Here is a 134697-nt window from a genome sequence, read left to right as displayed (position 1 = left end):
GGCCCCCCCACCCACCTCCGCCAGCGTTTTAATCCCCATCGCGCCATTCCCGTCTGGATTCGCCTTTAAACGTCGCCTCTTTCTCCTGCGTTTGCCTTTGTTCTCCTTTTTTTTTTTTTGCCTCCCACTTCTTGTCATACCAGATGGTTGTGCAATGATAATTTGGGGCCATTAGGCGGCGCAGAATTTGAAACTGGCCTTCAAGGAAAGCGGGGAAAAGGGATTTATCGCCGTAGTCGGGAACTTTGGGGCCGCGGGAATGTGGGGCGCCCCCCTCTCCCCTCACAGCGCGGGCGGGGGGGGCGGGGCGGAGACGCGGTCGCCCCTCAATCACCGGGGAGCACGCCCGAGGCGTTTCGACCCGGTCCGGGCGCCTCACGGCCCCGGACGGGGCCGCCGGGGGCCCGGACTCAGTGGAAACGCTTCGGGCGGGCGCGATCGCCGCGTTCCCGGCTGTCCCTCATTGTCCTTGCGGGGCCCGCGGCGACCTTGTTGTGTGAGGGGAAATTGGCGGGAACTTTTCGAACTCGACGTGATGACGTAGCGGCGGCGGCCGCGGGGCATTGTGGGAGTTGTAGTCCGTGAGGCGGTAGGGATGGGGGGAGGCCGCCATTGCTGCGGGTGGTGTTGGGGGGCCCTGTGAGCCCCCCCCGGCTCTCCTCAGGGCTCAGGGGAGTCACAGGAGATAGTGCTGCCTTCTCACCTCAGTGTCTCGCTTTCTTTACAGGCTCCAGCTGAAGGCGAGGCAAAGGAGGAGGTAGGAGTTGTGTGTGGTCCCCACTCCAAGAATTCCCGTGGCGTTCTGCAGAAATGAGATCGCCCACGCAGCTCATGAGGGGTTCAGCCCCTGGGGGTGGCCCGTGCCTGGTTTTGGGGTGCTCAGGGCCATCGCTGCCCTCTGAAGTGGCAGGTGACCCCCCGAGGTGGCGCTGGGGGTCTGGCAGCTCCCCTGGGCTGAGGTCATGGCAGGTTCCAGTGAGGCCATGTCCCTTTGAGCCTCACAACTGCTGCAAGTACAGAACATTCATCCCTTACTCAGCAGAGTAGAGTGGCAGCAGCAGAGACCCACTGAGCAAAGGTGCACTTGTGGGAAATCATAGAATTCCCTGAGCTGTGTGTGCAGGGATCATGGAATCACAGCATGGTTTGGATTGGAACAGACCTCAAATATCCTCTGGTTCTGCCCCCTGCAGTGGGCAGGGACACCTTCCACCATCCCAGGGTGCTCCAAGCCCCATCCAGCCTGGCCTTGGGCACTTCCAGGGATGAGGAGTCATCAAGGTCTTCACCATAACCTCCATAATTTCATAAATCCTAGGATTTCCATGGGGCCATGGATTTTTCAGGATGCCATGTTATTTTGGGTGGCAGTTAGGAGAAAGCTGTGCTTTATGTGCTGTCTGAATTTTACTGACATATCTTTCCTTATGCAGCCAAAGAGAAGGTCAGCCAGACTATCTGCTGTGAGTATCTGTAGTTATCCTTTGATATTTTATCACTTGGGATGGGGACAGTTAAAAATAAACTATTGGGATTTTTCCCCCAGAATTGGAAAAGGCACACTTAGAGTATTGCAATATTTAAAATTCCCATTCCATGTTTCTGTTGCCTGAACATCCCCACATCCCAGGCTTCTCACATGAGATCCAAGGACTGTGTTAGTGCACATTCCACTTGGGCACAAGTATCCAGAGTTAAGGAATATTGATTTCAGCATGGATTTGGTCCCTGTAGGACTTCTCCATACAAATGCTCGTGGCTCTGTAAATCATCTACTCTCTCCTTAGCCTGGTAATTTGCCCATTGATTTTTTGCAGGGCCAACAAATAATTTTCAAAAGCTACCAAGATAATGCTCATAAAAATAAGTATTTATTTCTGTATTCACCTGAATTGTTTCTTGTGTTTTTTGCAGAAACCTGCTCCACCCAAACCGGAGCCAAAGCCCAAAAAGGCAGCACCTAAGGTAAGGCTCCTGAACTGAAGTGATATTTTCCTTCTCAAGGTATTTACAGGGATAAACTCCTCACAATTAACCACTTTACTTATTCATAATTGTCTTGAAAGTTTTAAGATGGAATTATGTGAGCTAAAAGAATGAGAAAGACATAATTTTATCCAATTTCTCCTGAAGGAATGTGGTAAACTGAGCAGATTTGAAATCCCTTGTGGTGAGGCTTTGCTGCTGCTTCACAAGGCCATTCTGAAGTTTCATGTAATGCATTGTTGGGAAAATGATGCTTGGAGTAGAGATCAGAGACTCAATTAGAGGAGGCATTGAAAATAGTGCTTTTAATTACAGTTTCTTACTACATTTCCATTCTGAGGCCCTCTCTGCAGTTAGTTATCAGTTTATCACATTTTAATCACTCAGAGTTCTAGAGACCCCTTCAGCTGGATATTTTTGGAAATGTCAAAAACACTGGCATGTCTGATTTAAAAATAAACTGTTTAAAGCTCTTTTTTAGTTTGGAGCAACAGTTTGAAATTTCAAAGGGGGCAGTTCTGCAGTCCATGAGGGATTTCTTTCCATCCCCTTCTTACCAGCCTTCCCAGCCATCAGTTTGCAGTGCCTTTTTGTTAGATTTTTCTGTAAACATTTAGGATTTTGTGGCTAAAAATAAAATAAAATTTAAAAAAAAAAAAAAAAACAAACAACATGAACACTCTAGCAACAAAACTTCAGTGATTGTTTTTAACCTGTTCCCATCTCACATTTTCATTGTGGTTTGGGATGATGAGGAGGGCAAAGCACAAGGGGGACACACTTTGGTTGCAGAGGGAGATGATGGGCTGGGAACCAGGAGCTTGCAGAAGGAATTTGCCATTGCCTGTGGCCCAGCAGCCTTCCAGGTGAGGGAACTGTTTCCCTCCACATCCTGTGTGTGGAGCAGCAGGGATGCTGTGGGGAACAGAGAGAGCCCTGTGTGTCACTGTGGGCTCAGCTCTGTAATCTCAGTGCTGTGCAGAGTGAGCTTTTCCCGTTCCATCTTGGCTGCAGCTGGATCCCAGACCACATTCCTGGCTGGATGCAGCACTGCACACTCTGGGTCACACTTCCCTCTAGTGGCTGGTGCCCCCGGCAGAGCAGGGCCAGCTGCTGGTGGCACCCAGGGCAGGGCAGCACTGCATGATCCACGTTGTTGTATTTAGGTTTTTTCCCAAATTTCCTTATTTATTTTCATGGAAACATTGTGGGGTTTAAACACTAAAGCTGCTATAACTGAATGTGAAAAGTTGGAGGAATGGGGTGCAGGAGTTGAGGTCTGTAGGGGACTGACAGAGCTTTGTTTGGGCCCCAGTGCACAGCTGGGTGCTGTGGTCTCCCTTTGGGATCATGCAGGGATTCCCTGGGAGCTGTGCCTTGGAAATTGCCCAGACAGACTGTGGAAGTGTTGGTCCTCCTGCTCCTGAGGTGCTGTTTGGAGCCAGGACACCTGAGCTGTGGTTTGGCTCTCCAGAGCTCCCCAAATTCCATCAACACCTGTGCAAAGGGTGCTGGAGTAAGAATTGTGGAGGCATTTTTAGTTTGTGTCTGCCCCAAGAGCTTTCCTTGACAGCCTTCAGGATCTTGGAATGGTTTCCATGTGTCAGAATAGATTTCACCCAGTAAACTTTGCCATATTGAGAAACATGGAGCTGGCAAAGGAGTTTTGTCACTTCTAAAATGCAGAACTTGAATTTTGAACTGTTGTTGCCATCTCTAGAGCAAAATTATTGAGGAAAATGAGCACAGTGCTGTAGTTGAGGACCTGTTGTGTCCTGTGGGACCCTTTCCAGTCAGGGAAGTCCATTTCCCTGGGTTCTTCTCCACTTTTCCAGCACAGAGAATTGGTTTTAGCTCTGTTAATATTTTGTTGTGGGTTTTTTTTTTGGTGGGATAAGGGAACAGGTAAGCAGTGCCATAGTACAGTTGTAATTCTCACTGCCAGACAGCACCAGGATATTGGGTATTCCCCAGACAGGGACTCCTGACATCACACTGTAGGAGTTTTTAGGGTGGGATGAAATCCCTCAGACTGAGGAGTGAGAGGTTAGAGAGGAAAGAGACCCTCACTCACTGAATGTACTGACCCCACCTTAAATTATCTGCATGATTGGAGGATTAGCTGTTAATTTTGGTGAATTTATAATAATTGAAGAATTAGGTGACTTTACCCCTTAACACTCTTGAGTTTGCCCTTAGCAGCTCATTCTTAAGGTGAATTAACTGTGTGCATTAATAACTGAGGGATTGAAATAAAAAAATAAACTTTTTGTAAGCTTTTAGTAACTTGTAGTCACTGAGACAAATCTCCTGAGCAGATAAATGTATATGCAGTAGTTTTCATTTATCCTATTGAGCTGTGAGCAGATCTTGCAGGGTTTCTGGTTCCTCTGTGGGAAGTAGGTTAATCAAGCAAGGGGCTGAGCCAGTGCTGTCACTTACTGGCAGCAAGAGGGACATCCTTGGAAGTGAAACTAATGAGGGTCAGGTATTTGGGTCAGGATCTGACCTTGCCTATGGAAAATTATTACTACAGAAGCATCAGGTTTTGGGTTTTGTTTTGATTTAGCCTGATCCACATATAAGAAACTGCACTTAAATAAAAAATGCAGCTCTCTTGTGGTTAGCAAAGTGATGCTGTTGAGTCCCCAGTTTTTCTGGCATGGAAATAGTTTATTATCACAAGGAATATTTCTGGCAGGGAAGGGGGAAAGTCCTTTGCCTACAGCTTTGTTACAGTTTTCTAAATAGGCATTAACAGCACATCTGAAGTATTCTGGTGTTTGCACATGTTGGTTTTCTTCTGTGGCTGCCTTTCAGCAGCAGGGCAGAAGTACAGGCCAGGCCAACATTTTCTAGCTAATTTAATTGAATGCCTATTTAAAATGAGAATTCTTTTAACGCCAGCCATGGCTGCTTTTATATTCTGCACTTCCCTGTAGCACATTCAGGACAGACAGAAGGAAAACATTTTCCCTGTGAAACTTCAGTCTCACCTTGGACAGTAGGAAGTTTGGGGGGTGGAAGGAGGTTGTGCAGAGTTTTGGAGTGAGAACATGCTGATGTACCAGGTGGAAATCAGGATTTAATATATCACTGTTTGTTTTCTTAACAGAAAGAAAAAGCAGCAAATGATAAAAAGGAGGACAAAAAGGCAGCAACAAAAGGGAAGAAAGGAGCCAAAGGCAAAGAGGAAACTAAACAAGAGGATGCTAAAGAAGAAAACCACTCTGAAAACGGAGATACCAAAACTAATGAGGTACTTGAGCTCCACTGAAGCTGGGAACAGAGCCAGATGTGCAGGAAGCGCAGCTGCAGGAGCTCTGCTGGGCTCCAGGGGGTGGGGGGTCACTGCCACACTGAGAGCACAGGGCAGCTGTGGTACCTGCCCAGGACAGCCTGCAGGAATGGCCTGCTCCTTGCAGCTCCTTCCTGCCCTGTGCTGGAGCCCTCCCACAGGTGCTGTGTGCCAGCCCTGCTCCCTCTCAGGGCTGGTCAGCAATGCCCAGATTTGGGGCACAGGGACATCACCACCCTGCTGCCCTGAGCTGGCTCTGCACATCCCCTCTGCACTGCTGGGCTCCTCTGCTGCTCAGCACGGCTTGGTGCTGGGCCAGAAATCTGGTTTGGAGTTCTACACAATTCTTTAGAACAATTATTTGGCTCAGAACAATTCAACAAGAGATTTGCAAAGTAGACTCAGCCTTGCCTCTTATCTGCAGCCCCTTCTCGCAGCTCCTTACCTCAGCTGCCTTTTGCTGGGTCCAGCTGCTGAGGATTGGCCCAGCAGAGTCCTTGCTGATGGTGAAGCAGTGTTTGCTCAGGGCTCTCTTTGCCCTTGTGCTCTGTCACTGACACTGGTGTCTCTTCATGGGTTGAGTGTCACCATCCAGCCAAGGGTCCTTTATTCTTTCATCTCTAAAACAAGATCTGCTTGGTTAGAGCAATACATGGCTGATGTGCTTCAGAGGGGCTTTGAGGGAGCTTAGCAGGTTTGACTTGGAAAGTAAAAGCACATTTTATAGAGAAAGGTGAGAAATGATTCCTCAAAGTTCAGACAGAGCAGGATTGTGGTTGATGTGGAATTCTTCCACTGCCCCTTGATGGGGCCTTGAACTTCTTCTAATATATCTTTGATCCTAATTAAAATAATAGATTGCAAACCTCTGCCTATCTGCAGGTACTTACTCCAAAATTACCTCACTAATTAATACTCCTGTGTTTTTATTTTAAGAATTACCAGCCCATTGTTATATTGATATTTTCTGTGCATTCCTGTCTGTCCACACCAAGCCTTGTCCATGCCTGTGTTAACAAACTGGTTTCTTTTTGATGCTGCTTAGATTGGAATCCAATTAGCATTACCAATAATATTTCTGTTCTTCCCAACCCCTTTTCTAGGCACCAGCTGCTGAAGCATCTGATGACAAGGAAGCCAAGTCCGAGTAATGTTAACCCTGCCCTATATCTCCATCATTTGGTATCCGTACCTCCATGCTGTATTGTTAACAGAGAGGAATATTTTTATCAACTATTTTATAAATGCAGGTTTTTTTAGCATGAATTTAATTATGGAACATCTTCATCTCGGTTACTTGGGAATTAAATCCCTAACAAACAAAACAAAACAACAAAAAAAAGTCATTGTTTTTAAATTTTGTGATTGTAATAGTTTGTATGGTACATGGAAAGAATAAGTGGTGGTAGCTTTTGACTTCTGTCAGTGTGTCCCTTTTTGTGTAAGTCATGCTTACAGACTTCAGATTTTAATTTTTCCCTTGTATGTGTTGTATGGTTTCTTAAAGTGGGGAGGTCTCAAAACAAATAACCGTGTGAAACATTCCAGTGGTTCTGTGGGTTGCTTTTATAAAGAAGGTGAGCTATTTTCATGAAAAAACCTAAGAGCTGGAAATCTGTTGTTTCCCAAATGTAATTTTATTTTGTCAGTTTTGAAAAAAAAAAAAAGAAAAATAAATAAATAAAAGTGTAATCCTGTTTTTAAATGAAATACAAACATTTCTTTTCAAAAAGGGCAGGTTGGTTGTATGTACCCACTGTTAGGAATTTTGCTGGATTTATCTTAATAAAAAAGACTCCTCAAAAGCTGATTGTGGTTTGTTGCTTGTGCTGCTGGAAAGGTCCCAAATTCCAGGAGAGCTGCAGTGGGAGAGGGAGAGCCCATGGAGCTGGAGAGCTTTGGGCTGAAGCCCCATTTGTGTGACTTCCCATTAATCCAGGACTCCTCATTCTGGGAAAGAACTGGACCAGAGCACTGACCGGGGGTTAAGTCCCAGTTCTGTTACAGCTTTTTAGTGCAACTTTATCAACTCCTGCTAAAAGCTGCTTTTAGAGAAAGTCTCTTCACATCCAGGATACATCTACAGGATATATTTAATAAGAAGAAAAATGTCTGCAATGCAGAAACTTTTTCTCTCCCATTAAATTGTTCCTCAGCCCAGCAATGGGAAATTCCAAAAGCTGAAATATTTTGTGTCCAAACCCCAAAGAGCACCTCAGTGAGAGCATCCTGGATGCAGTGGGGTTCAGGATGAGTCCCCCAGGGCTGCTAGAAGATGTCTAAATGTGGATTTCATGTTCCAGGCCTGAGCACTGGGGGTTGTTATTCCTGCTGCTGCCCCTGTTCTGTACAAATACCTGGGGTTAACTGGGATCCAGTTTCCTCAGCAGTGAAGATGAGTGGGTTCTGGGGGGCCTGTGGCACTGTATTCCCTTAATCCAGCAGAGATTTTGGGCCATGCTCTGGTCTCCAGTGAGAACTGATGGAGCAGTAACTGCATTCCCTGTGTCTGGTGCTGAGATGTGGGGAAAACCAGAGACACTGAACATCCCAGCTGGAACATGGTCCAGCAATAGTTCAAATGTCATCCTGACTGACATCTAAAAATGATTCACTGAACTTCCACTCCACAAAGACAGGCTGGGAGAGCTGGGGGTGTTCAGCCTGGAAAAGGGTTGGCTCTGGAGACCTTGGAGCCCCTTCCAGTGCCTAAGGAGGGAGAGACCTTTCATACATGCATTTCATACATAGTTACAGGACAAGGGGAAATGGTTTCAAACAGAAGCCAGGGTTAGATGGGATACTGGGAGGGAATTCTTCCCTGTGGGGTGGGCAGGCCCTGGCACAGAGAGCCCACAGAAGCTGTGGCTGCCCCTGGGTCCCTGGCAGTGTCCAAGGCCAGGCTGGACAGGGCTTGGAGCAGCCTGGGATAGGGGAAGGTGGCCCTGCCCATGGCAAGGAGTGGATTAGATGATCTCGAAGTTCCCACCCAAATCATTCCAGGATTCCATGAGTTTAGCAAGCAGTCAGTGAGAAATCCCAATAGGCCTGCTCCAGGGAGAGAATGCACATTGGAAATATTTTGGATTTGTGTCATTTCCTACCCCAGTGGTTTATGTAAAAGGGCTTTGAACAGGAATCCAGTCCTGCAGGAAGGTGGAGCCCCTTCCCAGCCCTGCTGCTGTGGGACATCTCTCTCTGGCTCCAGTTTCAAGCACTGTGATTTAAGCAGCAGGCACTGAGTACAGTTGATATTTCCTTAACACAGGATCCATCCATCTGCCAAGGTACAAACACCCTGTGGAATGAGATCACTCTGATCCCAAGTCCTGTCTCTCCATCTGAGTCCAGAGGTTGTTACTCAGAGCATACAACTGAGTGTTTGGTTTTGGTTATTTCTTTTTTCAGTGCCAGGGTGGGAGTTGTTCTTAATTCTATAACTATTGTTCTAATCAAATTCCTCTTTCAAATAAGTACAGAAAATTGCCCAAGAACATTTTGCTCAAATTCATAACTTTTCGGAGCCATGGGGTATTGAGAGAGTTGCACAACTGAATGGATTGTCTGGTTTATGCCAAACTCTCCTCCAGGCTCTCCTGGTGTCTAGACACTGAATCCAGAGGCAGCTCCATGGCAGCTCCCAAGCTTGGCTTATTTTGTCTGAAAAGGAGAAGGTTCAAACTTTCAGGTTTATTTGGAATTTGTGGAGAAAGTGCCTTCCCCAGGGTCCTTGGCTGTTCCCTGTGTTCCAGGTGTTACTGGGTCTGATGCTGGTTAGGAAACATCCACAGAGCGCTGTGGATCTGGTTATCATTGTTCATCATAACAACTGGGGACCTTGAAGATGCAAAGTTGAAGAGATTCATGGCTGGGAAGGTAGGGATGGGTCTGAGGTGATGTCATGGGAAGAGATTTGAGTGGTGTTGGCAACACCCTGCCATGGTGAGCTGGTCAGGATGAGAGAAGACAGCCTCAGGGTGCACCAGACAAGGTTTAGGTTGGATATTAGGGAAAAAAGGGTTGTGCAGCCATGGCACAGGCTGGAGTCACCTTCCTGTGGGGATTTAACTGTGGATGTGGCACTTGGGGACATGGCCAGTGGTGGCCTTGTCAGTGCTGGGGGAACAGTTGGACTCAATGGGCTTGAAGGGCTTTTCCAACCTAAATGTTCCTAAATGTAATTCCATGATCCAGCTTTTGGTGCAGGCTCCCAGAGCAGCACAGTGTCCTCACACAGTGTCCTCACGGGATCTTCAGCAGAACTGGGCAAGCATTTGCTTTTGTTTGCTCAGAACAATAAACCCACTGAAAACCACTTTGAAAACACTGGTCACTGTCCTGGGAGGGACAGGGAATCAGAGGAGGCACCTCCAGACTTCATCCTGGCCTCCACCATCAGCAACGTGCTGGAGCAGCACAGAGGGAAAAGGCACTGCTGCCTCAGCAAGCAAGGGAATGGCAAACACAGTGAGATCCTTGGGATGTAAAAAAAAAAAGGAGAAATGGGGGAAAATGAAATAAAACAACCCCTCCAAGCACATAAAAGGAAGGGTTTTGCAGGTTAATCCCACATTTACCTTTGCTCCTTTGAGTGAAGTGACTGTACATGGAAAAAAAGAAAACCCCTCTGCTCTGGAGCCAGGCTGGGAGAGCTGGGGGTGTTCACTCAGGGAAGAAAAGCTCTGGGGAGAGCTTAGAGTCCCCTTCCAGTGCCTGAAGAGGCTCTAGGAGAGCTGGAGAGGGCCTTTGAACAAAGGATGGAGGGACAGGCCAAAGGGACAGGGCTTTACGATGAAGGAGGATAGATTTAGTTTGAATATTGGGAAGAAATGCTTCCCCATGAGGGTGGGGAGGCCCTGGCACAGGGGGTACAGAGAAGCTGTGGCTGCCCCTGGATCCCTGGGAGTGTCCAGGGCCAGGCTGAATGGGGCTTGGGTCAATCTGGGACAGTGGGAGGTGTCCCTGCCCATGGCAGGGGGCAGAACCAGAGGATATTTGAGGTCTCTTCCAACCCAAACCAGTCTGGGATTCTGTGACACTCAGCCAGGTCTGATTTTCAGAACAAGAGCAGCTCGCTGGCAGTTAATAGAGTAACACTGGTGTTAATCTGATGGAGAAGGAAGAGAATTGAATCTCGGCAATGGCAGCGATGGCTCCTCCCTCAGGCTGTCTCGGCGGTGCTGCTCCTTTCCCGTGCAGCTGCCGGGAGCCCCCGCTCTGGAACTCGAGGCCCTGGACGGGCTCCAGGAGCCGGGAACACCCCGGGCCGGCACTGGGCGGCTTTCGAGGAGCTCTGTCCTTTGAGAGAACAATGTCAACGTGGCTTCCACACTGTCCCAGGGCCCGGAGGAGCTGGAGGTGGTCACAAGTGAGCATGGACGAGGGAACAGATGTCACTGGTGACTCGTGTGGCCATTGTCCCCTGCTTTGGAAGGGGTGTGATTGGGATTGGGCTAGGGTGAGTCAAGGAGGGGATGGGGAGAGGATCAGAACTGCTCCTACCCCCTTCACCCACACCTTTCATCTGTTTTCAGAGAAGCTGTGGTTGCCCTGTCCCTGGAAGTGTCCAAGGCCAGGCTGGACGGGGCTTGGAGCAACCTGGTCTCATGAAAGGTGTCCCTGGCCATGGCAGGGAATGAGATGGGCTCTAAGGTCCCTTCCCACCCAAACCACTTTGTGATTCCATGATTCCATCATCTGCCCTGATTTATCCACCTCTGCTAAAAGAGGGGCCAGTGGGACAGGACCCCAGAGGAATGGCACTCCCTTCCTCCTGCAGCACCAACCAGGGAATCACTGGAACAGAGTCAAATGAAAGTGATGTCCAGGGGTTAGTGTGAACTTCAGGCTGAGGTAACACCTGAAAGCACTGAAAGGAAGTTGGTGCTGATGTGATAGAAAAGGGAAATCCAGCAAATTGGAAAGCTCTGTTCCTAAGAGCGGGAATCCAATTGACACCATAAAACTCTCAAAGACAACTTAATACAATTGGACACATCTTAAACAATTCCAGACGTTTTTAAAAGGGGGAGAGGAAGCATAAATTACACAGGGAAAAATGCTGGATTGAAACCTAAACAGAGTGGTCAAGAGCACTCTCCCCTCCCACTCCCAGCAGCATTCCCAGCAAGGGGGTTCCAGGGCACGGCTGCTTCCCTTTGGAAGTGCCTCCCTCCCAGTGAGCGAGGTGTGCTGCTTCCACTGGGGATAAAGTGCTGCACAAGCCTGGAATTCTCAGTAAAAGCTGCTCCAAAGTTATCCCAGAGCCAAAATCTCACAAAATCGCTGGGGTTTTGTTTGTTTAACATGAACAATTCGGGGAGGGGGTGGAAGTGCATTTCTTGGAGCTCAAACCAGATGTGCGACATCCCAGCCACAAAGCTCCGGCTTCTGCGCTGTTTGTTTTCCCCCCAGGAAGATAAAAGGAGCTGTGGAGAAGGTTTGGATTGCGGCAGCTCTCGGGTTTCACCCTGGCTCCAGGGGTGCTGGCACAGGCTGCTCTGTGGGACCACAAACGAGTTTTGCTGTTTCACGGATCCGGGGCCGCCGCTCCCCTCAGAACACGGCTGGAGTTGGAGGTGGGCTGTTCCTAAGCCTCAGGCTGAGACTCAGCTTTCCAGCAAGCTGGAATTTTGCTTGGTTTGGTTTCTTCCTTCCTATAAATCCACCATCACGGAGGTGCTGACCAGAAGTACTGCCCCAAGTCATGGTTCCATTTTGTGCTGGCTCTGCCAGGAGAGAAAGGCTGGAGTCGCCTCTCTGGGCCTCATCTGAGGACAATCCTGCAGGATCTGCCTTCTCTTCCTATAAATCCTTCCAACAGAAAGTTCCAAATCCAGGCCAAACGTTCCCTGTTGTGGTTTCACCACCCATGTGGTTACAGCCTGGTTATCAACAGAGACCTTGGAGTAAACCCCGACTTCCCCACTCCGTGTTTACCCCTATGCTACTCTATACCTACAGCATTACTCTGGGAATAATTAAAATAATTAACAAGTGTAATTAACTGTTGGAGGGGAAAGGAGACTTTTAGGACATTATATCAGCAACAATTAAATAAATTACCCTTTTTGTCTTGCAAAGAATTGACAGACAGGGGGGAAAAGGATGCGGGATTTGTATTCCCTGGTGCAGTGGCACAGGGACAGTGAATAGGGGTCGGTGGCTCTTGTGTGGGGACACAAAGCAAACAAAGAGGCCCCAAATGAAATTACAGAGTGGCAGATGCAAAATGAGCATATTTCACACAATGAGTAATTAAACCATGTAACTCATTGCCCAAATGGAGCCCAGGAATCATAATGGCTTAGGAAGTGATTACACAGATTCTTGGAAGATGATCCGGTGGGGCTGTGGGACACAAAGACATGTCACCACTGCAGGACCAGCAACCCACGTGGGTGTGGAGGGGACCTGGAGTTGTCCCCAGCCCTGGACCTCTGGAAGGAGCTGGGGGGTGAGGAGACACAGGTTTGTACTTCCCCTTTGGTTTGAGCCCCTCCAGCTACGTTCCAGGCATTTTGAAAGGAGGCAAACATCCCTGCTGTTCGCTGCATGTGGCTGTTGGTGGGACAGACACACGGCTTGGATGTACCCAAAGTAGCACCTGTGTCCCTGCCAAGCCCTGTGCCACTGACCTGGGCTGTGCACATCCCCCTGTGCTCCTGGAAATATTCTCCACTGGACCTGGATTTTTCCCAGGAGGAAAAGGGCACCACACCCTGCTGTTCTTGGCAAAACTCCCTCCCCAAATGCCACCCTAGGGCCCAGGTTTGTTGGGTGCTGCTGGTGCTGACGTGAGGTGATGGCCACCACCAAGGGGTCCAGATTCCCAGTGCTGCTCCATTTGGGCTTGGGAATTATTTCCAACCCCCTTTGTGGCTCATCTTGGCTATAAATCTTCTTGGCTTCACTTGGTGCTGTAGCCCCTGTGTGGTGGTCCTGGCTGGGGGTTCCTGCACGGCTGTTCTGTGCACACAGAGAGGTCATCCCTGGGAATTTGGGGTTATCCAGCTGCTGGGGGGATGGCACAGGGACCAGGAGCAGGTACCACAGCTCTCAGGGTGTCAGAGGATGTGGCACCATGCTGATGGCTCCACAGGGCTGGGGATGGTGGCAGCAGCTCTGTCCCAGCTCCTGCTGCAGGGATGCACAAGCAGGGAGCAGAGAGCAGCCAAGGCTAAATGTATCCATGATTCTCCTCCATCACCTGGAAGTGTGATGTCCCTGCAAGAGCTGGAACCTTCTGGAATGCTGGGAGCTCTCCCTGCCTGCCCTGCAGCCTCTTCACTGCAGAAATTTGGGGTGACAGGAACAGTGCAGTGTGTCCTATGAGGACAGGCTGGGAGAGCTGGGGATGCTCTGGAGAAAGCTCTGGGAGACCTCAGAGCCTCTTTCAGTGCCTAAAGGGCCCTAAAGAAAGCTAGACAGAGACCTGGGATCAGTCACAGAGAGACAGGAGAGATCTCCTGGCCTCAGCAGCCCACAACATCCTTGGGAGAGCAACAATGTGCCCATTGCTGCAGCAGGAATTGGTGATACTTGTGTTTAGTTTATATATTTATGTTTTATACATATCACAGAATCCCCAACTGCTTTGGGTAGCAAGGGACCATAAACCCATCAAGTCCCACCCCCTGCCATGGGCAGGGACACCTTCCACCATCCCAGGTTGCTCCAAGCCCCATCCAACTTGGCCTTGGACACTCCCAGGAATGGGGCAGCCACAGCTTCTCTGGGCAATAATAGTGAATTATATATAATATACAAAATATTAAATACACACATATATCTCTCTATGAAATGGTTGTGGGTGCCATGTACAGATCAGGAGTGACTCTGTGTTGAAGCCTGAGTTGATGTCTCAGCACCAAGGGCTGTGCACCCTTTTACTGAATGTCCCCAGATGCTCCTCAAGGTCCCCTTTCCCTCAGCAGGGACAAAACCTGGTGGTTTTGGTTATTCCCTGGTTGGAGCCCTTGACTCTCCATCTCACTTCTCTCAAGAGCTGCATGACAAACCCAGCAGTTCCAGCCTATTTTGGCGACCACTTGCTCCAGGAACCTCGGGAGTTTCATCAAAAGCCTGGATGGATTTCGGGTCTCGGGTTTTATTCATTCCAGCATTGGCTGACAAAGCCCATTACATCATCCCTTTGGAAGAGAAATTCTCTGCAGCTGCCTGTGTGGCGCGGGGGGTGGGGGGATGTTTAAAAAATAACACAGATTTTTGTTTCTTTCTTTCAGGGCAATTTTCCTCCCAATTGCTGGAAAACTGAATGCTAAAAAGCTTCACAAGTGGGAAGGAAAAGGGCAGCGTGCAGCAGTTCCAGCCATTCCTGGGTTTATTAGTATTATTATTTCCTTTCCAAAGACCAAGGGGGGAAAAAATAGCCCCATTACCCCGCGCATCCAGCGCGCCCAGCCAGCCGTGAAAAGCAAAGCAAAGCCAGTGTCATGGCAATGGCAGATGGCACAGAGCGGGAGCAGGAGCGGGAACGGGAACGGGAGCGGGAGCGGGAGAGGGAGGGGAGGGGAGGGGAGGGCTCCGGCCCCGACCTCGGCGCGGACCGCGCTCCTAATTAGCCCCGGAGCAGGGACTAATTAAACCCGGAGGTAAGACAAGTGATTACTTTTCCTTGCAGAGATGGGGTGTAGGAGTGATGTGGACGGAGCCGGAGCCGGTCTTGGAGTCGTCCTGACATCAATGGTAGGGAACGATTTCAGTCTCGGCTCATCCCTCCCGCGCTGCCGGGAGCAGGGAGCCGCAGCAGCGATTCCCTGCTCTCCCAATGAGCAGAGGCTGCAGGGAATGTGGGACTGCAAGGAAATACCGATGGGAAGGAGAGAGGCAGCGTCTGGATGCTGTGCTGATGACGTCAAAATGTGACAGCCTCAATTATTAGCATTATTTGGCACCCAGGTATCCAAAGTACCCCCTTGAACTCAACACAGGGTCAGAACAGAAACTCCTCTTTCCTCCTACATAGTTGTTTTGGAATATTTTTTCATGCTCCATAACCTCATTCCTTTAAATCCACTTTTTCTGGTTTCCTATAGAAGAATCAGTTGGAAGTAAATTATTTTCACTGCCACTGAACTGGGTGCAAAGCTCTCAGAAAATGGGATATAGGGAGGAAAATTATGATATTATATAATATAATTATAATATAGAATTATACATTATATAAGTATTATATTATATAAAATACAGTTGTTCTATAAATGTATTTATTTTTGCACTGCAAGAACTGGAAGTCCAGAGCTGCTCATGCAGCTGTGGTTGCTGATGATTCCTTCTGGGATGTTTTGGGCTTTCCACAGTTTTTACAAATGAGCTGAACTTTGCAAAAACCATGGGAAAACCTGTGGCTGTGGAGCCTTTGGCACTTCCCTGCCCATTCCCAGGCAGGTGCTCTGTCCCCAGCACACACACGCTGGGCAAGCACAGTGCCAATGCAGGCTGCCTCTGCTCGGCTTCAAACAGCTCCAGCTCCAGCCCTGCCCTTCCTGCTGGAGCACTGGGAGCATCTCTCCACCTGAAGCATGATTCCAGTCCCTGGGGATCAGTGGAATTTCCCTGGGGATCAGCCCCTGGGGATCAGTGGGATTTCCAGGGCAACATCCCCCTCTTGCAGAGCATCATCTGGATGATTCAAACTCGAGCGTTGCCGGATTTCTGCTGCCCAGTGAAACACCAGACAATTTGTGTTTCTATTTTTACCCTGGATTAGTCAAGGGTCGCTGCAGGACCAGATCAGGGGTGCTGGGCTTTCCATGGCCTTATGCTTCATCCCATAAATGCTCCTGGCCTTTGGCAAGCAGGAGAAAAGCCTGATAGGATGAGGATGACTCCTCTTTGCTGCCAGGGTTGGATCTCTCAGCAAAGAGCTTGGCACAGCTCATGGCCTCACCCCACCACTGCCCTGCCCATCCCATCTTCCCTCACACAGAGGTGGTCAAAGTCACCCACTCCAGTCTAAAAAGCATCCAGGATTATGAAAAAACTTGGGAACATCTCCCCAGCAGCACCGTGGCTGAATCACCCCAGCTCCAAGCTGGCTGGGATGCTCATGGGATAAAAAAAGCCAGGGAGAGTTTGGAATTTCCAGAGAAATCTCTACATTTCCACCTGTTGCTGTTAATTAACGCAGAAACAAAGGGAAAACAAACCTGTCTGGAAAGAACAAATGTGGAAATGGAGTTTGAGATTGTTGGAAAGGGATGGGCTATGTCCATGAAAAATATTAGCAATAATTAGTCCCAAATCACTGGGGTGAGCTGCAGATATTGATAGTCTGGATCTCACATACATGAGGATGACTTGTAGTTATCAGCAGCTCCAGGGTTTTCCTGCCCTCCAGCAAACACACTTTTCCTTCTTCTGGAGGTCTGGTCATGTTCTGTTTCATTTTAAAATATTTCTTACATCTGCATCAGCATCTGCTAACAGGGAATTCAGGAAGCTGAAAAAATATTAAAAAATACATAAACATAAAATATATATACACATAAAAAATAGGACCTTCCTCCCTGTGTTCCCTGAGCACATGAGGTTGCTTCCAATGCACATTTTATTTTAAGGTGAGTTATTTTGTTGCCATAGTGACATCATTCAGGTTTCCAACCGCTGCCGTGTTGGTTTTCTCCCAGGCAAGACTTGTCACAAGCAGTCAGCATCCCCAGCCCCTTCCTGGGCAGCAGCTTCCCAGGGGGCTGCAGGATTCCCTGGGATTCCAGCCTGCAGGATGAGCTGCCACCACTCCCTGCCAAGGCACAGGGGGACAAGGACCTGGGGGAGTCAGAGAGGAGAGGCAGGCAGGAAAAACTCTGACCAAAAGGATTTTCCTCTGCTCATTCCTTATCCTTCCTCCTCCACCCATGCAGTGCTGTGAGAAGGTCAAAGAACCCGGTAGCTTTATTAATTAGCACTAATTAATACACTCAGCTGCCTCTGGTGTCACTGTGCTCATCTACCCCAGGTCTTGACACAGGCAAGAATAAACTGTGTTTGTTCCCAAAAGCTTAAAATCTCTGTAAATCCTATTTCTTGCTGCACAGGTGTCTCATGGATTTATTACCAAGAGAACTACACTAAAATAAAGATTTTAAATACAAAGGTCTGTAATTATGTTAATAGAGATGTAAAGAAACGGGATTCTCTGGTAAGGGAATATTTGTGGGGTTATTTGGTCAAACGGACTCTGTAAGTGTATTGGAAATTAATATTTAATTTTATGTATTTTTATATTAAATATTTAAATTCATTGTGCTATTATGATGCTAAAGACTTTTAATGGAAAATGCCTTTTTTTGGCTCTAATTAATTTAATTAAAGCAGGCAGAGTGTGCCTCATTAGCCTAAAACCTATTTCATGGGTGCCAGGCCCTATATGTAACTGAGAGCCAGGGTGCCTGTTGTACTGCAAGGCCAAAAGAGCTCAAAAAAAAGCTGTTTCAAAGGTTTTCTATGTTTTTAATTTTAAATAAACCATTGCCAGATTATCAAATCAAGGCTACATTCCCATGGCAGACCTGAGCCCTGTGTAAGCCTTCCCAGGATTGCAGCATCTGGCTAAATCCAGCCCAGATTAAAGCAAAGCTTTCATTGCACAAACTCTCCCTGAAAGGAGCAGGATGCACTGATCACAGGAAAGGACAGAGCTGGGAAGTGCAGGCAGAGGATAAGGAATGCCAGAGGCAGCAGCAGGGTCCAGAGGAGGGGAGGCAAATTCCTGTGCTGTATGAGGGGCTGGGGCACTTCTCCTGTGCACAGGGGATTTGGGAAGCAGAGCCATTCCAGCCACGGCCTTTGGTGTTCCTGAGATCACCCCGGCTCCCTGATGGAAACCCTCTGGAACACAGCCTGGTTCACAGCTCAGCAACAGCCCCCACAACAAGGCTCTTTGCCTGCAGAGGTTTTAGCCAAAGCCATTGTTTTAACACCCTGTTTTAATATTTATTTCCGAATGTCTTTGACTGGGGGAAGGGTGGAAGGGGCTCCCAATTTAATTCCATAATCCCCCTAAGCCTTGCTTAATGCACTCACTCTGCCTGGCCTCTGTGAATTCTACAGTGGTGTTTTGGGTGGTTGCAGCACTGCACTGGAAAACGTCCCATCATTTATTTTGCAGCTATTTGAGGGAAATGATTCCCAGGGCTGGAAGCCTGGTTGTTAAATCCACATTGCCAAAGGAAACAAACTCTGTCACCCAGATGGGGCTGGACCTTGGGGCTGCCACGTGGATTCCTGAAGGAGGTAGCTCAGAGTCCAGTTGAAAACTCCCAAAATTAACATTAAAGCAGGAGCAGGAGGCTTTAGCAGTTGGTCAAAAATGTCATTTTTAGCTGAGGGGGTGGGTGGGGCTGCAGGGAACAAAGCAGCTCTGGGACACCCAGGTCCCCTGGGATGAGTCCCCCAAGCATGGCCATGGCTCACCCCAAGTGCCCTTGGCTGGGAGGGATGGAAGTGCTGCTGGAGGGAAATTCCAACAACAGATTTTGTCCTGCTCCTTTCTTCTCCTGACAGGGAGGGAGTGCTGCAGCCTGGTTTGTTTTCCACATGTTCAAGAAAGACAAAACAACGCTTTCAAGAGTCTTGATGCATGTCACGAGCCTCTGGTCTCCTAAATCCCTCCCTCAGTTCTCAGCTCCCAGGATTTCTCCAATATCTGCTTGAAACCTGCACCAAGAGGACAGCATCACTCTCAATGGGATTTTTCCATGTCTCATTTCAGGATGCACTGTATCTCCCATGGGAATGTTCTTCAGCCATTCCAGAGGCATCCTGGAGTCAGCAAGGACAAAACCCCCAAACACAAGGACATGGGGGGCTGGCAGAGTCCATAGGCAGCAGCAAAGTCAAGATGGAAGATGGGTTTGGAAAAAAGTCAAGGTCTGAAAGGTGTTACGTGCAACAACCTCAGTCAGCAAGCAGGAGGAAGGAGCAAAGAGAGGAAAAAAATGAAGGGACTGAGATCTGCAGGCTGCACAGAGCAGGAGGGAGAATGGTGTCCAGAGACATCAGGAAACACATGGAGAGAGGAGGATCCTCCACAGGAAATGGCAGATCCTTTAGACTTCAAGCACAATGTGGAGAACAAACAGGAGAAGCTTTTTTCCACCTCTACAGCATATTCCACACTTATGCCATTATAATCCAGGGATAACAAAGAAAATCTCAGAGAAATAAGGATGATGCACAGTTCTGTCCTGATAGATACCATGTGCCTTCACAGCTTCACCTTCCACCTATGGTGGTTCTTCAGCAGAAACTCAACTACACAGAACTTGGGGACTTCATAAATTCTTAACAGAATTTTATTGGTGTAAGAGAAATGAAAGGGAACAGCCAACAGGGCAAAAACTTGCAGGTGTTGAAAACCACCTCACTGGAAATTAAATTAAATTAAATTACTCCTTTGATTAAAAAAAAAAAACACTTTAAAGGACCTTCCAAGAATGTAAGGCCTCTCCAAATCAAGATGACACACAAAACATATTGTAGCAAGTTATATCTCAAGCCCTAATAATTTAAGACCAAAAATAAAAAGAGATTCTGAAATCTGAACTCCTGAGGACATCAGGGGAAAGACTTTTCCCAGAGATATAAAGCTGGACAGCCACAGGAGAATGTGAATGTCCATTAAATGATGGAAGTGCAAGAATTAAATGAAATATGGGGTCACTTTACTGCAGAGGAATTTATGGAAGCTTCCAGTTAAAGCTTTTCCTTATGAGGGATAAGAGGGAGACATCACCCCAAATTGAAGATCACAAGAAGAGGCTTTATAATCAATAAGCAAAGATAATGAGAAGAGAATTCCTGTATGGGACAGCACTTTGAGAAATGTTCCAAAATCCCATCCTTGGATTCCATGATTAGTGACATAGAAAGTTCATTCCAAACTCACACTCCTGTGAGCAAATTTACATGGGACATTTTTCTAATCCATCACCTCATGCAGTAATTGAGAATTAATTTTATAAGGCTGTATTTAAAGAGTATTAATGAGCTTATTTACAATGTCTGCATGTTAGGGATATCAATAAATAAAAAAAAAAATAATCAAAATGTTTTATAACCTTTTATTTCAATAAAAGCAGTGCTGTAAAAACCCTACTGCACTCCTTCCTTATATTTCTGATATTTGAAAATGAGAAATACAATTAAAACACAAACATTCTCAAAACTTTATGGAAAAGGGTATGGGATACAGAGGGATGTAATTTTATTAAAATGGTTTACTTAGCTGAGGGAGTTCCAGTAAAATTTGCATGTCCAGGGAGAGAGGTGATGAATTCCCAGCTGCAGTCAAGTGCTTTGTGCCCAGGCTTCCAAGAGAAGCCAAAAACGCAGGATTTGGCCCTAAAAACCAAAAAAAATCACAAAGAAAACATCAAAGGATTATTTACAAATATTTAGCATGACTTAAAGTTGCTGAATTAGCCCAGTAGTGATATCAGGTGGTATTTTTGGGGTGAGATCCTTGTGCAGGGGACCCCTGGACTGGCAGCAGCCAGGGTACATCAGGAGAAGCTGGAAAAGTTTGGGGACAGGGCTTGATCCCAAGCAGGGGCCACAGGTCAGAATGAGCCCTTAGACAGGGATTGTGCAGGGTGCAGAAGTGACACCAGCAATAACAAAACCTACCTGGTCACTTACACCCAGTAGTAAATTTGCTGCTATAAAACTTGGGGGTTCTGAGGTACAAAGTTGGAATTCAGAGATGCTGAGGACGGACTCGGCACTGATATCATTGCCCCGGTCCTTCTGCTGGCAGAGCCCAGAGCACACAGGGACACAGAGCCACCCCTTTTCCTGGGAGTTCCATCCACAGCTGGATTTGGCATTTCTGGGTGAAATAGAGTTAAGGAGAAATGTTTAGCTGATAGCCAGAAATGTCACTGCTCTGCAAAGCAGGCAGATTCAGTTCCCCAGTCGCAGCGGGGCTGCACGCACTGATCCCGGCTCCCAGCAGCTAATGGCTGCCATAAGGAATGTGAGATACGGATCAGCCCACGGAGCAAGGGATGACACCGCTCCAGCAAGGTGGAATTTAGGCTGAATGGATTTTAGGATTCTCAAAAGGAAAAAACTCATCATATTTACATCACCAGAACAAGTAATTTTTCAACAAGATGAACTGCTGCAAGATAGAATTTAGAAACAAAGGCGAGCGGCGTCCTGGCTCGTCCTCCATCGCCTTCCTATGGGATAATGTCGCTCCCGACTCTTGGGTGTCTGGCACCATCTAGAGGAATGATTGGAACGATGCAGCAGAGAAATTAAATAATAAATTATTAAAAATAGCAAAAATCCTAGAGCAGATCTTGTGTAATATCTAACAGCTATTTAGATATTATTTAACAGCTCTTGTCGAGGAAGAGAACCACAGGAAGGAGTGGGAACTTGGAGACTTTTCCTGCAAAAACAGGATGTTGGTTTGCACACATAAGCCCTGTACTTCAGCAACTGTAATTAGTGCTAATTATTTTGCATCTCATTTATTTTTTAAAATAAACTATTATATCAAAATTTGAGGTTTTTCTGTGTAAAGATCTTAAAATAAGCTTGGACTTTTCAATACTCCTTTAATCACAGCTGTGTAGCACAAGGCACCAACTCCTGAATTCCTTCTGAACAACTCTTAATTTTGAATCAGCTAAACAAAAACTTGGATTAAATTTAACTACCATCCTTATTTGTCATTTAGCTCCAGATGAAAGACCCAAGATGAGCAGAATGTTCATAGAAATCCTTGTGGGTTGCTTCCAACTCGGGGGTATTTTATGAAATGTACACAGAAAATATTCTTTAAAAAAAGCCAAAAATGCATAATTTGTTCCAGCATTTAAATCCAGCTGAATTCAGGCATGTGAATCCTTACCTACATTTACTGGAAAGGTACAATGCAGGTAAACCTACCACATCTACACAATTCCACTCTAAACTTTCTTTTTTTTAATTTTAACTGTACATTTCTGGTTATATTAAACCACAATTTTGTTTTCATACATGGCTAAAGCAGGATTTGGCTCATGAGGGCAGAATAATCATAAATAAAAAATGAGAGAGACACCTTTACCTGGTTTTACAAGCTAATTGTAGAAAAGTTCATTTAATTTTGTAGTCAAATTAAACAGGGGGTTGAGTTTTACTTTTAACTACAGCTGAGAGTAAAACTCCCTACAAAACCAAACGGGGAGAAGCGATGGGTATTTGAATGTCATCAGTTCCTACTCCTAAAATCCCTCAAAAAATTTTCAGGCTTTTTATTTGAATAGCAGTATGGAAAGAAACAACTACAATCCAGCTTCTTCCTTAAAGCATCCCTGCTCCTGAATCCTTCCGTGGCTCATTAGTCTGTTCTCCCTCCTCCTGCCACCAGCTGCTGCTGGCATTTACATAACAGAGCTCTGCTCTGAGGAAAGATGAATCAGCACATCCATAAAATCCTGCTTTCACTCTGAGATTTACTATCAGCCCCAGCATGCTGCTGCTTGGATGCAGAGGATCTGGAAAAAGATGAGTCATGGAGCTGCAGAATCCACGTGTGGTGGGGAAATGGAGCTCCTGGGGAAAGAGAGGATGGGCATTACTCACCACACGTAACTCCTGGAAGGGAAAACCCAGGAAAGGTGGGAAGAGGTATCGGTAACAGCCCTTGGAGCAGGCTTGGGGAGTAATGGAGCAACTGGGAGAGGGTTAAGGAGGGGAAGCTGAGGTGCCAGGGAGTCAGGAATGTCGGGAAGAGGCTCAGGAGTGACTGCACAGCAGCACAGTCCAGCCACAGCCAGGCTGAGGGAAGTCCCCTGTGAAGTGTTTGGGAAGGAGGAACGCTGGTTGTACCTGCACAGCTGTGCCCTCAGCACACACAGGACACACCAGGGGCATTCCAACACTCTCCCTTCCTTATGCAGGAATCCATCTGAGCCACGTTTGGAGCAACACCAGCACGGCCAAGCACTGCCCCAAGGTCCTGGAGTGAGCACCAAGCAAGGAGCAGCCAGGCTCCACTGGAATGCTGCAGGAAGGACACAAGCAAGGCATGCACAAGCTTACTTTGGGAGCATTTTCTATCCCAGGCTTTTGTGTGCTTTACTGCAGAAATCCCCATGGGCTCTAGACAGGCCCAAAGAGAACAATCCTGCCTGGTGGTGCTGCAGCTTCACCTGTGCCACCCCCAAGCTCAAATGAAAGCAAATCATGAGTGCAGAGATTCAGTAAGGCACCAAAAGGTGCCAAGGAAATGTCACATTCCTAAACAATACAGAATCATGGAATTCCAGAATGGTTTGTATTGGAAGGGGCCTTAAAGCCCATCCAGCCCCATTCCCTGCCATGGCAGGAACACCTCCCACTGTCCCAGGCTGCTCCAAGCCCTGTCCAGGCCGGCCTTGCACACTGCCAGGGATCCAGGGGCAGTCACAGCTTCTCTGGGCACCCTGTGCCAGGGCCTCCCCACCCTCACAGGGCAGAATTCCTTCCCAATATCCCAGCTAACCCTGCCCTCTGGCAGTGGGGGCCATTCCCTCTTGTCCTGACACTCCAGGCTGATGTACTCTCTCTCCATCTTCATTTCCAGGCACTGGAAGGCCACAGTTAGGTCACCCTGGTGCTCCTCTAGGCTGAATAACCCCAATTCTCCCAGCCTTTCCTCACAGCAGAGCTGCTCCATCCCTCTGACCATCTTGGTGCCTCCACTGGATTTGCTCCAACAACTCCATGTCTTTCCTGTGTTGTTGCTGGGGTCTCACCTGAGCATGGATGTGGAGCTGTTGGCACCGAAATGCAGCAGGACATGGTGCTGGCCACTATTTATGGGGCTGCTTTTCCCCTGACATGGAATTCTGTTCAGCTCAGGAAGATGCATTTGTACTTTCAGGGTATATTGTAAAACATCATCGGTGTTTTCTCCTTTGCCTGCCCATCATGCATGAAAAGATGAGCTTGCAGTTCTGGGCTCTGAAGACAGGTGGGACAAACATTACCTGTCTGGAGAGTGGGATCAGTGTGTGCTTCTCCTGGCTGGGAGTTCATTCTGAGAACAGCAGTATCACCCTGTCTCTCCTGGAAAGCTCTGCAGCTCTGGAGGCTCCAGGGTCCTGCTGGGAAGCTGGAGAGCTGTTACTATTGGGAAGCCACTGGAATCTGCAGCTTGGTGAGGTGGCACCTCGTGTCTGTCCACTGAGAGCTGAGCAAGGAACCTGCCCTGAAAACATTCCAAGAGTATTTGTTTGGAGCCTACAAGAAAAATGGAAAGGGACTTGGGACAAGGGGGAATGGCTTCCCACTGCCAGAGGGCAAGGTTAGGTGAGGTATTTGGAAGAAATTTTTATTGTGAAGGGGATGAGGCCCTGGCACAGGGTGCCCAGAGAAGCTGTGGCTGCCCCTGGATCCCTGGAAGTGCGCAAGGCCAGGCTGGACACGGCTTGGAGCAGCCTGGGATAGGGAAAGGTGTCCCTGCCCATGGCAGGGGTGAGACTGGGTGGGCTTTAAGGTCCCTTCCACCAACCATTCTGGGATCCTCTCAACAGTCACTAAGAACTCAAGAACTTCAGAGGACGATGAAGTGGAAACAGGGTCCACAAATCACCCAGTTAATCCAAGCTCCTGGCACAAAATAACTTCCACAGGTGGATAAGGGGCAGGTGAGTACAGGTGAATTAAGTGGAGCAGCTTTATGCCAAATCCCCAAATCTTTCTCCCTGGGTGCCTGGAGGCATCCTGTGGAGCTGCCAGCAGGAGGGACTGCACAGCAACAAAACTGAGCCAGTGCTCCACAGCAAGCCCAGTCCTGAGCAGCTGCTATAAATATGTGCTCAATCTGAATTTATTCCTAATATTACCAGAGCATCGACTCACAGTGATTCAGCTCTCCTCGGTGTTCCAGGCATGAGGAGAGGCTGTCCTTTGTTATGCCATGATGACAGTGGTTTTTACACTGGAGTTCTACCACCAAATGTCAGATACTTGAGATAAAATACAATTCACTTGATGTGTTTTAGCAACTCATTGCTGAAGTGACACCGATTTCAGGAGCTCTGACAGGATGCATCCCGTGGAAAAATATTTATTTCCATTAAAACTATCTATTCTGACCCTGACCCCTTTGTTCCTTGAGAAGAGGTGCTGTATCCATCACATTGGAATTTTCTGGTCATTGGGAGCAAATATTTTAACTCCTAAAGCCACCCCAACCTGAGACACTTCTCTGCAGCCAGGCCTTGTTTACCAGGAGCCCGGAAGGCGCTGTCACCTCCCCACTGAGCAATCCTGTGTCCCCTCCATGGCACACGCGTGGGCTCCATCCCCCTACCCTTGACAGGATCTCTAAGATTCCTGAATCCCTTCATCCTCTTAAAAACTGCTCCATATGAGGCACACATGGGCCTCCATTTCCCAGGCGCTGCCAGGGAGGAAGCCACGACCGAGAACACTGCGGCCATGAGGGCTGGGAAGGGCTGGAGCCATGAGGGCCGGAGCTTTGAGGGCCGAGGCAGGTACACCCGGGAGCGCTGAGGGCGGAAGCCGCGAGGACAGAAGCCGTTAGAGCTCCCCCGTGACGGCTCCCGGGCCCTCTAAAGCCCAGCCCGGCCCAGCGCAGCCCCGTGACGGTGCCCGAACGCCTCGGGCACATCCCGGCTCTCCGGGCCCGGCCCGGCCCTTCCTCTTCCTCCTCCTCCCTCAGCCGCCGCCCGGAAGTGGCGGGCGCCCCCCCGCGGCGCGTCACCGCCCCGCCCTTCCTGCCCCCCCGCCCGCCCGGCGCTGCCGCGCGCGCCCCCCGGCGGCGGGCGGCGGCGGTGCGGGCGGTGCCGGCGGCGCTCGGTCCGCGGAGCCGCGATGAGCCCGGGCGGGACCCGCGCCCGCACCCGCACCGGGACCCGCGCCCCGCACCGGCACCGCCGCTCCGGCATGAGGCTGCGCCCGCACTAGGAGCCGAGTCCCCCCGGGGCGCCATCCGCCACCTCCCCTCCCCCTCCCGAGGAGGATGGCGGCGGCGGCCGCCCCGACCCAGCTGGAAGCCGGTGGGTATCGCTGGCGGCGGGGGCTGCGCTCCGCACCCCCTCCGTTCTAACCGTGTCTAACCCGCTCTCCCCCGCCTCTCCGCAGAGCTCTACTACCTGATCGCACGGTTCCTGCAGTCCGGACCCTGCAAGAAATCCGCCCAGGTGAGCGCGGAGCTGGCGCTCCGGCCGGGCCGGGCGGGCGGCGGACGGGACGGGACGGGGCTGGACGGGACGGGGCGGCGGAGCCGCTGCGCTGCGGTCGCCGGACTCACGTCCTTTGTGTGTGTGTCTGTGTGTCCCTCTGTCCCCAGGTACTGGTGGAGGAGCTGGAGGAGCACCAGGTGAGGCGCCTGCCCCGGCGGGACGGGGGAAGCCCTCGGGACGGCGGGGTCGGCGTTTGCCCTGCCCCGTCTAACCCAGCCCATCTCCGCCCGGGACACCCGGCGGGAGCGCGGCTGCCCCGCGGCGGGGCCGGGGGCAGCGGCCGGGGGGCTCCATCCCGGGGGGCGCGGGCGGGCACCGGGGGGGCTCCCCGGGGAGGGGTCGCTCGCGCTCTGACGGCCACCCCCGTCCCCGTGTCCCTCCCGCAGCTCATTCCGCGGCGCCTGGACTGGCAGGGCAAGGAGCACCGCCGGAGCTTCGAGGACCTGGTGAGACAAGTTTCACTCTTGACTTTTCCGACAACTTCCCTCCGCCCCCCGCGCCGCCGCCGCCGCACCGGGCGCCGCGTCCCCCCCCTCGCCCCGTGTGTGTGTGCGTCCCCCACTAGGGCTGCGCCCCGCCGAGGCCGCGGCGGGCCGCGGGGTGCGGAGCGGAGGGGCAGGTGGGGAGCGGTGGCGCGGCGGGGCCGGGGGCTGCCGGTGAGACCCCCGTGGGCCGCCCGGTGGCACCGGCGGAGCGGCCGCGCCGCGCTATTGTGGGGCCGGGGGTTATCCGAGGGCACGCACCGGGGCCCGGCGCGGCCAATGGCGCTGCGCCTTACAACGCGGGGAGCGGTGCGCGGCGATGTGAGGCGGTCCCTGATTGGCTGCGGCGGCGCCGCGGCGGAGCCGGCGGGGCGGGGGGCGCGGGGCGCGGGTCCCCCCCGGTCCACCCGCGCCATCGCCGCCGCCTCGCCCGCGCCCCCGGGGCTGCCCCGCTCCGGGCCGGGCTCGGCCGCGCTGCCGCGGCCCGGCGTGGGGGGACGTGCCGGACGTGCTGCCGGGCCCGGCGCTGCCGGGCTGGGTCAGGGATTCCCGGCCTGCGGCGGCCTGCGCGAAACCCGCCCCTCTCCGCGGCGTCCGGGCCTGCTGTCAGGCAGTAAAGGAGGGGTTAGGAAGTGTGGTGTTGTGGCTGTTGAATGCCGGTGAAATTCACCGAGTGGCTGTTTTGGCTAAGTGCTGAACCCTTGAATGTGTGTCATTGAGGAAGGTCAGTCCCTCCGCAAGGCCGGGGCTGGGGGGTGGCCCTGGGCCCCGCGCCCCGAGATGTGTCCGTGTGAAAGTGACAGAACTGAAGCTGTTCCAGTCCTTTTCCAAAGCGTCCGGGCGGCCTTGCTTTCATTTCTGCGATCTCAGGGCAGTGACGTGTGGCGCTGATGTAGCACTCTGCAGTTGGACGGCTGTAAACTTCCCCATAGCGTTTATAGCCCTGGTACCTGTGCCCAGCGCTGGCGCTCACCTGCCAGGAATGGAAAGCACGTCCTGGCCTCTCCCGCTCCCATGGAGCAATAGTGACGTGGGATTTTGCCGTGGCTGTTGCTCAAACTCCTCTGCATCTGGCTCGGGAGCTGGTTTGCCACTTTAGCAACGTTGTAGGAGCTCAGGTGTGGACAGAACTCCTTGTGCCCAGAGCAGACCTTTGGACCAGCTGCCTTTCCCTTTCTAAAGCCTATGCAGAATTTCAGGTCGAAGCTGGGCTTCCTCACACCTCTTGTGGATAATTCTGGGACTGTAAATCGAGTGAGCAGACATAAAATAAGTTCTGCATTCAATCGATTTTGGTGCTCTATGGTCTTCCTAGAGAATCTGAAATCTAACTGTGAGCTGTCTCAGGTTTAGCATAGTACTGCACCCAATATCCAGGAGGAATATTAGCAGTGTGCAGTCTGGTGTCAGAGTGGTTTTGCATATCACTTCGATTGACATACAATTTTTTTTTCCTTTCATTCTCTGTAGCACATACATAAAAGCCTTAAAACTTTAAAATAAATTTTTAAATATGTGTGTAAACATGTACTTTTCTTTAACATTTCAGAAACAAGAGAAAAACCATTTTGAAGTGAGTTTTGTAGTTAATGGGAAATTTTTTATTTCCGTATAAACTCATATAATAATTAAATTTAAGATTTTTTTCCTGTGTCTTAAACTAATCAGCACTAACCCATGCTTTTAGTTTGCTCATTTATCTAGTATTATTTGACTGTTTCTCATGGTTTACAGTAAGGACCAGGATTATAAATGAATCATTACAGTGAGACAGGTTGATGCCAGGTGGGATGAGCTGAGTTTCTGTCTGAATCCTCAGAGTGTTAAGGATATTGAAGAAAGGCCTTTTCTCCCTCATTGCTTAGGGTTTGCTATGTTTGGAATTTGGACTTTTGGCTGCATATGATTGTTTATTAACCTGAGCTCCTCGACTTCAGGACTGGCTGGATGTCTGAATGCCATGTTCAGAACAGAGCCAGGGTTATGAAGAACACAAAGCACTCCAACCTTCTTTTTAATTATCTCAGGCACATAATGAACCAGAATTAAATTGGAGATGCCAGCAGTTGGAGGTAAAAGGGCTTTTTTCAACCCATTTCTGCTTTTTACAGCCAGAAACCCAAAATCGTTTACAATCTCAGCTGGGTGGTGCAGCTACTCTGGTCAGGCAGGTAATTGAATTTGTGAGAGTTTACAACCCAGAGAAGTCTGATTTGTTTGTGTGCCCAATATTCAGACAGAGTATTTCTTGTTCTGTTGTTTCAGCTTTGTTTTCCATCCTCAGTGTGGCTGTCCAGGTTCTGAGTGGTGTTTTTCAGAAAATATGCCAATACTGTGAGCACTGAGTATGCTGTTACTGCTCCTGGGCTTTTGGGAGTGATAAAGATGGAGCAGCCCAATGGCCACTGGATGGTTTTTATCTAGGGAATGTTTACTCCCACTTCACTCGAGTTTTTAGGCAGGATCTGAAAGCTCACTGAGATTCCTTTGTTCCCTTTTTTTTTTTTTTAAATAAACTTAATCTTTTACTTTAAATATCAGGTATCACAGGGCAGACGAGTAATTTAAGACACGCTAATAAGAATTGTACCTATGGAGCAGAACCACACAGAATGCAAATTTATGTTCCCTTTTTTTTTTCCTGTTTATTTTCACATTGGAACACTTTTTTGCCTGCAGCATGTGGCTGTGCCTGTCTAGCTAATCACAGAGTCACAGAGTGTCCTGAGCTGGAAGGCCATCAGTGCAACTCCTGCCCTGCACACACACCCCAAAATCACACTCTGTGAGCGTTGTCCAAACCCTCCTGGAGCTCTGGGGGCCTTGAGGCTGTGACCATTCCCTGGGGAGCCTTTTCAGTGCCAAAACACCCTCTAAGGGAAGAACCTTTCCCTGATCTCCACCTCAATGTCCCTGACACACTTCCAGCCCTTCCCTGGGTCCTGTTCCCTCTCTCAGGGAGAGAGTGGAGCTGCCCCTCAGCAGGAGCTGCAGCCCCTGATGACTCCCCTCAGTTCCCTCCTCTCCAGGCTGGGAATTCTCCAGGTGTACTCCACAATGGTTTTACTTTCTCACTGATGGTCTTGAGACACGTGTTTGTAAACGGAAGGGTCTGTGAATCACAGAATCCCAGAATCCCAGAATCCCAGACTGGTTTGGGTTGGGAGGGACCTTCAAGCCCATCCCATTCCACCCCCTGCCACGGGCAGGGACACTTTCCACTAAACCAGGTTGCTCCAAACCCCATCCAGCCCGGCCTTTTGAAGGTCTGAAGTGTGTCCAACTTGCAGGCAATTAGTGCTCTGGTTTTAAATGAGCCACAGCAGCTCGGTGTGGAGTCAGCTGCTCTACAGATGAGTTGAGCTGAATGACTCCGATTATCAGCACAGTCTCCAGTGACCTGCTGTTCCACATTATCTTTGTTTATTCCTGATAAAGGTGACTGGCTCTGCTCTGGTTTTAAGAACTTTCTGATGGACTGAGTCTTCTGGCTCAGCCTGGTTTGGTCGTTGTGCTGAAAAACACGTCATTCCAGGCAAAACAGAAAATCAGCTGTTGTTGGAGAGTGGGGAGTTTGCATCCATGAGTGGCTGTGCTGGTATGGAACAGCTTATGGGATTTGGCTCTGAGTTCCTGCCTTGCCCATCTGCATTGATTTAAAACTAGCCCTGAGTCCGAGGTGCTGGTATTTATAGATCCTGCCAATCCCAGCATTAGCAGCGCAGAGATGTTACGGTTTTGTCACCTCAGGAAAATGTCATCTGTAGCATGGTCGTTCCAACCTGTTCTCTCTGGGGACCCCAGTGGGTAAAGGCTTTTTTAATTCCAGTCTATTTGCATATTGCTGGCATCTTGTGCAGGTCCAGTGTCTGAGCTTCTTTTTGCTGAGATTCCCTGTTTGAGGTTGTCAGTAATTTCCTGCTTGCTCAGCTGCCTGGGCCTGTTGGCCTCCTCCACTGCTTTTTGATACAGTTGTCAATGGATTCTTAATTGATGGTTATTTTGGCAAATGAAGGAAGTGTTGGATGACTACCTGGATTTGAAAAATCCAGTGCTGAGGCCCAGCTGGGCCTGCCCAGCAGGAATGGGGACAGAGCAGCCTCCCAAGGGCCGTGTCACTGCCACGTCCCAGCCTGCAGCTCCTGCCTCCAATCTGTGCTTTGGGGAGATGTTCCACGGGGCTTCCCAAAAGAGATGGTTCCCAGAGCTCCCTGGTTCCCATCTCTGTCAAAACAGACATCTTACTTTAAGCAGTAATCACAAAGAGTCTTTTTTGGGTTGTTTGTTCCCTTCCTTGGAGGAGGAGTTGTCAGCAGCTGTAGAATCACAGACTCCTGAGGAAGGAACCCACAAGAATCATCAAATCCAGCCCCAGTCCCAGCACAGACACCCCAAAAATCCCACCCTGTGCCTGAGAGCATTGTCCAAACAGGGATCAGAGTCACACCAGGGGATTTGGTTTCAGGGATCCAGAAGCTGCTTGTCCCAGCTCATGGTCTCTGAGTGATGTTTCCAACCACAGGACCATGAACCGGTTCAGGGGTTGAATTTCTCCCAGCCCTGATGTGACTTCACTAATGGTTCTTTCCTTGTGCTTATCACTGGAGCAGCTTATCTCAGCCTGGCTCAAGCAGTCAGGACTGGGAGAGTTTTTTAAAAAGGATAGATTGGCTTCACTTAATCTTTCACTTTTTAGATCCCTTGTACCTGTGTGGTTACTGTGTCAGAGAACTCATCTGGTTCTATGGCATTCTCGTGCTCTCATATTTTAACTTTTATAGGATTTTTCACATCCTAAGGCAACAAACCATATTTTCTTTATGATTTATCTCAAGATGCAGCATTTGTTCTCACTTAGCACGTTTTCAGCTCTGCGTTATTTTAACATGCATGGTTTGGGCCTGTCTTACTCATCTCTAATTTTTTCCAGTTTTCTGATTATTTTCTAAAATATTTTCTAATTATATTTCAAAATATTTTCTAATATATTGGAGGAGCTGGTAATAACCTTGCTGCTGTTTCATTTTGCCACGTGGGATTTGGACAAGCACACACTAGGAGGTGTAGCTGTACCTTTGCCTTTTTCCATCCTTCTTTTAAGGAAAATCTGATCTGGGAAATGTTGGGTTTTTTCGGCTGGATGTTTGCAGCTTTCATGTTCTAGAAAAATACTTAAAACCCATTTACAACTCTCTCAGAGGTGAAAAGAAGGATTTTTGATTCAAGTTCTTCTGGGAACCTGAAAATAGAATTGCTTGTTTAGCTCTGGGCTGTGATTTAAGCATTTTTTTCTGGAAGTTATTATGGAAAAAAGTCACCAGGAGAGTTTGCTGCTCTTGCTGCCTGCCTATGGAGCTGTTTGTTAGTAACAGCAGTGCTAATATTCAGATTAAGGGCTGCTTATTTGGGGCTGTTGTGGGTTGTAGAAACAAGGAAATGTGCAGGGAAAGAAAGAAGTTAGATCAGGGAATGCTGTCGGGCCCCACGTGTGTCCGTGTTTGCTCTTTGCTGTTCCATATAAAACTGTGCCTTCATCTTTGAGCCACCAAGTCCTTTTCCATTTTGGAGGTAGTCAGGAGTGCTTGTGGAGCACCTTGGGCTCTGTCTCTGCAGTGGGATATTTGCTGCCAGGCTTAATTCAGCACCTTCCAAGGCACAGAATAGGGTGAAACTCCCAAACCAGCTCCAGGGTGAACAGGGCAGTGTTTGCTGTGCTACACTGGGAAAATGGTTTGGATTTTTTACATTTCCAGTGAGAATGGTATGGTTTGGGGTTTTTTGGTGCTCTGGAAGTAAAACTTCAGAGCTTCTAGGTTGGTCTTTTTGATCTTTTAACCTTAAGGTTGATACATCACTGTGTGTTGGCCATTGGTGACTGAGGGGCTTGTTGCTGGTTATCAGAGATGGAAATAAGAATTTCATATTCAGATTTTGCTTAAATGCAGATTCTCTCTCTAGAACTTCCCTTTCAGAAATCTTACACACTGAAGGGAGGCTACTGCAGCATTGTAAATTATTTTGTAGCATAAGCATATTTACAGTGTTTCAGGAATGAGTCAGAATAAGAGGGAAATACCAAAGTTTGGATAATCCTTTTCTCTCATTTAAACTTCTGTTATATCCCATCATTTACAGTGAGACACAATCCATGCTCATACACTGAACTTCACTGGTTGTACCACCGGGAAGGTGCTGATATAACTTCAGAACTCTGATTTTAGGGAAAAAAGCTGAAATGACTGGAGAGCCCTGTCAGTGCAGGAGAGCATTCGCAGGGTCATTCCTTGGTGCTCACTCACAGGATGGAAAGTCTTGGAATGAGAACATGGTAATGCATTTATCAGGCTTCTCATTGCTGCACTGAAAAAATGATGATTCTGGATCCTTAGAATCATCATGATTGATGAGATGATCCTTTAACCAGCAGTGACTGAGAGATGAGTAGAGGGAGGAACCTGTCTGTCCTCCAAGAGTTCCATTCACATTGGGAGAGTTTTTAGTCATATTTAATTAACTGGTTTTAGTCATATTTAATTAACTGGTAATTTGTATATTTAATTAGATATATTTCCCTTTTTGGTTAAAATCTGAATTGTGGACAGTCTTGATCCATCTCATGGTGCAGGTGGTGACAGTATCCAGCCCTGCCTGGCTGTGCTGGGTCCTGTAGCTCCACTGCTGTTGCCCAATTGGAATAAAAAAATTCCCAACAACGTGTGCTAATAATCTGTTTGATGACACAGTTGAGTGAACAATGTTTTGGCAGCAGGGCTGAGGGAATTACAGACCTTTTCCTCCTTCCTGATGCCTGACACTCCCTCCCTCTGCTGTGCTGGGGCAGGAGCTGGGCACATCCCTGGGACTGGGAAGGCAGGAGCTGATCCATGGGCAGAGCTGTGTGTGCTGTGTCAGAGGAGCTCTGATGGGCAGAGCTTTTCCTGCCAGTTTGTAAATATGGGAGTCAGGCAGTGCAGGACATTCTGGATAATGAGGCACAATTTGTTTGTTGTTTGAACAGACTGTCAGAAAAACTGTTGTCGCTCAGTCTCTGTCCAAAGGGAAAAATAAAGGATGTTCTCCCAACATGACAAAATTGGAGCCTACACATGTGGGTCTTAAAGATACCTACTCCCAGGAGCTGGGAAGTGGAGACTGAGTATTGATTTTAGGGATTTTAGGTAATTTTTAAGGTTTTTATTCTTTTACACTTGTGCTTCATACAGTGATGTCAATGCAAGGGTGTTTCAGTTAAGCAAAAAATGAGAAGAGAATGAACTAAAAGGTAAAAAAGGCTTTTAAAAAGTTGTTTGAGCAGAGCACTGCACTGGAGATTTTTGTTTCTTTTTGAGGGATATCCTAAATTTACAATTAAACTGTTACAGCCTAAAATTTCTGATGTGGCTTTTGCAACACTCCACATCACTTTAAAAAGCAGTATAATGAATGTTGAGAGGATTTTCACGGGGTTTAGGCTTGGTTGCAGTAACTTTACACTTAAATACAAAGCAAAGTGCTACCAGTAGAAGGAAAAATAAAGCATTTTTCAAATGCCTGTGTTGTTTGTGTGTTTAGGTGGCTGTCAATGCACACATCCCCCCAGATTATCTTCTTAGGATCTGTGAGAGGCTTGGACCCCTCTTGGACAAGGAGATCCCCCAGAGTGTGCTGGGGGTGCAGACTTTGCTGGGTGTCGGGCGCCAGTCTCTCCTGAGGGCAGCAAAAGGTGAGAATCTCAATTTATCTGGGCTTGAATTCTGTTTTAATGATTAACCCCCTTTTGTTGCCATTCCTGTTGGGATATCTGTGTATTTGCATTTGCCCTGCTTTGTCTCCTGTGCTTGCCAGCTTTTTCTTCCTAAAATGCAGTTGTTGCTGGCTCTGTTGGATGTATTTTCTTGGGTTGAAAATGCCATTTCAAGCAATTCTTGCCTACAGTTGCCTGATATTATTACTTCCTCTGCCTCCTTCCCCAGTGTGTTGGTGTTTGTGTAAATGATGTGAATGGGATTAGGGGTTTGATGCATCTGAAAAATGCCATTTTTTCCATATACATTTACACACATCTGTGTCTAAAATCACAGAGCTGGGCTATTTTTCAGCCTGGCTTTTTCCATTCTTTGACTCCCTGCCTGTGCAGACACACGACAGGGTGGTGGCATTTGGGGCAGCATTTAGGGAGTAGCAGAAGGCCAGGCTGATTCTTCAGTGACAATTCCTGCTTCAAGTTAATTTAAAAGCCCCCATTCCTTTCATGAAGAGAGCACCAGTCCTTTTCCCTTTGAAAAACTCTCTGTGCTCGAGAGAATGATCCTGAGAGCAGTTTTGTGTTAGAACTAAAGAGATCTGAGAGCCATCTGCTATTGAAGTGATTCCTCCTTTCCCTCCTCACTCCATGCCCCTGCCAGTTCCTCCCTGTAGGAGCCAGAACTTCCTTGATCCTCTGATGTGCTGGTTCAGAGAGCTGGGATGTTGCAAAATTTTGTTGTAGTGCATTAAATGAGCTGGTGGAAAAGGATCACAGGGCTGGAGGTGACACAGGAGGAGGAGCATCATCCTGGGAGGGGAGGAGGGATGGCAGAGCAGGACCTTCCTGTTTTGGTGGCAATTGAGCACTTAATTCCCTGCATCCTGTGAAGTCACACCGTGATGCTGACGAGCATCTGCTGATCCATTGGGTATCTCCTGGAGGGATGAGCTGTTCCCAAACACATTGCCCTACAGAGTTTTAGGGACTGAGTCTTGTTTTGCCTCTGCTTTGCTGTAATTAGGTGCAGAAATTCAGGTTTGCAGAGAAACGTTCCTTCCCTTCACACTCAGTTTGCAGCTTAGAAGCAAACAGCAGCAAAATGTAAAGAGAAAATAAACATTTTTCTGCAGGGGAACAGAAGGGTTTAGGTGGATGGATCTATTTTAGGGAGTCTGAGTGCTGTTTTTAATGAGTATCATTTAATACTCTGTGCAGCAGTTTGGGGTTTAATCAGAAGGTGCTCTCAGGAGCCTCTGAGTCACCTCAGCTTGTGCACTTTGTGTTCAGAGACCTACGTGGTGCTACACAGATCCACCAACCTGCGGCACTGTCCTTCTGTTTCAGCACTTACTCACCGTGGAAGCTCATTTCTCTCCCTCCAGATGGCCAGAAATGGAAGAAATCCAGGTCTAATTTCTGAGGCACTTTGAACAGTCCCAGAAAAGTCACTATTGTTCTAGAGAGGAGCCTCTCTGAGGCCACTTGGCAGCAGCGGGCTGGAGAGTCTTTAAAGAGAACAGTCTTCACTTTAAAACAATGATTTTTTTGGGAGGGTGGGGTGCAGAGGAAAATCTGAAAGGAGGGCACATTGCCACATATTGCAGGAAAACAGATTTATTGGAAAAAACCCTCACTTCTCTCACTTCTAGGCAGCAAAATGTGAAATCTCAAATGTGCAGTTGCTAAGCAGAGGTGCTTTAAGTGTTGGCATTGCAGAAGGAAAACATGGCAGAGTTCAGCTGGGCCTCAATATAAAGTGCACCCACTTTTAAATTCACTTTTTCTCTCTATGGATTTAGAGTCAATAATCACCCAAATTAAGCAAAAATAAGTTGAAACCATTTACAGTGGCACTGCTGAGGAACTGGAAATCAGAGTCACAGTCTTTTAATGAGGAATCTGACAGTGTTCAATCAGACAGATCTTATTTTGGGCTGGTGGGAGTGGTGCTTGATCTCTTGACTATTTAATGTATTGATTATTTCTTGTCCCTGTTGCTGGTGCAGACTTCAGACACACGCTATGGAAAGGATCTGCATTTGCAGCTCTGCACAGGGGCCGACCCCCCGAACTCCCGGTGAACTACGGGAAGCCACCAAACGTGGGTGAGTCTGCAAGTCCATAAAAGTTCCTTTTCTCCTCTCTGTATTTATTCCTGCCCCACAGAAAGTGCCTCTCACTGACTAAAACACTACTCTGGGTTTTCATTAATGTTTTCTCTGACATTTCATAATGAATTAATCTAAAATAGGTCTCTCCCTGACAATAGGATCGTTTTTGTGTTATTCTTTTGGATTTTCCACAGTGTGTGTAGCCATGTTTTGCATGGTTTTTTGGAGGGCAATGGGCTGGAGTATTTTTTTATGATATGCCTCCATAATATGTACATGTGGTTGTAAGATTGGATGGGCATGGTCACAGGAGCATGGGATCCTGGAATCATCATGGAATCCAGGCCAGAGCAAAGCGTCTGGCTCCCAGGGAACTTCTTTGACTCAAGAATTCCTTTCAGTTGGATTATGACAGAAAACAGACTGCTTGCAACATCCCTCTCCAAAAAGGAAATAATCACCAAAGCAACATTTGTGTTCCTTCAGCCTCAGTTGTCCACACAATTAGATAAAGAACTTGTATAAAACTCAGATATATGTGGGCTCTCAGCTTACATCTCATCACAGATCTGCTCTGTTTTATATAAACTCAAGTGTTTGCCTTGTATGGTTTGAACTTTCATTAACTGCTTTTATAGCAAAAAAAAAAAAATAGATTCTTGCATAAAAGGCATAAAAGTAAATCCTGGTTTGTTTCTTTTTAGGGCATTTTTATCTCTGTGCAAATGGATACATTTTCCTGCTTTGTCAGGGAGCCCTTTCACTTATGAATCCTTCCTCCCTCTGGAGAAGCAGGGATGGTGCTGGCAGTTTTCTATCTGTGTATTTATTATTTTAGGCTGGTTCTGCAGTTGCTTTACTGTGAGCAGTTGTGCTGATGGATTACTAATAGTCTGAATTGCAGATTTATTGACCACAACTCCTCTGGTTGTATTTCTGCACGGATTCTTGGATCAATTCTTTCATCAGACTGGGTGTTTTTGGAATATGTGGTATTATTAACGAGGCATCCTGGCAGATTGGACTTCAGCATTTGTCATGCTTTTATGGCAAAGGACTGTGCTGCTTGCTTGGTAACTATTTAGTGAATTAAAGAACAGAACAATTGTTTTGTTTGGATGTTTTAATAATTGTTTCATTTTTTTAAGAAATGCAAAGGTATTATATGGAAAAGGGTCTTTCATAGCCAGGAAATAATTTATATAGGTATTGATTCCTGGAAGAATACAGTCCTTGGTGTAGCTACATAAACTACTACTAGGAGAGGACAGTGTACATAAATACTAAAATAAGGAATTTACTTCAGGCAGCAGTTTGATTTTGGGATTCCTTGTGCATCCTGAAGATGAAGTCAGAAAATTCTTTGTGTATTTGTGCAAAATGGGTGTTTTTCCCCTGGTGAGTGGTGCCAGCCAGAGATGCTGCAGTATGTGTGTCTTAAGTACAGGATGAAGTGTGCCCGACCTCTTTGGTATTTTGGCATAACTGTGAATTCCCACACTGTGCTGGCTCAGGCACATGGACTTTTCTGGAATTACTTGCTGAAGGAGTTGGGCTGGAGTAAAAGATACCCATTAATGTGTATTCAGGAGTGAGGTGATTGTTTAAGTACCTGTGCAAAGTGATAAAGAAGGTATAGAATGAGCAGCCAGGAGTATTGTCACATCGTTTCCCTTCCATTGATAAGGATTTAATCTTTCCACCATCAATTCTGAGAGAATGGGGGTCGATGATGGGATTAACTGGCAGGGCCCAGCTGCAGGACTTAGGAGTTGCAGTGATTTCCTTTCCATGTGGTTGGGATGGGACCTTGTGGTCCATAATCCAAAATTAAAGGTCCTGCACAGTGGAACTGGAGCAGGAAATCCTTGTTGCCTTTTCCCAGCGCGTTTGTGCAGAGCTGGGCATCTTCTGGCTGGGGGAGTCTCTGGGAAAGTGCTGAGCTGTGGAAGTCATTCCCAGGGCTGTGGTGATCTGCTGGAGGGGGACAGGGAGGGAAAGCCCTGGCAGAGCTTCCTGCTGCCAACAGGATGCTATGGAGGAGGAGAGAGTCTGCTCGAGCCTTTCTGGGCAGATTGTGCTGTAGTGGAACTTTCAGGGCTCCCTTTGTGCTCTCCCAGACAGAAAGTGGAAAGACTGGTCATGCAGTACCTTAGGACTGGGAGTGATTCCCCTTTGATAAACCTGCTTTTGATGCTACTTCGATTTTGTTAGGGCTTTTTTTTTTTTTTTTTTTTTTTTTTTTTTTTTTTTTTTTTTTTTTTGGTGCAAGCAGCTCAGAGCAGATTAGAAAGAAGGTTGTTTTCACTCTTTAAGAGCTGCTCTAACCTGAGGATGGAAATCTTTCTGTGGGCAGCTTGTTGTTAGTGAAAACAACACAAAATTTGGAAGCAGAGGATTTTCAGCACAGTCTCAGTGAATAAGCATTTCAGCTGGGTGGAAGTTCACAGCCAAGGTGGTGCAGGTACCTTGGGCCTGCCAAGGAGCAGCGCTGGGATGAGGGATGAGGTCAGGAATCGACGGTGGTTGTGCTGGAAATGAGTTCCATGAGGTCAGCAGCGCCCAGAGCTGGAACAAGCTGTGCTTTCAGTGCTTTTCCTGGATCCAGGCTCTTTGTGGCCCCACAGCCACTCTCTGAGAAGGTGTTTTCCATGTGGGAGCCAGCTCTGTTTCTTTCCTGGCATTCCTGTGAAGCCTTGTGTCTCTCCTGGGAGTGGTACCCAATCCCTGCTCGGGTTTGTGATGAAGGCAGAATCCAGATCCTCATTACAAAGTCACACAGCTTCTTGCAAAGTCAAACAGTCTGATGGGAGCTCATCGCCCCTGAGAAACGGATTTTAAAACAGACATTTGCATCAGTTTTCCCATTTTCTAATTTTCCTTGCAAAAAGTGGATCCAGACAAAGTTTTTAGGGAGACCAGGAATTCCAGCTGGTGCTGCTCAGTGACTTTGCCTCACTGAAATGCTTGAATTCCTTCTAAGGTTGTGATTTAACTTTGAAGTCTGGGCTTTGTCTGATGATTGATTTTTAAATCCAGCTTTCACTGGTGGGTTGTTGTTGCTGGGTTTGGGGTTTATCCTTCCTAGGTGCTTTCTTGCAAGGGTTCTTACATTGTGCTGTTATCTATAGTAGAATGTGAGCTAAATTGTGATTTGGGAATTGCCGTTGTCAGCTTTTAAGCACTGCAGTTTTCCTCAAGGTGTGGCCTTCCAGGACCACAAAAAGAGAAAAATGCCTGTATTTTACAAGTTGGTAGTTGGAGGAGCTGAGGTGGCCCTTCAGTGTTGGGACAAAATTAACTTTTCTTATCAAGAAGGCTGGATCTCCTCCCTTTTTATGGGAAATAACTGTCTTGAAAGTTTTTCCTGGCAGGGAATAGTAAGGGGGTGGACTTGGCAGCTCTTACATTGTGTGGCATGAAATACATCAGTTAATGAGATAGGTTAGTAAAAATTTTTTGGGTTACTAAGTTGCTGTTTCTCCATGTGGGAATTGTTGGGTTTTAGTGCTTTGGGGCCTTAGTACAATAACTTCATTGTGCTGTAGAAAGGAAACTTGACAGGGATTTTTGTCATGTGGGGGTAATTCCCTATTTAGATATTGTGTATTAATCTTCCTAAAAATACAGGAATGGAGAATGTTTGCTTTGTTCCTTTGAAGCAGTGATAGGTTTTTTTTTTTGTCCAGAGATGCTGTTGCCTTGATAAAGTTGCTGCTCCTCATGGCTCAACAATAGTTCTGGATGTCTCTGATTGAAGCATTTCATAAACAGGGCTTTTTATTTGGTAATTATCCATGGGAGATGGAGAAGTTTTATCCCTATTGTGCAAATAGGGAAATAAACACAGAAGAAAAAAAAAAAAAAAAAGAAATTACTTTCATATCCGCTGAAGCTGAACTGATTGCAAGGCTGGGAATCGACCGGAAAAGTGAGGTGCCAAAATTGTGGGATTTTGGTGCCTTTTGGTGCTTCCTTCATGGGATTTACAACAAACAGCAGTGGTAAATGCTCAGAAACATTGCAGGGGGACACAGAAAACATTGTGATTATAAGGAATATTTTGACATGAGATTATATCTTTTTGATTCACACAGTTCTTTGTGTGGTTAAAAAAACATTCAAAGCCATTTGAAATTGCTTACAGGCAGATACACTGTTATTATGTATTTAAATATATAAATATATATGTATTGAAATGGTTGAAACCTTGAAAGGCACAGCAGAATCCCTGTGTTGCTGAATGACTCCACGTCTCTGTTGGCACACAGAGTAGGGAAAGGGAAGTGTAATCTTTTTAAGAATTCAGCTTTTAAGCTGTCATACTCAGAGAGTAAATAAAATAATGTGTAGGCAAAGCTGAGGTACCTTGAGCATTTATCACTGTGTGATCTCTGTGTTAGAGTTAGGAAAAAGAGTATAAAATTTCAGTTTTATTTTGCACAGGGTGACAGTTTGGTTTAACAGCCCTGTGTAATATTAGGTATCAATTGAATAGTAGGTAGGTAGTAAATTAATTTGCTTTAGTGTGTTTTGCTTTTTAGTATTGCTGAATGTGTGTTTTTACTTGCAAAGCAAATATTGACTGAAGGTGAGGTTATGCTGGAGCCCGATGGCTTTTGCAAGCATCTTTTATGCAGCTTTTTTTCCCTTGTGTCATGTTTCAATTGCTTTGAGTGATTAAAAATAATCCACATTTCAGAGCCTAAAACTGAGTCACAAAAATGCTTTCTTTAAAGCTGGAAACAATTTCTTTTCCTTGCTTGTGTGTAAATACTTCAATGGTATCAATTTACACCAGGAGTTACGGGTTAGGAACTCTTTGAAATGGCACTTCTTGACTTTGTAGATTAATTTTTTAACGTATTCCATGATCTCTTTTTGGTAGATTGACAGTGATATCATGAGACAATTAAGACATGGCTCGAGTTTTTCACTATACTTTTAAGCTGAAGGAGTGAAAGGCACTAAAGAGCTTTGTGGGGCTCCTGTGAAGCCCAGCCCACATCAAGGTGCAGGGGGAGATAAGGAATTGCTCCAGGGGATCTGCTCTCACAGGGACTCCACAGACCCACCAGCACAGCTCTGTTAGATCCTCAAGTGCCTCTGAAAAACCCTCTCAAAACTTTCAAATCCAAAGGTCAAGTGCTGTGAGCGAGGATAGGTTAGGGAAAATAGAAATAGGAGAGGATTGGTGGAATTGAATACCCCAAAGTGGTCTCAAACTGTGCATCCAGTCAAAGGCTTTTTTACATGGTGAGTTGGTGCATTCAGGTTTTAGGCTGTTCTTGGAAGGGCTGCTGGCTATGGAAACAGGAAGGAGTTTGTTGTGGTTGCAGTTCTGTCTCCTACCTGCCATTCCTCCACTGGGAGTTTTCCATCAGTGCCACCTGTGTCTTGTTCCTCAATTCCCCTGCCATGGGAATGCAAGGATGTGGATGTGGAAGTTCTTTGGCCCTCAGATGTGATCTGAAAGCCATTCCAAGGAAAGATTTTTATCACTTTTTATCACTTATTTTATCACAAAAACCCCCACTTAAAATAAACTATTATACGCTTTTTCTAATTGATACTAGTAACATGTAATTTCCTAAATTTCCTTAATTTCCTTTCTTCCTTCAAAGATTTTCCTTAAAGATTTTCCACGTCCGTGTAGGATAAATGTATCTGTTACCTGTTCATGAATTGAACATTGGAATAACTCCCAGTTGTGGTGGGAACTTTTCATTCTGCTTATATTTTTGGTAAGGAAGCAGGTGCAGCCTGTGGTGGGTACTGAAAGGCTCCATCAGGAGTGGGATTTCTTTTTATAACACTGGACAGAATGTTCCGATAAGGTGGAAGAGGTTCAGATTTATTGCTGATTCTAATAATAAAGTCATTAATAAATACTATATTTGATTTAATATTTATTTACTCTGAGTTCTGGACAAAATTCATGCCTCACTCTTCTTTTTGCTTCTTTTTTCTCTCCCAGTTCATATCCTTTCTGCCAGGCAATTAACTGGATGTGGCCGTTTCAGCCACTTGTTCCCAACATCCACCTACCAACACATGAAGATGCACAAGAGGATTTTGGGGCACCTCTCCTCTGTTTATTGCATAGCCTTCGATCGCAGTGGCAGGAGAATTTTTACAGTAAGTTTAACATTTGGACCTTTTTCTTTGTGAACATTGCTTTGTTTGGTTTGATTTCTTTCTCTCTTGAGTTCCTCAACAGTCACGGATTGAGATGCAGATGTGACTTTGTTCAGCTGCAAGTTGCTTTTCTACTAAATTTACCTTCATGGATTTGTAGTGTGCCAGTGACAATTATTTTAAGTTTTTCTCTGGAATGCAGTGACATCCATTTCTGTGGTGATGCCCTTGCTTTTTGTTGGGCATATTTAAAAATCAACAGATTTTTCAAATGAATATTGCATTTTTAGCTGTTGATGTTAATCCCTGTGCATGGAGTGACAGGACAAGGAGGAATTCCCACTGCCAGAGGAGAGGGTTAGGTGGGAAATTGGGAAGAAATCCTTCTCTATGAGGGTGCTGAGGGCCTGGCACAAGGTGCCCACAGAGCTGTGGCTGCCCCATCCCTGGAGCCAGATTGGATGGGGCTTGGAGCAACCTGGGACAGTGGAAAGTGTCCCTGCCTTCCAAATAGTTCCATTTCCAACATAATCCATCCTGTGATTGCTTTATTTTCTTTTATCAAATTGAAATCCTTGACTCCATAAGATGATCCCCAGGCTCCACAGTTCATAGAATCATAAAACCCCAGAATGGTTTGGATGGGATGGAATAATATTTCAAAGTCTTCCAGTCCCACCGCTGCCATGGGCAGGGACACCTTCCACTAGCCCAGGGTGCTCTGAGCTCTGTCCAGCCTGGCCATGGACACTTCCAGGGATGGGGCAGCCACAGCTTCTCTGGGCACCCTGTGCCAGGGCCCCCCACCCTCACAGGGAAGAATTTCTTCCTAAAACTGGACCTCAGTGGGATCCCACAGAGTTGTCCTGTCAGTTCACAAGGGTTGTGTTCCCTGTCCATCCGCAGTGATCCGTGTGTGACGTGCATGGAACCTCTCCCATATTTCCTGTAACCTTTGGGAATTCCTGTGCCATTCCAGGGGTCAGATGACTGTTTGGTGAAGATCTGGGCCACGGATGACGGGCGCCTGCTGTCCACCCTGCGCGGCCACTCGGCCGAGATCTCGGACATGGCCGTCAACTACGAGAACACGCTGCTGGCCGCGGGCAGCTGTGACAAGGTGGTCAGGGTGTGGTGCCTCAGGACCTGTGCCCCCCTGGCAGTCCTGCAGGGCCACTCAGCTTCCATCACTTCCATACAGGTAGGGACTGATGGGGTTTTCCCCTAAAACCTTCAATTAGAATGGTAGTAAGAGTTGTGGCGGTCAAGGATAAAATTGGTGGTTTTGGCTGTGATTTGTCCCAGCTCAAGGGTGTTTTTCCTGGTTATCTCAATCCTGTGGTGCTCAGAAAAGCATCCTCCTGCTTGCATTTGTTTTTAGCTGTGTGATCCCACTGCTGCTTCCTTAGGTGTACAGAATGGGAGATCTGGTGCTCTATTAGAGCAACTCAGAGAGCAGCAGCATCTCCTTGGCTCAGCTCGTGTTTGGCATCTTTGGTGGTGCTCCTGGCACAGCACCTGACCCAACACTCTTGTGTTCACTGAGAATATTTGTTTCGCAGAAGGATCAGTTAAAATTCCTTACTCCCCGTTCCTTGTTTCCTTGTTATCTTAGTTTTAAAGAGCTGTTCTGGTTGTTGTAGCAAATGCAGATTTTCTTGAAAACAACTTCACAACTGCCAGGCAGAAACCTCCAAAAAAACAAAATTCCAGGATGAAAAAGACAATCCCTGCAATTTGGCAGGTGATGCACATAGAGGGGAGAGTGAGTGGGGCTGTTTGGCTCAGAATCCCTCTCTCCTGGGGTGGTGCTGCCTTGGATTCAGCACAGGCTTCTCCATCGTGCCAGCATTCCCCAGGAGTCTCATTTCTCCCCATTTTCCCTACACTTCCAGTTTTATCTGATTTCAGCCATGTAAAGGTGATTGTGTTAGAAAAGGCTTTATAACTGGTGTGTTATTTATTTACATGTTTATATATTTATATATATATATATATATATATATATATATATATATATTTGTGTATGTTTGTGTGTGTGTTTTTCTCAAGTTCTTTGTAAAACTGAGTTTTATAATATAATATAAAATATAATCAGTCACTGCTTTTTGAGGAAGCAGTGCTGGATTCCTTTATCAAATTACCTCAGTGATAGGTAATGTGTGATACCTCAGGTAGCCTGAGGATCAAAGGTATTGCTGCAGTTATGAAATCAAGAATAAAAAGCTTTCCCACTCCTTAGAAAGGTTCAGGAATTAGGAAGATAGAGGAGAGGGGATCCTGCTGTGCAGCTGTTCTTCATTGGGCTTGGATGCAGCAATAGTTGTGTGTGCCATGTTTGATCCAGTTCTATCCTAGGAAGAACTGGTTTTGCCCCATTTACAGAGTTGGGCTTGTTTCATTTCTCCAATTTCCTTTGTGTGGTAAAAACAAAGAATTCCTAACCAAAATGTAGGTGTTGTCCATTTCCTCAGCTTTGTTTTTATGGAAGTTCAGGTTCTGTGCTTACCCCTGCTCTCTGTACTCCTGGGGAGAAACTAATGTGTTAGTGAAAAACATTCTTGTCAACAAGTTTCCAGCATAAAAGAAGAGAAAATAGGAGCTGGTTTAATTGTTACAACTTTTATTTTTAGTTCTCTCCAGCAAGGAAAGGAACAACTCGATACCTCACTTCCACTGGTGCTGACGGAACAATCTGCTTCTGGCAGTGGCATGCAAACACCATGAAATTCAAGTGAGACTCTTGAGATAATTACAATTGTTTGAACTCAAGGAGGAATTAATTTTTAATTTTGGCATGGAGGAGAATGCTGAGATAATGAAATAAGGGTGGTTTCTTGCTCAATAAACTGGTGTGTGGGGCAGGAGCACTTTGGGGTTCTGTGGTGTTGGAACCCAAAGGGGTCCAGAGATTGGGGTTGTTATTTCTGAGGTTTGTGCTTTGCAAGCCAAACTTGTGGAAGAAATTCCAGGTTTTACATTTAGGATTAAATCCCTGCCCAAAATGTACAGGCAGAAGAATTTATTTGCCTTTAATCAGAAGAATGTACATATGTAGATGACATCAAATCCATATTTAATCAGGGGGAAATGCTATTGGAATAATGGTTTGGCAGGGTCTGTTTCAAATAGATTTCACTTGGTGAGGATAATGATAAATCAGTTCAATAATCTTTTCAGTCTAGAGAATTACTGTTTTCTTATTAAACTAAGGAAGGAAATTCCTAAAATGAAAAATAAATTCCAGCAAACTTCGGTGAGAATTATAAAATTAAGAGATTTAAGATGAGCTTGACCTCAACCTGCTGAGCTTCAGGGAACTGTTTGTGTTGAATAATGAAGAAAAAATTAAAATATAGTGTTTTGCATGTAGGGATCGTCCTGTGAAGTTTGCAGAGAGGTCCAGGCCTGGTGTTCAGATCTCCTGTTCATCCTTCAGTTCTGGTACGTGTCCATCATCAGCTGTTTCATGAATCTGGGGCTTTGGTGACAGTTCTGTTACTTCTCTTTAAATATAAAGAGTGTTAAACCCTTTTCCAGTAATTTTAGTCCTGTCAAATTGTGATTATTGGAAATCTTCCCTGCAAAGTGTCTGCCTCAAGCTGCTCTTTCTCTTTCTTCCTGTAATTTAAACTAAAATATCTTGACCACTTCCAAGGCTTTCAGTCTCTTGTTTTGCATATTAGAAATATTTCTCAGTAACATGCTTTTAAGACCTTACCTTGTAAAGTTTTTGAGTGAAAAGTTGTGGAAATCCTCTGTCAAAGATTACGCTTTTGCTAGTCTTCCAAATTTGGATGAATTCTCAGAGGATCAGTTCAATGTATTGGAAAATCTCATCTTAACAAACCTCCTTTGCAGCTTTGGATGAGCAAAAATACTGATTTTTACAAAGAAAATGATGTAATTACTCATTAAATTTGCTTTTGGAAATTGAGAACTTTTGTAGAGTCGCACTCCTTCTTTAAAGCCAGAAATCCTGAAGTAACTAAACCCATTTCAATGCAGTAAATCACACAATAGTCCCCTTTTTGATCAATATTGTTAAGAAATTGCAATAAAGTACCTTAATCACTGCATCCCAACTCAGCAATAATTTCTCTGATATGTGTCAAGCAGATACTGAAACTGCATTTAAATATTATATTCAGCATGTTTACATTGAAATTTTCTGTTTAAAACTAGTTTGCTGCCTTGACAAGAAAGCAGAAAATTAAAATAAATGAAGTTAAAATAAGTTGTTCCTTGGATGACTTTTCTTCTCACAGAGAATTCTCTGTTTTAGGTGGCATGTTCATTGCAACAGGGAGCACTGACCATGTGATAAGAATTTATTATTTGGGCTCAGAATCTCCAGAGAAAATGGCTGAGCTGGAATCTCACACGGTAAGAGGCAAATCCAAAAGAAAATCTCTTTTTCCCTCCTTCCTTTTCCTCATTTCAGGAACTTGATTTCTCTACATCCTATTTTTTTTTTATTTACTGTCTAGAATTTGTTTGGCTTTCAACGTTGTGGTATTTAAATGCTTGGAAATTTATGGGATGTTTATTTTTAAATCCCTCTGAGTCAAGAGGTTTGTACAAAGTAGGCTTCATATGTTTCATTCCCAGAAAACTGAGGGTCCAGGTGATTTTCCCTTATTCTTGAAAGAATTCTGTGTTGGAATGAAGAATTAAAACAGTTTTAATGCACAATGTTATTGTTTCCTATTAAACTTGCTGTTGAATGTTTAGTTAAATCCACATAAGACAAAGTAAGTCAGAATTTGGACTGTACTGTCAAAATTTGGATCACAATGGTAACTTCATTTAGAAAATGAAGCTTAAAAGCATATTTTTTTCAGATAATGCAGAAATGTTCCCATAAAAATTCAAACTAAAAATTTACCACCTCAGGAATATTTTATGGATTAAGCCCAAGGTCTAAATTGATTCCCTGAACTTCAGTGGGAGTTGTGGATCTCCCATTGAAGTCTCCAAGCAAACTCATCTAACAAGCATTTTGCTCACAAAAGAAAAGGATGTTTTCTGTATTGAACAGGTTTGGAAGAAGCTGTAATTCCTTTAATTTCTTTAAATCCACTCTTAATCCTGCAGACAGCTGCCAGCCCCCCCTAAAACAAATCCCAGTTACCAGGAGATAGAGACATCAGTGGGAGTAAGGAGAGCAAATCATGGAGCCAGCACAAGTATTGGGCAAATTAAAAAAAGGGCAAAACTATATCTAAACCATAACATTTGTTACTCAATGATTTGGGAGTGTTAATAAAGCAAGGGTAAATTTTTTTATGCACTTTCATGTTAGGTGTAAAAATTGCAGGAAACCATCACGTCTCTGAAGTTTCCTATTTCAGTGTTTAACACAAGTTGTCTGGTGAAGTTTTAACTTCAAATACAACTTTTCTGTACTTGAATTTTTTCACCTTTTTTTTATTTTCTAAGTAAAAATCTCATAATGGAGATCTTTTAGGCTGAGTTTTTCACTTCTGTTGTTCTCCTGCCTCCTGTTTAGGACAAAGTGGTTGCAGTGCAGTTCTGTAACAACGGTGACAGGTGAGTGCTGGGTTTTGGACCTGACAATGATGACATTTAATTTTCCAAACAACATTTCATGGAAAATTTGGCACAACAGGAAGATTTGACCGTGGGCTTGGCCTAATCTTGGACAAATTATAGCAGTGTGTTGCAAGATGTGTGTCATGTCCACAAGCTCGAACTCGTTGTCCTCTGCTGTAACAACAAAAATGTTCTGTAACTGTACTTTTAATTTGGTTTTTCTTTCAAACAGCAAATTGGAGCCCAAAATTTATAATATTTCTGTGTAAGAGCTTTCCCACGTAGCCCCCAGAGGGGTTGCCTGAGGAGGAAGAGCATTGTAATCAATGTTGTAAAGCAAAAGTTAGTAAATATAGATATTTTTATCTCAGCTTTTGCTCCTATTCTTTATTTTGCTGGGCAGGAGGTTTAAGGGATGTGCCTTTAAGGGATGAGCTTTTCAAGCCCAACTGTAGCTGTGCACCTGTACTTGGAGAGCTTTGTCATGTAGAATTATATGGGAATGTGCTGGGATAGTTGTACCACCAGTTCCTTCCAAGCCATGTGAGAGGGAAGGACGTCACTCACTCACTGAAAATTAAATTCTCTAACAATGCTTTGAATGGAAAAGGGGAACCTTCCTTTTTATTTTAATATAAAGAGGTAAAATTAAGAAGAAAATTAATTTGTCACGAGCACTTTCAAAGTCTTTTTCATCCCAGTGAAAAAAATCATATCAGGGAAACTGAAAACTGAAAAGTGAAACAATTACTTCATAAAATTGAATAGATTTGCCTTTTAAGTGTAATTTTGTATATAAATGTAATATACTTCCAAAATGTATTACTTGAGGAGCTTTTTCCCCAGTTTCTCAACAAAAATTATTTCAGTGACATCGATGGCCAAAGCATTATGATGTGGTTAAATACATTTGCTGCATACTTGAAATTTTTAAATAAGGAGGGGTTTAAAAATGAAAATATTCCTGTTCAGCTCCACAGGCAGGACAACCTCCTTGTGCTCCATTTGGCTCTTTCCCTTGCCTGTCTTCACCCTGTCCCTCAGTTAATGCATTATAATTTATGCCAGACTCCTGGCACTCAGTTTCCCTTTCTTTGCTGCCACTCTGAGCTGCTCCAGGGATTTGCTGATGTCATTAGAAAGGGAATGTGCAGCTCGTATGAATTACGACATTGAAGTCATTCCAAGGCCATCTGCTGCTGGAGCCAAATGTAATTAATGTTGTGGGCTAGAAACTCTCTTGTACCCTCCAGTATCTGAGAGGAAAATTGTAACTTCATGAGTGAGAGAGGTAGAGATGCACAAGTATACACTTGTAAGTATATATATATAAATTTATTGGTGTCCATGTGGGGATGAAACGGTCTTTATTCAGAATTTCATGCCTTTTTTTTTCCCTTTGCCCCACAGCTTAAGGTTTGTCAGTGGAAGCAGGGATGGAACAGCAAGAATCTGGCACTACCATCAGCATGACTGGAAGAGTCTGGTCCTGGATATGGCTACAAAAATGACAGGGTAAAGCAGAACAAGCAGAACACACCTCGTGGGCACATTTACCTGCAAGCTAAATCCTCCATTATATTGAAAACTGGTTATTTGCTTCCATTTCTAATTGATTTCCATGCATTTATTGAAAATGTTGTGGTTAATTCACCCCCAAATAAATAATAATCTGTTGGTACTTCCTTATCCTAATGGTTAAGGAATATTTAGTATTTTACAAATGAAATAAGAATGTCAAATGATTTATCTCACAGAAGGAGGTAGAGCCCCAGTAATCATTTGGTAATAAATAAATAAATATATATATCCAACATGGTTTTAAACATTGTATTTCTACCTTAGGTTTCCAGATAAGAGGTGAAATTAGTGTTTGGTTCTCAGGTTCCATTAGGGTTTTGAGTTTTTCTTTTCGAGATCCTCAAGTGACTTCTTTAAGTGCCTTGTAATTGAATTGTAATTGAATATTCACAGCAACAAAGAGCAGAAATGGAGAAATCCATTAGGCACTTGCTTTGCAGAATTCTCCATATTTCAGTGGTTGCATTTGCAGTGTTTGCAGTCGGAAGTGTGAGTTGGATTTATTTTAGCAGGTTCCTGCTCATTGTGGAGTTTACTGATATTGATGACTGATAAGAAAAATTCCTTGTAGGAAAAAGCCTAATAGAGCTGAAACAAAAAATTGGGGTAGGGAAGGATGATGGCTTAGGAATAGAGGAGAAAATGTTCTTTTTAAGGAAATAGAGCTCTATAAATCTCAGTGGCACTGAATATTTCCTGTGTTCGGTTTTTACCACTGCAGAGCCATCCTTCATTCTCTGCCTTAGCCAGAGTCACAGAGGTGCCTGTGATCCATCCTCCCCCAGATTTCATACTGAATTAGCCCTCCTAAGTGTTTCCATATGTAGTTACTGATTTATTCCTTTTTAAATTGCTGATTTCCTTAGAAACAATGTGGCATCTGGAGAGGACAAGGTCACCAAGCTGAAGGTGACCATGGTGGCTTGGGATCGATACGATGCCACCGTCATCACTGCAGTCAACAATTTCCTCCTCAAAGTGTGGAACTCGTCCACAGGGCAGCTTCTCCATAGCTTATCTGTGAGTACAGTTCCAGGGGGCAATCCCAAGTGGATGTAGATCACTCTGAGATTGATTTGAGGCTGAACTCATCACCATTCCCATGACAAGGGTTTGAAGTATCCGGCTGTCCCCTGCCTGCTGGGAGGAGGGTGCACCATGGGACAGGAGCTGATGTGTAGGATCCTGGTGATTGCTGGGAAGCCTTTGGAGGCTCCATTTGTGCCCTGGTGTCTCCTTCCTCCCCATGCCTCCCCATCTCAGCAGTGCTGAGCTGTGACACTGCCAAGCCTGTGGCAGGAATGGTGACCAAGCACAGTTCCAGTAAATTGAGGTGTCGTGTGTCTCCCTGATCTGGGATGTCCTCTCAGTGACTCCTGGCACATCTGTGTGGGATCTCAGCACCTCAGGATGGAGGTGCAGAGAGGCCGAGACCACCCTTGGGGGGCTCGGGAATCCTGGAATGTTGCCAGAAGCGTCTGGTGGCAGGATTTTGATCCTACACAGGAGATGAGACCTGTATGAGGACTGGGAGGAATTCACTGGGTGAATGGTGAAGGGATAAGTTAGTTAAAGTGTAAAACACAGGGTTTAGGATTTTGGTACAGGGGGGTCTAAAGAAGTAAGATGGAGGAATTGGGGCGTGTCCTGTCCTTCTTCTTCTTCTTGGCCTCCATCTTCTGTGGTGGTGGTGGCACTTGGGGATTGGTTATTACTAAAAGTGCACCGGTTAATAAGAGTAGAAAGTATTGGAGAAAAATGATAAATATTGTACACGTAACTTCGGGTATAAAGATAAGTGACCGCCCCGGGGCTTGGGGAGTGTGCCCATGGCTGACTTGCTGTGCAGACCTCTGTCGGGCTGAAAGAAAATCTTTTAGATAAACAATTAATAAACACCAAGACCGAGACAAGATCAGAAGTCTCTCCTCGTCCTTTGAAGCGTCGGCTCTCCAAGGCCATCCCTGGGCCTTTCCAGGCCACCTAAACAGCTCACAGAAAACCTTACAAGCCTAAACAGCCGAAAACCTTACAAGTGGCGTCCCGGAGATATCGCCGAACATAAATCAGCCGGGAGAAAAATGAAATTTACACATCTGGAGGTACCACATGGAGAAATAAAACTGCCTTTTTTCCCCTGCTGTCATTGCAGGGTCATGATGATGAAGTTTTTGTTCTGGAGGCTCATCCCTTTGACCAAAGGATTGTGCTTTCGGCGGGACATGATGGGAATATTTTTGTTTGGGATATAGACAAAGGAACAAAAATTCGCAATTACTTTAACATGGTAAGAAGCATCACAGAAGGTTTGGTTTTTTCTTTTTTCACAAAACTGGTCTTTATACAAAAGCAGATTTCATGAAATTCCTCTAGAGCCAGTACAGTTCTGAGATCTTTGGTGATCTTGCCCTATGACTGCCATTAACATAAAATGTAGATTTCCAGGTGGTTGTTCCAGAACATACATTAAAAGTTGGGCTGAAATTTCAGGACCAACTTTTTACTTCAGGACCAAAGTTTTACTTTGTTATTCAGTTTAACTCTAATAAATAAATCAGTCTTGAACAAGATGAGAAGTCACAGAATGAGGATTCAGTACGTGTTGGAGCACAGGGGAGGTGTTTGTGAAAATGCTCTTATAGAGTGTGTCTGGTTGTGAAAGGAATTCTCTGTGCTTGGTACAGATTGAGGGCCAAGGCCATGGAGCTGTTTTTGATTGCAAGTTCTCACCAGATGGGCAGCATTTTGCCTGCACAGACTCTCATGGACATCTGCTACTATTTGGTTTTGGATGCAATAAATATTATGAAAAGGTGGGTTGAATGAATTTTAAACTCTTCCCTGTCTTGACCTGATTTTGTCTTAGAAGTATTTGTGTTACAATTTATTCTCTCAACCTGCCCCAGACAAAATAATAATTAGGTCATGGAGCAGTTGCTGTTTATCTAAATCAAAAAGATTTAGACAAGAGACTCTATAGATAGAGGAGAAAAGCATTTACTCCTCTGTCCACCTCTCTTAGCCTATTTTACTGTTGAATTTCTGCATCAGGCCTTGGTAATAAACCACATTTGTGGTAGGAATCTGTTCTCTGTCACAACATGCCTTGTGCTGATCCCACATGTAGGAGTTGTGCTTTATGGGAGCCATTCCAGAGCAGCAAGACAGCTGCAAATGTCCATTGATTTATTTCCTGAATTGCTTTTCTTTCAGATTCCTGATCAGATGTTCTTCCACACGGATTACCGGCCCCTGATCCGGGATGCCAATAATTATGTGCTGGATGAGCAGACTCAACAGGCTCCACACCTTATGCCTCCTCCATTCCTGGTGGATGTTGATGGAAATCCTCATCCCACGAGATTCCAGAGGCTGGTGCCAGGGAGGGAAAATTGCAAGGATGAACAACTTATTCCTCAGCTGGGATATGTGGCTAATGGTATTCTGTCTGAAGCTCATGAATAATACAAGTGTGGCACAGTATTGAGCACCAGCTCCTGGGATGGTGCTGTGAGGATGTAGAAATTAATGGTTTAAATTCAATATACAGGTAGAAGAGAGGGTGGGGTGGGGTTATGTGTGGAATCAAATTCACTGGAGGCAAGAGTATTCCAAAATCTGTGGATTTTCCCCAGGTATGTGGCAGATGTTCAAAGCATTGTCTATTAACCTCTGTAACTGTGGATGTGAGAAAGCAAGCAGGAAGGTGGGGAGGACATGGAAAGCCAGCTTTTGTTTTGTAAAAGAGTTATTTTTTCTTCCATGCACAAACTTTAGGCAAAATGTTGATCTCCAAAAATACCTTCCATTCTTACCTACTGAAGCATTATTTCTTTCTGCTGTTTCTAATGGCTTGTGTTTATGTTCTACATGTGGTCTGGAGTTTTAGGATTTTATTGTAACTTCTCTTCTAAACTTTGCCTCCATTTATTACATGAGAGCAGAAAGCCAGCTGGTGATCAGATGTTTTGCAGAGCAAACAAATTGTGGTGCAGAGTTTTAAATGGGATTATTTTATTTCTGCGCTGTTTGCTAATACAGAAATCCATCATTTAATCAGCATTTGTGGTTTTGTTCCTGTCAAGGTGATGGCGAGGTGGTTGAACAAGTCATCGGGCAGCAAACCAATGACCAGGATGAGAGTATCCTTGATGGAATGATCAGAGAGCTCCAGAGGGAACAAGATTTGAGACTAATTAATGAAGGAGAAACTCTTCCAAACCCTCCCCTCAACAGATCCCACTCTGTTAATGGAGGTCAGTGTCCAGCCTTATCTCCATCAGTTCCTTCCTTATCACAGGAAGGACTGATCAAACTGTTAATGTCAGTTCTGACACGTTGTCTTTGAAGTTCTTTTCTCTCCTCCTCTTGTACACCTTGTTAACCCCTGTGGAGCACTAGGATGTTCTGTGGATTCCAACAGGGGAATTATAAATTTAAGGGGCAGCTGAGGGCACCCAATGGTCTAACTGGGCTGTATCTGATTGTTTGGAGTTATTAGACTGGAATTATTCCTGCTATAAACCAGTTTCCTGAAAAATAAGCGTGAAGTTCACTGTATTGTGTTGATATCAGTGCAGAGATGAAGCTTCATAACTGCAAAATGCCAAAATGAAGGCATATAATTAGGGGCTGTCTGTGGAACACAGTGTTGTGACAGACTAATGGTTTCCTGCTGCAGCACAAGGCTGAGCATCAGTGCTAATAAAATAAACATGTTGCTCTGTCTTAGTGTTTCCTTAGAAAGCTTGAGATTATTCTCCTGGTAAGTGTTCTGCTACTGTGATTTTATTTTTAATACACAGAGTGATTAAAAATTGAAACCACACTCAATCAGATGTGAGCAGCTGAGTGAGTGCAGCTGATGGGAGGGAGCAGATGCCCAGCACTGTGCTGCAAGTCAGCCTGAGCCTTGGGAGAATTCACAGCTGCTAATAAATCACTTCTAGGTTAAGTGACTGATTACATGTGTTTGAAGTAGATTTCCTGGCAAAGCTCATTAGGATTTGGATGTGGAATTGTTTGTGTTTCAATCCAAGAAGAAGAAAAATATCAGGGAAAAATATGAAAATGCATTTTTGCTTTGATCTAAGTTGATATTTCAAAAAGGTTGCCTAAAAGGCAGCTTCAGCTCACACAAAGTCTTTTCTGCTGCTTAGGATGTGTTGATGTGTTGTACAGCCCCAGTTCCCAGTTTTATTTGTGTGTCCCTGTAGTTGTGTGAAGGAGTTTTCAGATACGGGTAGTGTGGAAATCAGAGCAGTTCCCTTCTGGAGGTTGCATTGATGAGTGACTTTGCCCACATGAACTGCCCATTTGAGTAAGTTAATTGGATTATGCTTAAAGTATTTAAACAGCCAGATATTTTTATATAGCTTTGCACAACCATAAATGCAATATTATCATTTGATATACAGCATTTAAGCCTGTGGGAATGATGAAGGAAAAGTAAGGACAATGATAGCAGTGATTCCATTATTATCAACCTTGTTTATCGATCTTTGTGCCTTTAAATTGTGGATGGGATACAGAGAAGGAATTGTTCCCTGTGAGAGTGGGGATGCTGCCCAGAGAAGCTGTGACTGCCCCTGGGTCCCTGGAAGCGCCCAAGGCCAGGTTGGACATGGCTTGGAGCACCCTGAGCTAGTTGAAGGTGTCCCATGGCAGAGGCTGGCACTGTTTCATCTCTAAGATCCCTCCTCACCCAACCACCCTGTGACTCCATGATTTTATTGGTGGTCCATGGAAGTGAAGAAGCCCTTTCTTTTTCTCTCCCAGCCCTTCGCAGCCCGGGCTTGGAGGTGGCCTCTCCCCCCAACGTGGGGCTGCGGCGCAGCGGGCAGATCGAGGGCGTGCGGCAGATGCACCTCAACGCGCCCCGCAGCCAGATGGCCACCGAGAGGGACCTCATGGCATGGAGCAGGAGGGTGGTGGTCAACGAGCTCCCTCCAGGCATCAGCAAGTAAGAGGCTCAGAGTGGGATGAGAGATTCAGTTGTGTAATGTGGAATGATCCTTCCATGCTCCTGGAATGATTTTTCAGCTTTGGCGCTTGGTTGGTTGGGTTGTTTGGAGTGTTGGGATCAGAATGGAGTTGAGAATGGTAATTCTTTCTTTTCACAGTCCAGTCTTTCCTCAGTACTCCAAGTACCACATTTTCCTCAAGCTTTATTTAAAAAAGACTTGAAAGTAATTTTAATACATTGGAAAATAATTATGGCTGCTCAGCTAATGACTTTGTTTCTTTAACTTGTGATTCCAGGAGCAAATGGATGGATGCTGCTAGGGGGGTTTATGCACAGATTTCTTAGAGCTGCACAAGTATTTTAATGTATATATTAAGGAGGCTGTTGAGTTCCATGATAATTTAATGAATATAATGTCTGTTTCTTGTGTATAATTAGGGTCCAGGAAGAATGTCGAGCTGCCAAAGGTGAAATAGAAATCAGTTTATACACTGCTGACAAGAAGAGAAAGCCATCCCACACATTACAACGGGTGAGTTAGTGCTCTGGAAGAGACAGCCTGGGTGGGAAGCAGTTCTGAACAACAAAAATAAGACCAGTAAAAAACCTCAAACCAATTTTATTGAATTATTTAGAAGATCAATAGTCCTAATTGTTTCTCTGGCTCACAGTCTTCTTCCTTCTGTAACTGTGATTTGGCTGTCTGTAATATCCAAATAGTGGTAAATCTCTATCCTTGAGGTTTCGGTGGTGGGAAGATGCTGGGAAAGGAAAATCGCAGAGCCACGGTGGGTTTTCAGTTTGACTTGTGGAAAGCAGAGGTGCCAAACTTCTACAAGGGCTAGATTTATCTTATGCAGAGACTGCAGGAATTTTATACAAAAGAATGGTATTTTCAATCATTTCCTTTCCAAAGACTGCTACTTTATAAAGTAGAATTTCTGTTAAACCAAGAACGCGCACCTAAAACATCCGCAGTGTGTCAGAGATACTGTCTAATTGCACAAGGATTTCTTACTGCTCCGTTGTGACTGGGATGCAGCGCTCAGCCACTGTAACCAGGCACTTCTTTGGTGTGTAAAACTGCTGAGTGTCTCCCTGATGTGTCCCCGTTTTGCCCTGGCAGAGCGAGCTGCAGGCGGGCGGCGGGCGCTCGCTGCGCAGGAACCAGCGGAAGCGGCAGCACGCGTACCAGACGCGCTCCACCATCGAGCACAGCCAGCAGGGAGCCAGCCACAACCCCTGTGCCCGCCACGACTCCGACAGCTCCTCTGAGGTCTGAGCCTCCCAGCAGCCTCCAGCACCTTCCCCCTTCCCAAATCCACATTCAGGTTCCATGTGTTTGCTGGAGGGAGGAAGTTTGTGCAGCTGATGCTCAGTTTGAGCTGGAGCTGCCAGGGCTGGGGTGGGGGGCAGTAAAAAGAGGTTTTTCAAATGTGTTTATGGCAAAAGGCAGTGTAAAAATAATATTGGCCCGTTCCAGGATGGGAATGGTCACCTCACAAACCTTTGGCACATCCTTTGTCTCCATCTTCAACATGGATGATGGAGCAAAGGGGTCCCAGTGCTCTAAGCTGGAGGGCCATGAGTGAGAGTGATCAACTCCAGTCAGCCCTGAGCTTGTGTGGGATCTGCTCCAGCTGGATTCCTGCAAATCAATGGGGCCTGAGAGAATTCATCCAAGAATCCTGAAATTGCTGCTGATGCTATCACAGAGCCTCTCTTGATGATTTTTTGAGCAGTCTTGGGAACCCAGAGAGGTTTTGGCAGGAACAGGACCCAGGGAATGGCTGGAGCTGTGCCAGGGCAGGCTCAGGCTGGAGATCAGGGAAAGGTTCCCAGAGGGTGTCGGGCACGGCCCAGGCTCCCAGGGCACAGCCCCAAGGCTCCCAGAGCTCCAGGAAGGTTTGGACAACACTGCCAGGGATGCACAGGGTGGGACTGTTGGGCAGGGCAAGGAGCTGAGCTCTGATCCTTGTGGGTCCCTTCCAGCCCTTCAGGATATTCTGAGATTCTCCACATGGGAAGAAACACTCAGGTCATTGAGTCCCTGGGATTTGTGGTATTCCTGTGGCATGTTGGTTTTGGAGAGTGAAGGATCATTTACCTAAATGCCAGGACAGGGTTCAAAAGTAGCTTAAAACAGCTCCTGTATTTTTGGAAACCTGAAACATTTTCAAGTAAATTTAACTGGGTTGTGTTAAGCCACTTGCTATTTTGGGATTTCATGCGGCACATGGATTCTGGGTCAGGACTTTGATTTCATTTTGCAGTGCTTTGATTTCATCTACATCTGTAGACTGCTGTTGAAAGAGATTGAGTATTGGTATTTATCATTGATTTTGGCAAGGGAAGAACTTAAAATATACCAGATAAATATAACTTGTTCTTCTTAAGGAAGAGAGTGAACATTGCTGCTTTGTAAATGCATGGAAAATAGAAAACAGCTCAAAAAGCTGGGCCTTGAGCATAAAATTTATTAATCAAGCACTTAAAGAAGAACTCATTCTGTAGTTCTGATATAATTAAAATTCACATTTGTTCTAAAGGAGCTATAGAAGGATATATTATAGTATTAATTAAGGTATGGGAAGAAATTGTGGATTTATTTCTTTAAAGCTAAACCAGCCTTGAATGGAAAGCATTTCTTGTGTGACACAACTTGCTTGCAAACAAAAATGATATGTTTTACCCTTGGCCCCAGAGTGAATCCTCTTGTTTTCACTACAGGAAGATGAGACTGTTGGCACAAGTGATGCATCCATGGATGATCCTGTGGCAGCCTGGCAGAGTGAAAGCAGTTCCAGGTACCTCCACTGGGCTCTGAATTGGGAACACTGGTTTATTATGGGATTTAAATAGGACAGTTGATACTGAGATACTCAGACTTCATTTTGAAAATTTATTTTTGATCAGTTAGTCATGAAACATTTCATATTGTGATTTTTTTCTGTTCTTTTTCTTTTCCAAGTCAAAAACAATTCTAAAAAAAGCCTTTTATAAGAAGATACTGGCTTTAATTAAGAGCTACTTGAAAAAAATCAATGCCAGTTTGCCATATAAATCCTGTACTTGTATTATTTGGTATTGAAGAAGTCAGAGCTGGATTTTTAGGGAAGTGCTCTAGTTCTTTAAATGTTCCATGCATTTTTTGTTGCCAGTTCTTATGAAGTCAGTCTGTGAATCAGTGAGATAATGAGAATTAATATCAACCATAGATGTAGTTTTGCTGTGAGTTTCAAATTGGTAAAAGAATTTACTGAAATCACAAATCAGAGAGCACTTGTTTTTCTTTAAATTCACATAACAAAATTCTCTGCTAATCCTGAGCAGAACCAGGAGAGCAGGTTGAATGTTTGGACTTTTCAATTCCCTATGGGGAAACTGAAGTTTTCTGTTCTCTTTCTTACAACTTTTTTATTATCTACAGTGATTCATCAAGTGAATATTCAGACTGGACAGCAGATGCTGGGATTAATCTGCAGCCTCCAAAGAGACAAACCAGGCAGGCAGCTCGGAAAATCTGCAGTAGTTCTGAAGATGAAAATATGAAGGGAACAAAAGGGCTGGAGCCAAAGCGAAGGAAACTGAAACAGCCAAGGAAGAAGGTCAGCATATGTAATTCTTTGTGTCTTTTGTACTTTATGAATATAAATACAGGTTTTAGTGGTTGTTTTCAAAGTAAAATATTTTATAAATGGGCATAGAGTAAAAAAATATTTATAGAGATCACAGTAATTGTGCTACCAGTGGTAGAGAGAAATTTTATTGTTTGTTTTATTGGGCTTCCATGTTTCCCACAGGTGGTTCTTCATTTCAGATTCCCTTTTTTTTCCTCTCAGGTTTATGCTCTTCACCACAGTCAAGTTTACAACAGGGTGGTTTTGTTGTAAAATTATAATGGATCTGTATTGTATTGACATAGTCAGATGTCTTTTTCCTGGTATTTTTTAAAAGACATTTAGAATATTTATAAAAATGCAATTTATTTCTTTATTATAGTACCACAGACTGGCTTGAGTTGGAGAGGTCTTAAATATCACCTTATCCCACCCCCCTGCCATGGGCATTTTAATGATTTATGAATGTTTTAAGCCATTTTAATGATTTGTGAAGGTTATAATTTTCAGTTATATTTATAACAAACCTGTCTATTTAGTGGAGGTTTTGGGAAGGACGACACTCCACAGTTTGCTCTTCCTTGTGTCTTACCTGCAGTAACTGCTGTACGATGAGTTTTCCGTAGTAATTAACTGTACTCTCAATATTGTGTTGATTGCATTCTAAATTAATGCAGATATTTAACTTCTCTATGTAACTTACTGTGTAATGTCCCGATGTGTGTTTAGAAAGCCAGTGGGCTGCTGTCCCTGGAAGGGGAGCCCAGTGAGGAGTGGCTGGCCCCGCAGTGGATCCTGGACACCATTCCCCGCCGCTCGCCCTTCGTGCCCCAGATGGGGGATGAGGTACTGCCCTATCCTGGTTTGGAAAGCCAGGTGTCTGCCCTGAAATGGAAAATGTAAACCCCCTCCCTCCGAGTTGTTGTAATTTTTAAAATTAAGGGGCTCTCGGGCAAAGATATGGGAGCAGGGAAAACAGTTCTTTATTAGGGAAGACAAAAAAACCCCAAAAACAATGCAATAATACAAAACAACACTGTCAGAGTCAGAACACGACCTGACACCCTGTTGGGATGGGTGTTGGTGGCAGTCCCATTGGTGGAGCCCTCCTGGAGTGGCAGATGTGGTTCTGTAAAGCACTGATCCTGTAGAAGGGTGGAGTTTTCCACTGAAGATCCAGTGGTGGTGTAGATAGGCCTGGTCTTCCTCTGGGAATCCACTGGGAAAGGGCTGCTCCTCTGGGAATGCAGTGGGCAAAGGCTGCTGTGGTGTTCCAAACCTTAGATTGTATCCAGGTAGGAATGCTTGGCTCCTCCCTTGGGCGGAGCATCTCCCCATGGGATGCTGGAATTGGATCAGCCATGCAGGGACACTCACTGGCCATGGACAGAAGATAATTAATAATTAATGGCCCATGAACAGCTGAGATCTCCTGCAGGGAGGATTGGCTGTGGGAGAGATAAAGAAAACTGCCCAGTTACAGAAGATGACTGCCCCACCTCTGACAGATGGAATAGAATACACAGCCCCATTTCCACATTCCAGTCAGCAGCTCTGCTTGCTTTGGACTCTTCTGCCCAGCAATATTTGCAGGGAATTGTGCTCAGGACAGGCTGAGTTTTGATAACTTTGTTAATTCCCAAGCAGTTTGTTGTTTACAGATTGATGTCTTGTGTCCCTTTTTTTGCTCAGGTAAATTGGGATTAACATGAAAAATCAGTTGTGCATCTTCACCTGCACATTTGTTAATGATCCTAGTTTTAAAGCACAGAGCAGGTGCCAATTTGGCTGATAGAAATATTTTTAATTAGAAGAGTGTTTTATGATGAAATAAATAAGTGTGCAATGTGTTCTCAAAGGGATAAGACCTGGTATTATGAACAGGAAGAGCACAATCATTAAAATAATTTGCTGTACTTTTCTCATTTGCTCTTTTTTTCTGTTTAAATTTTCTCTTTTTTTTTCTCTTTTAAGATCATCTACTTTAGGCAAGGCCATGAAGCTTATGTGAGGGCAGTGAGGAAAGCCAAAATTTACAGTATTAACATGCAAAAACAACCATGGAACAAAATGGAACTCAGGGTAAGTTCAAGAAATACTTCAAAGAGCTGAATGTCTCTGTAATGTTAAACTGACATGAAAAACCAACAAGAAAAATGTGAAGAAAGGATTGCTTTAAAATGCTAATATCAAAGTTTTAATTGTAAATATTAAAGTTAATTTTTATTAACACAAAGTCTTTACATCTGTTCACTTCCTGGTTTTTGATTTGATTCTCAGGGGTCTCTTTTCACACAAATTATTTTTTCCTGAACACTGAATTCATTCAGAACCCTGCACTGCAGAGCTGCTTGTGGTTATCTCACCACTCTACAGTGACCTGAGCATTTGGGTTCTGTTTCTTGTTTTTAATGCTGTGGTAAGAAATCATGGTGTAAACACCTAAATGTGTGCAGGAGTTCTCTGAAACATTGGATCTTGCTTTGGATGAGTTCCCAAGCCTTAATCCGCAGTATTCCTTATTTTTTCCTGCTTTCCTCAGATTTCATATCAAGAGAAGAGCCCATATATGTGCTCATGTTCATTTAACCATGCTGGTGATTCTATTAATGAAAGTAGTTGCTTTACTGGGAAAATACCCAGTTACCAGTCCCAGATATTCAGTGATTCCAGCTGTGATTTTCCAAGGTATCATCAGTTTGTGAGGAAAAGGAAATAGCTGTTCACTTAGGATGGGCTTTGACAGGACATGAACATAAAGGCTATTGTGGGATTCCCATTTTCAGAGGAAGAATTTCCTTTTTTCCCACTGTGCAAGAGTGAGGGGCCCTGGGGTAGGTCAGGGAGAGCCTTTGATGTGCTTAAAACTGAGTTTGTTCCTTAGAACCTTCTTAAATAATTTGTAGGAATCCTGTTCACAAACCTGCCAAGGGAATGAGCTTCTTCATTTTTCTTTCTGTGGTGACAGTGATTGATTTTAGTATTGGGGAAAGAAAAATTAATGGGTGAAATTACCTGTGCTGTAGAGTGGAAACATACTTGGATTTTATTAATATGTTTCACTTAAAAATGGATATTTTTGGTTTTGGTAAGATAAAATAATGCTGTTCCATGCTTCTTGCTAACTAGGAACAAGAATTTGTGAAGACTGTAGGAATTAAATATGAAGTTGGGCCTCCCACACTCTGCTGCTTGAAGCTTGCATTCCTGGATCCAATCACAGGCAAAATGACAGGAGAATCCTTTTCCATAAAGTAAGTCACTGGAATGCTGATGACATACTTCAAGAGCTTTCCTTGCAGTGTAGATGCTCCCCCCTCCTCCTTTCTTATTTCCTGTGCAAGGCATGATGATGGCAGTAATGGTTATCCCAAATGCATGGAATTTGAGGACTGTGCAGTTCATCTAGAACTGCATTTCTGGGTAATAATAACTTTGTTTGGTCTTATTTCCTGAAGGTACCATGATATGCCAGATGTTATTGATTTCCTTGTGCTGCATCAGTTTTATAATGAAGCCAAAGAAAGGAACTGGCAAATAGGTGAGGTTTCTTTTCCCCAATTCCATGTGTTTTGCACCATTTCTGCAGCTGTTTAATGGGACACAGTGTCTTTATTACATGATGTAAAGGACTATACACACGTGATATTATAAAGATTATTGGAAACTTTTATTTGATGTTTGCTGCAATTCCTCTAGCAAAAAAAAAAAAAAAGAAAAGAAATGAGAAAAACTGTTCCAAGGGCAGTGATAGCAGGAGAATCTCCTGATCTGTTGGGAATCTGAGGTGTGAGGCAGCTGTGGGTAATTCCCAGAGATGGGCAAGTCCTGCCCTGAGGGCAAGGGCTCAACTCCTGTGCTGCAAGATGCAGGGATGGAAAGTAGGGCATTGACAAAAGAGGGAGCTGATTCTCTAAAAGGAAATATTTAGCAGTTCTTGCTGTTGTTGTTTTTCTGAGTGCAATGTTTGCCCTTGCAGGGGATCGGTTTCGCAGTATCATTGATGATGCCTGGTGGTTTGGGACTGTGGAGAGTCAGCAGCCTTTCCAGGCAGAGTATCCTGATAGTTCCTTCCAGTGCTACAGTGTCCAGTGAGTATTGCCATGTCCTGGGCCTCCTGACAACTCAGAGAACTTCAGAAATAGGATCAAGAATTAGAATCCCTTTTTCCATTTAAATACATACCCAGACACTTTATTTATTTATTTAATTTCACATATTGTACTTCTTATTTATTACTTACTATTTATTTTAGAATATTTTGAGTATTTACTTATTTAATTTTTTGCTAATTTAATTTAATTTAATTTTTAAAATTTTTTAAATTTATTCCTAAAGCAACAATTGTGGTATAAACAGCAGTGCAGTGACTGTATAGGAGGTACAAGAGGAAAACAGGGAGTTGGAATGTCTTATTCCTAACTGGAGTGACCTTTTGGGTCAAATCTGGTAAAGAAAAGGTGTGTCTTTATATTCAGCTCTAACTTGTGCATTTGAATGAATTTTTTAATAGCTGGGACAACAATGAAAGAGAGAGGATGAGTCCATGGGACATGGAGCCAATCCCAGAAGGAAGTAAGTGTGTGCTGGATTCCTGTCCCTGCACAAAGCAAACAGCTCTGGGGCCCTGCATTTACTCTCTGGAATTGTTCCTCTGCAGCTGCTTATCCGGAGGAGGTCGGTGCTGGAGTTCCTGTGACCCCAGAGGAGCTGACAGCTCTTCTCTACAAGCCCCAGGAGGGAGAGTGGGGGGCCCATTCCAGAGATGAAGAATGTGAACGAGTAATCCGAGGGATTGAGCAGCTTCTTTCCCTTGGTATGTTTGGAGAGAAAAGGGGGAAGGATTAACAATAGCAGGGAGGGGGCACAGGACTGGAGAGTAGATGGGATGGAGTGCTGGGACTTGAAATGTACCCAACTAAATTACTGAAAAGAGCCTTTTAAATTTCCTATTTCAGTTTTCAAGCTAAATTCCCTTTTTTTCTGGGGCTTCCCAGTGGGTCATATCTAAAGAGCAAAATATATAATTAAACCCCTCAAAACCAACCAGCAAATCCTCACTTAAATACCCTCACCTCCAAATTCCTTGTAACTGGTTTGTAACCATTTAATAGCATGCTGTGCTTTAAATTCTGCCTGTGTTTACACCCAGGACATGTCTGTGTTCTTACTCAGTGTTATGTGTTGTAGTATTCCTGTTGTAAGTGCAAATGCCTCGTTCCTTTCAGTCAGATTGGCTGCTGGCACACAAATCTCAGATGTGATACTAAAACAAAAAGTGCTTTTTCAAGAGCAGGAATAGATGGTACAAGAGGAGGAACCCTGCCCTGTGGGTAATGACATTCTCAGCTGTAGATCTGCGTTGCTTTTGCTGAATTCTTCGAAGGAAACCCCAGAAACCATTAAAAGGAATCTTGGTGGAACATCCCTTGGAGGCATCTAAATCATTGTGGTCTTTTGTCTTGCAGACATTTCTAATCCCTTTGCTGTTCCAGTGGATCTTAGTGCCTATCCCATGTATTGCACTGTTGTTGCTTATCCAACTGACCTCACCACCATCAGGAGGAGGCTTGAAAACAGGTTTTATAGGTGAGTTTGGGTTTGTAGCTGACATTTATTGCATTTATTATTATGTGGAGCTGAAGGCTGTTTAAGGTCCCTTCAGCAACTGCAGAAGATCAGATTGCCCTTGGGCAAAGTGAGTCTTCCTGAATAATAAATTCTGCTGGCCAAGGCAAAAGCTGCTGTAGCTGGATCTGGAATGTTGGTTGAACACCCTGAGCCTGCTGTGTTGGAGGCAGAGCATGTTTGCTTTGTTTCCATCCCTGCTGCCTTTGAGCAGGGGTTTTGCTTGTGTTGCAGTTGCTAGAAGGGGATTGAATGATGCTGGGAATCTCAGCTTTCCCAGTTAATTTGGGAATACATAATGTCCTGCTCCTTTTTTCCCTTCTGAGGACAACCTGTTTCTGCTTGATCTGGAATTCCCAATTCCATTTTTTTACCAAAGAATCCTACTGAACGTGAAATAAAAATAACATACACCTTCCTCTCCATCCCATTCCTTAAATTTTGTGTATTTTTCAGGAGAATCTCTGCCCTGATGTGGGAGGTAAGATACATTGAACACAATGCCAGGACTTTCAACGAACCAGACAGCCCCATAGTCAAAGCAGCCAAAATTGTGACAGATGTCCTGCTCCGCTTCATTGGGTGAGTTTGGACCTCACAGACCCCACAGCTCCAATTCTTGGGATCCTTCATTGTGTTCCTTGGTTTTTGTCATTGTCCTGCAGAGATCAGAGCTGTACTGATATATTAGAAATCTACAACAAGGTGAAAGCAGAAGACCTGAGCAGTACTGATGAGGAAGAGGAGGTAAGATCATTTCCTTCCTTTTTAAAATTCAACACATGAAAGAAAATTTATTTTTGTTGAGTCTTTATTTTATGGGTAATTGCACTGAGATTTAGAGATGAGGCAGTTTAGGCTCACCTGAGACAATAAGCTCCCTGAAGTAAAAATGCTTCTTGGAACTGCCTGTCTTTAATCTTCTCTCAGTACATGATGTTTTGTGGGAAGGATGAGTAATGAGGGGAGCTGGGAAGTGGAGCTGTTACTCAGTCAGAAGGACAACAGCTCTCCATTGTCAGCGAGGCAGCAGAGCTGATTTCCTTATGTAATTCTGTGTCATTTCCCATCATTTGATCCCTGGAGTGAAATGTCAGGTAGAATCCAGGGTGGATATCACTGCCTTGAGCTGCTTCCCTCTCCTGACACCTTCTCCCCTTCAGTGCAGTTTGAAATGTGCTGTAGCTCCTGTTGCCAAGTGCGCTGTGGTTGTTGTTGGCTGGTTTTTAACCCTTTTTCCATGGCTGAGGGTTCTCCAGACCTGCCTGTGTGTGATCATTCCCTTTGCCTTTAGGTGGCAGAAGTGGATGTGGATTCAGATGCTCCAGGCACTTCCTCTGGGAAGAGACGAGTGAGTAAAATTTCTGCTGTGGTCATTTTTTTTAAAAATTTGATTTTAAAGAAAATATCTCCAGCACTCAAATTTCAATGCAACTGATAAATATAGCAAGGCTGGAGCTGAAATATTGCATCTTCTCATGGGTTTGAGAGTTATATATGACCAGAGAAGGCAAATTTGTTTGATTTGTCTCATTTGCATATTACTGTGCCATCAGCTCTGCTTTAATCTTCCTGGATTTCTGTTTTTAATTGGGTAATGCTTTAATTGCAGAATGCTGGGAGATTAGTAGGAACTTCAAGGGAGCAATGTGAATATTGTGATACCATCTGCAGTACCTGTTTCCCTGCAGGTGAGACGAAGGGTGAAGAGGCAGCCCATGAAAGCCAGTGCTGATGCTTGGAAGGAGCAGTGCCAGCAGCTCTTAAACCTGATTTATGAACGAGAGGACTCAGAGCCTTTCAGGCAGCCTGTTGATCTCTTCTCTTACCCTGTAAGTGCCGCTTCCACACCCAGAATTGTTCCTCCTTTGGCAGAACATCCATGCTGGGCATGGCTCTGTCCTCTCCCTTTATGAGCTGATATTTTCAGGGAATTATCTGCAACAGCTCTGAAAGTAAACTAATGATTTGAGCCACTGGATGAGCACTGAGGGGATGTTACTGCTGTAGGATTTGAGAGCTTTGATTTTCCTCTTGTGTGTTCTCACAGGATTATCGAGATATTGTAGACACTCCCATGGACTTCAGCACTGTGAAAGAAACCTTGGAAGCAGGAAACTACACCAGTCCCTTGGAATTCTACAAAGATATTCGTTTAATATTCTGCAACTCTAAAGCTTACACTCCTAATAAAAAGTCTCGTGTAAGTAATAAATTTTAATGCCTGGTTTTTTAACAAAGACCTTGGCCCTACATGAATAAAACACATGAAATAAGGTCTGAAGAGCAAAGCACTTCTTGGTGTAATAAAAATAACCAGGACACACCAATTCTGTGGTTATCACCTTGCTTTGTTCTGCTCTTCCAGATGATATCTAACATCCATTTTCATCTGGGACGATGATCACTGTTGCAGTTGTTCCTTGCAATATTTGTAACAGAACACTGGTTACCAGTTGCTTTTATTTTTTCAATAATTTATCCCTGTAAACAAGGCTATCAGCTTGATAACTGCACATATTGTGGATGAGGCTACACAAAAGCAAGGCCTGGAAAGAGGACAGGAAAGTGATTCAAAGATTTTGACATCTGGTTTACAGAAATTAGGACTGAGGACATTTTTGGTTGCTTCTCTGTAGCTCTGTAAGGGTGGTGTAAGGACAGTTCACCAGGGATGTAGTACAAAAACAAATGTGAGGAGATGTGAAATCCAATTGTTTTTCCCTTGGTATTCAAGTTATCTTAAGGCTTGCTTCCATGTTTCATGGGGATTGACAAAGGGGACAGTAATCCAGAAATCCATTTTCCTTCAGCTCTGGAAATACTTTGTGCTGTTACTAAATCCTTTTAAGAAAACACTTTCTGTTGCAAGAATACTCATGGCCCATGGAAGGAAATATTCTGTAAAGAGCCTCATAGTGGAACATCAGTGTGAATTTTTTATTTTTGCTACAAAGTCTGGACATCTCTGTGATGATTTTTAAGTTGATCTTCAAGTTATTCAACTCTAATAAGCCTGACCATTTTCTCTCACTGCAGATTTACAGCATGACCCTTCGACTCTCTGCCTTATTTGAGAACCACATGAAAAACATCATTTCTGAGTACAAGTCAGCAATGCAATGCCAGAAGAGGAAAAGGCCTCGGTACCGAAAACGGCTGAGGAGCAGCAGCAGCTCCCCCTCAACCAGCAGAGCATCCAGGTAAAGCAGGGATGGGGAGCCTGGCTGGCACTGCCATTCCAGAGCACAGGGGTAATGTGCTTTTGGGAATAACCAGCAGCAGTGTTGCTCATTTCCTGCTGAACTTGCTCTTTTGGGAGATAAAATCACGCTCAATTTGTAGTTTCTAATTCTGGTAAGTGAAATACGATGTGGTTACAAGTGTTCCCTCTGGAGGAAATTAAAGATCAGCTGTCTCTTTACCTTTTAGCTGTTGAAAAAATGTTGTGTAACACTTCTCTGCCTTCATCTGATACATTATCTGAGTAAACTGACTGTTGTTTTTAAAAGGGGGGATAAAACCTTGTCCCTGCAAACTCCCTATACCTTTAGCAAACAGCACCATGGTGTAACTATTTTTAGTGTTATCACACCTGGGAAGAAGGGATCACTTTGCAGGAGAAATCAGTTTTGTATTTGAGTCTGTGGTGATAACAGATTTCTCTCTTTGGGATATTCTATGTTTGCAGCCCAAAAGGGAAACAGAAGCAAGTGAAGATTCAACCTAAACCCAACCAAAATACCTCACTGCCCCTGACCAGGACTAACTCTTCAGTCTCATCTCATGGTGAGGAAATCCAGCCTTTCTCTTAGAGCAGCTTGTCTGTGCAGGTTGAGTCTTGTCCTCATGAGACACATGCAAAACCTGCCTGCTGAAGGAGCAAGGTCCTGAAATGTGTTGTCTGTAGGTTGTTTTAGCTGAGTTTGGCTGTTGGGCAGTCCTGGGGAAGGATCAGGGAATTGGGAACCCGAGTCTGGCTGTGATAAGAATTATTCCAGTGACAAAAGCTTAGACTTCCTCTGTATGGGCCTCTCTCATACAGCAGTGAAGGATAATGAATTAAATTAATCCTGCTTGGGGTTACACTCAGGAGGAATCTGTCTTTCCATGGCTGCAGAGCAGCTTGGTGAGATTGCCCTGACTTGGGCTGTTGACAGAACCTCCCCAGACACAGCCCTGTAAACAGAGCATAAAAATCACCCTGTCCCCTTGTGCTGTCCTGTCTGAAGTTTCAGATACAGCAGAAGAACCTCTGGGTTCAGCCACTGGTGAAGAGCTGGAGGGTCAACCATCTTCATCAGGCTCAAATGCACAGAGCCGGAGTGGAAATGCCATAGACCCAGGGAAAGGCAGACCAGTCAGGAGCAAATCTACACCAGTGAAACAAGGTGAGAAAGAATAATTCTGTGCTGTGACTGACTGGTTTCACTAGAGATGAAAGATCTTGCTTCTGTCTGATGTTTATTGCCTCAGTGTAGCACTGTTTATATTCCTAAACCATACAAAAAAATTGAATTTACTTTGCTCCTTTACTCTGTGGTGTCTTGTCTGAGGTGTGGAATGCAGATGATTCCATGTATACCTTAAAAAGTCCTTTAAAACTTTAAAGTCCTTTCAGATGGAAAACTTGATTGCACTTAAACTCCTACAGTTCCTTCAGGAATTACAGACAGCAAACAAACCAAGAGAATTCCCACCACAGAGCCTTTGCCTTTATTAATCAAGCTGAAACCGAAGATGAAAAAAATTTTACAAAAATATATAAATATTTTTCTCACTTGCAAAACAAAGTAGTTGTGATTAGAAGGGAAACAGATCAGGTGTGGTAATCTGGGAGATGAGTTACTCAGAGTTTCCACCAAGGTGGGCACTACATGGGCATTTCCTGAACCCTGGAGCCTTTCCCAAGTCCACACTCTTGTGCTGTAGCAGTGCTGGATGCTGCAGATGAGCTTTTCCTGTCTTAAAGAAGATATTTAATCTTCATTGTCACATTCATAACCCTGACAACATGGAGGATTTTGGGTCCCAAGCCAGCCAGATACTTTATTGAATTTTCATTTAAGGTGTTCAGCAATCCCTGTGAGCTTTCTTATGTCACTGACTTCCTTGAGTTATTCTTTCCATTAATATTCTCTGGACTAAGCCTTTTGAGAACATGCATTTGATAGGGAATAAATGCTGTTTGCACAGTGTTATTTTTATGTATGTATAGTTTTGAAATGGATTTTAGAGTTTTCCTGCCTTGGCACCCCAGGCAGGATTCACCTGGCTGAGTTTTAGATGTTTGTGTCCAACCTGGTCACTCCAGGCTCCTTTTTTTGCCTGCATCTTCACTGAACTCTTGCTCAGGAGAGTTTGCAGTCATTGTTTCCAGATGAAAACTTTGTTTACTTTGGTAGATTTTCCTCTTAGAGCGCCTGCTTGTGTCCACAGCATGTGGGTGAGTAATTCCCAGTGGATCATCCCTGAGCACACCTCAGAGACAGCTGAAGAGAATCCCAAAGGCAACTGCAGCAAATCCCACTTTTTGTGTCCTGTTTGGCTGTGGTGTGGTGCTGATGGGGTTATTTTGTTATTTTGCTTAGATCACTCTCCTGATGGGCCCCTCACCAACGGGGATGGCAGAGAACCCCGGGCAGGAGTCAAGAGGAAGCTGCTGAGCGCCTCAGAGGAGGATGAGCCCCTGGAGGAGGCAGAGGAGGAGGAGGAGGAGGAAAAGAAGAGAGAATTAAAGGAAAAGTCTGGTTTGTCTTCATCAGAAAGTGGGGAATCAGGATCCAGCTCCAGCTCTGACAGCAGAAGTGGCTCTGATTCCGACTCAGAATCAACCTCCAGGACAGACCAGGATTACATCGACGGCGACCACGACTACAGCAAAGTTGTGCAATCCAAAAAACCCAAACGCAAAATCAAACGGAAACTCACCGGGGGCAAACGGAATTGGCAGGGCCGAGGCACGGGGAGGAGGGGCAGATGGGGCAGGTGGGGCAGGTGGAGCAGAGGGGGCCGAGGGGGCAGAGGTGGAAGAGGCTGCGGCAGAGGAAGAGGCGGCGGCCGGGGAGGAAGGAGAGGCCGAGGAAGCCGAGGGGCCTCGCGAGGAGCCACCAGAGCCAAGCGCGCCCGGCTCGCTGACGACGAGTTTGAAAACCTCTTTGGGGGACAGTTTGGGGAGAACGTGTTTGGAGGGAGGTTCAGCCGACCCCCTCGGATCAAAACCAGGAACGAGGGCAGGAGAACTGTCCTGTACAACGACGACTCCGACAATGACAATTTTGTGCACACCGAGGATCCTTTGAACCTTGGTACTTCCAGGTCAGGCAGGGTGCGGAAAATGACAGAAAAAGCCAGGGTCAGCCATCTCATGGGATGGAATTATTGACAGATGGAAAACTTTGGAACAATTTTAAAAGAACTTCAATGGCCTTCTACTGCAGGGATTTTACCAGAAATTCTACCAAGCAAGTTGTGCGGGGACTCCACTCACGTTTTCACAGTGGTGCTTTTCCATCCTGTCAGTTTGTGTTTGTTTTAAAGCTTCAGATCTCCACACTTCATTGGTCAAAACAAGCCTTAGTCATTAGGCCTTAAATTACAGAAATTCTTCCCCACACACTACGAGTTCATCACATTGCAGAGGCTTCCAGCTTCTCAGCAAGAACATGACATTTTCGAGTCACGCTTATGACTTCTCTCCCTCGTTTTGTTTTTGTATTATAGAAATAGCACCTTCTTACAGAGTTTTTATGTGGTTTCTGCCATAAATCCTTAGACACAGTAATAATTATAACTTTTGCACAATACACCAATCCTAAAGGCAGCTATAAAATGTTTACAGTTTCTATATTGTAAGAAGGATCTGGATTATTTTAATCTTCCCAGGCCAAACGTTGATGGAAATGTACTGAACTGAAGTATGTCCATACTACAGTTTTGGGGGTCCTGATGTGCTTTCTATTGGTTCTTTATCCGTGTAAAAACAGTGACAAAGGGTTGGTGCCTTGTAAATATGTAGCAAACCTTTGATGTGGTGTGTCCTATGTGTGCATTAACTTTATTAAAAAGAGAATACTTGAGAAGTATGAATATCTAGACAAAAGGTGCCAAATGCAAAAGTTACTTGCATCTATTTTCTTTTTGTCCTCTCATATTTTTATAGTATTAATCGAGATTGTGCAGCTAAAGGGGTGACTTCAACATTTGAAAGGTTCCTCCTCTTCAAAGCATGATTTTTAATAGTAGCTCAGCTACCTCTTATTTACAACTACTGGAAAGTGAAAAGAAAATAGATGCTGTTATTCAGAGCATGGTGAAGAAGAGGCGAGAAGGAGCGTAGAGGGGTGGAAGTTGTGAGTAGCTGTATCTTCCTTGTGTTGCCACCATGAAAACAAATGCAGTGGTTCTGAGAGGTGTTTGGGGCAGGTGGGGATTTGCTGTGCAGAGGGGCTGCTTGGCCCCACTGCCCCGTGCTCCATGGAAATGTGGTTTGGGCCCCTCGGAGGTGCTGAGGGAGCTGTCGCCCCCCCCAGACTGACTCTTGTGTCTCAAGCTTCCAGAAGAGAATTCCTGTTGCACTGTGCTCTTGTTGTCCTGGGAAATGCTGACTTGAAGCCCTGTGGCAGTGGTAGTGCAGTTGGTGAGGAGATCCCTGCTCTGGCTCCTCGGGGACCTCGGCGGTGGCGTGGGCTGAGCTGCAGGTGAGCAGCCTCTTCCTTCCTTCCTGGGCTCTCCTGGAATGGATGTGGGATTCCAGTTTGCTCCCCTTGTCTGACAGTTCAGAGCCAGGTTACAGAGAGAACAAGTCAGAACAGACTACAAAGTTCCAGTGGAGTTTTTCAAGGTTTTTTAGGGTTTTTTTTTTAAGCTTTCATCCAATATCCTGAAGTTCTTCTGTGCACAGCTTGGTCAATAATTCTGGAAAACCTCAGGCAGCAAAGAGTGACCCATGTATATTCTCAGATGCAGAAGGAATTTAATTTTTGACTTTCTATATTAAGCACTAGCTATTTTATCTCGCTTTCCAAAAAAAAAAATCCTAGTTAGATGCAAAAATGACTTGAAAATAAAAAAAAGCAGAGGTTTAGTTTTGTGATGGAGGAGAGTATATCCTAAATTGCTCATTAATATGAGTTTATGGTACAGTACAAAACCCACACTTTTAATTTTGTAAGGAGTGTTTGGAATCAGCTATAATCCATTGGTAGACTTGATTTGGTTTTTGATGGGGGGGGGGTGGGGAAAAAACCAAGTGCAGATGCTCTCCTAGTTCTGTGTTGGGCTTTAAAGTAGAAACACCTGTCCTATCATCTCTCTCATATATCTGTATATATACACGCATTTATATTTATAAATGTATTATTTGTTTGACTGATTGGTCCTTTTACATATGGTAACCAGGAATAGCATGTATGCATCGGTCCATAGTTGGAATCATATCCCTTAGATCAGTCCTGTGAGCTAATGTAAACACTATGGGTTCTATCCTAAAGCCTGAAAAGCTTGAAATGCAAAAGAAATGCTTTTTTCCTCTATTTCTGACTGGCCGAAAATCCAGTTATTCTTATTTATTTTGTGTAGGGGTTGGGGAGAGAGAAACCACAGGGATTCCAGAGAAATCATTTTATAAGTTGGTGTATTTTAGCAGCAATTAGAGTAAGATTAAGTATGTTTTTAACTGTATCTTTTCTCTGTACTGTGAAGATACCAGTGAAGCATCACTTTGCTGTGGCGTAAGTATTACTGTGTCCCATGACTATGAGCTAGAGCAGGGGGTGCTGGGACAGCAGAATTTAGTGTAAAAATTGAAAAAAAAAGCTTCTTTTTTTTTTGTGCATGAGAACCTTTTATAAGCATGACAAATAACTTGGGTTTAGAGCTGTTCTTTTTGCTTGGATTTGTGTCTGGATTCTTTCTCTGAGTTGGGCAGTTGATTTCTCACAGTTCTGTGGAATAATTATACTTTTGTAGGAACTTGGATGCTCTCAAATCCCAAATCCTATCAGGAGCCGCTTGTGGGTGTGGTAAACTGAGGATGAGCCCACCAGGTGCAGCAGAAGCAGGATTTAAAGTGATTTAAACCAACCAAAAGCTGAGCTCTGGGCAGGCTGCAGAGTCAGTAATGTCTTTCCTTGAACTCTCCACAAAAACCTCCAGGCTCTGCCTAAGGAATGGGATTTAAGGTCTGATTGTCAATGGGGTTCCTGGGGGTGAGCAGGCAGGCCAGGAGCTCCTCAGTTCCTGCAGATGTTTGGGCATTGGTGCCTCTGTTCCCTTGAGATGTCCCACTGGCAGATCCAATCCTGACTGCTGGGACACCTTGGGAAAGGCCCCAGGCCCCACACTCCATCCTGCAGAGACAGGGCTGAAATCCTGGGTGTCTTTGCTCTCAGCTTCTCCCAGCCCCAGTCCCCTGTCCCTGCAGCTCCCCTTTCTCTCCAGACCAGGGCATGGATGGCAGAGCTTGTTTGGCAGGAGTGAAGTGCTGTTGTCTTGGATATGAGGGAAAATATTTTCATGGGAAGAGTGGTCAGGCAGTGGAAGAGGCTGCCCAGGGAGGTGGCAGAGTCACCATCCAAGAACTGAGCGCATGTGGCCCTTGGTGGTTCAGTGGCCATGATGGGATGTGATTGAAGGTTGGACTTGATGATCTTGGAGCCTTTTCCAACCTTAATAATTCCATTATTCAGCCCAAACTTCACCTGCTTTTTATTTTCTCCATCGCCATTTATTTTCTTCTTTGCCATGCCCCACCTCTGTCCTGTAGTTTCCTTTTATAGGCTATTTATTTATTCTCTTGGAAACTTTGGGTATCATGATGAATTTTATTTTGGCTGCCAGGCTGTTAGGTTTAATCCAAACCTTTCTGTTGGTGCTTGAACTCGGATGAATTTGGGCAGTTTTTATCCCTCCTCCCTCTTTCCATCACTCCTTTCTCCATCAGCCAAGCAGAGGCCACCCCCTAATCCCAACCACCCCCACCCTGCAGACACAAAAACTAAAAAGAATTGGGGAGAAATAATTATTGGAGGATTTTTGGCTGCTTCAAATTCTGCATCCTGTTTGCATTGTTTCATTTTCCTGGAATGTTTTCCTCAATGTCCATCTCAGCTGCTCCTCCTGTGGGGAAGCAAAAGGGCTGAGTAGTTCAGAGAGCAAGGAAAGGAGCTGGCACCAGGGGTGTGGCAGAGAGTTTTTAATTAATTTTAAAAATTAAAATATTTGGAGGCTCTCTTGACTCCCAAAAACAAGATGACCCTTGCAAAGCATTTGGATCTATCGGGAATGTCCCTGTGCTCCAAATAACAGAATATTAATGTAAAAAAACAATTTTAAATCACTAATTTTTGATAAAAACTTGATTCATTCCATCTTTGAGTGGTGAACACCAAGGAAAAGTAAACAGCTGTAGGTTTGAGGATGTTGTGTCCTGATATCTGGAGTGTCCTGTCATGAATTCCATGGGTTAAAAACGTCTTTGTGTGTTTACATTTTATCTTTTTATTTAAAAAACATCCTGCAGAGTTTTATAAAATACTGATGATTTCCTGAAGGAGCAGTTAACCCTCCAAGGCTGACTCTATATTTAATAGGTAGGGAGCTGTTGTTGTGTTCTTACAATGTGTATTATAGCAAATCCCTGCGCATGAGCGACAGAGGCTTTTCAACTCTTCAATATATCCAAGGTTTACACATGGTAAAAAAACTCCTTTATGTATAGTAAGTAACAGCCTGCAAAATTTAGTCTAAAAACTCGTCCTTTTTTAGTCTTAGAAATGCAAAGACCTGTTGGAAGCTTGTATATTTTTACTACATCGCGTTCGGCCCACAGCGAACTCACACAACTGTGCTATGAATCCCTGAAAAATTTAAATTTCCAGTGGGAATTGCTGTCACAGCCTTAACTCTAGTGTTCTAAAAATGGTGCTGAAATACATTTTTGTGTGTGGATGTGGGTACCTGATCCGAGTCTGTGAGACTTCCAAGGCAAACCAAGCACTTGGAGTTACTACTCCTGGTAGTAACTGCAGCCACGCTGGGGAGCTGGCAAATGTGTAAATAGTTGGGAAATAATTCCACCAGTGGGAAATCAGGAGCAGTTCCTGGGTTTGGGGGTTTTCACTGGCAAGCACTGCAGATCTTCCTGGGTTTGGGTCTGTGAGGAGCTGTTTGGGGGGAGGGAGGTGAGATCCTGCCAGAATATTCACAGGTAAAATCCAAATCTGCAGTTTCTCTTCCTAAAATTCTTCCTCAGAGAGTGGTGGCTGCTCGGGTGTGTTCAGAACTCAGTGTCTGAGGATTATTTTTCTGTAGAAATATTAATTCAGGCTCTTCATTCCTCCATGAGTCATTAGAGCAGATTTCATGTAGAAATACCACTTGATGTCAGAGCAAAATTCACATGATTTAGGCTCTCCAGGTCGTGTTCTGGATTTAAAATACTCCAAAAAAATGCACAAAACTATTAGAATTATGTCTACTTTCTATATTATTTTTTTTTAAGGTGATATTTATGCCCATATCTTCACATCCGCTATCTCAGGTCCCTTTAATGAATACTTCAGGGATTTTGATGCCACATGTTGGCAGACCAAATGTAATATTTATATGCAATGAGCTGTTAGTTTTTTGTATTGTACAAATGTAAATTTGTAAAGATTTTTTTCTAGAGTTTTTTTGAAGTCACTGATGTAATCTAGGATGTTTCATTTTCCAGCTGTGGGATTGTCTTAATAAAAAAAAAAATAAAAAGAGAAACTCTTACTTTGGTTTTGCATTGCTTCCTGAGTAGTTGACACATTAGAAGGTAAAAAATAAAAAGGTAGGTAGAATGGAGGTTTTAAGGTTAAAAAAATTGCTTTCTGACGCAACTGGCTAATTTTATAGTTTTAATTGAAAGTTTTATTAACTGGATATAGAAACTTTATTTATAAATGGATTGAGAAGCTTATATAGTCTTGAGCAGGATGGGATGGAGACCCTCACCCCCATCACCATCCAGTCTGGCTCCAGAATCCAATTTTTCTGGGAAAAAAGGGTAGAAGCAGCTAATCATTTCTTGGAAAAAGAAGGGGAATATGCCTGAAAGTGCTGTGAAATTACTAAAAATGCCATGAAAGGAGCAGGGGAGGAGGAGGAGGCTCTGGGCAAGGTCCCTCAGCCACTGTGGGACACGGGTGGGTTCAGGTGGTGACAGCTCCAGGGAAAGGTTGTTCCTGTTGTTACCTAAGGGATATTTCATGGGAAACAAGGAATTACTCCTCTGCTCTTGCCCTTGATAAACAGCAGTGATAAGATTGTTTAAACAGGGATTTTGGGGGTGGATGGGGCTGGGTTTGTGCAGAACTGCTGGGGAGGCTCCGTGCTCAGCCAGGGGCAGGTGCTGACAATAAATACATGGAATAAATATTCTCAGCAGGAATTTCTTCCTGGAAAGGGTGGCCAGGCATTGGAAGGAGCTGCCCAGGGAGGTTTGGAGTCCTCACCCCTGGAGGTGTCCAAGGAAGGATGGAGGTGGCACTCAGTGCTCTGGGCTGTGACAAGTTGGGCATTGGGTACAGGTTGGACTCGGTGGTCTGGGAGGCCTTTCCCAGCATTAATGATTCTGGGATTCTGTCATTCTAATTTGACTTTTCCCCTCATTAATCTGCTGACTTATTTGACATTTCACTTTATTGTGCTGATTCCAGTGGCATTTCCTCTCTGATGGGAATGAATATCTCCATTTTAACACAACACTCATCCTCCAAACCCCAGGGACAAAAGGGCCTTTTTTCCTATTTTCTTTTAATTTTTTTTTTTTTTTATTGATGGTTACAGAGAACAAAATTAAACTTGTTTTGCAGAGATGCTGGAGCCCCCCTTTATGTACATCCATCAGATGGCATTGGAGGGAAGGAATTCTACTCCCTTCAGACCTGCTTGACCTTTGCTAAACCTCCCTTGGCTGTCCCTCTGTCGATATTATTGATTTGATATTATATTGATATTATATCATAGTTGTTGTATACTTTATATCATCATGTTAAGGTCATATGGGATAATGCACATTATAAAATACATTATATAAAATACCAGAGTGACAGAGAACAGCAATTTTCCCCATGCACTTTGGAAATGCATTTTGTAGAAGCACCTTTTAAAAGGTATTTTTTATAGATGTTTTAGAATTCAGCTGTGATTTTTATTCATTTCAGCAGCGAGTGGACTCAGCACTGCCTTGCAGTGATGTTGGGACAGCTGGGTCATACCAAAGCTCATTTCCAGCTTGGAAACCCCAGGAGCATCTTTTTGAATTCACCCTCACCACCGGAGCCTTCCCGAGCTGCAGAGCAGGGAAAGGCCAAGCTCTGCCTCCATCCCTGTTCAGTTCCCAACAGGAACGGCGTGACCCGAGCTCCAGGAGTGTTGGACAGCGCCTCGGGCCAGGGTGGGATTTTCGAGGATGCTGCTGTGCAGGGCCAGGCGCTGGGTGGGATTTTGGGGGATGCTGCTGTGCAGGGCCAGGCGCTGGGCTCCGTGATTCCTGCAGGTCCCTGCCAGCCCGGCAGAGTCACTGACTCCGTGTCATTTGCCCTTCATTTGGTACATCCAGGAGCTGGGTTTGGTACATTGTGAGGCCGCGGCAGTCTGGAGCGGGCCGGAGGCGTTTGGAAGGCCGGGGGTACCGGGTGGGTCACCCCCTCCGTGCCCCGTCTGTCGGGACTCCTGGGTGTCCTTGTTCCTGGGTGAATGAAAGCGTCTTTGTGCCGAGCCTCGGTGGATCAGGTGAGGAGCCGCAGCCCGGCCCGTGACGCAGGTGCGGGTGGTGCTGGCAGCGCTCCCGGCCCGGGCCTTTCCCCCGCTCTGCCCGGGACGAGCCCTTCCCTCCACCGGCCGTGCCTGGCCGGGGCTGACGCAGGACCTGCCCTCCTCCATCAATATTTGCTCTGGGGCCAGCAGGGAAGGCTCGCAGCACTCCCGCAGCCTCACACGTCCCCGCAGACGGTGCCGGAGCCCCGCGCAGCATGAGGGACCGGCTGGCGGAGCTGCAGCAGCGAGTGGCGGCCGAGGGGGACCCGCACGACGACTCCCTGAGCTTCGACAACCCCGCGTTCGTCGGGGACGACGCCAGCCCCGTGGGCCGGGCGCTGCGGGAGGCGGCCGAGCTGTGGCGGGCGCTGGAGCGGCTGGAGCAGCTCTCGGAGAGCATCGACAGGACGCAGCAGTCGGTGCTGTGCTGCACCTCGGAGGAGAGCATCGCCCGCGAGAAGAGCGGCCTCGGAGCGGCCCGCGCCGCCTTCGCCCGCCAGGCCGCGGCCCTGCAGCCCCGGCTGGGAGCGCCGCCGGCGGCCCCGGTCGGGGCCTCGGGGCGAGCGGGGCCCCGCGTCCGCCAGACCCAGCTGTGGCTGCTGCTGCGCCGCTACGGCGCCGTCCTCGCCCGCCACTACGCCCGGGAGAGCCGCTACCGGCACCGGCTGAAGGAGCAGATCCAGAGGCAGGCGGAGCTGGCGGGCATCAACCTGGGCGCCCAGGACGTGGATCTGCTGGCCGAGAGCCCGCAGGGGCCTCGCATCGTCGGCCGCGACCTGGAGGAGCTCAAGGCCAAGCATCACCTGGGCCTGGCCCAGGCGCGGCAGCGGCAGCTCATGGAGCTGGAGGCGCAGCTGCTGGAGCTGCGCGGGCTGTTCGTGCAGCTGGAGGGGCTGCTGGCCCAGCAGCACGGCGCTGCCGACAGCGTGGAGCAGCACGTCCTGCGCACCCTGGACTACGCGGCCCAGACGGGCGGCGGGGTGAAGAGAGCCGCCAAATACCAGCGGCCGTCGCGGCGCTCGGCCCTGCTGAGGGCGGCCCTCGGGCTCTGCTCCTGCTGCCCCTGCCTGCCCTGCCCCGGCCGGGGCCTGCGCTGAGCCGGGGCTGCGGGGGCATGGCAGCAGCGCTCCGGGATTCACCCGTGCCGGGCGAGAAACGGTGTCTGGTGGGAGGGAGAATGGCCTGTGCTCCTGGAACAGCGGAGACACCTTGTATGATGGTGCAAGGACCGTGCGTACCTTGTAAAATGGTGTAAGGGCCATGCACGCCTTCCTTGATGGCACAGAGACCGTGCACGACTTGCTCAGGGATGCAGGGTCCATGCACAGTTCACATGGCAGCATGAGGATCACACACACCATTCCTGATGGCATAGGGACCGTGCACACCACTCCTGATGGCACAGAGACTGTGCACACCATTCCTGGTGGCACAGGGACCTGTTGCACCTTGCACAGAGATGGAATAACCATTCACACCTCACCTGGAAGCACGAGGACCAGGAACCTCTTGCACGGTGGCTCAAGGACTGCCAGCACCTTTCCTGATGGCACAGGGACCCTGCACACCTTGTGTGGAGCACGGGGACCAGGCACACCTTGTGCATTTCTGTAGGGACAATGCACACCTTATATAATAATGTAAAGATCATGCACACCTTGCTCGATGGCACAGGGACCTTGCAGATCTTGATGGCATCATTGGGACCATGCGCCTCCATGGCAGCATCCAGCCAAGAAAAGCACTTTTAACACTCCAAAACCAGACTTCAGAATTGTCACATTTCTTGGTTTTGTTACTCTTTCAAGGAGAGAGGGCAAAAACCTGTTGAAGTTTTTGGCAGGTCTGTGGTTCCATGTGACAGGACCCAATGGCTTGGTGCCACCAAGGAGCAGCATGAAGGCTCCTCCACCACATCCCAATCCTGATTCTCCCCACTTCCTCCAATTTCTACTACCTGGGGGTTATTTGGTGCATTCATGTGGCCTTTTGGTTCTTGCTGCTTGATCAGGCAGTGGGTCAGCTTTGGGCTGGGTGTTCCTCATGGCTCATCCCATGCTCTGACACCAGGAGAGGATTTGCACAATTGTTCTGGGAATCTGCAGGCTTTTACTTCAACCTGCACCTTTCCAAATCAGCCAACATCCCACACATGCTGGAAATGCTGGAAACTTAGAGTGGCCCTTTTTTCTGGTCCCTGTATCACCACCTGAATTTCCCAAAACCGCTCAAATTAAAGCCTTGGGCCTGATTAAGTTTTTTGGGAGCCTTTGTGGAAGGTCCCACTGTGTCCTGACAGCTCATCCCACTGCTCCCAGCCACCCTTACATTTATTTTCATCTTCTGAACTGAGCTTTAATAAAACAATTTCTCAATAACCTCTTGAGTGTGGAGAGTTATTTCTTTGCAGTAGGGAGCCCAAAGCTAAGGAAGAGCAGAAATTGAGTAACTTCTCAGTGTGTTGATTGAGTTAAATTCTTAGGAATGTATAAAACTTAACTTAATTTTCAGGCTGATAAATTCGTATTTTCTGTTGACCTGGAAGACCCTCACATCAGGAATGTCTATCCCTATGAGAGCTCTGGGAGCAAAGCTGTGTGGTTCTGCTCCTGCCCTCTTCCTCCTTATTTTAATTTGTGAGGTCTAAATGAATATTCCTTTTTCATTCAAATTTTGATGAATGGAAATTCACATTTATTCAATTTTCATTAAAAACAACAAACAAACCCACAACTCCCAGACCATTGGAAACACCCCTCGCATCCCACATCCAGCCCCACATTTACTGTGTGGCTGCAAGAGCCACCTCCTGGGAAGCGCTGAAGTTATTTACAGCCTCCCAGGATACAAAGAGAAGGGAAATAAACCTGCTGAGCTTGGAGGTGGCAAATCCAAGCTCAATAAAACATATTTAACCTCCTTTCATGCCCCACTGTCAGAGCTCTGTGCAAACACCCTCCCTGGAGCCCTCTGGGTGGCTGGGCAGCGTCTGGCCCGACTGGTTTTGCTGCTCAGGAGATCATTATCATTTATCATTATCAAACTAAGGGGAAGGCGGGGTCAGGAGCAGTGCCTTCAGCCAGGACACGTTCCCTGAGGATTCCGTGGAGCACAGCTCCCCTGGAGCCCAGCACAACGGGGATGGTCCTGTGCTCGTGAGGCTTCAGCAGCCAGAGATCTCCTGAGGGTGGGATCAGCAGGGAAATAACCCTGATTGTGTTCAGGGATCCATGAGGAGTTAAAGGAGGAGGAAAAGAGGAGAAACTTCATCCCTTGGAGTGGATCTTCCCACCAGTGGCTTCAGTGGTTAATGAGACTTTTATGTATTTTTGAATTTTTTTTTTTCTGCTGCCTGGTGGCCTTTCTTTAAATACTGGCCTTTCTTTAAATACTGGCCTCAGACAGGATCTAATTATTGCAGAGCAAAATAATTAATGATATTGTAATGTGGACATTAACACCCAACAGGATGGGGAAGATTCCTTTCTCTTCTGCCTCTGGGACTCACCTGGAACACATTTAGGAATATTCCTGCAGATGGTGACACCAAGGTGCAGAACCTGCTGGAACAATTCCAAGAGTATACATGAGAGAGCTGTTTTAATTATGTCACAAATGAGCATCAAAAATGTAAGAAGTTCACATTTAAAGGGAAAAATAAGAGAAAGCCAAAGTTAAAAATTCAAGGCCCTCAGCCCACTAGCCCAGGTTACTCCAAGTCAAATCCAACCCAGCCTTGGACACTTCCCAGGGATGGGGCAACCACAGCTTCTCTGGAAAAGGGCTTTGTTTTAATGATTTTGTCAATCCATGTGCACTACAACCTCTCCATGGAGTCTTTGATAAACTTTCACTCAGAATAAAGAGTTTTTCAGGCTGGATTAACACTGAGAAACAAAAGAATTGACTGTTCAAGCCCAGCAAATGGGTCAAGCTGAACTTTGCAGTATCAAATACACCTTAAGAAGAGTTTTCCCTCCTGTTTGTAGTGGCACAGAGCCATTTGTGATGAGGAGCTGTTTTACAGCTCGAATGTTCTGTCTGGCTTGCAGGAGTCTGTCTCCAAGACAGATCCTGTGGCACTTGGTTTTATGGGAGAAGGAGGTGGCCTCTCTGTCCTCCAGGAAAGGCCCAGCATTTTTTATTCTTCACAAAATTACAGGGGCTGAGTGACATCATTTCCCTCATGCTCCTCAACAATGAATCCTATTTCCCAAATATTAGCACAGCAATAAACCTGAGACCTGTAGAAAGCTTTGGAGCCATCAGCCAACAACAAACAGACTGATGGTGATTTCCAGATGGAATCGTGGGCAGAAAGCACCAAACAGGAGCACCAATGTCACAAATCACAATTGCTAACTGCCATCATTATTTGGGCCACAAAGATCAGTTTTTACTTATCTTTAATTTTAACAGAGATGTGAATCAAACATGAAGTGGGAAAACTGGAAGAGTTGTTTCAAGAGCAGTTTTCAAGAGCAATCCTCTCCCTGCTCTCTGGGTCACACGGTAAAAACCTTTGCTCCTTTTTGTCCCCAAGTCATATCCTTCCGAGGGTGGATACTTCTGCACTTAATTCTGATGTTATGCAAATGGGAAGAGAAATAATGGTGTCAGTGCCTCTCTGAGGTGAGGGTACAAAGGCTTTCCATGCCTTTCCACACTAGGATGGCATAACTGCAATAAAACTCTGTTTTACTCACTGCTTTACACTCAGCTCAACTCTAAACCAGCTCCTTTTTAAATCCTTTACTCATTTTCTTTTTAGATGGAGCCTGACAGCTTCAGAATAACTGAAGTGGAGAATATTAGGAAGAGAGGAGCAGGGAAGATAAACAATCTTGAGAGCAGCTACAAACGCAGCTCGTTCAGTGCTGGAACGGGAACATTCAGGCACTTTTTCCAAAAGAAGCAATTAGGCACTTTTTAAATAGCTGCAAAACCTCCTTGTGTTCACTGCCATGAGGAATGGATGAGGTTTATTCACCACAACAAAAAGGATTTTATTGAAAACAGGGAACAGATAGAAGACCTGAAACCCAAACTTTTGTTGGAAGTTAGTGGCTGTATAATCTGATTGGAGCAGGGAGCTGGGTTGGTTAAGGTGGGCAGCAGATATCCATAGGCTTCATACAGGAATTTTCAGTTTCCTTGGTTCCTGCCCCAGCATCCTCAGAGCTGAAATGTTTCCTGGTTTACTATTTCAATACAGAATTCCAGGATGGTTTGGGTTGGAAGGGACCTTAAATTTGGTGGATATTTGGGAAACTGAAGTGCAGGTTGGATCTAACTTGGGACCTGCAACACTTCCTCTAATTTTGCTCCATATTCTTGCATTTTAACCATGCCTTGTCAACGTTCAGAAATGTAAATAGGGACTGGAGCAGATGTGCCTCAGTCTAGGATAGAAAATCAGTATTTTTTCCTTTTGTCTCTGAGCTGTTGAGGAAGTTCTGGGAGAGGATTGTGGACGTGACCCAGCAGATCTGCTCTGCCATGGAACACAGGCCCTCTCTCTTGTGCTGCCTCAGAATAGAGTTTAAAAGAAATCATTCTTATTTCCATACTGAGTCATTGCTGGCACTTTGTTGAGCGAGTGAATTTCGTTTCAGCTGGTGGTGAATTGGGGACAGGTGCAGAGGATCAGCTTTTTGTTCTCCTGGCAGATGCAAGGAGGGGGGAGAGCAGCATGGTTCTCCTCCATAAAGCAGCCACAGAATAATGGTAAATTAAGACTAAAGCATTTCTGATGAATAAAGGCAGAAGCACAAAGTTTCAGAAGAAAATGTGATCCGCCAAAAAAACGAAGTTTCCAATCTTGCAAAATAGAAATTTGTTATAAAGCCAGATATTTTTCATTTGTTTTAGTGGCTTTGAAACATCTCATGGACTAATTTAGGTTGAAAATAACCCAGCTGGAGGAGCAGAAGGTGGGTGAAGTCACCCAGCCCAGCACACACTGGTCCCAGGTTGGTGGGAGGTGTTACAACAGGTACAGACCTCAGAGCCTGACCTGGACCCAGCCACCACAGGCATTTCTCACCAAATTCATTGCAATCTGTTTTTCACACTTATATAATTCATAAAAGTGGTTTTGAGTGATTTGGGCCTGTTGTTTTACTATTTAAATAGTTATTTCTCAGTTAGAAAGGGCTACAATAAAAGTCTTCAGCAAAGCTCTATCTTGAGAAAAGTGATGTAAGTGAAATATTTGGTTAACTGATTAAATGTGGGTTTTAGACACTGGAAAAGCTACAGCCAAATACTTTTCACTGTTGGACAGTGAACCCTCCTGGCTTTGGGGGCAGCCAGTTCTGGGGCAGGCCGATGTACAAACACAGGATTTGGAGTGAAAGAAAACCCGAGTGTTGATTTCAGCAGAGCTCCATCCACCCCAGGGTCCACATCCTGCATCCATTTATCCTTCCAGGGATAAACTCTGAGCTGTAATTCCACCTCAGTTTGGCAATTTCATAATTTTTCATCGTTTTCCACCGTTTCAGGTTTTTTCCCAGCCAGCGACCGCCGTGTCCCAGAGAGCACAAGCAGCCCCAGAGATGCTGCTCAGGCTCCTCCAGCCCATCTGCCACCCGAGTCCAGGGATTTGTGCCTCCAGCGGGGAGGACACAAGGAATTATTTCTGTGTGGGCTCCCACGGGAGCAGCCCCGGCAGATGGATCCCTGCGGAAAGCTCGGAATCCTCATCAGAGTCGCACCGGGGATGCTGCAGGAGGGCGATGCTGCGGCCAAGCCTCTCCCGGCTCCCTGTGCCCGTGGCCCCGTGCCCGTGGGCTCTCCTGCCAGGGGGAAAGACCTGGCCGGGCTGAGGACGCGTTTTGGAGGAGGAAAAGCGGCAGGGATGGGAAGGAAGGGTGGATGGTTTGCAGGGATGCTGCGGGCTCTGCCAGCAGGGAATGAAGAGCTGAGATCCCGCTCTGGAACTCGGCTGCCCCATCCATCCCTGTCCCGCCCAGCAGTGGCCAGGGAGCTGCAGCCATCCCTGTGCCAATTAACACCCTGGCCGTGGGTAATTAATTAATGGGTGCATCCTGGCTCTGCGTCTGCCCATGGTTCCAGAGCGGAGCCTTCGGCTCGGCTCGGCTCATCTCGGCTCATACCAGCTCCTTCCACAGCCCCAGCCCAATTAAAGGGCTTGATGTGTGCTAATGGCTGCACTAATTAAGTGTTGCTGTTTATCATTAAATAATGAGGCTCATTAGCATGGGCTGTACAGCGAGGCGCTCGTGGCTCGGGAGTTCCCTGCTCCAAAACTGGAAGATCAATTTTTTTTTTTTTTTCCCAGCATCTCAAAGCATTCTGACTTGTTTAGCCAAAAGAATTTTAAACGGGGAACATTTGAACAGGCTGTGGAGGGAAACATCCATCTGCTCCCTGGTTTGGGTCGCTATTGATCCCTCCAGTGTTCCAGAGGCTCAGGGAAAAAGGGAAAATCGGATATCGACCACGTTCCCAAAGGGAACATTTTTGCATGTGTACAAAGCTGAATTGATTGCAAGAGTGCAGCCCGCACTGTGAGGAATTTCAGCTGGTTGTTTTGCTGGTGCACCATAGTACAATGTTTTTGTGTCATTTCTGCTCCATAATTCTCAAATTTCCTAAACTAAGCAGAATATTAAAGAGCAGAGTTTTAAAGACTGATATCCACTGAAATATTCACAATATAAAATCTTAACACATCCCCAACACTAATTTAAACCATTCCAGCCATTGGGTAAAAATAAAAAATGGGAAAAAAAACCCAAACACACAGCAGGGCTGAAAATCCAACTTGTTTTCACTACTCAGTTGCAGATAACCCTGGTGGATCAGAGAGTCCTTTTAAATCCTCATTTTATATAATTTTATTATCAGAGGGGCCAGCTGGGGTCATTGTGGCTGAAGATTACCAACATTTCCATTACCATCACTTTATAGCTTGGCCATAAACATCCCTCAGAACTGGGATAGTCCAAGGCTTTGCTTAGAAAGAAATTTTACCTTCAAAACTTTGAGTGACTTAAGAACCATTAAGGAAGGCAAAAGGAAAATAAAAAGGTTAATTTTCCTCATGGTAGATATTTTTTCCAGCCTTCATAACACAGAAGTCTAGTTGTAATGGATACTGCTCCTTCCTATTTGCTTGTTTTCTTGAAAAAAGCTTTGTATCAGGAGCAAAACGGGGCAAAAATGGGATTTTTTTTCTTTTGTGGTAGGTTTGTTTCTGGGATGGGGTTTGTGTTTGTGCTCCTGCAGAAGGGCAGAGTTGGGATTTACCCTGGCTGTGATGTTTTCCCCTCTCCATTAACAATGGGAAAAAAGCTGGGATATAGTGCTGTGAAACTGCACTGAGAGAGGGAAAACTGGGAGTGATGAGAACTGGAGCAAATGCCCTTTTGCTGGATACAATGGGATAATTTTATTCATAAAATGGCAAATAATTCCCGTGCTGGAAAGCATTTTGCTTTTTCCTAGCAGGGAAACAATGGGCACAATTCATGCAGGCACCAAGGAAAACAAGTTTGAAGGCAGAGAGAGCTCCAGAGCTCTGTGTGAGCAAATGCTCCTCTAATTCCAGAGCTCCGTGTGAGTAAATGCTCCTGTGATTCCAGAGCTCTGGAGCTCTGTGTGAGTGTGGGAAATTCTCCTCTAATTCCAGAGCTCCATGTGAGTGTGGTAAATTCTTCTTTAATTCCAGATCTCCCTGTGAGTGTGGTAAATTCTCCTCTAATTCCAGAGCTCCGTGTGAGTGTGGTAAATTCTCCTCTAATTCCAGAGCTCCGTGTGAGTGTGGTAAATGCTCCTGTGATTCCAGAGCTCCACATGAGTGTGGTAAATGCTCCTGTGATTCCAGAGCTCCGTGTGAGTGTGGTAAATGCTCCTTTAATTCCAGAGCTCCAGAGCTCCATGTGAGTGTGGTAAATGCTCCTTTAACTCCAGAGCTCCATGTGAGTGTGGTAAATGCTCCTTTAACTCCAGAGCTCCATGTGAGTGTGGTAAATGCTCCTTTAACTCCAGAGCTCCATGTGAGTGTGGTAAATGCTCCTCTAATTTCACATCCAGCCCCAGAGCTCCCTCAGGGATCATTCCACACATGATGCCATGCCCTGGATCAATAGGTTAAAGCTTCCTCATCACTGTGTATCACTGGGTCAAATAAAGGTTATTTTTAGCTCCAAACCACCTCTGTGTTGTGGTATCCGAGAGGGAGGAGCTCCCTGGGACCTGTTGGGTTGGAAATTCTTTTGGAATTTTGGAAATTCTGTTGGAGTGTTATCTGTGTTATCCCCATGTGAGCATCAGACAAGGGGTTTGACCCTGATCTATTTATTTCCCATTAGGGGAGCCCATTAAAGGAGATTAGAGGCCAACTCAAAGTGCACAAATCATTCCTCTTACTACTGAGAGCCAGGAAAATAAGAGAAAAGAATTTTATTCATCCCTTACCAAGCAATTCCAGGTCCCGAAGTGATCTATGTCAGGCAAATATTCAGGAAACATTAATCCACATTAAGACATGGGCAATGCCAGGATGCCCAGGAAAATCTCATCTCCTGGGACCTCACCAGGAAAACAAAAAAATTAAAATTAAAATTAAAATTAAAATTAAAGAGTGTTATTGCTGGCAGGGAAGGAGATAAGGTGTTAAATAAGCCTGATAAGGGATGCAGGGCTGTGGCACATCCAGGGATTCACATCTGTAAGAGCTCAGATGGGACATGAGATTTGTGGGAATCAGCGGCACGACACCCATGAATCTACAATAAAATGCAATATTTCATAAATTAAAATATCTTCTAGCCAGCATTGCTCACAGCCACCATGTCCCACCTGAAATTTATCCTTCTGAGCAGATTTTTGGGAATAAGAGTTGAGGTGCATGATTACATTGATTTCTTATTTAAAATAGACTTTCCTGGGGTTTTGTCTCCATGTGAGTGCGTGGGTTTTATTCTTTCATTAAATAAAAACCTAATGAAAATAAGGATCTGAAAAGTTGGAGGGCAGGAATGACTCCACTGCCTCTGGAGAGAGGCCATTAGCTCTGTCTGAGCTGTTTTATTACTGAGAGCTGCAAAACCACTCCTTTGCTTGCAAAAACAGCTGCATTTTAGTTTGGTAGCATTTGGGGGAGGACTGTGATTAACTGAGAGGTCGATTTTCTACATTTTCTGCACAATTTCAAATTCAAATGATATCCAAATTAAATTCAAACCTGAAAAAGGCTCTTTTTGCTTACACAGAAGCAGCCTGAATCACCCACATGCAGGAGCTCTCCTCTTAATGTGTTTTTCCCAAGATTTGGCAAAAAAACCCAGATTTCTAAAGGGTTTTCCTTTATCTACACATGACGTTCCTGCATCCTGGTAAAGGATGCAGGAATCCTTAAACCTGCTCAGAGCCATTGGACTCCAAACACCTGAGTGTGAAAAATAATCATGCAGACCAAATACAGGAGTCAGGATTATTCTGGCTGCGTTCTCCTGGCTGTCCAGAGGGCTCAGGGAATTCAGGAGGAAATTCCACAGGAGCTTTGGTGCCAGGGTTTGCCCTGGCTGCCTCCTCTGCTCCGGAGCTGCGTCACCATTTTATGGAGCCCATGGAATATTCGTGGGTTCATTATTTCCACCTCTGCTTCCCCCTGGAGCAGGCACAAAACTTCATTATTTTTTTAATTTAACTCAGTAGAAATACTGAAAATTGCTTTGAGCAGTTAATGTAGCTAAAGTACAACAAGCAAGCTCTGCTGTGCGTAAAAGACAAAAAACTCCTGCTCTGGTCCGGTTCTCTGTGTGCCCAGTAAAATAGTGGAATATGGAAAAACAGGCTTAAAACCCCCCCTTCATTATGGAATAACAGGTTTAAGAAGCCTTGTTCTGTACCAAAACCTTAAAAACTGGCAGAGGAAATATTAAATTCTGCAGCAAGACTTTACTGCCTGGGTTTTATGTCTTTTCCAGCTCCAGGTTTCAAATGAGTGTGCAGATCCCAGAATCATCCTGGTCCTGGAGAAGAGTGAGGTGGATCCAGGGGCTGACATCCTGCTGCTTCTGCTCCATTCATCACCATCAGCAGGGATGCTGCTCTGCCTGGCAGATTTTTGGATCCATAATTGCATCAAAAGTGGGAATTAAATGGAATATTTCAGGCTGGTGAAGCCACGGCCCTGGGTGGCTTGGAAGAGGAAAAAAGGACAGTGTTAACTGAGGAATTCCCAAATAGAGGGTCAGCAGAGATTCATGGAAAAGAGGAAGGGGAGGGAGGAGGCTGAGATTACTGAGCAGTAATGCTCTGAGCAATCCAAAAGTCAGGGATGCTGGGCTGGAAACCAGGAGTTGGTGGCACCAATTTTTCCATAGGGAGAGGGACAGGACTGCCCAGTGACAGCACAGCCCTGGCTGGATCACATTTCAGAGCAGGGAAAACTATGTAGATGGAAGGAAAGACATGGCTTATGGAGGTAGTTTGTGAATAATTACATTTATGTGTTTTTAAAATGTCCCATCCCAGCAGAACCAGCCCTCCAAGGTGGGAGTAGCCCCATGGAGCTGAAATGGGGACAGAAGTGCCACTCCTGGGACTTAAACAGCAAATTCCCAACTTTGGAAAGTCTTGGGAAAGCCTTGGGGCAGGCTGGCTGCTCCCACCCCAGAGCTCTCTCTGTGTCCTGCCAGGCTGGAGCTCCTCCTGCTCCAACCCATCTGTGCTGATTTCATCACCATAGACTTCAAATGAGTTGGATTTCTCCTGAATCAATCCCCAATTAATTACCTCAGCTGAACATTGTACAAAGGACCAATTTTTATCTCTTTCCCTGCCCATGTGACTGATTCACTGGTAATGGAAATCTTTGCCTTCAGGCAGAGGAACGATGGCAGCCGGGTCTTCTGCTGCCCATAAAAGCCAGAAAAACTCAGAGATATTGCTCTCCTTTTCCCATTTTCCATTTTTTTATAGACATCTGCATCCAATCAATTGTAACAAATGTCTTCTCTAAGCTCCTTGTCTATTTTTTAAAGGTCTGACTGGTGCAGCTCCTGAAGGAAGCAATGGGAATATGGCTATAAATGGGCAATTAGTGGGAAGCAACACTCATTTATGATTTTTTAATAATTTCTATGAAATGTTACGAGTCATTTTACTGAAACCTGCTTATTTGTCTTGCACTGACCTCACTAGAAACACTCATCTTGCTAAATTGACCAGCAAGCCACATTTATTGGAGTCATTTAAACCAGGAAATATCAAGTGACTTATAAAATGCAGAAGATGGAGCAGAGGATTCACATTTGTAGAATCTCCTCTTTCTGCCACTGGTTAAACCCAGCCAATTCAATGGCAGCAGATCATGAGTCACAAGCCTGTAGGAAACAGAAAATCCATCCAAAGTCTGGAATATTTGTGGTGTAAGGAGGAACAGCACCAGGATTCAGCCACTGGAGACGGAAGGTTGAGGACCCTCCAAGGGTCTCCAGCCTGCAGGACTTTGTCCATCAAGTGAAAGGATCTCACCTGTAGGATGGAGAATCCTTGTCTGCCCTGTTTTTCCTGGCAGTTGTGCCCTGCAGTGAATTTTATCAATTGATGAATGGATTTCCCTGGAGAGCAAACCCTTCTCCCCATGCTGGGACAGGCCCAGGAGATGGGCTGGGTTTGATGGCACAGGAGCAGGTTTGGGTTTGCTCTTTCCTCCTCCCTCAGCTCTTCCCAGTTCTCCTTTCTCCTCCTGACTCATAAATAATGGAGCTGTACAGGACAGCCAGAATCTACCCAGATCTTCTTACAAAAGGAGGTATTCTCCACTGGGAAAACCAGTGTAATTGCAGTTCCATTTTATTATTTGATCTCTCTGTTGTTTATAGTGTAAATAAGGAAGACTGGGATTTGGGAGCTGCCTCCCAAAAACCTCTGTTAAAAAGGAAGTTGGGTTATTTTGCTTGGCTGCTATAAATACTTCATGAAAATGTCTACTCTGTCAAAGAGAATGTGAATTTGCTGAGTGTTGAAAGGAGCTGCAGAAATGCACATTAAAGATTCACAACCCAGCCCAGGCTTCATTCAGGAGAGGCTTTCTCATGATTTTTTCAGTTGATGGGATCCTTCACAGACATGAGAATATTTGTATCTTCCTTTGACTAAAAAGCTGCTTTAAAGCACAGCTTGATGGTCTTATTCAAACAGAGACAACATTCAAAGCTGGCAATTAAGGACTCAGGGTTTTGGCCAAGGCATCACATCCCCACTGCTGAAATATTCAGTGCTCAGTGCTGGCTCTGGGTTTGTCTCACTTGGTGAGGAGCAAACTCTGGATGGGAGCTCTGCAGGTCACATCAGGCGCCTCGTGACAGGGCCATGCTGAGCTCCTCCATGTCCCCCTCATTGAATCCAAAATTAAATAGGCCACAAACCACAGAATCACGGGATTTTTGTGTTATTTTCCACCCTGTTGGTTGTGGGGATATGTGGGGTGAATCAGCAAAGTGGTCCATGAGATTTTAAGTTGTATTCCAGCTCTTTTGGTTGGACAGGGTTTGGAGCAGCCTGGGGTAGTGGAAGGTGTCTCTGCCCATGGCAGGGAATGGAATGAGATGAGCTTTGAGGTTCCTTCCAACCCAAACCATGCTGGGACTCTGTGATTCTCTCCTGGATGTTCCCAAGTGATTATTTTTGTTTTCAGTTGCCAATCCCAGCGAGTCCTGCACATGTAACACAACACCTGCACATCCTAATTAAATCCTGAATTCTATTTGTTCATTGAGTACTTGTCCGTGGCTATATCTGATTCAAACCTGCCAACTGTTTTTCCCTAACAAACCATGATTTATTTGAGTAGATCCTGCAATTCATTTCTCAGGGCAGCGCCTCTCCCTGCAGTCATTTGGGCTCTTCTGTGTCTTACTGTGCTTCCATTCTTTTTGAAAGAAAATGAAATCTCCCACATGAATTAGCATAATTTCTTGTGAGAGTGACTGTGCTAAAGCCATTGACTAAAGCAGTTTGCAAACCAGAATATTTTTTCAGGGAGATGAGTTCCTTCTGGGCAGATATGCAAATGGAGTCTTCTTTTTATTCAAATATCTGAGGAATTATTTGTGGGGAATTAGTTTGTGATTGTTCCTGAATCAGTATAAAAAGCACTTGGACACTGCCTGCATATTAAGAGTAGTTATTTATAACACTTAATAACTCAACTCAGCAAAGGTCACAAGGGATAAATGGTGCTCCTGGATTCAGGCAAACATAATTCATTAAGGATTAACATCTGTCTGGTAATAGAAAAACATAATGGAGCTATTGGCCTTCACGAATTTCCCTAAGATCAACATCCTTTAGGGTTTGGGGATGTTTTATCTTTTTTCTGTGCAATACAGATCCAAGGAGATATTGATTGGGATGCTCTAAGGCCAAGCCCTGGGTGTTTATGGAGCATCAGGGGTTGAGAGGTGATAAAGAACAAACCCTCAGCTCTGGCACTGCTAAAATTGGCAGCCTGAGGTGGAAGGTGACCTGTTCCTAGGGTATTTCTGGGCTGAAACCACCTCAGCAGGAGCTTTCACCCTTCCCCAGAAAGCTCAGGGTAAGCAAAAGCAGCCCAGAAATGGGGAGAGCTCCCAAAGAGTGTGGAACCAACCAGGAGCAAACCAGGAGTGGAATTAGTAGTAGAAGTAGTTCCCAAAGAGTGTGGAACCAACCAGGAGCAAACCAGGAGTAGAATTGGAGTGGTGCTCCTGCCCTGACAGGAGATCCAGGAGCTCTGGGAGGACAGGAAAGGGCTGGGGGATGAGGGGAGCTGCTGCCAGGTGAAGTGGGATCAAACCTGCCACCAAAGGGAAATGTTCTCCAGGGGTCCCACACTCCACAGCTCATGAAGTGAAATGTGAGAGTATAAAAATATTTCCCATAATCACCGCACTCTACCCTTGGCCACCTGGACCCTGCAGCAAGAGTGATCCAGGGAAATCCTGCCAGCAAGATCCATCTCCTCTCACTCCATCCAGCCCACGAGGACTTCCCTGGGCAGCAGCACTCCTGCTTTCCTCTGCCACCAACTCCCCCATGCCTGGAAGTTTTCATCTGACCAGCAAGAAAAAGCAGATTTCTTGTTGAATTGACAACATCCCATTAAAATTCAGCTGCAGCTGTCTCCTGCTTTGGTGGCAGCACATCCCTTTGGGCATCTGTCTTGTAGGTCAGACATCCTGAGGTACCACTGAAGAACCAGAACTTTATTACTACAGAGGAGAAGAGATAAAAGGGAGAGAAAGATAATAATTACAGGCTGAGCAGAGGAGAAAAATGTTATTAGTGGCTCCAACGACCTGTCTGCCCCAGGCATTGGAAGTCCACCGAAATAAACAATTGGTCTGGGAGATTTGAGTAAATAGATAATGCAAAATTTATGTTCTTTGGGTTTCTTTGTATTTAATGAATGCAGTGACTCCACAAACAGGTTGTGTCAGACACCGTGTCCAGCAGAACGCGTCAGCTGAGCCGCTCTGACAAAAACCAGGTCACAAAGGGTGACCCACTCCAAACTGCAAAGACACCTCCCCGTGCACCACCAGGATACGTGGAGAGACCTGACATTGCAGCAGAAAGTTCTGCAGTTGTTTGGAAGGTGAATTGTGCTTTCCTGCTGAAATGGAGAGGATCAGTATGGCAGAACAATGAGTTGTGGAGCCTCAATCCTGCTGGGACCATGTGTGGTCAGTCACTGTCCCTCAGTCCTGCTGGGACCATGTGTGGTCAGTTATTGTCCTCAGTCCTGCTGGGACCATGTGTGGTCAGTCACTGTCCCTCAGTCCTGCTGGGACCATGTGTGGTCAGTTATTGTCCTCAATCCTGCTGGGACCATGTGTGGTCAGTCACTGTCCCTCAGTCCTGCTGGGACCATGTGGGGTCACAGGAGTGATGATCACCTGTGGAGGGAGGTAAATTTGTGTGAGGGCACAGCTCAGAGGGACCCCAGCTCAGGTTTGCTCCACTCAGGTTTACTCCATCCATGGGAATTTTAGTCCAGCCCCAGGATTAGGCTTCTAATCTTTGTATTTAAGCTACAAAGTGAAAGATGTCCCCAGCCATGGTTTGGAACAGGATGATTTTAGGGTCCCTTCCATCCCAAACCATTCTGTGATTCTACAAAAATAATGAAAACCTCGAATCCCTGATCATCGGGCAAAAAATCCCAAGTCTTTTTTAGAGCAGATTTCCCTGCTTGTTTTATTTTACCATTTCTCCTCAGGTGTGGCAGAATCCCACAGGCAGCCCCCAGCCCATCCCCAGCCGGGCTGTGCCAGCATCCCGCCCGGTCACCATGGCAACGGGATGCACAGGACAGCGAGCAGCACGAACCCTTCGGAACCCTCCGGAGCTGAACAGGAACCTCAACAATGGCCAGCCCAGACTCCGGGCGTCTCCGGGGACGGGGTGGGGGACCGGGGTGACGCAGGCTCTGATGTCACCCGGCGGCGGCCCCGGTGCCACCGCGGGAATGGCAATGAGGCGGGCAGCGCCGGCTCTGCGGGAGGAGCCGAGCGCTCACGAATGTCACCAGCGCCCGAGGAGCCCGTGCTCGGCATGGCAATGACGGCCCGGGGCAGCGGGGGTGACACGGACAGGAGTAACTGTGACATCGGAGGGGAAATAAAGGGAGCGGCTCCCGGGAAATGCGGCTCATCTGCGTGGCGGGGCTTCATCCGAGCGTGGGGAATGGCCCCGGGTGGGATGAGAGGGACACGGGGAGGTGCAGGTGATCTGTCACTGCGAGGGTCAGTCCTGGGTGTTTCACTGTTGGTATTTGAGATGGTTTTTGCTTGGGAGATGGAGCAAAGCCGTGCTATTTCCCATGGTGGCTCCAGGTGTTCTACCTGGCACCTTCTCCAGTCATTCCATGGAATCCCAGGGTGGTTTGGGTGGGAAGGGACCTTATGGATCACCAGTTCCACCCCTGCCATGGGCAGGGACACCTCCACTAGCCCAGACTGCTCCAGCCTGGCCTGGGACACTGCCAGGGATCAGGGGCAGCCACAGCTGCTCTGGGAAATCCATTCCTGGAAAATTTCTACTCTGTTCCATCCCCAACTCCACAGGGAAGAATTTTCTCCTAATATCTGATCTAAACCTGCTCTCCTTCAGCCCAAAATGATTTTCAGATCACATCTGCCTAGCTGCATGAGGAACAACTCATTGACCACTGTGAATGACACATAGGAATCCTCTCCACTGCTATTTCTCTTTAAAATTTAATTCAAGTCTCAGGTTTTCAGAGCAGAAAACTTTAATTGGAACAATGGTCACAAGCACAGGGTCTTTCTGCAGTGGTTTTGAGCATCAATAACAATTACTTTCCAAAGCTCATTATGTGGGTTATTTGTGTAATGAGCTCAGGCAGTGTTTGAGTCATTGCAGCTGCTCCAGGTGGGAGCAGCTGAATTTCAGGTGAGGGATGATCTGTGCAGAAAATCAGATTTTTCCTGACCCCAGAGAGGGGCCTGAGCCCTCAGCCAGGGGCTGCTGTGTCAGCACTGCACAGAAGATTCCAGGGAACATCACAGCAAAGGAGAAAGCAGCAAAGACCAGGAAAATCAGGGCAGCATTCACTTTTAGGGGAATCCCAAAGATGAGCAAAGGGCATTTGGGCCATGAGAGGGAATTTCTTGCCCAGCCGAGGCTGAAGAATTCCAGCTGCTCCTCCAGGATTAGCAGCATCTCTGTTTTTTAAGCAAGCTAAAAAGTGCAGGCTGCTCTCTGCCCACTTCATAATGCTCAGCTGGGAAATCCCAAGGACGTGGAGCAGAAATAATTGGATATAAAATGACAAAGTGGCATTATTATACATCATAGACTTTCTGCTGAATCAATACATGTCAGGAAGCATTCTGCTGCCCCCAGCTATCAGCAAAGAAAGTTCTCCATGGCATTCCCCCCAGTTTAGTGCTGCCTTTTCTTCTGCACCTGTGAGGGAGCCCATGCCTGGGACAGGGAGAGCAAGGAAGGAGCAGTTTGTTACAGAGACCCCTCACAGGAAGGCAATAATCCCCTAATGGGATTTACCCAAACCAAATTTACCCTTCCTAACCATCCTATAAAATATTCCCTCAGTTTCATGGAAAATCAAGAGAAAAGCTTCCAAGTATTTGGGAGAATCAGATGGATGAGCAGGTACATTAAAATCAGGATTTTTAACCCACATTATGAGGATGTTTTCTGAGCAGGAACCCGGGAAAGCCATCGGTGCCCAGGTCCCCTCTCCTCAGTGGGTTTCCACCCTGATTAACAAATGGTTTTCCTTAAAGCACCCCATCCTTGCCCAGAGCTCCTCTCCATGCTCTGCTTCTCCAGCCCAAAACAGCAGGGCAGGGGCAGGGCAGGCGCCTCTTGCACACCTGTGACACCCTCAGGAACTCTGACAAATCCCTGAGCGTCCTCCACTCTGCTGACACCAATCCAGGGCAGAAATTCATTTAAAGGCTGGTCCAAGCCCCAAAGCACAGCCCAAACCAGCTGGAATCAGGTGACAAAACATCAAGAAGCCAGCACTGCTGCTTTCTCCAAAAATTCCCTCTCCCTGTTCCTGAGCACTCCCTGGAGCAGCCCTGCCCCTTTCTCTGCTCCTTATCCCCACAGAGAATCCCCAGCACCAGCAGCCCCCAGGCTCCAGCTCATTACAGCAGATAAAAACCACCACAGTCTTATCAATGCCACAGCAAATAACACCAGAAATAAACTGATTTTTTATAGTAGGCACTGCCTCAAACACAACCTCAGCTCTGTGAGCAAAGGTCCCTCACCAAGGAGCACTCAAGGTGTTGCTCAATAGGTTCAGGTAACAAATGACCTGCCTGCTAATTAAAAGCTAATTATGTCCTGCAAGAAATTGCTAGCAGATGTTCTGAGTAAATAACAGGAGAGGCTGGGCAGGTGCTGTCCTTTCTCCCAGCCCTGGGAAAGGGAGCTCTTACAAAGGTCTCTGGAAGTTCTCTGCCTTCAATTTTATGCAAATTGTAATTATTTCATTCAAGTTTTGTTGTTTGTGCCTTGGGTGCAGTGTTGTCCCCTGGCTGGCTCTGCAGGCAAATGTCCTTTTCTGTTTTGCTCTGCCATTCTTTTATTTGAGTAAATCCAACTCAGGTGTTTCTGTCTTCCTGAAAAACAAACCAAGGAATCTGCAAAAAGCTTTTGGGGATGCTGAATGCTTGTCCCTGGTTACCTGCCAGGGGATGAGGCTGGGGAAGGAAAACCCTTGGGAGTGATAAAAACAACTCTGTGTTCCAGGTGGGTCAAAATTCCAATTCCAGCTCTAAATGAGCAGAAATTCTCCTTCTCCATTGGATGCAAACCTCTGAATCCTCTAATTTAGTCACAGCCCCAAAACCTGGGCAGGGAAAATGTTTTTAGGGGGAATTGAAGGATGGAAGAAACAGCAAATACCCCCCAAGTGAGGAAATGGACCCCAGATTATTCTTGTCTGGCAGAGCTGATTTGGGGCCATCAGTGCCCCTGGCAGCTCCTGGTTCCAGTGCCACATCCAGGTGCCACCTGCAGCTCCTGTCACTGGAAAATTCACTATTTCTGGAATTTGCACACCTTCATGTATGTGGTGTTGTGTCTTTATTCTCCTGTTTGGACACTGTGGAAGTGGGACAGGTCTGAGCTGTTCTGGGGTGAAAGGATGGAAATTCCCTCAACACACACAATTCCTGTGCTCTCCTTTACTCCCCTAGAATGAAACTCCACTGCATTCTTTTAATTTCCCCCTCATCACAAATAATATGGTGGGTGCAGGATTTTCTCTTTATAAAAACACAACTGCAAAAGGTTTGTAGGATTTGATGTTCCTGAAAACGCACAGCAGTGGGAAAGGGGGGACTGGGAAAAAAATCCCCAATGTTCATAATTCAGGTGGCAGAGTTGGGTTTAGCTGGGAGGGAAACCTTGGATGAACCCAGAGGGGGAAGAGGAAGAGGAGGAGGAGGAGGAGGAGGAGGAGGGGTGGGAGAGGCCTCCTGGGTGCCATCCAGGATCCCTCCCTGTGTTATTTTACTGCCCACATCCCATAAAATGCCAGAGCAGAGTCTCCAGAGCTGTGTGCCAACTCAAGGAGGACACGTTGATCTGTCCCAGCCCACCTGGAATTGTGACCTGGGATGGCACAGGGTCCCCAGGCACTGCAGACTCACCTGGTGCAGTGTGTGACATCCAGCAGGGATTGCTCATCCCAGTGTTTTGTCTCTGCTCCCACGACGTGCACAGCAATATCCCATTATTGTCTTCATTTATCAATATTACATTATTGTGTTCATTTATCTGTGACATTTCAGCAGAGCTCTTGCAGATGTCTCTGAGCAGCGCTCACAATGATGATAGTTTAGGTTTTTAGGTTTTTTTCCTCTTCAGAGTGAATTTTTCCACACCTCATAGAGCTGGGAAGTCTCATTTTAGGAGAAAACTCATTTTTTTATCACCCAGTGTAGATTCATACTTTTCTTCAATCTCAAATCCCCCTCTGACTGTGGCAGCCTGGGCAGGGAGGAGCCAGGACACTCTGAGGATTCTCTTCCAGGTTTGGCACCAATTTCTGTCCCTGTTGGAAGGGCCATGGTGAGATCTCACACAGGTTTAATCATTAATGTGATCCAGGCCCCTCCTTCCCACCCCTAAAAGTAATTCTTATTGAGCTTTCAAATGGATAATTGACTGCAGCCAGCACAGCTCCTCTGATGCAAAACAAGCTGCAGGATTTAAATCAATAGAATGCAATTCCCCATTTTTATCTCAGCAAGGTGAGCCCCAAGGAGAGGGGAGGGGATAGAAATGGTGTTTCCTTGCCAAACCTTCCTGCCTCACCCAGTGGGTAAATTCTGATCCAATAAAGCTGCTGGGGGAATATTTATTTTGTTGATCACACAGTTTTAACTCCCTCAATGATAGTTTGTGTTGGTCTAGCCAGGGGGTGGATGAAGAGTTTTGCATTGGTCACTGGAGTTCCATTTCCAGACATTTCTCCTCTCTTGTGCTGTTACAGGCGGCTGTACTGGGCTCTGTTTTGGGGAATGGAGGATTTATGAAGGAAGGAATTGTTCCCTGTGAGGGTGGGGAGGCCCTGGAATGGATTTCCCAGAGAAGTTGTGGCTGCCCCATCCCTGGCAGTGTCCCAGGCCAGGTTGGATGGGGAAGGTGTCCCTGCCCATGGGATGACTTGAACATCCCTTCACACCCAAACCATGCTGTGATTCCACAAAATACCTTTTATTTTGCATTGTGCATAAAATTACAAAATTTAGATTGGCTTGGTAGGGAAGCCGCTCTGTGACCTCATTCACAGGGGTGTGAGGATGAGGGGAGAGATGAGGATCTGACTCCATGTTTCAGAAGGCTGATTTATTATTTTATCATATATATTATATTAAAACTATACTAAAAGAATAGAAGAAAAGATTTCATCAGAAGGCTAGCTAAGAATAGAAAAAGAAGGAAATGATAACAAAAGCTTCGGTCTCGGACAGAGTCTGAGCCAGCTGACTGTGATTGGCCATTAATTAGAAACAACCACATGAGACCAATCACAGATGCACCTGTTGCATTCCACAGCAGCAGATAACCATTGTTTACATTTTGTTCCTGAGGCCTCTCAGCTTCTCAGGAGGAAAAATCCTAAGGAAAGGATTTTCCATAAAAGATGTCTGTGACAGCCACTCAGCACTCCCAGCTCGTGGCACTTCCCCCTGGCTCCCCTCACACCTGCCACAGCCCCAGACAGCCCAGTCAGGAATTTCCAGCTGGGATTTGTCCCTTCCAGGGCTGCTCCAGCCCAGCAGCTCCTGTGCAGCCCAGTTATGCAATGATTCCCTGGCCCTTCCCTGTGTGAGCAAAGGTGGGGAAGTGCAGAAGTGCAGGGAGCTCAGGCAATGCTGAGTGTTTCTATTTCTGCTGGTGCTGCTGAGCCTCTGCCCTGCTCTGCGTGGGCTGGAGGGGACAGAAAAACACTCACATGGTGATTGGAGAGGTTTTGCCTTGAACGGAGCTGTGCAGAATCCCTGATTTGGGCAGGGATGGGATCAATGCCTCGCTCTGCCCTTGAGGAGGTTCCTGCGCCTCTTCCAAGCCAGAGAAACCCCTGACTCATTCATGCCACAGCCCAGGTCCTGAATGGAATTCTCAGGATGCCTCCAAGTCCATTAAAGCCAGCAGAGCTCCTCCTGCTCAGGGAAAGCAGGCTGGAGTTTGTCTTTCCGTGCATTAACATCACATGGCAGAAACGCGGAGCTGCGTCCCCACCTGACCCTGAGATGGATCAAAAGATCAATAAGATTTCAGTTTGCATCATTTATCTGTAATTTCAGATGCCTTTAAGCAGCAAATTTACTAAATCCTTTATTATTCTGACTTAACCAGAAAGCAGCAATCATTTCTTCTCTCAGAGTGGGAGCATGGAGATATTTGCTCTTAAATTCAGTGCCTGGTGTGGGTTTGTTCCCAAACTCTGTTCTTTGTGGCTGAGCATCCCAAATATTTACCAAGCTACAGAAGACAAGGTGGGAAAGGCCAGTTTCATTTATTTAGCCTAAACCCCTGGGCAACACAAATGCTGGGCTGCCCTGGTGCCATTTAAATATTTATATAGAGCCATCAGCTGCTTGACCTGCTCCCTTCTTTATTAAACAGATCCTGTGGATAAATGAATCTGCTTCTGCCACTTCCATTGGGGTTTAGAGCCAAATCCCACAGTTTGCTGTGACTTGGGGCTGGCATTCTCTTTGGCCATAAGTAATCCCCTGATGATGAACTTTTCTCCCAGTCTGATGGATCACTGTTCCAGCAAGTGTTTCCCTTCAGGATGAGAGCCCACACTCCTCCACTCCCTCTGCTGATTTAATCAGACTTTTGGGAAGAGGAAAATTCAGAATGTCTTAGCCTTCATTATATTGTAATTGATTTCTTTTATAGCTTTTCCTGATTGGTTTTGAGCTGGTTTTTCAGCCACCCTTCCCCTCAGTCATGTTTTACCTCTGTCTGCCGGAACCTGTCACGTCCTGCAGCCTCTGCCCTGGCTCGTTTGTCTCCCAGCTCCTGGCATGGCTGCAGGATCTCTCCCATTCCAGGTCATTAATCACCTGCCAGGACCCGAGCTGGCACCTCCACAACAAACCCAGAACAAACCTGCTGTCAGCAGAGCTCGCCATTGGGGTTATTTTCCTTTCATGTGCTCCATTATAAATTAATTCATTGTGTTCCATCCTCGCGCCCTGACAGGCAGTGGGTGTTGATTTCCAGGGATGACGCAGGAGGGTTTGTTCCCATTGCTGCCTCCTGCTCCTGACACAGCCACTGCTGGGGATGCTCCCACAGAACCTCCTCTGAATCCATGAATCCATGAATCCAATCCATGAATCCATGAGGGCTGTGCTGGTGGAATTTCACCCCTTGGCACGGTCTGTTGCAGCCTCAGCTCACCTTCCTCACCTCCTCGAGAATTTTCCCCCATGTGGAGATGCTTGAAATCCTCCTTGGGTCAGGTTTTCCTTAATTTTAGAGGAAAAAATGTCCTCAGCTCTTCACCTGGGGTTTTATAAACCCTTCTGGATTTGTGTAGCTGTCCTTTGGGATTTTGGTTGCAGTTGGTTTTATTTAAAAAGAAAGTTTGGTTCATGTTTCAAAACACAACAAAAAATATAACACTGGGAAACTGTTTTAAATGCATTTGATGTAAAATAATATTAAAAAAAAAAAAAAAAAGAAAAAAAGAAAAGAGAAGAGAGCAGAACTGCCTTCCACATACCCCCACAGGGCAGGGGTCACCTCCTCTTCCCTCACCCCAGCACTGACATTTGGGGTCGACCATGGGGAGCACTGGGACACCCCAAAGCTCTTGCCCTGGCAATGCTGGTTTAGCATTACAAGATCCAGTTGGATTTCAAGGATCATCTCCCAGCTGGGCAATGGACTCGACCCTGAAAATCCTCAGAAAATTGCTGAGTGCCCACCCCAGTGTTCATTATAGAGCCACGAGCTGGAAAAAGGCACTTTGTAACCTTCCCAAGCAGGATTTTGGGCAGAACCAAAAAAAAAAAGACACCTGTAATGAACCTGCACTGAGCTGGGCTGCAGCTCAGCCACGTCATCAGCAGAGGAAACTGTTCTATTTCATTAATTTTGCAGAAAATACATGGGAGCTTCTGCCTAATGAATACTAATAGACCCTTTAAAGCTCATTTACCAAATCCTTACAATTAATGGACAATGGGAGGCATCACTTACAGAGCACATCTGAGCAGCCCCAAAATATTCTATTTGTTTGTCCCAATAATTGCAAAATAAAATACATTGATTGCTCCATATTTATGAATTCAAGAGCTATTTGTGTCTGTGCTCTGTGTAATGAAGGTTATAAAAGCATCTTAATGCAAAGTACAAGGAAAACTTGAAAACTGCATGAAATTTGGGAAACAAGACCTTGTGAGTCAGTCATTTACTCATGTTCTCTCCCACCAAAGCACAGGGAGGATGATGCAAACAGGATGTAGGAGGATTTGTGGATATTTATGAGCAGGTGCTCTTCAGCTGGAGTCAGGTTTGGAGTAATTGGCACCTGAGGCTGCCAGGGGATTTCAGTGGGAGCAGGAATTCTCTGCAGAGTGTCCTTGGATCTGCAACAGGATCTGTCACTGCAGGCACAGCACAGGGAATCCCAGCATGGTTTGGGTTGGAAGGGACCTTAAAGCTCATCCAGTTCCACCCTATCCCATGGGCAGGGACAATTCCACTGTCCCAGGCTGCTCCAAGCCCCATCCAACCTGGCCTTGGACACTTCCAGGGATGGAACAGCCACAGCTTCTCTGGGAAATCCATTCCAGGGCCTCCCCACCCTCACAGGGAAGGATTTCTCCCAATTCCACCCCACCCAGCCCTGTCCTCTGGGAGTGGGAGCCATTCCTGCCCCATTCCCCTCTGTCCAAGGGGAGCAGTGGCACTGCACAGGCTCTGCTGCTGTGTTGAGCCCTTCACCCCCACCCTCCATGAGGTTTTCCCAACAGGAATTTGAGCCCAAACCCACCCTGCTGATGAGGTGGCAGTGCCCAGCCTCTGGTCCCACTGCCTTTCCCAGAGCTGGGGGGGCTGCAGGAATTTGGGCCCTCCAAACCTTGCAATCGAGGATTTCCAGTCAAGAGCCGCCTGCTTCCTTTTATTTCCAGTCTGGAGCCGTTTCATGTTGACATTGTCTCTGCAAAGACATTTTGCCAGGTTTTCTTCTGCTTTAGAGCAAAAGCCAGCTGCAGCACAGAGCAGGCAGAAGGTCTTCAAGAAGTGAAAAAATGCCAGAAGTGTGTGCATGGCTGGGTCCTGGGATTTTCCATGTGGGGTGATGGTAGCAAGGGATAAATAGAAGCATCCCCAAAAGGGGAAAAAACTCCCATTGCATTTAAACCACGGAGCTGAACCCCAGCAAAACAGTGCCCAACTGCTTCTTGTCTGTGCTGAGAAATATCCAGCAGGCATTTAGCCTTATTCTCAGGGCTTTGGTCACAGCTCCACCACATCCATCTCCCTGTGGTTTCCACATTCCCTGGTTAAAGCTGGGCCTCCAGCAGTGCTGGGTCTGTTGGGTATCACCTGCTAACGAGGCCATCCATCTCTCCCAGGCCAGGGGAACCAGACTCACGTGGCTCTTCAGTGATTTTCATCATTTTTTAACTGAATTATCGAAATCCACAAGTGCTGTTTTCAGTTTTCATCTTCAACGTGCCCATCCATCCTTCCTCTTATTTCCCCTTATTCAGCAACCACCACCTGCAGCTCTGGGGAGGGATCAGCCTCTCAGAACACCCAAAATGCTGCCAGCCCCAGCCAGTCGAGGTGGCAGCACCTCTGTGGAGCAGCTGGGTGCTGATGATCAGCCCCAGCCCCTCCAGCCCATCCATCAGGGCTGTTCCTGGGGGGAAGCAGCTCTGTGAGGCTGCAGAGCCAATCTGTGCAGCCTTCAGGACAGGGGTTTAATAATTCAGTGGTTTTTTTTTCTTCCAAGCATCATTTATTAGCTCTTTACAGAGCTGTTTGCTGCTCAGTCAGAAACTAAAGCCAATATTCTTGGTCAGTGTGTGGCTCTAATGCTGTTAAACTTCAGAAAACCTCATCAGCAGTGATTTGGCCCCAGGTATGAGCAAGTGAGGAGGTAAACAGCAGCGTTTTCCTGCTGGCCTGTGGATCTGAGGAGCCTGGCAGGCTCTTGTTGCAGCAGATCTGGCTCTTGGGCATGGCCACACTCCCCATGGAACCAGTGCCTTGTGCCAGACAATGAATGGTTTGGACACCCACCAAAATCTCCTCTGAGTCATTCTGAAACCTTGAAGTGCTGATCAGCATTGCTGGGGATGACAGGAAGCCCTGGGAAAGAGGGAGGAAAGCTTTCATTTTGCTATTTTTTTTTTTTTTTAATAATTACCTTTTATAGAATGAATTCTTTTGCTTGAGTGGATCCTGAGGTGGGAGAGCGGCTGAGTCCCACACACGGGGATGGCACCAGAAACGTTTCAGGGCAGAGCTCTCAGTAAATCAGACTGAATTCATCAGCAGTTTCTTCCTGCAAAAGTCTATTTGCAGGGCTGGGATTAGCCACCAAAGCTGCCCTGGCAGGAGCGGCAGAAGCTGTGACACCTCGAGGTGTGGAGCTCGGCCATTCCCATGGAAACATCGGCAGCACCAGGGAGGGGACACGGCCTGGTTCAGCGGCTCTGACACTAATGACATAATTAGCTGTGCTAAAAGTCACGGCTGGGAGCAGCCACTTTGTTTCCAGGGTGACTGAAGTGCCACAAATGACGATGTCCAGTGGTGTTTCCATAGAGCTGCAGTCCTGGCAGGGTGGGACAGAGGGTCTGTGACCGTTCACGGGGGTCTGAGGATGAGGGAAGAGATGAGGATCTGACTCCATGTTTCAGAAGGCTTGATTTATTATTTTATGATATATATTACATTAAAACTATACTAAAAGAATAGAAGAAAGGATTTCATCAGAAGGCTAGCTAAGAATAGAAAAAGAAGGAAATGATAACAAAAGATTCGGTCTCGGACAGAGTCTGAGCCAGCTGACTGTGATTGGCCATTAATTAGAAACAACCACATGAGACCAATCACAGATGCACTTGTTGCATTCCACAGCAGCAGATAATCATTGTTTACATTTTGTTCCTGAGGCCTCTCAGCTTCTCAGGAGGAAAAATCCTAAGGAAAGGATTTTTCATAAAAGATGTCTGTGACAAGGGTCCTCTGTGGCCACCAAGCAGAACATGGACACGGCCAGAGGATCCATTCTGACCCCCAAGCTGGGATCACCCAGCCTCACCCAGACCAAGGGAGCAGTTGGTTTTATTTAAAAAGAAAAAAAACCTTTGGTTTGTGTTTCAAAACCAACCAAAAAAATAATAGAAGTGTTCCAGGCTGGGATCCTTCTTCCTTGGCTGCCCACAGGCATTGAGCACCCCTTGTTTTGTACATTCACAGGAGAACATATTGGTTTTACCTAAACCACTCTCCCCCAGGGATCTTCCTTAGTTTTTGTCCTAGAACCTGTTTTCGTGTTATGTTACTGAGAAACAATGCGGAAACAATCCCATTTCAGTTCAGGAAAGCACCTGAATATTCCCAGGACCGTGTCTCAGTGAAAGAAGCACAGCACACCTGCCTGCACCATATCTTAGATAAAAACACTCGTGACAGTTTGTTTTCCTGCAGAAGTTGAGAAATTCATTCACTGGATACAGTATTTAAAGGTCTAAATGATCATAATGTTCCACAAGTGAGCGTTTGGGATGGAAATTTGGTTAAGGATGTGAAATGAGTTGTGGGTACTTTAACATGGGAAGGTCACAGCTCTTTCTCCTGATCTGAGGGTAAATCAGACATTCAAGGCTGGTGCTGAATCCAGATCTGTGCTTGGGCAATGCCATTCCCTGGGAACAGCCAGGGAATATCAACAGCAGGACAATATCAAGGGATCTATTCCAACACCCATTTGGATCCTTGAGACAGAACCACGAGCTGCAGTTCCAGCCCATTGTCTGGGAAATGTCAGGAGCTGAGGAAACGCTAGAGGAAGAAATTGTTGGCATGAATGGTGAGAGCACTGCGGGGTCTCATCATCCCGAGCTGGGAATTGTCCTCCTCCTGCTGCTCCATGGGGAAAACAGGAGGGCAAAGCCAGCCCTGGGCAGCTCCTGGGATGTGGAAACGCTGCTGGGTTTGTGTGTGCAGAAATCCAGGGACATATGGGCAGCATCCTGTCCCTGTCTGCTCCAGCAGCAAACCAGGAGGAGTGTGAATAAACTCTTATCAACAACAGGAGGGAAATATTTATAGAAAAATGAAACAGAGGATGGAGGAAAGGGGTTCCAATTGGAGGGTGGGCTTGGGAGGGAGTGGGGCTGCATCGTGGAGGGGTTTGCTGTTCCCATGCAACCAGACATGATGAAAATGAAATAAAAATGACATTAACCTGGGGATGTACAAGCACACAATGCCCATAAACATCCATGATCTGCATCCAGCTCTCCAGAGGACTTATTTTTACTTTTATTTTGGAATCCTAGGCAGAGTGAGCAGCCTTCGAGTGTATTTATTACGGTCTTGAGTTGCTTTCCATGGTAACTAATTGTGATTTCCGAGGCACAGGTTCTGCAATGGCACAGGATGAAATGGAGCTGAATATGGAGGCAGCTGAGAAGAAGAAAATCACTTGCTTATGAAATGGTCTTTAATGATGGGGATTGATGGAGCAGAAAAAATGGGGGTGGCAGGCACTAGAACACAAAGCAGCTCTCTCAGCTTCATGTATTTCCTCAGATTTTGAATTCCTCAAGAAAACATCTGGTGAATATTTAAGGAAGGGAAACTCCCCTATATGTGCTGCCTTCTCACTTCCCCACTTCCCATTTTATTGAGGCAAACTCTTAAAAATCCAACTGTATTAAAAAACCAGTCTGGAACTGAAATTATTATAAAATGGTGTTTGTTGGTTAAAATAATGGGAGGGCTTTTACAAAAATTTACCCATTGCACAGTGAAAAAGGGGTGAAACAACCCTGTTTTGAGCAATGTTGGATAAAATTGAGGAAAAAATGTTTCCATGGAGTGCAGGGGTCTCACTGCCCTCCCACACCCTGGGATGGGTCCGGTGCCCAAGGAAGAGCTGAGTGGAGCTGGGGAAAACACTGAGGACCATTTTGAGCCAACTGGGAATTTCCAAGCTCTCACATGGGGTCAAAACCTCTGGAATGTTCCTGCCCCGGCTCTGTAAGACTCTCAGAGTCCATGGGATTTAACAGCTATGACACCTCCCCACAGAAACAGCAATATTGTCTTGTCCTCTTTAAAAACTCTGAATTAATGAGCAGTAGTGCAGAACCCAGCCCATGAAACAAACAAACAACAAAAACCCCTAAAAATCCCAAACCCAGAAAATCCAAGTAAACAACCAGAAACGTAACTGTGATGAATGTGGTTATGTTGCTCAGTTAAAACCCACAGGTTTGTGGGAGTTTCTCCCACCCTGGCCCAACATCACCAGAAATCCTGGATAAATATGGGATCAGATTTGTGGGGATGTGCATGTAAAGTCCAATCCTTTGTCATTGAAGTATTAATTTTATTGACCCAGCAGACAGTGAGGTTTTTATTATAGAGATGTAGGCACTTCAAATGTGAGTATTTGACACAAGCCTGGTGCTGAGGAGCACAGAGCCATTCCAAGGGATGGGAGATCATTGGGAACCCTTCTAGAACTTTCCCTGTGGGTCTGCCAGGCTGAATCTGAGCCTGTGCTGTATCCACCTGAGGAGCTGTAACCAAATTTTCATCTCTCTTGCAGTTACCACACTTCAGGTTGGCTTCCTGGAGAAACCTCCAGCTGGAGCAATGAAGGGATTACAGGAAACCAGAGGTTAAATAAAATGTTCTTTTAATGATCACCCCCCAAATACCCAAAGGCACCAGTCAACACCGTGGACTAATGACCTACAAATTGGCGGGATTCTTACACATTTGTAGCATTACAATTTTTTTTTTTTCCACAGCTTCAGATGGCACATTAAGAGGAATATTTCATCTGCAACAGCTTTGTCCTGAATGCCCTTCCATGTGATTATTTAATAGAAAAAGAATCAAACCAAAACTGAGCTCGCTGCCCTCCTTTCTCCAGGTATTTCTGCAGCTCATCTTAAATCCACACCTGAATAACTCCAAATTTATTTCCAATTTATCACTGTAACTCCTTTAACACCACCCAAATCCCCTCACAGATCCTCAGGCTCCAGGTAACACATGGAGAGGCAACACCTCCACTGAGCACAATTTTGCATTTCTTTTATCCATTGCAAAAACCTCTGTAACGTGTCGAGTATAAAGCTCACAAAATACATTTTAAAGGAACTACCATAAAGTATTTGCTTCAAATAGACCTTTTACAACAAAACACAAAATTCAAAGGACTTTTTTTTTTTAAGGAAAGCACTTGAAACCGTAACACTTAGGTCCTGACAACATTAGATTACTTTAAGCTGTAAACCCTAAGAAGTTTTGTGATTAAATAAAATCAGCATTACAATTTTCAGGCATTATAATCATTGAACAGATTGTAACAACAAGATATAATTATAACGCAAACATGAAGCTCAGGAGACTGGCACTGAGAAAACTCTCAATTCTTTGTAGATTTAGATCTGCACATGATAAAATCAGTAACAACTGGAGAAGAGGTTCCAATATTCCATCCTACACACTGATATCAGCGTTTTGCAATCAGCAGTTAATACCTTTTTAATATTACTTTACAGAGTCATTATGACCTTGAACAAAAAAAACCCCTCCAGGTTAATTACTGCTGCCAGGTATCAATAGAACATCTGGAAGGAAATAATTCAAACCATCAGGTTTTGTTAATTGCCCCTGTAGGTGTAGATACATGAGATTTTATATATGTAAGGCTAAATTACATACATACATACATATATATATATATATATATATATATATATGCTTACATATACAAAATCACAACCTCAACCTTCAGAACTGAACTACCTCTAGGTAAGAAATATAAGACCTTTTTCCATAAATTTAAAGGGTTTATTTATACCTGAGAGATTTTTGCATATTGATGTCTTTGTACCTTTGCCTGTAGGTGCTCCCCTAAGTTTTTCCTCTTTCCTGGGGTACAAAGCCCATTTCAGCCAGGGGGGTTCTTCCCACCAGCTCCAGGGACTTTGGCTGAGCCCTTCCCTACCTAACCTGGATCAACAGAGAGGTGACAGAATTCAATATATACTTAAATAAAGTTCTGCACAAGTGCACAGGCTGGTTTATACAAATCCACAGCAAGTTCACCACTCCTGATACTTCCAACAATATCTGATTTTCAAAGTATTTTAGTGCTTTACTCAATGCATGTTTCTACTTGTTGGTTGGAGAACACCTTAGTGAAGAATTTTTCTGGGTTTTGGATCACTGGCCATGCAAGACACGCTGAAAATGCTCCTTCCTGCCTGACCTGTTCCCTGGTTCTTGGGGAGATCAACCCATTTTTCCAACCAGCAACCACGGACACCAGGAGTGGAGCAGTAATAAATCAATGTGGCAACACTACATTAAGGTCACAGGTCAGTGCAGATGGACTGAGACTTTCCAACAAATCTAAAGAGATCAGGAGCCCCCTTCCCCCTGAAATTTAAGGCATTTGGATGCCTGATTCCCACAGATTGCCCAGCCCAGCTCTCAGCTCCTCATCCCTGCAGATCCCAAGCAGTAGCAGGGACGTGACCCACGTAAGGCTCTTACAGAATTTCACAGTGCTATTTAACATGGCAAACCCCAAACGAAATGGAAAGGTTCCCTTTGTCATCCTGACAGCTCAATTAAAACAGAAATTAAAGGAATCCACCATGTCTCACTCCATTTTGCTCCTGACAGGGGGAATTCCCTAGAAGTGCTTTCATGCAAACATGGTGCTACCATAGCTGATCACAGAGCAATTATAATTGATGGTTTTATTAATTATAGTTTAACCAACAGAAATATCTTAGTGGAAGCGGAATAAAGTGTGCTTTCAGACACCAAATTATACATACCTGAAAAATCAGCAAAAGTAACAGTACTCTATTCATGAAAGACATCACAAAATTAATCAGATTCATCAGCAAAACCTTATTTTGTAGAAATACCAATTTTTTGCACTGTATTTTACAGAAAAAAGTTGACTTTAGTGATTATGGTCTTTGAACAATTCTTTGTTCAAATGTACAGGAATATAATGGGGGAAAGGGAAGCTACATTTCACTGGCAATCAGACTTCACAGACCTTAGAAAATTTAGAAATGTTTGATTCAAAACAGCACATTTATAGACCACATTTCTCTGTAAAATAAATCAAACTCCTGTGCCCAAGTAGAAGAAATTCCCAAGGCCTGACACCTGTTGGAAATGGATGCAATGCAGCCACTGCTCTGGAGCAGGAGGAGATGAGGATGAACAGTGACAGGGACAACACAGCAACACACAAAGTCAATGTAAGAAACTCTACAGCTTGCATTTCCAGTTGGCTGTTCCCATTTTACACCTACACCCTTTCCAAACCTCCTTTTCCCACTAGTCCTTGTTCCATATTCCTTTTCCCAAGTTTGGTTTGGTTTTTAGATCCATCTGTCCCAAACATGCTCATCCTGGAGAAACCCTCTGCCCATCACTGCTACAACCACTCTGCAACTCCAGGGTGTGTTTCCCTGTCCATGTTTCCCTTTCCATAATTTAGGAACTCTCTGGCACCATTTCCAGCATTTCATGGCGCAACTGGCACAGGGAGGCACTTATGTGACATGTTTAAAACTTATCTTTGGTAAACACTCACACACACAAAAATGTATAATTCATGTTTTGCTTCCTGATCATAAATCCTTGTTTGCTACTGGTGGATGTGTGCAGGTATCTAAACACAGACAGGACTTTACCAGTACAAAATAGTTTTTCAAATGCCACTGCCAAGGATTTTTTTAAATTCACCTAAAAATAGTGCCAGTCCTGGGCTTTTGGAGTTTTTTCCTGACTCTGTTTGTTGTGCATTAAAGCAGCTGTGATCAATAACAAATTAGTGATAGAAAGTGAGTCCATTCTGCTCAATTTTCACCTCCTTTCTCATCCTCTTGCCTTGGTTTTCAAAACCAATTTAATCAGAATAGTTGTACCTCTTACAGCTTTTGTTATCTGTGAGGCAGATCCTGGGCTCTGATGCTGCCTGACTTGAGCAGCCAAATCTTTCCCTGGGATCAGTGGAAATTTCAGATACACAAAATGCTGAGTCTGCTCTTGGCAGGGGCATTCCCTGCTCACCAGCACAAACCAGTTCTCTGGAGAGGGGAGTGACCCCGAGTCTCTGACTGACCTGAGGAACAATCAGCCACCAAGAGATGACCCAGCAATGTGTGGTTTCAAAGGTGCTGCAAATAAAAGTTGCTGGAACTGCATGGATAAAACCAAGGGATGATTGACTTTGACATACCCAGAGCACTGTCCCTTCTAATATCAGCCATTTCTACAGAGAGGTATTTAATTGGCTTCAGTTTTCATTGACACCATTTACATTTTTCTTAAGAATTTTTTTTTTAGAACCCAGAACTTAGTGCATTTCATTTTTACAAAATTAGAATAATTTATATCCTTCTCTTTTCATTGCAAAAAAATACAGCCCAAACACACATCAAGGTATAAACACTTCACGAATGACAGACGCTTCACTTATTTCACCTGCTTAATGGTGAGTTAGACATTGACCAACCAAACAACTTTGGCAACTTGCACAAAAATATGTCCTTAACTCAAAAGTGCTGATAAAACTCGCTTTAATGAGGCCTTTATTAAGGAGAGAACTGGAAAGGGAGGAGTGGTGAGTGCTTGGAGGCTGGAGTGCTCCTACACCATCCCGCTCTGTAGCTGTATGTGGAAAGGGTACGGCTGGTAGAACACAGGGGGTTGTCCGTGGGCAATGTAGTAGCTGCTGAAGTTTCTGTCACTGATATAGGGAGCAGGCTGATAGTAGCACGTGACGTTGGCCGCGTTGGGGATGATGTTCTGTTCTCCGAGCACTTTTAAAGCCAGGATTGTGATCATGTTGAGGGTTTGTCTTCGCTCGTGCCCCATCAGGCAGACTGTGCTCTTGTTCACCACCCCACGCAGGGTCATCAAGTAGTCGTACTTGCTCTTCTCCTCCCCGATGAAGTGGTTGCGCAGGTAGGACTCGATTTTCCTCTGCTGCTCGGCAACGTCGGGAAAATCAATGAAGAACCTGGAGCACATGTAACGTTCCAGAGATTTAATTTCAGCCTCATCCGCCGGCTTAAAGTCACGCACCAGGAGGTTGCTGTACTTGAGGAGGCCGCCTCCCCGGATCTCCTCCGGGTTGCGGGTGGAGATCAGTTTGTATTTCAGGTGGTCCATGGCCTGGCTGAAGTCCCCGTACATGCTCTCGGCGATGACGGCGGGGTGGCAGTCCTGTGTCAGGGGCCGGTCTGAGGCTCTGTAGATGGCCAGGATGGAGTCCAGGATGATCTGGAAGGAGTCCACGCTGAACTCGAACTGCCGCCGCAGCGAGCTGACGAACTTCAGCTCCACGTTCTTGCCGCTGTTGTTGGACAGGGAGATGAGGCTCCAGCGGTCGTGGTCGGTGGAGACTTTGACCATCTTCTGCACGTAGGCATCTTTCATGGTCTGAGCCGTGATTTTTTGCTTGTTAACGCATTTTGGCAAGAAGTCCAATAGGCAATTGAGAACCGCTTCCTTTACCACCTGGAACTCGAGCTCACTGGGAAGTTCCACTCCAAAAATGATGTCCAGGTCCTTGTAACTGGTGCCATTGTGCTTCACCAGGATGTGACTGGCAGTGGAACCGTTCAGGCGGATGTCCCTGACATGGATCTGCTTCTCAATGAGCTGCTCCTTTACCATATGGATTATATCCTTAGGCTTTACCTCCAGGGTTGGAAAATTTCCTCTCCCATGAATAGGTATAGCCTCAGTCAAAACCTGATCCAGGATTTTAATCTGATCCCAGGTGAGATAACTGAATCTGTGGTCCAAGTCCTCAGTCATTGTGGTATTGGTTGGCTAAACAGAAAAAGAGGAATTAGAGACAAATGTTAGAACTTTCTGGAATACGAGAGAGGACATTTCACTTGGTTATACTAAACTTCCTCCCTCAGTGTAGTGATGGAGCTGTTCATTTTAGAGACACAACCCCAGTTAATGGTCTGAGTCAACCACTGCACTTGTCACAGGCTTTTAATTGAATTTTAATGTACTCAGGTTTTAATCCTGCTGAGAAGCCATCACGTTATTGTATAACCCATGACTCAAAGTAAATGCAGCAAACCATATAGACCCAATTTAAAACTACTCAAAGGTTAATAACACAAAGTACTTGGTGGTTCTAATGGAACTCCAAATAAATTTCGCCATGAAGAGATAAAATGAGCAAAGTGAGCAAATTTGTTCTTTCTGTCCTGCCTAGACATCTCCCTTGATCTTCAGTGACTTGAATACTTAAAAGTACTAAAAGACCAGGAAGTTTTGTTGTGAGAACCAAGAATGTTGCAACCTGCTCCCTGTTTATCCAGCCATATGCCCTGGATGAACTTTGGTCTGTATGGATCATCTAAACACAGACATACTTTAATATCACTTGTGGTTAAAGGACTGGATATCTGATAATTGTCAAGTTGTTTCCATAACGTTTCTGTGGAAAATATTTCCCTTCTAAGCCATCAGCCATGTTCTACATTAATGTATCAATGCTGCAGGTCGTGGTTTGCAGATCTGGTGAGAAAACCCCTTTCAGTCTTGTGGAAAAAGGACCTCAAGAAAGAAGCACCTATAGAATACACGGGATATAAAGCTCAGCTTTGGGAATTTCTCAGTTTAAAATGATATCTTGAATTCACAGCATCACGTTTAACAATGAGATGAGACGCTCAGGTGGTGGCCAGGTGGCATCTGAAGGGTCTCAGTGAGGAACCAGCTGGGTGCAGGAAGTGCCGTTGGGAATCTGCCAGCGCCCAGAACCTGCTTCTGAAACACCTCCGAGTGTTTCTGCAGCCAGATGGCTCAAACATATTCTTTCAGCCAAAGCTCAAGGATAAAAATAAAGTAAAATCCTACTAAGTAACAACACTACAGAAAAGTCCCCACTGTTGTTTCTCTAACCAGTGGTGACTCCATATGTACGTTGTCATACATTCCCCTTCCCTCGCCTTCAGATTCCACATTCTGGAATATTTTAGTAATTTCAAGTAACTTGTGAGCTGCCAAATGGCTTGGGAATATGGCAGAGCTCTACTTCATATACTTCTGCTGGAATTTCAGCTCCCATTAAGCTGATCAGGAGCATATGTAATTCCAAGCACCTTCCTGGCCTCATGACAAAGAATGGGACTAACCAGATGTTTGAAGCTGAAGGAATGTTTTAAAAGTTGGCTAAAGCAGGACTGAAGTTGGGAATTTAATTGACAGTGTGAAGGTCTTGGAATCAGTCCCACAGGTCTGGCACAACCACGTAGCTCCTGGCATCATGTACATAGTGTATAATTCCACACCCATATCAGGTATGTTTTCAGGTGTATTCAGAAATATCCACATTTTTCCTGCAGGAGTTTAGAGGACACAACATTTGAACTGAAAAGGAGAGAAACTGCCCTTCGCAGCACTGCCAATTTTACATGCTAATGATTTCACCATTAAATATTCATAAGAATTCCATGGTAATTCCTTTAAAACTAGCTATGCATCCTTCAGAGCCTTTATGACAACTCAGTACAAGTCTATCCTAAAAACCAGCTTTTACAGAGAGCTACTGCTAATTCTGGAAGTGGGACAACCTTGGGTGGAGGCAGGTTGGAAGAAGGTTTTGATCAAATGTTTTTGCTGCCATGTTGTCACCTGAGTCATTCATACAATCACAGAATTAAGGTTGGAAAAGACTTCCAAGATCATCAAGTCCAGCTTTTTACATGCCAGATTGTGGTGGACCAGCCCAAATGATCCCCTAGCTAACTTAAAATTGTCAGAATTGCTGTCTAAGCAGTAATTTTTATTATGGCATTTGTTTGATATTGCAAAACTTTGACCTTTCTGAGGCTGATGATGTGACGTAAAAAAAAAGGGAGCAGAGAAGGGAATGTTGAAATTCAACCCCCTTTTAGCAGAGGGACCCTCTTCAAACACTTGGAAAGTCAGAAGATGGGCATATCTCTAAATAGCTTAGAAATCCTTCCTTTATTGCTACATGGTTTTAGGTATTTCAGATGTTACTGCAATATACTGAGGTTTGAAACTGAAAGGAGAAGGTAATGTCAGTAAATCTCTCTTTTGTGTTGAAGAGGCATCCCTCAAAATGTCATTTCTCTGAAGTGATTCCTGGAGAATCTGAGGAGGCTTTGGGAGCTCAGTCTCACCATAAATGTTTTATGATAAATATTAAAGAATTCTGTGCTGAAATAACACCTTCAACTCTGACAAGTGAGAAAAATGTACTAGGAAAAAACCCCAGGAATTCAGTTTTCAAAAATATAATTAATTTGCAGGTAAGGCTAAATAAACATTATTAGTAATAGTATTTTTTATGATTTACTAATTTTCTACCAGTTTGCAAGCCAATACTTTAACCTTTCACTCTCCTAGAAGGATTTTATTTTGTTATTTTCTTCAATCTTCTCTGGCAAAAAGAACAATTTCCAGGCACTTTAATAGTCATTAGGAACCTGATTTCTCAAAGCAGGGGCAAATTTACTTACTGAGGCGCTCAGGTTAATGCCATGAGTTATTATTAATGTGATTATCCTCTGTTAGAATGCATCAGCAGCAACACTGAGGTTCTAATTAGTCAAAGTGTTGTGTAAAACCAGAGATCCTGGGATGAAGGGAAGGAAACTCCCTGCATGTGACCACAGCACCTGGATGAAGCCAAGCACAAGTGAGTACTGAGCTGCTTAATTAGAAAAGAGGCTGGAAAATCACTTTATTCCTTGGAAACTGCTGCTGTTTGCAATGGAGGATGATCAGTTTACATGGGAAGAGAGTGATAGGATAGGGGGATAGTTTTAAAAGGAAGGGAGGTTTAGATGAAATTAGAGAAAAATTCCTCCCTGTGAGGGTGCTGAGGACCTGGCACAGATTCCAGAGCAGCTGTGGCTGCCCCTGGATCCCTGGAAGTGTCTAAGGCCAGGCTGGACAGGGCTTGGAGCAGCCTGGGACAGTGGAAGTGGAACTGGAAGCAGATGATCTTTAAGGTCCCTTCCAACCAAGCCATGCTGGGATTCTGTGATCCCTGGATGCAGATCCCTCACCGGCCCCCCCAATCCCAGCTCCCCTGCTGCCCTCTGCCAAAGAATTCCCTTTGTGAAACTCCTTCCACACAAATACCCCAAAGCATCTCAGGTGTTCCACATTCAGGGTCTTCTTGTCCTAAAGTCTGCATGTGGGCCAATGGGAGATGCACAAACATCACCACCATGGCAATGAAATGCAAAAGAGGGTGTTTTTTCCACACTTCATCAATATTTTAATTTACTGAGATTCTCTCCTAGTCATTTTTCTGAAGTTTTTTTGCTTGTGGATTTTAAAATGTTACCATAAACTGCAATAGACCCTGAATCCCATCTGATTTAAGATCTCTGCCAGGAAAAAGGATGAAGAAAAGCAGTTTTCAAGGTGTTTTCTTTTACATACACTGGCTAGAGAAGCACAGAATAAGATGGATCAGACCCAGTCAAGTCTTGTGATATATCATTCTTATTATAAGGTTAAAAAAATATTTCTCTGACTCAACTTCCAACTTGTCCTTGAGTGGTCACCTTCACCTGCTAAAGCAGTCACAATGTGGAAAAATGTTTGGATACTGAAACATAATATTGTTAGATTTTATCATTTATTTTCCTATTGAAATTAGAGGCTCTAATTTTCTTTTTGGAGCAAGCAGCTCTGAGTTTGGGCTGACAATGATGCTAAAATGTTTCATTAACCACCTCTTAGCTCTCCACTGTGCATGAGCTTCATCAAAAAAATCCAAGCAGATCTGGCTTTCCATCTGAATGAAGCAAATCTGCCATGCTAATGACAGCTTTCATGTTCCCCACAACTTTCACAGAAACAGATTCTTGCAGTCTAGAGAACAGTCTCATCAAATTTAGCTCATATTTTACTGATAAACTGTTTAGATTCTCTTTTTATATATTCCATAATGTTGATTCAGTGTGTTTTCAAAGGGTTTGCCATGTGCTGGCATTTTGAGGCAGGATACAGCTGAAATAGGTTTTGTGCAGCTGTGGCAGCTCCATCCTCTTCCCTTTGCTTCTATCTGCTCCCATGTTTTTCTGTTTACAATAAAGGTTGGGAATTGAAGCGTATTTAAATGCTCCAATTTTTTTTACTTTGCACTTGAAATCAGCTGTGCAGGGACCTCTCAGAGATCACAGAACTCCAGAGTGAGGGAGGTTGGAAAAGCCCTCCAAGACCATTGAGTCCAACCAGTGCCCATCCCCACCTTGTACCCAGCCCAGAGCTCTGAGTGCCACGTCCTTGGACACCTCAAGGGATGGGGACTCCAAACTTCCCTGGGAAGCCCCTGCCAAGGCCTGGCCACCCCTTCCATGAAGGAATTCCTGCTGCTGTCCAACCTGCACCTCCCCTGGCATGCCTTGAGGCTGTTTCCCCTCATTCTGTCCCTTGTTCCCTGGGAGAAGAGGCTGGAAAAGAGATGTAGCAAAATATCTTGGGAGCTGCTGTGGTGGTCTTGTTTTGGAGGATCACTCCAGAACCACTCACAGAAATTCTGCCATTCCTCTCACCTCTGCACTGGTTTTCCTGTTTACACATTACACACATCACTATAAATGCCCATGATCTCTTGCTAAAGCTTTATTTTAATTCAAAGATCAATTTCTCTATTAAGCTGGACATTTGGAAGTATTTTGCTCACTTACTTTAGAACTGCAGCTGGCATAAGTTCCAAAGGCAGGAATGTCAAATGTGGAGAGACTTCCAGTCGTAATTTAAACCCAGATGAGACAAGGAGAAGCAGTAAAACATCTGGGAAACCTAAATGGGGACATATTTAAACTGGTTTGACAGTGCTTTCCATGAGTTTTCCCTTCCATTACTGTTAATGCAGTGGTGAAGGCAGTGTTTATTTATCCTGTTATCAAGAGATAACGCATGAATTGCCATCAGTTTTCAGTCCAGTTCCCATCGAGTTTCCCTGGGATAACAAATGATAGCTCAGCTCTCCCCTGGCAGATAAGGCTGCAAGGTGGGCAAAATGCAAAGCTGTGGGCTTGGGCTGTGCCACAGAATGGCACCTTCAAGGGCACAAAAAGTAAACACAGGATGAGACTTGATCCACAAAAATGTGTCCTGCTTTTCCCACCCAACAAAAGGAACTTGGATAATGGCTTTAAGGGAAAGAGGGCAGGGTTAGATGGGATATGGGCAAGAAATTCTTTCCTTTACGGGTGGGCAGGCCCTGGCACAGAGAAGCTGTGGGTGCCCCCTGGACCCCTGGAACTCTCCAAGACCAGTTGGACAGGGCTTGGAGCATCCCAGACTAGGATGTTTCCCTGCCCATGGAACAAGATGGGATGTAAGGTCCCTCCCAACCCAAACCATGCTGGGATTCTATTTCTACTGGAATATTACAGGATATTGGCTCGATGAGCTGGGAGGTCTCAGGAGGCCCAAACTGAGGAGTTTAACTTGGGCACCCAGTATGAAATAATAATCCATATTCCGTCATGCTGGATATTTGGGGGGTTTTTGGATGTCCCATTTTTCCATCATGACTCATGGTACACTCATTCTTAGCCAGATGAGGATCCCCTCACAGGGCAACATTTTCAAGGGCCTATTTATCATGACTTGATATCAGTTCCCACAACACATGAGGCTCCTTCTCACAGGGCCTCCAGTCCAAACCAATCAAACCCTTTAAAAACCATGAGGTCAGTACCTCAATTGCTATAAAACACTTCAATAACTTTTTAAAAATAGCTGCTATTTGCAATATTTAGTCTGTTTTGGGCTGTGGTCATCCCTGGAAAGTTCCTGCTTTAGGAAAAGCTTATTTGTACTACCAAAAACATATTTATGGACTGAATCCTGAACAACATTCCCAGCAAGAATGCAAAATCCCACGGACTCACCGTGGCAGGACGACTGGGAGCGTGTATTCCAGCAGAGTTAATAGGATGAGTCACTGAATCATTTGGTAGAAATATGAATTGTCATCTTGTCGCTGACAGAAACACAAAGCTCCCCGGGAGAGCTGCAGGAAATAAAACCCAACAAACAATCACATTCATTTGGAGATCAATGTTAACCACCGGTCACCTGCTGGACATAATAAATGATGCATTGCAGCCTGGCAGTCCTGCAGGGGTAACAACAGACTTTGAAGTAGGGAATGGTAAGGGAAAAGTAGTGGGAAAAGCACCAAGGGCTTTATAAAGACTCTGGGTTTCAGGTCATGCTTAATCCTCTGCAAGGATATTAACAAACCTGCCATTTTCCCTACAGGGTTTGAGTGGGAATTTAATATTATTAATAGACATGCAAATTAGCAGGGATGTAGTAGAGTCATATAAAATTTAGAATGAATAATAATTCAGACCAGAATGAAGTATTATGAATTGTGTAGTGGCTTTAGATTCTTTCTATCAGAGTGTGCAGCTGACAGGAAGCTCTGGTTGCTGGTTCATTTAGAGTAAGCCCAGGGTCCTGTTGCTGGAATTTCCATGCTCATGCCATGTGCTGGAATGAAGTATTTCTGTAAATATTCACCTGCTATCATAAAGGCACTCCTTTATATTTGTTTCTCATTTCAAACATGTGCTGACAGTCAGTATTCTCAGGCAAGACCCCCCATTCCAGCACCCCATCCTGCCAAGCTCACAACACCCACTCAAGTTCCCTGACTATCCCAAGCAGGACCTGTCAACTCTATGGTTTGGTATTCACAGAAATTTACTCCTTGTTGAGTTGTGTTCCACAATCAGCTTTTTTGCTCAAATTACACATGGTTCTTAGTAAAGATAATATTTAAAGTATGATTTAAGTGTAAATATCTACATAATCTGCTGGAAAAGCTGAAATTATAGCCCAAGGAGGTATGGACTGTGTTATTCCTTTATTAGGAATAAAATGGATTTTTCCTCCCTGCTACAGCAGGCAGATTTTTATCCCTGAAAATGCCATTTTAGTGCTGCCAGAAGCACAGCACTTGCTTTGCTCACCCTGTGAGGACCTGTCTGTTGTGCCAGGGCCTGTCTGCAGCTTTCATTTGCTTTCCAACTCCTGATGGGCCACTAATTAGCTGAATGCATGTTCCTGACCTGCTCCCAAATCCGTGCACTGACGTCTCACGTTGGCAGCTCAATAAAGGGTTAAGTCTGGCAAGGGCTGAGCTCAGCTCTGAGCCTGGCAGTGAGCAGCCAGTCAGGCCTTGATGGCAAAGGAAGAGTTCTGGGCTGCTTAGATAAAAGGATTTCAGCATGTGGAGTCTGGAAAAGTCAGACAAATCAGTCACTTTGCAAAAAAAAAAAAAAAATACAAACTTCTTTTTAATGCTGAAATATTGTTATTTCTTTCTGTGCAAGGATGGAAGGTTTAATGGATATATGATATCCACTAATGGATATATCACCCTGATAGAACAGATTAACACTGGAGTAGAATTTATGGCTTCCCCTGGTGATATTTAGGGGAAGAAGAGAGACCTTTATAGCACTTTTTTTTTTTGGTAGAAGAGGCATTATTATATAATATGTTCATAGAAGCAGCAGCTGAGATTGATGAGCTGCTTTGCCTACTGGGACATTATTCCCAACAGCTGCCTTTTATTGGCTCAGTCACCACAGGAAAAAGCATCATTTCCTTACTCTACGCTCAGGGTTCCCAGGATTTTTTTCAGCAGAAGGAAAAACAAAAATAAAAATGATGATGTCAACAATTACCCTGTGTTTTAAAGAGACCATTTCCCTGTTCCTGAACTGGGGATGTGAATTATGGCAACATGCACCAACACAGCCATTCCCAAGAATTTTCCCCTGGTGCCTAAGGAGCACAGGAGTATCCTGAGATGCAGCAGGGTCTGGGTGATGATGTGGGGCTCTGTGCCCTGGATTTCCCTCTGTGCCACAATTCCCCAGCTGGTCACTCCTTTGGGTGTCCCCACTCCCAGGTCTCACCCTGAGGAATATCCACCCTCAAACCTTCCAGGTGGATCTTAAATCTTGGATGGATGTGGAGCTGCTCAGCACCTCATGAGCTCTCCCAGGGCATTTCCAGGTGATGCCCCCTGAGCTGGCAGGAACAAGAGCCAAGGGTCCCAGAGATTCCTTCCTCCCCCTGTGTGCTGCAGCTTCCCCTGACTGCTCTGCTCAGCTCCTCAGACTAATCCCAAAATCTATTTACTCACTCAAGATCCCAGTGACTCAATCCAAAGCTCACTTATCAAAAACTCTCATTATTATGACTAAACTGCAGGAAAAGCAGGCAAGGTAAAAATTGAAACAATCCTTCTCTTTCCATCTATTAACCATCTTCATAATCATCTCTCCTCTTCAAATGCCAGAGGAAGAGGGATGAGTGATGCCATGTGCCTCTGCAGCCCTAAAGCTGGGCTGCTTTCAGGGTAAAGAGGGCATTACAAAGTCAAGGCTCTCTTCAGGAACTCTCCAGAACCATCTTCCCCTCATCTACACCAAAGGACAACTATCAAATACCCCCATGGTCACTGAACCATGAGAGGATTCTCCTGGATCACCCTCCTGTCTGTTTTCAGAGGGCTCCAACCCAACCACATCCACAAAATGGATTTCTCTTTGTTGGCTGATCACACCCCAAAACCCCTTGCTGGAAGCTGGATTTAGTTCCTCCAGTCCATGCAGAGTGGGGGTTCTCCTCCAAACCAGCACTGAGCCATTGGGGTGTGGAGAGAGGGTTTGGATTGCTCACCCAGAGTGGATCTGGAGTTTTCCTTGGGAGGAGCCCCAAAAATGAAAGAAATGCACCCTGAAGGCCTCTCTGCCTCACCCCTGCTCTGCTCTGCACAGGTTACAAAAGTGTTTCTGTTGAGCAATTATTCTGTTCTACTCCAGGAGTATTTTCATTTCATGGCAGGAGCTGTGAGCTCCAGGCCCAGGTTCAGGTTGATTTGTGAAGCAGTTTAGGATCCCTCCAAATAAAGGCTCTTCCCTATTGCTACAGCAAGGGGGGAGTTTAAATTCAATTGGGAAAACTTCTGTATCCTGGAGCAGGCTGGGCTGGCACCTCCACAGGACTGTGTCTCACAGGCTACTCAGAGATTACTGTGTCTTCCATTATTTAATTATGTTGCTATTTGTGTTTACAATGTTCATATAGAATTCATATTTTTATGAATTAATTTCCATACTTATATTAAAAAGTTACTCTCTGAATACAAAACACAGCAGTGGGATTTCATTTTAATGCCATTTTCCCAATTTTATGAGTTACACTGTAAAACTGGGGAAAAAGAAATGAATTTTTCATTATCTTTAAAGTATTTGCTGCACAGGAGTTTATGTTTAATTTTGCATCAGTAACAGCCAAGATTTCCACAGAAAATAGTTTTTTGATAAGTGAACTGTTTTCTAGTTTGCAGTTGAAAAATCTGCAGAACTCTGGGCAAACTACGACAGGAAAAAGGATTCTGGCTGCAGCAGCAGAGCAGGGAACTGCTCCTCTTTTGTGGTGAAGGCAGCACGAAATCTCTGTTGACATTATTACTAAAAGGCAGAGAGGAGATAAAGTGATGATTAAACCCAAGAAAAAGGCCCAGGCCCTGCAGCACAGCTGTGCATTCGTGACTTTTCCATCACTATCAATAATTCATAATGACCATCATGCACCTGACGACACCAAGTTGGGGAGAAAGACTGAGGCAAGCTTTCACCAAATGTGCAAAAACATCCAACCTGACATCGGATGTCAGGGCAACAGGACCTGCTGGATAAGCAAAGATCCAGCAGAAAGGGTAATGGAGAAGAAAATCAGCTGATGTGGACATAAATCAACATCTGCTGTACCCGTTTGTGGCATTTTATGGAGGAAAACTCCCCTTTTGGTGGTACATGCTGAAAGAAAGTTTTTAGACTTCTAAAATAATTTTTTCTAGAAAAGAACTGAAATGGGAGCAATTCTGCAACATGAAGGAACCACGCTCAGTATTATGCTCAAGTTTTGCAGCTGGATTCTCCTTTGCTGTACCACAGTAACTCAGCATGGCCATAGGCAATGGCACACTGCTGATTCCCTGGGGCATCTTCGATTCTCTGCTGATGCTTTGAATAATTATTTTTGCGTGAAGATCATGGTGGCAAAGGCAAAAAGCCAGCCTGCAATTCCCAAAATATTTGTATTTTTTTAACGTTTGAATCCAAATGGCATAATTTCATGGAATCATTGAATGGTCTGGCTTGGGAGGGACCTTTAATCTCATCCAGTTCCATCTCCTGCCATGGGCAGGGACACCTTCCACTATCCCAGGGTGCTCCAAGCCCTGTCCAACGTGGCCTTGGGCACTTCCAGGGATCCAGGGGCAGCCACAGCTTCTCTGGGAACCTGCGCCAGGCCCTCAGCACCCTCACAGGGAAGAATTCCTTCCATATACTGAAGTGAAATCTGCCGTCTTTCAGTTTGAAATTATTACTTCCCATCTCACCACTACAGCTCCTGATGAAGAATTGACTGAATAATAACTCAGTTCAGGAGGAATTGCTCTGGTGTAAATGGGAGAAGACTTGGCCTCATCTGTTCATGGCTGAGCATCTGAGTTCTGCAACGTAAACTCTGGGTTGGCTTCCACTCTCCATGGATCACCCCTCACTCCATGTTACCCATCCTTTGATGGTGAAATTTGGCTTGGAATTTGCCTCCAATTCTCTAACTGTTCATTGCCTTCCATCTATTAAAACCACTGGGTTAAACATAGACACATAAGAGATATATGACATGGAAGACATGTATATGACATGGGAGACATAACTACATATAAACTCCATTAAAAATGTCTATCCCCACATGCATAGACTATCAAGGTACTGAGAACTCAACAAACACTGTCAACAACCTCAGGAGGACCCACCAAGGGCTTCACAACACCAACGAGAGAAGCAAAACAGAGCAAAAGGTAGCAAGATTCCCCCCTGCTGGGGCCAAGCACGGGTGGCCCAGCCCAAACCCCTCCTGCAGTCAGCTCATCAGAGCCCAGAACCACGAAACCACTCTGGATTAGGAGTGTTTTGAAACATGGGAAGAATTTAATTCCTTCAAGCACTGTTAATTAATGAATTAATTTCCACTGCCAGCCTAAATGCTGCTTAATTGACTCTCCAAAATAACTCAGTCTCAATGTGATCTTTCAAGAAACTTGGTCTACATCTGTCTCCCTGATTTACGGTTGATTCATAAATTATGGGACTCCATTGTATCAGCAGTTACTCCTGAGCTTGAGCAGGAGCTCAAGCCCTGATCTTGCAGGGCAGGAATTTAGGGTCAGGCTTTTGCTCACAAGGGTCACTGTGTGTCTGTGTCACAGCTGAATCATCCCAGAGCACATAGCCCTGTGTGTCTGGTGCCTAATGAGGCAACAAAACTAAATTTACTGTAAAGTTATGCCTGGGATGCACAACTGGGCAGGGATGGTGTGCAAGCAGCACTGCCCTGAGGTCAGAGGTCCGCAGCACTGCAAATTAAAGGAATTATTGGTGCTCCCTTTGAACTGAGCTGTGGGAATGCCAGAGGGATAAGACACAAGGAATAGAAGGGATAATGCAGACAGCTATTCTCCCTCCACACAGCAAGCCCGTATTCCCAATTCCTGGATGCTGCAGGCACAGCACATGGAGGATGAAAGGGCACAGGATTGTTTTTAACATTTCTGAATGGGACAGACACATCACATCTGCCTCCAGAGCTTTAGGAGAAGTCAGGAGCAGGAAGCATGGGAGAGTCCCTGCTCTGGAGTCACTGTCATTTATTATTCATCCCTCGGCCTTTAGCGGAGAATTCGGCACATCCCCATTCATTCCCACCTGGCTGCTTTTCATGGGAGCCACGAACAGGCTGTTACTCTCAAGGCAGCACACGGAGCACAACGTGTGAGCCTGCAGAGCCCAGCCTCCTCTTTCCCAGGGAACAATTAATGCTATTACAGATTTGCAGCGGCTCAAAGATGTATCAGAGATGCCTGTCGGAGAAGGCAGGGAGCACACGAGAGTGATTCCTGGCTGGGAAGACACACAATTCCAGCCCCGAGTTGCTGGAAAGCAGTTTTGCTTTGCATGCAGGCACTTACGAATAGTTCAGGGCACAGAATCGCAGCTTGCTGTCACTGTCACTTTACTGTCACTGTCACCTCCAGGCTGTGACCTCCCCCAAAACACGGATGGTCCTTGCAGAATACACAGAAAAGGCCTCAGCTACCAGGGCTGTCATCATCTAAGCGGGATGACAGAGCTTCCAACAGCGAGTAAGGAATGCCACGCTGCTACTACCGCTACTACGAGCGTGCCGAGGCAGGGCTTGCCCAGCTCCAGGGAGCTTTTAGGGCTCATGCGAAGGAACGCCCGTAGTGGGACGGAGCTCACGTGCAGCCACACACAGCCCCTCCGGCACCGCCGCGCCGCCCTTTTCACAAGTTCACCCCTAAAGTTTCTAAAGGAAAACGCCTTACGGAGAGAGAAGGAAAAGGCCCGAGCCGAGCCGAGCGCTCCGGGTTTCTCCAAGTTTTTTAACCGAGCCCAACCGCTCCCGCAACGGCCCCGCCCGGCCCAACCCCGCGGGCACCCGCGACCCGCCGGCCCTGCGGGCTGGGCGCTCTGGGGACACCCGCTCGCCATGCGGGGGACACCCGTGCACCGAGCGAGCGGCCCTGGGGGACATCCACTCACCGAGCGGCTGCGGGGACGCTCAGCTCCCGAGCGGCTGCGGGGGACTCTCAGTCACCGAGCGGCTGTGGGGACTCTCACGCAGCGAGCGGCTGGGCGGACACTCACCCGCCGTGCGGGGACACTCACCGTGCGGGCGGAGGGGACGCTCCGTGCGGGTGTACGGGACGCTCCCCGCGCGGTGCCCGCGCCGCTCCAGCCGGGGCCGCCGCTGTCCGCGGCCGCGCTGGTGCTGAAGGGGCCGCCCCGCCCCGCCCCGCGCCCGCCCCCGCCCGCCCCCGCGGAGCGCAGCGCCATGGCCGCCATGGCAACGCCGTGAGGGGGCCGCGGCGGGCGCGGCACCCCCGGCAGTCCCGGTACCCCGGCACACCCGGTACCCCGGCACACCCGGTACCCTGGCACACCCGGCAGCACTAGCACACCCGGTACCCTCTGCACACCCGGCACCCCGGCAGCACTGGCCTTCCCGGTACCCCGACAACACTGGCACACCCGGTACCCCCGGCATCCCCGGCACACCCGATACCCCTGGCAGCCCCGGCACACCCGGTACCCCTCGCAGCACTGTCACACCCGGCAGCACTGGCACACCCGGTACCCCTGGTACCCCCGGCACACCCGGTACCCCCGGCAGCACCGTCACACCCGGTACCCCCGTATCACTGTCACACCCGGTGCCCCCTGCACACCCACAGGCTCGGAGGGTCCGCATGCCGGCACTGCAGTCGTGCTCGCTCTGCCCCAACGTGACATCGGCCACCATCACCTTGTCCACCTTCCCTGCCACACACTGCAGGTGGAGTGCACAGAAACGTGGAACCGTGAAATCAAGCATAAAATCTGGGAATTGTTTTGGTTGGAAAAGCCCACTAAGGCCACCGAGGAACCTTAGTGCTGCCAAACCCAGGCAGTTTGTATGTGCTAACCCGTGTCCCCAAGTGCCACATCTGCATGGCTGCTAAGTCCCTCCAGGGATGGGCACTGAGGTCCAGGAGCACTTGGACATCACTCTCAGGAACAGGGTTGGATTGTTGGGATGCCTGTGCAGTGCCAGGAGCTGGACTTGATGATCTTGATGGGTTCCTTCCAACTCAGCATATTCCATGGTACTGTGATTCCACCTCTGCCCTGGGCAGTCCATTCCAATCCAATGCTTTAAGAACCCTTTCTGTGAAGAATTTTTTCCTAATATCCAACCTGACCCTCCCTGGTGCAACATGAGGTCCTGTCAGCCTATGGAAAGAAGGTCCCACTGACTTGTGGAAAACATTTTTATCCTGGTGATCCAGTTCTCAGATCATCAAACCCAAGAAAAGTCAGAACTAAACTGGTTTGGTTTCGAGGTCCTTCCTGAACAGTTTGTCGGTTTGGCCTCACTATTTCATAAAATCCTGGAAGATTTGGGTTTGAAGGGACCTTAAAGAGCATCCATCCTACCATACCATGGGCAGGGACACCTTCCACTATCCCAGGTTGTTCCAAGCCCTGTCCATCCTGGCCTGGGACACTGCCAGGGATGGGGCAGCCACAGCTTCTCTGGGCAAGACGCATGCACAGGATGTAACTGCCAAGGAAATCTAAGGAAACCTACATTTCAGAAGCACAAATAGAAGGATTAAGATGACTGAGGAGGAATCAGTGATGTGAGCACCAGCACCTGCATTTGGCCACTCAGTCCCCCAAATTCTGCCTCACCTGCAGCTCAGCCCTTCCCGGAGTAGAAAAATTCTTGGCTGCTGTGGGATCCTCGGCTCTGGAACCAGGATCTCCTCCAGCGTGGCTCTGCTTGCAGATGATCCCACTGTAAACATTCCATATGCTCCTCTCTGTACAAGGTATGATGTCACAGACTCAGTTCTGGCTCTAAACACTCAATTTAAAATACAAGCTTTCCAATGTGAGCCTCTAAAATTTATCATCTTTGATAATTACTTCACTGGATGGATGGGATAAAACCTGGCATGGGATGAGTTTATGGCATTTGTGCCATTTTTGGTAATTTCCGTTGCACTGTGACACCGAATACCTTTGCTGCTGTACAATGTTTAAGTTTGCTCAGACACAGACCTAAAATGAGAGATAATTTACTTAACTGTTCTGAGAAAATATGCCAAATGGGTAAGCCATGATTAGTTTCGAAAAAAGTGCAGGTTTAGTACTACAGTGACTCATAACAATGAGCAAAAAAAGGTCATGAAAGTATTTTAAATTGCATTGTATCATAGGGAAATATAAAATTATCTCAAATAGCTGTGTCTGTACTTGACCTTCTAGCACTCAGGTACTTCTAGGCTGGCTCTTGGGTATTACACCAAAGCAGGATTTTAACCTTTTCTCCTAAAAGAATCCACAGCAAGGAAATATGACTCTTGTTGAACATAAAAGTCCCCAGACCAGCTGTTATTCTTTAGGGCCCTTAAAAACATCTTTCCTCTTGGGAATAGTTTTATGATAGAGCAATTGCAGCTATTACAAAGCACTTCACAATTAAAGCATCCCACTCCTGAGACAACTCCATTTGATGTCATAAAGTTAGTTTATAATATTTTATATTCCCACCTCTGAAAAACATTTATATTTAAATTACTTTATATTATTGTACTAGTTTATTATTTATTTTCTTTGTTTATTATTATAATATTAATTTATATTCCTAGTTCACAAATTAGTGAAAAAGAGATGAGGAAACATTTGAAAATCCAAACACAAAGCAAATCTCAGCCCCAAAAAGTCTCTTTTCCAGTTGCCTGGTCCTGGGCCACCAGAGCCAAGCTGGAGGGAGCCCAAAGGCTCTGGACAGGCAGCACTGCTGGAGAGAGGAATGGGATGGGAGAGCATCTTAACTCTTACCCTGTGCCAGGATGAAGCCCATGGCTTGCCCAGCCATTGTATGTAGCTATTGAGTGATTAATTTGGCAAATTAATTAGTTAATTTCCTCCTGCACTTAGGAAAAGATACATAGCCTTTTTTTCCTCCATTTTTTATCACTAGGAAGTTGCAGCACCACAGCAGGGCTGGGCAAGGGAATGGTGTTCAGTACACTGAGAAAAGTTTGTGCTCAATGGGCAATGAACCCAATTTAATGTCAGGCAGGGAGAGATGGATTCTCCTGGAATTGTGCCTTTACCTCTTTGCACATTTTCAGGGAGGCAGATGTAAAAATGTGCCATGGTGATGTCAGCAGGCTGCTGGGACTGTCCACAGGCAGGTCAGGAGTGCCACCACAGGGCTCCAAGGGGAAAAGTGGCAGGAGACTAAATGAAGGACAAGGACATTTCTCTGATGACATCCCAGGGCCACTGAAGGTGCTGGGACTCCTGCTCCTGAGTTCAGTAAAGCTGGGAATTCACCCAACTCCTTTTGTTTGGTCTGGAAATGAGGATTTTAAAGGCCACCCCTGAGGCCAGGTCTCCTGTGCTGATGTACAAGAAACAATCCCTAAACCTGGACTCTTGCTGCCTGCTCTTGTTTTGGTCCTAATTCCAGAAAACACTTAATATATCCATAAATACATTTCTCACTGGCAAAGCTCTTGAGCAAACACCTAATTTAACGATTTGCTTATCTCTTAATTCCTTGGTGAAGAAGTAAGGTATTACTCCAAAGGAGTAAAAAGGGATAATCAAGCTGTAAATCCTCGCAGTTTCTATCATTTAGAACCAGAGCTTAGTCATCTTTTGACCAGTGACGCACAGCACTGATTTCTTGCTGAATAAAATTGTAGAAGCACAGCCAGTTTTTCACAGAGCTTGGAACTGTGCCCTTTGTGGGGTTTTATGAATGCAGAGCTCAAGGTCCATAGTATGCCATGGATAACCTAATGCAAGGTCATGTTTTGCTGGAATAACAGCACCTAAATCCTCCACAGCAACCATGGGGTCCAGCCCTACCTGGAGATTTTATCAAATTTCACAGGATTTGGCTGTGCAGAACAAGTTCAAACTGTGAGAGCAATAAAGGCAGTTGTGAAACGCTGAAGATTAGAACTGTAAAGGTCAGAGCCTGATCTGCACTCCCCCAATTCTCACATGTATTTAGATCTGAGATACCCTGTGCATTTCGCTCGGTGCTCTGCATTTCAGCAAGGCGGAAGAAAATCATCTTTACCTTTGGAAAATTCCATCACAGGGCTATGTTTTCCTTCTAAAACTCCAGAATTTCATGTCATGAATGATGCATATTCTGTCTCAAAGGAAATCACCCCAGAAGAAACATTCCCCATGGCCTTAACTTAAGGCAGATGCTGCTGAACCAGCAGGGGTGTGTGTAAAAGTGCATTTCCCAGGTGAACTGAACATTCACTTCTGCACACACACACACACCCAAAGAGAACAGAACCATGAGAAATTTTTCTTTCCAGCCTGCCAGAGTGAAGCCAGATTGCACACAGGACTCTCACAACACTGTAAATTCTTTCCTCTCATCCCCAAGCACCTTGGATTGAGTACTTGGCCAGGATTTGGAAGGAACTTATATTCAATTTAGTAGCCACTGAGTAGAAGTACTGAGAGCTCCTTGCTGTGTAAACTTCTCTTAAGAAAGTCCAAGAAGTGCATTGAGGTCAGGGGTTTTATAGCTCCTGCTCCTTTTTATGGAGTTTTACTCTTAAATGTGAAGTGACTTGTTAAGTTTTTGTATTGCCTAAAGCCAGAAGTGGAGAATATTTTGATTCATCCAAAGAAACTCTCTGAAGGCCATCAATGCTCAGAATGAAAATGAATCAAAACAATCAACCCCTTGAGATTAGTCAGAATTAGCTCTTTTCCTGTACTGGTGTGTATGAAATAATTCCTTGACCTTTGACCGGGGAGAAAAAAGTTAAAAAGCACAAAATAAGCTATAAAAATGACCATTAAAAATTTCCTCAGGAAATCTATTTAAATGCTGATGTCATTTTCTCCAGTCACCACTTCAATTTAACTCTGTTTTAAACCAGAAAGGCACCATCAGAGTCACAAGGAAGGCAAGGTTTGGCCAGGCAACTGTAGGAATATCCAAGGGGGAATGCACATGCAAGAGCTGCCAGGAAGACCCTGCTCCAAGATGAGAAAGAAATCTGAGGAAAGAGGTGTCTCCCTACTCTGGAATCTGAGGTGGATCCTGGGACATGAAGCACAGAATGGTTTGGGTTGGGAGGAACTTTGAAGATTTTCTTCTTCCAACCCCTCTGCCATGAGCACTCAGCCAGTCTTGCTCCAGATGTTGAGGTTTGGAGAAGCTCATGGAAGTGTTGAATTTAAACAGAGTTATAACAATCCAGCAGGCGAGAGGTTGCAGAAAATCCAGTCAGGATCATGACTCTATAATGGAGTGAAGAGGAAGACTCTAACTCAAGGCAAAGAATGGTGAGTGCCAGTGTGTTGGAAAGTCAAGGGAAACGGGAGAAGATGTGGCCTCATAAATCTGGTTATTCTTCCAAAAATATACTGCAGGAACATGAGATGCTACTGGGAACACACACAGTGCAGCACGGTGTTCAGCAAAGCATGGTAACCTAATTTCCCTTTTACATGAAAGAAGAAAACCCTGACTCATATTTTATGAAAATTGTAATGGTGAATCAGCAAATTACTTCTGTTTATCTCCTCCAACGTCAGCACGCTGAAGTCTGGAGCAACCTGAACTAATCCCAGGGCACTTTTAAATAGAATATATTCAGGCCAGCTGAAGCTGGGCTAAATGGGAACAAGCAGGAATTCGTCATCAATGGACAGCTGGGAAGCTCAGAAAATGCTGTTTCCTGCCTGTCCAGTCAGAAGGACAGACAAGCTCTGTGTGTGCCCTTCACCTCTGACTCCTGTATCAGATCCCAAATAAAAAATATTTACACTTCAGAAATGTGTGGCCATTATAACATGATGTCCCTGGATGGCAAATGCTGGTGGCTTTGTATCTGTGCCTGTTGACACAAATCCCTGTGGTGGTAGGAAGAAAATAAAACTGCACAGAAATCTATAACCTGATCTGGTTTGTTTAGCTGCTAATCCAATCTTCTCTCCTAGTAGAGCTCCAATAATTTGATTGTGTTGTGTAGGGCACTCTGGAGCACCTGAGGGAGGAGAATGAAATACTGTAGATGAGCAGAGAAACTGCTGAAATGTCTTCCTGCATCAGTGCTCTGAGTATGTCTGAGATTGCTGCTGCTCACCCTCAGACCCAGGTGAGGACACACAAATCCATGAAACATTCCATAGGTGCTGTGTCAGGCATTGGAATGGGGTTGCCCAGGGAGGTGGCAGAGTCCCCATCCCTGGAGGTGCTCAAGGTGTCACTGAGGGTGGCACTCAGTGCTCTGGGCTGGTGACAAGGTGGGGATTGGTCACAGGCTGGACTAAATGGCCTTGGATGTCTTTTCCTGCCTCAATGATCCTGTGATTCTGGTCTCCTGCTCCAGGGCTTTTCCAGCCCTCCCACACCATTGAGGGGAGCACAGGGAGCACAGCAGGACCATGTCCCTCCTTTGGGGCTGTCCCCACAGCCAGGACCATGTCCCTCCTTTGGGGCTGTCCCCACAGCCAGGACTGTGCCACTGCCCAGACCAGGCACGTTGGCCCCCACTGGAAGCAGCAATGTCCGCAGCGGGGTCACACCTGGCCTCACACCTCCCTGTAGGTTTGTTGCACTCACTGGTGCTGTAACAGCATTAACTGCCTGGGAATCCCCATTATCCCCCATTCTCCCCCTCGTGAGGAAGCTGTAACTGTGATGAGTCTCCCCTCAGGCTCCTCTTGTCCAGCTGTGCAGACCAAGTGATCTCAGCCACTCCTCAAGACCCTCCACCATCTTTTGCCCCCTTTGGACACTCTAATAGTTTAATTCTTTCTTATTTGTGGCGCCCAAAACTTCCCCCAGGACTGGAGGGGAGGCTGCCCCAGTGCAGAGCAGAGCAGGACAATCCCCTCCCTTGCCTTGTGTCCCCCATGTCCCTCCTGGCTGTGAGGACACGGCTGACTCAGATCCACCTTCCCATTGTCAGGAAAATTAATCCACAAACACCAGAGTTTTATGTCCAAAAAGGAGACAGGGGGAGTCCTTTCTGGCTTTATTTGAATAAAGGGAGAGGGCATGGGGCATTCCTCTGGGATCTCTCAGATTTTTGGAGGATGTAGCCTCCTTTTTATCCCAATTTCTCAGCCATATTTCCCTTCTCTCTTTCTCCATTGGCTAGGGTACTTGAGAGGTACAAACTTTCCACTACGCCTGATATTAAAGATTTCCCTCTAATGTATAACCCTAGCTTTTTAGGTTTTTTTTAGGGGTTTTTAGGGGTTTTTCTTCCCCATTGTTTCTTTCATCTTTCAATGTCTAATTCCGTTTATCAGCAAACCTGCAGTCTATTTGTAAAAGCAAATATCTTTTCCCATTCACCAATCAGTGGAATCCTTCCCATTATTTCTTTTATCTCCCAGTGCTAGTTTTATCTACCAGCTTATTTGTAAAGACAAATCCGCTAGTCCTTGCAGGGAAAAGAGCCGGGATGGCCCTTCCCGTCCAGCGGGGCACAGGCGGGACCTGTGTGTGTCCCGGCGGGGGCAGAGCCGGGTGGCAGCGGTGTCCCTGCAGGGACAGAGCCTGGTGGCAGCGGTGT

At 45.7% G+C, this 134697-nt stretch overlaps 4 protein-coding genes and 1 long non-coding RNA gene across 6 annotated transcripts in view; 3 read left to right on the top strand and 2 right to left on the bottom strand.

Moving 5' to 3' along the window:
- HMGN5 (high mobility group nucleosome binding domain 5) overlaps positions 1-7083 on the top strand; it is a 7789-nt gene extending 706 nt beyond the window's left edge. For both annotated transcript variants that reach the window (XM_058814131.1, XM_058814130.1), the window contains 5 exons: positions 728-757; positions 1434-1463; positions 1915-1965; positions 5102-5245; positions 6388-7083. In XM_058814131.1, coding sequence (XP_058670114.1) covers positions 728-757; positions 1434-1463; positions 1915-1965; positions 5102-5245; positions 6388-6435 — 303 coding nt within the window. In that variant the 3' untranslated portion in view covers positions 6436-7083. The remainder of the gene's footprint in view (positions 1-727; positions 758-1433; positions 1464-1914; positions 1966-5101; positions 5246-6387) is intronic.
- A 13341-nt stretch (positions 7084-20424) lies between these two features.
- On the bottom strand, positions 20425-26638 carry LOC131563785 (uncharacterized). Its single transcript, XR_009275323.1, has 3 exons — positions 26410-26638; positions 20936-21137; positions 20425-20650 (listed from the first exon to the last, which is right to left on the bottom strand). It is a non-coding gene; the product is annotated as an uncharacterized LOC131563785 (long non-coding RNA).
- On the top strand, positions 26103-77036 carry BRWD3 (bromodomain and WD repeat domain containing 3). The gene is made up of 40 exons (XM_058813931.1): positions 26103-26313; positions 26399-26457; positions 26607-26636; positions 26886-26945; positions 34554-34704; positions 36735-36833; positions 42817-42977; positions 43957-44178; positions 45611-45711; positions 46351-46421; positions 47263-47363; positions 48490-48530; positions 49944-50048; positions 50981-51134; positions 52267-52401; positions 52799-52927; positions 53328-53553; positions 54200-54370; positions 55893-56076; positions 56518-56611; positions 57206-57355; positions 58810-58886; positions 59510-59687; positions 60429-60545; positions 61674-61781; positions 62829-62953; positions 63158-63240; positions 63679-63790; positions 64213-64274; positions 64360-64515; positions 65168-65288; positions 65784-65909; positions 65993-66074; positions 66622-66678; positions 67019-67159; positions 67378-67530; positions 68367-68530; positions 69019-69116; positions 69560-69718; positions 70919-77036. Exons 1-40 carry the CDS (start codon positions 26277-26279, stop codon positions 71710-71712), a joined length of 5394 nt encoding a protein of 1797 aa, XP_058669914.1. The 5' UTR covers positions 26103-26276; the 3' UTR covers positions 71713-77036.
- A 2297-nt stretch (positions 77037-79333) lies between these two features.
- Positions 79334-80215, top strand: LOC131564124 (syntaxin-1B-like). The gene has a single exon (XM_058814405.1). The coding sequence runs from the start codon at positions 79334-79336 to the stop codon at positions 80213-80215; it is 882 nt and encodes a 293-aa protein (XP_058670388.1).
- Positions 80216-113066: 32851 nt separating this feature from the next.
- On the bottom strand, positions 113067-114242 carry TENT5D (terminal nucleotidyltransferase 5D). The gene has a single exon (XM_058814303.1). The coding sequence runs from the start codon at positions 114240-114242 to the stop codon at positions 113067-113069; it is 1176 nt and encodes a 391-aa protein (XP_058670286.1).
- Positions 114243-134697: the final 20455 nt, after the last annotated feature.

Source organism: Ammospiza caudacuta, chromosome 14, assembly GCF_027887145.1.
Source record: "Ammospiza caudacuta isolate bAmmCau1 chromosome 14, bAmmCau1.pri, whole genome shotgun sequence".
NCBI classification, from domain to species: domain Eukaryota; kingdom Metazoa; phylum Chordata; class Aves; order Passeriformes; family Passerellidae; genus Ammospiza; species Ammospiza caudacuta.
Note: the sequence above shows the minus strand (reverse complement) of the source record. Positions and strands in the feature narration are given on the sequence as shown.

What these genes read in the sequence shown, in the direction of transcription:
- BRWD3 (XM_058813931.1), top strand. Translation starts at nt 26,277, where the DNA reads ATGGCGGCGGCGGCCGCCCCGACCCAGCTGGAAGCCG. An exon ending in CATCCCACACATTACAACGG is followed by an intron (nt 56,612 to 57,205) that starts GTGAGTTAGTGC and finishes TTGCCCTGGCAG; the next exon opens with AGCGAGCTGCAGGCGGGCGG. An exon ending in TGCCCCAGATGGGGGATGAG is followed by an intron (nt 60,546 to 61,673) that starts GTACTGCCCTAT and finishes TTCTCTTTTAAG; the next exon opens with ATCATCTACTTTAGGCAAGG.
- LOC131564124 (XM_058814405.1), top strand. Translation starts at nt 79,334, where the DNA reads ATGAGGGACCGGCTGGCGGAGCTGCAGCAGCGAGTGGCGGCCGAGGGG.
- TENT5D (XM_058814303.1), bottom strand. Translation starts at nt 114,242, where the DNA reads ATGACTGAGGACTTGGACCACAGATTCAGTTATCTCACCTGGGATCAG.